The sequence below is a fragment of the Mustela lutreola genome, chromosome 15 (genome assembly GCF_030435805.1).
Source record: "Mustela lutreola isolate mMusLut2 chromosome 15, mMusLut2.pri, whole genome shotgun sequence".
Lineage (NCBI taxonomy): Eukaryota > Metazoa > Chordata > Mammalia > Carnivora > Mustelidae > Mustela > Mustela lutreola.
The window spans coordinates 10,714,151-10,858,329 of NC_081304.1; the positions used below are offsets into that span (position 1 = coordinate 10,714,151).

Genomic DNA, 144,179 nt, shown 5'->3' on the forward strand with positions numbered 1-144,179 from the left:
TTATTTGACAGACAGAGATCACAAGTAGGCCGAGAAGCAGGCAAAGAGAGAGAGAGAAAAGCAGACTCCCCGCTGAGCAGGGAGCCCGATGCAATGCAGGGCTTGATCCCAGGACTCTGGGATCATGACCTGGGCCGAAGGCAGACACTTAACGACTGAGCCATCCAGGCACCCCAAATAACAGTAAAGTTTAAATGAAAAAAAAGTTTTTGAGGAATATTACTAGTAGGAAAAAGCTTTTTTTTTTTTTTTCATTGTATACCGATTCCCTCCATGATGTCCATTTATTTGTAATCTCTGGCGTTTTATAACTTTCAAAATATTTCTCTCTGCCTTGGTGGGGGAAACATAGTAGTCTATAGCTCACATTGTCCTTGTAGAGATTAAATAAACGACTACATGTGAGGCATATACAGCAGCGTGGAGCACATATTACGTGCTTAATAGTTGGCTTTTATGATTTCACTCACCTCCTCTCAAAAACTCTCTGAAGCAACCCAGAGACTCAAAGATGGTACATATGTTCTATCCTCCTTTATAAGTTGGAAAACTAGGGATCATACAGGCTAGCGGTGCATCCATCTATGATTATGGAGTCACATGAGTTATTAAGTTTATGAATCCACAATATCTAAGTAATAATTCATTGTCCTTTCTATGGCATTATGTTGCTCACTTAGACGGAGAGAAGGAAAGAAAGGACATTTGGATGCTAAATAATAAAAGGACTATAAGGCAGAGAATGAAAGCGAGTTGTAAGAGGTGTATTATTTTTCTAAGGCCGCTCTAAGAAATAACCACAGTCTTAGTGACTTCAACACCACAAATTTATTATCTGATTGTTCTGTGGCTTAGAACACAGGATTAGCTCTGCAATAGAAATCAAGGGGTTGGAAGGGTTGCATTTCTTTCTGGAGGTTCTCAGGAGAGTGTGCCTTGGTTTTTCCGGCTCCTAGAGGCCACCTGCATTCTTTCATCCAGCTTCAAGGCCAGTGTGGTAGGTTGAGTCCTCACTCTGTCATGCTGACCTATTCCTCTGTTTCCTTCTTCTACTTTTTTTTTTTTTTTTTTTAAGATTTTACTTATTTATTTTACAGACAGAGATCACAAGTAGGCAGAGAGGCAGGCAGAGAGAGAGGAGGAAGCAGGCTCCCTGCTGAGCAGAGAGCCCAACACAGGGCTCGATCCCAGGACCCTGGGATCATGACTATAGCCAAAGGCAGAGGCTTTAACCCACTGAGCCACCCAGGCACCCCTCCTTCTTCACTTTTAAAGACCTTTGTGATTACACCAAGTCTCCCCGGATAATCCAGGATGATCTCCCTATTTTAAGGTCAGCTGATTAACAAACCTAATCTTCTTTTTCCCTGTAAAGTAACATATTCCCAGTTTCCAGGGATCAGGATGTGGACATCTTCGGGCAGATTACAGGCCATATTCTGCCTATTCCAAAGGGATAGGGAATCCTGAGGCGAATACTGGGCAAGGGATCCCCCAAGGATTAAAGGAAGGGGCAAGTGCTTTGTGGGCACAATGTTTTCAAATGGAAATGTTAGAGGCATCGCTGCAAGCTATCGGACATATATTATTAACTCACATTGATTTTGGCAGACAAGGAAACCTCTTGATGATGTTCACAGGGCTAAACCAGAATCTTGTTTTGTACTTCCTTTGTGCTTTTATTTTTCTATTTAAACCGATGTAGGGACTCTCATATATTCCTGTTAAATTTTATCTTTATATTTCAGTGCAGGGTTCAAGTGTTTTGTTTTGTTTTTTCCCCCAAGGTTTTTATTTATTTATTTGACAGAGAGAGAGAGAGAGATCACAAGTAGGTAGAGAGGCAGGCAGAGAGAGAGGGGGAAGCAGGCTCCCTGCTGAGCAGAGAGCTGGATTCAGGACTCGATCCCAGGACCCTGAGATCATGACCTGAGCCTAAGGCAGAATCTTTAATCCAACTGAGCCACCGAGGTGCCCCGGGGTTCAAGTTGTTAATCTAATTTTGTTTCCTGGTCCTGTCTTCAGAAACAGAACTTTGGCTACAATTATCCAACTTATTTTGAGTTTTGAGTTTTTGAGTTTATCTAATTTGAGTTTATCTAATTATAATTATAATTGATTATACTTATATTATAATTATGTTGATTATAATCAAGCCATTATTTAGGAGTCTCACCCACAAGTATCATGAAAGACTGGATTATAAGCTTTGTTGAAATTAATTTCTATCATGACTATACAATTCCCATTTTAACTCAAAGATCAAACAAAAAAAAGAAGGCTAGGAGGACTTCTCTTTAGGTAGTCTGGTTCTCAGTAACCAGCAAACCCTCTTCTGAATGTTCGCAAATCTGTGAATTCTGGAATGTTACTTTTTTGTTCTAAAGCTTTTAGTGTCTGTCTTTAAGCCAGTTTTTCGAAAGCAGGTGATTTGTCATCTTTTTTTTTTTTTTTTTTTTCATTTTTTACAGTTTCTCTGAACTTCCCAGTCACGGGGCTTAGGTTGTCCGTGAATAGCTGTGCGATGTAATTTGTGCCTAGAAACATGAACTTATTTGAAACAGATAGGTATGATCGCTCGCCCCTCACCTCTCTCGAGTTTCACTTCTTTCTCTACTCAGTTTCACCTTCACCACCTTCAAGTCCATTTTCCTTACTGAAGAAAAAGCGCACAGATCGAGTCAACTCTCCAGTTTAGCCTCTATGTTATTCTCTTCTGTAAATTGATAATTCTGTGTTTATGAAAATCTAGGCAGACGTAATTATGTCTTTGAGCCCTCTATCGTAGCCCGTGCTACTGTAAGCACATCTTTCCACCTTTTCTTCTCGAAGGTACCAGGTAACTCCACCCCTCAATGTTTTCTTCATGGCCCTTTATAGTTTACATGACATTGTTTAATGGTGGAAAAAGTATCACCTTCCACTTGAGGCTCTTTAATTATTTATTTTGTTGTCTCTCAGAATAACGGTTGATTTCTTTGCCTTTTTAAAATTTACCTGCAAAGCTGGGGTTCTTCCTAATCAAGAATGCCAGGTACTGAATATATATTGTAGGTTATTTGAGTTTCTTAAATATCAAATTTGGATAGATATTTTTCACATATTAATCTCTTTGACTGATTTTCTTGTAATAAAAGCCAAGCACAACTACCTTTAGAAGTGGTTCTGGTCTCCAACCTTCTACCGATTACTAATTAATCATGTCTTTAAGCTATTTAATAACAATCTCAGCTACATTTGAGATGGCAGTTTGGAATTCTATTGCTAAAGAGGCAAGACTCTCTTTCTGCTTTGCCAGTCAAGGCTGTGTTTCTTTATTTGTCTGGCCTTATTCTAGAAAAAGATTCTAATTTGAAACTTCTAAATTATACCTAATTTAAACCCTGAATTTAGAAACCACATCCCTTCTCTGGGCACGATTTTTTAGCTTGGAGAATTGGTAAATGTTTAAAAACAAGAAATTATAAAGAGTGCTTAATAGTACTAATTTGAAAATGTTATATATAATTTTCAGTGCATCAATAATCATGCAGAATAAGCTACTGATGTAACATTGGGAAAAGGGTAGCAAGCTTAATTCTCTTTTCTACATTAAATACTGCCAAAATTCTGGTTTACCATTTATTTCGTTCAGCTAGGCAACTTGTTAAATCTCAGTCTGTGACTTCTATGATCTACTTATTCCCATGTGATTTATTTGTCTAAAAATCTATTAATGAGATATGGGGATTCGGGTTGCCGTCATGACAACCCACAGTACGGCTTGTTTGCGATTTCCTAGATACAGAAGCTCGGAAAGGAATATCCTCCCTGCTGATGCTTATTTAGTTCTGGGACCTGGTAACTATGGAGATTTAGTTTGAGATTCTGTAGCTAACTTGTTTACAAGGTACACAAAAACAGATAAAAGAGAGAGAGAGAGAAAATATGTTATGGTCAATATATTTTTGGGTGGCAGTCTTGTTATGTAAAGGTCTTGGTGTTCTCTCTCTATAATTCCCCAAACCATATTCTCATCCTAATTTTGTGATCCATTGTATAAGAAGAATTTAATATCTTCCCTTTCTTTTATTAGGTAGATTTTGTTGAGGGACTAGTGCTATTTTGTGTGGATAATAATGACAGTAAGATTCACATCCTGTTGCACACGTGCTTTTTTCATCCCGAGGTACCTCACACTACGATGCATAAGACCTAGAAATCCAGATTGATGTAAGAAAGAAATCTTAATCCCAGACCACTTATAATTTAATTAAAGAGACAGTACATATGTAAAATGATGGTGAACAAGACAGGAGCATGTGTGCTGTTGAGAGGACAATGGGATCATTTTGCCTGAGGTGAGAAGAGTTTCCGAGAACTGGGTTTTGGTCTTGAAACAAGAGGAGAAACACCAGCAAGCAGAATGGATGACAGAGAACCTTATAAAAGCAGGAAGCTCCGGAAATAAATTCCCCCTATAGCGCCATAAAAGAGAACTCTGAAGTTAGAGCAGGTTGAGACTACTAGTGAGAGGTATAATTGCAGAGTTGCTATGAATATGTGTTTCAGTAACCCCTTTTTACCAAGTTGATTTATGGTTGACTTCCATCGACATACTTGCCCACAAATCCTAGGCCATCAGGACTTCACTCCTCTGAATTTGTAGCTAACGTGTCTTACACGTTTTTTCAAAAGAGAAAAAAAAAATACATGGTTGAATAGTTTTTATTACCTGCCTTCTTCAGTTTCCTGCATCGTTTCTAGGACATTCTATTTCCCCTCCTGCACTCTGACTGCCAGATTTTTAAGCATCATGGATTCTGCCAACCCTCTTTGAATTTCTCATTTAATCCATGTTGGGTAGGAGAAACAAAACGCGATTCCTTGATATTTGGCGGGGGGGGGGGGTAGGATTTGGCAGTGACAGTTGGAGAGATTTGGTTTAAATTTGAGAAACTTGGTGTATACAGGATTAACAGAATTTTCTAAAAAGGCTTTAAATAGTTAAATCCCCCCAAGTAAAGAACTGTGCAAGAAATGTGACCATACAGAAGTCTGGAGAGGAAAGTCTGTCAAGCTGGGCGTTGAGCTTTTCTTTCCTTTACAATAACTTTTGACTACCATCTGGGCCAACTTTGGGCAATAAAACTCAAAACATCGGTTTATATTTTTAGAAAAACAAGTGCGGTTTAGAATCTCCCACAGATGCCTGTGCATCAGGCCATTTGGAAAATTCAGGATTCGCGCCATTCCCAGACTCTCCTGAGGACACTTAGAAACTAAAAGCATCCTCAGTGTCCAGATGTCTCAGGTCTGATGGGGGAAGGAGGCAGAAGGTAGGAGACAAATGAGGACACTGCAACCCAGACACTGCAGCGGGGAGGACAAGGGGCAGCGGAGTGAATCGAAATGCAGTCCTGGGAGAGGGCCCCTTAAAAGCCGGGAACCATATAAGAAAGGGATCCTAAAACTAGATGCCACCGGGGAGGCGGATGGAAGGGCTGCAGGTCAAGGTCAAACGCTAGGAGGCGGCGGCGTCTGGAGTCAAACGCAAGCAGCTGGCTGCAGGCCCGTTGTTTTGCCTGCGCCTCGAGGGAGAGCAAGCCCAGGTCTCCGCAGACCATACGGATCCCAAGCTCCAGGGTCGGCGCCAGAGACACTCCAGCTCTGCGGCTGGGCGCGCGCGCGCGCGTGCCCCGACCTCAGCGCGCCTGGTTCGCCCCGCTCGCCCCGCCCCCTCGGAGCCCCGCCCCCTGGTAGCCCCGCCCCCAGGTGCGCAGGCCTCGCACGCGCGTCAGCTCCACAGCCCGCGACGCGACGTGCGGGGCCAAGCGCCGGGAACGCGCGTGTCCGCAGATCCCGGTCCTCCGGGAGCCCCGCCCCCAGGTGCTGTCGGCAGGAGGCGGAGCGAGGCTTCCCGCGCCGCGCGCTCCCGCGGCAGGCGCGCTGCCGGCCCTGCGGCTCTGGGACGCACGGGGCCGAGCGGCAGGGGCGCGCGCGCGGGGCCGCGCTCTCTCCCTCACACACACACACACACACACACACACACACACACACACACACAAACTCCGGTTTCCGAGCTCCGTCACCCGCGCGGAGTGTCTCCCCTGGCGGAGCTTGTCCCTGCCTGACCGCGCTGCGGCTCGGCCCTGAGGTGAGGGGGGCTTGGAGGGCCGCGGCGCCGGCGGCTCGCCCCGGCGTGGGGGGGCGGGGGAGGCGGGGGTCGCCGCCTCTTGGGAAGGGAGAGGCGGGCGAGGGAGAGGGGTGGCGGGGAGGGGGCCGAGGGGCGGGGTGCAGCGGGCCTCCGTGGCGGCCCAGCCCGCGAGCTGAGGGGGGCGGGAGGAGCCCCCAGGTGGGCGGAAGCGCGGTTTGCGGGGGTCGCGCGCGGGTGCGGGGCCCTCGCGGGGCGACGAGAGAGAGAGAGAGAGAGAGAGAGAGAGAGAGAGAGAGGAAATGTTGTGCGAGTCCGTTTCCCTCCAAGCGCCTGAGGCGCGGGGCGCGGGGCACTCCCGGGGACTCTCGCGCCGCTGCCCGCGCTGGGTGTTAGGCGGAGAGTTGGGGTGAGAGGAGAAGGCGCAGGTCTCGTGACAGGGCTTGGGGGGAACTGCCCTGATTCCTGAGAAATGCTGGGCAGAGGTCGGGCACCGAAGGATTCCCGCGTCCCCAAAAGCTGGGTGGGCGGGAGGCATCCGTGTATGGGGTTGAGAGGCGCTCGCGGCTCGGAGCGGGGGTTGGGGTTGGGGTTTCTCCTGTACTCCTGGGGCTGACCTGCTCCTTTCTGGACACATAAGTCAGAAGGACTGTAGAGGATCGTGTGCTTTCTTGTCGAGGACGTTCTGAGGGAACAGAAGGGCGGGGGGGGGGCGGGGGGAGAGGTGGGTTGGGCTCCCAGCCGCGAGCCAGGCTCCGTGTTAGTCCCGTTGCGTCCCGACAGCATCCCATGGAGGTTGGGCTCGGGCGGGGGGGAATGGGTCCCAAAGAGGTTAAGTCACGTAGGGAGATCTCCGCCAGCCAGAAAGGTAGAGCGAAGATGCTAACCCAGGAGGGATGCCGGACTCCAAATTCTGGTGCTTTCTCTACCCACCATGTTGTGTGTCTGCCCAAGAGGACGGGATGGGTGCCTTCGGGGAGGACTCCGCGCCGGAGATCGCTGGTAGGGCAGTTAAGGCTCTTGGGAGGTTCGAGGAGAAATCAAACTAACTAACGGGGCGCCTGGGTGGCTCAGTGGGTTAAAGGCTCTGCCTTCGGCTCAGGTCATGGTCTTAGGGTCCTGGGATCGAGCCCTGCATCGGGCTCTCTGCTCGGCGGGGAGCCTGCTTCCTCCTCTCTCTCTGCCTGCCTCTCTGCCTGCTTGTGATCTCTGTCTGGCAAATAAATAAATAAAATCTTAAAAAAAAAAAAAAAGAAATCAAACTAACGAGGCCATCAGCCTTGCCTGTGTGCTGTTCGAGTCCGTTTCCCTCTCAACGGGGTTCGGTATCAGAAATCTTGCAGTGCGGGTCGAAGCAAATTTGTGAATATTATCCATCATTTATCTGAGTGTCTTCCGTATTCCTGGTACGAGGTGGGGAGAGGACCAAGATGAGCAGGGTTTTTTATAATCTCTGCCCTTGAGTGGAGAGGATGATCCTGTAAAATAACTTGGCAATATTCTTATAAATAATCATAAATGATAAATAATCATAAATAATGAAGATACACAAGCCTGAATTATAAATAAATCCTAATCTTTACCGGCATGCGAATTAATTGGATTAAAATAGTCATGAGCTCAAACGTTTAGGAACCTCTTATATCTAAGAAGAGGGGCAGGAGGGACCTCTGGGTGGCTCAGTTCTTTAGAGGCTGCCTTGGGCTCAGGTCGTGATCCCAGGGTGCTGGGATCTAGCCCCTGGTCAGGCTCCCCGCTCAGTGGGGAGATTGCTTCTGCCTCTCCCTCTCCCTGCTATTCTGCCTGCTTGTGCTCTCTCTCTCTCTGTCAAATAAATAAATACATCTTAAATAATTAAATACATCTTTAAAAAAAAAAGATGGGAAAGCTGGTTATGTGGGCACCATTATATTGTTGTTTTCCAGTTCAACAAAAAAATAGTCATAAAATTCAGGTTAAATCATGTCGTCAGTATTTTGTTTTATTATTACATTACCTTCAATAAATCTTAAACATGAGAAAAGAGAGTATTTTTTACTTACCACCCCCCCCATAAATTAAATTTTATGGTGCTTTTATTCGTTGAGAAACCCATGATGTAATTTGGCAGGAATTTCTTTCATCTGCCCGATATAGTCTTAACCTCTTCTTCCAAAATATAAATCTTAACTACCAGATTCTGTTTAGTCCTTTATGGTTCAGAGTTTTAAGGAAAACAGAGTTATCATGTTAGCCAGAAATGGAATATTGTTTAAATATTTAGCATTACCATAGGCAGAGTGGGAGGTGGAAGTTTCTTCCTATTGCTTCAGTTTTTTCAGGGAAGTAGAAATCAAGGTTTTAATCTGAGTGTGATAGAAGTAGAAGTAAGTGGAGGTCTGGGGTTTGGGAGAGTGAACGGACTAGTGAAATACATGATTGCCGGGCAATTAAACAATTATTCTTAGGCATGAAAAACAAAGTAGAGGAAACAGAGAGTGCTATATTTGGGTGCATAAGGTAAAGGTGTCTAATCTAATTTTGCGTACTGGGTGTTTCACCATCCATCTCCAGGGCCTGACTTTTCAGTGTCCTCTAGAGCAATACCCCTGCACCCTTGGTCATAGTTCACTTTGTCCATGCCTCAGTCATGCCGCAGGAATCCCTGTTCCTTATATAAGTCAAGCCCTTTGGGGAATATAGCTTTCCCCTTCTTTTCTCTTTGCCTGAAATTTCCATTCCATTCTTTCCCCAATTGGACTTACTACATTATATTAAATTTTATCTATCTGCAAAGTCATTGACAGTGTCTGTTTTTTCCCATTATTTTTGATGCATAAATTTCTTAGTAAGTGTAAATGAGTGTGCCACTTTTCTTCTTTCTCTCTCCTTCAGTCTGTAACAGTGGTCACCAGACTTTCTGTAAAGAGCCAGATAGTAAATATCTTAGGTGTTGTGGACTATATGGTCTCTGTATCAATTAACTCTGCCCTTGTAGCACAAAAGCAATCCTAGACAATGCAGAAATGAGTGAGGATGGCTGTGTTAGGATAACACATGTGAAAAACACTCTTAGTTCATGGGCTGTACAAAACAGAATTTAGCTCCTACCTCCTTCATTGTAGTTGGCAGACCTTTGATCTATAAGGACTCTTAAGCCCTGATAAAGGAATTTGCAGTAAGAAGTTATTGGTTATAAGATAACCATTGGTGGTGGAGAAGAAAAGATAAATTAGTCTTTTTGGTCAAGAATCTCATGGTCAGGTTCAAGATTAAGACATGTAAACAAATAATGATGAGGACACAGTATGGTAATGGCACTTAGTTTATTTATTGGATATGGAAGTGGAAGACAGTAGTGATAATCATTTTTGCTTGGACTAGGAGTAACCTCTAACAGTTATCTGTTGGAGATGGGGAACATTTTCAGCAAAGAGCCTTTCCAAAAATCTTTGAAGCTTGCTAAAAAGGTGACTGATCACATCTCTTACCAGGACAGCTCAATTTCTTTATTTTACAGGATATAATCTTGATTCGTTTCTCTCAGAAGTAAAACTAATACATTCTAGTAATTCATAACATTTTTTTCTAATAGTTCTGCATGTTTTTTATTGCTTTGAGAAAGGTAAAATATATTTCACAGCAGGTGTAATGTAGTAGCCAATATTTCTTTAATAAATGAATATTTAATATTGAATACTGGATTATATTACATCTAGTCTTAAGTCGTTTATCAATACATTAGAAAAGGAAGATGAGCTTTAGTGGGCTTTGAATTTTCTTGCAATTTATGGATTTGGTGCAAATCATTTTATCTAGGAAAGGTAAATATTTGATTGAAACTTTAGTGATACTAGGTGTTTAAAACTTACCTAATTATTTAAAAGCTCTACAACAAACTTAATGCATTCCCCAGGTATGTTGTGGAGAAATGGAAAGTAATTTAAAATGTTTAGAATCATTGTGTATTCTTATTGCTGTGTGTCGGTCATTGCTTTTAGCATTGTTTTAAGAATTGGCTTTGTTAGACAGTTTTAAGGATGCTGGTCTGGTACAACTTTGTGCTGGAACTATATCAGGTATTTTAAGTTTTCTAAAAAGTATGATTTGTTGAAAATGAGACATTCAAAGTTTTATTGTATTTCAGTTGTTAGCCTGTGCTTTCAAGGATTCTCTTCCAGTATATGCTGCAAAAGAGAGGGTCTTAGGTGTTGTCTCCTCAGAGAGCTCCCTTTGGTGTTGTGTAGTCCTCTCTACCGTTTACAGCTCTGCCTTGGTTTTCATGAACTCCATCACTACTGAGTGAACTCCTGAGTGTGAGATCCTGTTCCCACTTACAGACAGTGTCAAATGTGGGGCTGGCTAAGCATCTTTTCTTGCCTTTTCCTTTTGTTCTTTTGAATGCCTTTACAAAGCCATAAAGTTTGAGATAATTAAAGAAAATTAGAGTGAAAAAGATGACATTTAGAGCACTGTGCTAAATATGGCTTTTCTTATGGTTTAGGGGAAAGGCACCTGGCAACTTAAACTCTTCACAGATGTCCCCTTGCTGGCCACACCTCATTTCTAACTTTGCAGTCTTGTTTCAGTTCCTTCTGTCAGAAGCACCACTTTCATGTCGCCTCTGTTGATGGATCTCCTCCACCTTCCTTTCAGGAAAACTCATTCACCCACCCATAGGAGTTCGTCTCATCTCAGATATCATCTCTTTATCTTTGGCTTCATTATAGAAAACACTGCCTTCCCACATCTTTCCTCCACTCTAATTTCCCATTGGAAACCCTGCAGAAGAGTGTGGGGGGTGAGGGTGAGAAGGGACTTTTGTGATTACCCTACCAGTGTGAGTCGCAGATACCCTTCTTTTATTTTTCTGTCTTCTTCCCAAGGGGCAAACATTCTCAGAGCCAATATGTCTGGATACTGGAAGAGGAAGCAAATATTTTCCCAAACACCCATAATTTGCAGGGAATCTTTTACAGTAGAGTCAGTGCTTCGCATTATTGTGCAGAGCAGACGTTGCCTGTTTATCCCCATGGCCCCTTTCATTCAGGCCTGCTTAGGCACTGTGGGTTGTGAGGGTGAGGACATACAGGTCCAGTGTTGTGTCTGTTTACAAAAACGTGACTATAGCTTTGAAATTACTGTTTAGATAGACATTAAACTAAAAAGTTTGTGAAGATTCGATGTTAAGAATGTTTGTTGTTTTTTTTTTTAAACAGCCAAACCAGTTGTTACATGACAATCAGCCAATTGGATTTTCTTCTTAAAACATCTATAAGATGTTTTACTAATTTGACTAGATAGAGGTTCAAGGTTATTGAAATTTAACATTTTCACATGATTAGACTAGAGCTTGTGAATAGAAGAAACATGACTTTGTTTAGGCCAATGTCATGAGCGCACTATGAAGATGCACATACCTAGTTGTGTCTTTCCACAATGTCAGCTTTATTCAGTCATAAAACGAGGTTAACATTATTATAAAGCAGTTACAGGTTTCCAAACTCAATGACATTTCACCATGTGATTGACTTGGGTTCTTACTCAGCACACAAAGCAGAAACATAGGACAAGTCACACAGCAAACAGGATAACACAGAGATTAGGAAGTTAATGAACCAAACATGAAGTCAGTAGGTAGGCTCACAGTTGAGATAAGGCATCCGTTGTCCTGGTCAGCTCTCAGTACTTACTACCTACCGTGTTTGAGCAGTGAAGAATCTCAGTTCCTGTCAGAGATAGTGGGACAGAGCCTTTGGCAGCAGCTTCAAGTGGTCAGACATAGAGGAGTCAAGTCTGAAGAGTCTGACGATTTGCTGCAAAAATCCTCCCTTCTTAAAGGGATTTAATCAGTCTAGGGCCCTGCAGACCTCCTCTGCTTCTGGTGCATTACCCTTAATTGATTGTGTCTTGTTTGACACAGGCCCGGCATGACATAGGTGACTCCATCTTGCTCTCTACAGTCCGTCATACTGATCCATCTTTATAATTTTATAACAGATTTCATAATCGTTTTTGGCTCTTTGCACTTTTACCATCCATTCTGGAAGATTTCCTTACTCAGCGTTCTTTCTAACTCACTGATTTGCTTCAGATGTTGTTCACCCCATCTACTGAGAATTTTATTTCTATCAGTCTGCTTCCTTTCCAGGTTCCATGTAGCTTTTTTAAAAAATTGCCTTGTTTTTGTTTCATGGATATGATATTCTTTGTTATCCTTTTGAGGATATTAGTTATACTGATTTTCAACATGTATTTCTTTCTTTTCTTTTTTTTTTTTTTAAGATTTTACTTATTTATTTGACAGAGAGAGAGATCACAAGTAGGCAGAGAGAGGGGGAAGCAGGCTCCCTGCTGAGCAGAGAGCCGTGATGCAGTGCTTGATCCTTTGACCTGAGCCAAAGGCAGAGGCTTAACCCACTGAGCCACCCAGGTGCCCCTTCAACATGTATTTCAACTTGCCAGGGACCAGACACCATTTTCATGTTTTTAATTACATGTATTTATTCTTTTAGTCATTCTTATAAGACAATGAAGTGGATACCATTATTATTTCACTTACAAATGAGAAGACTTAAACACAGAAAAGTTAAATAACTTGCCCAAAGTCTCAAGGCTAGTAAGTGGCAGAGGCTGGGTTCATATTTTTATTGGTTTGCCTCCAGAGGTCACACTTATGCTGCATTATTAGTTGTTGGGATTGTAGACTTTGTTGTCTCCTCTTGTTGGTATTGTTTTTATGTAAATGCTTACTGATTCCAGTTTATTTCAGCATGTGTCAAGATTCTGCTTGGATTTACTGTGGCCCATTATTTTTTCATTGTGTGTGTGCTGGGGCAGGAGAGAATAGTAGCAGCCTGCTGAAAGTTAGCAGCCACCTAAGTAAGGCCTTCACTGCCTCTCAGTTTAAATAGAAACATATACTCTTCCAAAGGGAAATAGATGAAGAGGTAAGATTGGGATTTTTACCTGATAAGTTAACCTCTTCTTAAAAAGGTATTATTTTAATTCAAAATAGAAATCTTTTTAAAGTGTTGAAGTCAAATGTAGATGGAGTATTTCCTTTCTGTAAATATTAAAACAGTAGTTAGCTCCGTTTATGTTTGCATTGATTTTGAATCTTTTTTGGTGGAGAGGGAGGACAGATGATAAATGAATCAACTTAGCTTCATGTTGATGAGATTTTCTAGGCAATAAGTAGGACATATTCCCTGAGAGACCTAGGTACAACGTAATGCGGGACGATTGGACTAAGGAAAAGGACAAGGACCCAAAAATCTACCTAAAGGAATAGAGAAATCAGGAGCAGAAGGGAAACAGCATGAAAGCACATTTTGCTTATAGGGATTTTGTGCTTTGGAGGAAAGGACATAAAACCGAGAGTTGGATAGATACCAAATTACTGTGTGTTCTCTTCTATAGAGACATTACCCTGTTAATATTATTTTAAAGTAACTTGAAGAACTCTACATCATTCAGTGGTTCTCAACTTTTTATCTGCCCTTAGGCACTCCCAATAGTATCTGTGGAATTCTTTACTTAGTAGGGAGGGGAGGTAGACAGGTTTTTAACATTCCCCTTACCATGCTCACTTTGAAAATCACTCTTGACCTTATGAGTATTCCAATTATGGAGTTAAGGACTTTATAACATTATAAATTTATAACATTATACTGTTATATTAGTTAAGTGGTTTTGGTTGTGAAGAACGGAATCTGATTCTTGCTAGCTTATGTGAAAATAAAATATATTGGGTGGATAATAGGGCATTTCACGTACCGTAAGAAAGAAAAACCAAGTTTTGGCACAGGAGGTGTCATACTTTAATGGAAAGCATAGTACCAAGAGTGCATGAACTTTCTTCTCTTTTCTTTTTTTTTCCCTTTTAAGTAAGCTCTAGGCCTAACAGGGGCTCATCCCACTGAGCAACCAGGTGCCCCTGAATTTTCTTTCTTACTTGTTTCCATTAATGTAACTGTTTACATGACTCTCAGTCTCCGGATCTTAGTTAAAAATTCCATACTTCCAGGAGAAAATTGATTACAGATCAGGGGTAGCCGTAGAAGTGGTAGTGGCGGGGATGGCTATGGTTTGTGTGTCTCTTGGCATGGTGGGAAGATAGAGGGTGATGTGTTTTTGGAGTAGTGTTGGGGTCCAGAGCTGATGGCCAAGAAAGAATTCTTGAGATGTGTTCAATGCAAAAGGTGGTTCTGTTAAAGCATGGGGACAGGACCTCTGGGGGGGACCTGCAGCCCTGAGATCATAAGGGACAACTGATTATATACTTTGGGGTTGAGGGAAGTAAAGACAGAGGGAAGTTTCAAAAGGATTTTCCAGTGCTAAAGAAGACTCTCAGGATAGTGGAGGCGTGGCTGTTGTTAATCTGAGGTAGTTTTTCCCTCTACCAAGGCATTGATGTTAAGATAGTTGGGAGCTTTCTGGAGGAACATTATGCTCTGCCTGCCTCAAGTTGTTTGTCAGTGGGCTGCAGGTTATAAGGACATTTAATTTTATCTACATTTCCTTCTGCCTTTTTTTCTCCACATAGAGGGTAGAAGTAAGTTTTGCTGTAAAAAGCCCTGATTAGTGGTGAGGTAGGTCCAAGTGTTCACAAACGTCAGACAAGCCTGTTAAAGACAAAACGCTGAGTTCAGGGAGCAGTTCTCAAGGAAGAAAAATATTTGTGAGTCCATCAGCAACTATATCAGGAGCCTGTTTTCTAAAAATGAAGACTTACTTAAGCATGCAGCATTCAATTTGAATGAATAATTCATTGGTGCTCACTAAATCAATGTGTTTTGGCAGATAATGAGAATGTTCTTGTTGTACTTGTTAATGTTTCTGTTTGTGTTGTAGTAAATCATCCTTGAATGAGTGTATTTTTTCTTTTTTTGTTTGTTTCTTCTTTTTGGCCTAGAGATGATTATCAGTTATTTACAGAATCTAATATAACATTGAGACTGTTGGAAGAATTTATTTTTAACGTATCCTCTATTCTTGACTGCTTTACTAGTTCTGTTTTTAATTTACTTATTTTTTTTTAAAGATTTTATTTATTTATTTGACAGAGAGAAATTACAAGTACACTGAGAGGCAGGCAGAGAGAGAGAGAAGGAAGCAGGCTCCCTGCTGAGCAGAGAGCCCGATGCGGGACTCGATCCCAGGACCCTGAGATCATGACCTGAGCCGAAGGCAGCGGCTTAACCCACTGAGCCACCCAGGCGCCCCTTTAATTTACTTATTTAATATTTTTTAGATTATGTCTAATTGTACAATTTTTTAAAAGACTTTTTATTTATTTTTAAGTAATCTCTACACTGAGGGTAGGGCTTGGACTACCAACCTTGAGATCAAGAGTTGCATGTTTTTCTGACTGAGCCAGCCAGGTACCACTGTAATTTTTTTAGTATGTGAGTAACACATATTGACAGGAAAATTGAGAAAATGGAAAAAAAGCACAAAGAAAGTAAAAGTTGTCTACAGTTCCATTGTTTAAAAAACCTCTCTTTGTGCATATAAAGAGGATACTTACTTAATCAAAACTTAATTTATATTTACCTTTTTGAGTAAGATGAACTGTCTCTAAAAAGTTGTCTGCTTTTTTTATCTAGGAGGAGATGGTCAGCCAACTTGGAATGGATTGTTCTTGTTTTGGAGGGAAATGACACCAGTGGCCCCCATCAAATAGGTTTTAGATACAATAAGGCAACAATTAATGTTCTAGAAGATGGCCTAACAGGACTTTTTTGTTGTCACTTTCAAGCTGCCCTCTCAGTACCCTTTGGTGTATAGAAATTTTAGGTTCTTGGAGTAAGCAAGTGAAACCACAGAGATTGCGGTTGAAACTCTGGCCACTTCTCTTGAGTTCAGCTTTAATATAACCTCTTTGAAAAATTGAGATAGCTCCAACAGAGGTCCACTTGCAGAAGGAGCTCCAAGGACCTTCAAAGAGTACAGTTAGGCTGGAAGAGGGATACTGGACCTGTGACAGTGATTTAGGTCATACTATTTTTCTTTTTGCTTTTAAAGATTTTATTTATTTGAGGGAGAGCATGAACTAGGGAAGGGGCAGAGGGTCAGGCACACTGTGCATTGAGCAAGGAGCCAACCTTGGGGCTCAGTCCTAGGACCCTGAGGTCATGACTGGAGCTGAAATCAGATGCTTAACTGGCTGAGCCACTCAGGTACCCTTTAGTCATACTGTTAAAAAAAAAAAAATTTAACGCAAAATTTGTTCCCATCACTTCAAAGTAAAACCCCTTACTCAGTAAGCAGTTTCTCTTTATTCTCTCCCCAGCCTCTGGCAACCATTAATATCCATTTGATTTCATTTTTATGGCTTTATACATTCTAGAAATTCCATATAAACCGAATCCTATAATATTTGATCTTTGTGTCTGGCTTCTTTCACTTAGCATAATGTTTTGGAGGTTCATCCTTGTTGTAGCATATGTCAGTATTTAATTCCTTTTTATGATTGGATATTTAATTGTGTGTATATATCACAATTTGTTTATCCATTCATCTGGGCTGTTTCTACCTTTGACAAATATGAATAGCGCTGTTATGAACCAGTGTGAACATGCACTTGTTTGATTCCCAGTTTTCAGTATTTTGGGGTTCTTTTGGGTATATATCTAGAAATGGAATAGTGGGGAGATATGGTAGTTCTATGTTTAACTTTCTGGGGAGCTGACAGATTGTTTTCCTCAGCAGTTGAACCAGCACTCCACCAGCAGTGTAAGAGTTTCCAGTTTAACCACTGAGTTTCTTATGAGAAATCTGCTCTCCTTCAAGTCATTATTCCACTATAGGTAATGCATGGTTCTGAGACTGCTTTCAAGATTTTTCACTGTCTTTAATTTTTAATGGTTTGATTATGGTGTGTATGGATATGGATTTCCTTTGATTTATACTCTTTGGGATTCACTTCTTAGAACTTGTAGATTTTTATTTCTTGCCCCAAATATTTTTCATCATTAACACTCTTCTCTCCTTTCTGGAACTCTGATAATTTGAATGTCAGACCTTTGTTAATGTCCATAGTTCTCTAAGGCACTGTTAATTTTTTGAAAACCCATTTTCTTTCTGTGGTTCAGACTGGATGGATAGCACCTTTCAGTCTGTGAAGTTCACTGACTTTTTCTATTATCTCTGTTCTACAGTTGAGCCCATTCCATGGGTTTTAGTTATTTGTCATTGTGTTTTCCAATTCGAAAGTTCCTTTTTTTTTTTTTTTTAAGATTTATTTATTTACTTGAGAGAGAGAGAGAGAGAGAGAGAGAATGAGCAGGCAGAGCAGCAGAGGGAAAAGGAGAAGCAGACTCTCTGTTGAGCAGGGAGCCCCATGTAGGGCTAGCTAGATTCCAGGACCCTGGTATCATGACATGAGCCAAAGGCAGATGCTTAACTGACTGAGCTGCCCAAGAACCCCTGTTCTGAAGTTTCTCTTCGGTGCTACTCTATGTCTTTTTTTTTTTTTTTTAAGATTTTATTTATTTTATTTGACAGAGAGAGAGATCACAAGTAGGCAGAGAGGCAGGCAGAGACAGAGGGGGAAGCAGGCTCCCTGCTGAGCAGAGAGCCCTATGCGGGGCTCGATCCCAGGACCCTGAGATCATGACCTGAGCCGAAGGCAGCAGCCCAATCCACCGAGCCACCCAGGCACCCCGGTGCTACTCTATGTCTTATTTCTTTGCTGAGGTTTTAAAATTTTTCATTGTTTTCAAGAATGCTTGCTGTTGTTTGCTGGAACACTTTTTAAATATCTATTTTTAAGTTTTTGTTTGAATATTCCAAAATTTGTCATCTTGGCATTGGCATCTGTTGATTTTTCTTTTCTTAATAGAGTTGCTATTTTCCACCCACTACTTCTGCTGAGTTATTTTGGATTGTGTGAGACTGGGTTTTGTTTTGATTGTATGGAAAGTGTTGATACTTAATTCTAGCATGCTGTCAACCTGGTTAGGTTCAGGTCACAGATTTCAGCTGCATTCTTTGAGCTGTGTTTCTACTTTTGGTTTACTTTTCAAAAGCCCTTGTAGTGCCGTTTGGATCTGTCCTGTGTATGGCATCTTATAATCAGTCTGGATCTGGGCAGTAAGTAGGCTGTCTTTTAGTTCAGTTCCTCAGGTCTTTGGTACACAGAATAGGATTAGATCCATGTGTGCCTGGCTTTGGGGTTACTTAGTCTAGGAGTTAATGAACAACTTTATTATGTTGCTTTCCTAAGCTCTTCTTTTGATTTGCACTCCCTACTACTTTCGAATTCCCTATGGCTTTTCATTTCCATCATACAGCTAGAATGCTAGAGCTTATTTGCCCCATTGGGCTACACACTTGTGCAACTGCATCCAGGACATCCAGAGCCCAGGGGCAGGAGAACACCTTGGGATTTGGCTGCACCCTATTTGAGGTATAGTACCACTTACTGGTGAGGAAGGTTTCCTTGCTTCAGAGTTGGGGCTGCATTAAACTTTGATTACTGCAGTCTGACACTGCTATCATGTGATTGCTTGGAGAAAAGGGCATAAGAGAATGTAGGAAAGAAAGAAAGTTGGGTAGTTTCACATTCTCTGTGAACAAACTTTCCTTTCTGAGTTCTCAAGCCAGAACTAGAGAGCTTTCGGAGCTTGGTTCCTCTGCCCCAGTGCCTACTTCCAGTGCATTTAGTTTGGGGTATGAAAAAAGAAAAAGTGGTGAGCTCACTATTGTGGGGATTTTGAATTCTAGTTACCTCTTGTTTCACATGCTGCTGTTTAGTTTTCAAGGTCTTCAAATTGATGTTGCATGCATTCTGTCCAGATAGGAGAGACAGGTTGGAGTATGCTTAATTCCATCTAACCTGAGACTGAAAAAGCTATCTGTTTTGCTATTAAATGACATGCGCTTTATGTGTGGTTTCAGTTTTTTTCATCTACTCTTTTAACAGACTGATTCAGAAAACATGGCTACTGCAATTAGGGAGGTGGGAGTTTGGAGACAGACCAGAACACTCCTGCTGAAGAATTACCTAATCAAATGCAGGACTAAAAAAAGTAGTGTTCAGGTAAATTAAATAACTTTCTTATGCTTTATTGCCATTTTTGTACTGACATATTTCATCTTTAAGAAGATTTATTTTTCTGGGTACATTTTTATTATATTTTGATATCATTAGGTCTCTCTAATATGCTTAAGAAATAAAACTTGTGTCAGCACAGTGAAGTACCTACATTTCCTAAAGCTTTCTGAATGTTAAAAATTTTAATAATGATTTCTAAATTTAGTTGATTTCTGATATCAGTGCTTAAGTTTGAACTTTAGACATGCATTTCCCAGGTTTTATGGAGTTAAAAAATAATTCCACAGGAAACTTTGGAACTTTTCCACAGTTTATTCCCAGTGACTTCCCATCATTTGAACTCTGGACTGAATTACCCAAGATTACTAAAATTATGTCATGTATTTGTTTTCAACAATATACATTTCTTTAAAAGATAAAAGAAAGTAATAACTCTGGCTAACCAGTTAATAATTCTAAAGGCTGAAAATATATTGTTCCTTTTCTGAAACCAGTAAAACAATTAAACAGGTGAAACAGTAAATAGTTCATCCCTATTAAAACTGATTATTTAGCTTAACAGAATATAGTTTTAATAGTAGACATTTAGGTATAATTAAAGCATGAGTTTTAAATTATATTTGAATAAAGATATTTTTATGGTGAGCCTTAATAGGGCTGTTTGGTAAGTTAATTTAAATAATGTTATATGTAAGTAAATTTATTATTATATTTTACATTTAGTCATCTGAGAACTTTAAATATTAGTGTTTATGTCATTTTAATTTATTATGTGACTTGAATTTTAAAATATTACAGTGAAACTGAATATAAAGGAAAAATTATCTAATATTGCTGTTGGGTTAGGTGAGATGCTCAATGTAATATTTCTTTCAGAATAGAATTGCTTTTACTTTTTGTGCTTAAGAAAGGATATCCAGATTCCTCCTGTTTTGTCCTTGGTATTACATTGTTTGCATAGATATCTTGATTATGTTTGGTGCCAGTGGTATATTTTGTTAACCATCTTGTTTGTCTCCTTTATTATAGGAAATTCTTTTTCCATTATTTTTTTTATTTTGGTTAATATTAATTAGTATGATGCATCCGAATAAGAAATACGAAGAAGTGCCTGACATAGAACTTAACCCTATGGACAAATCTATTCTGTCTAACCTAATTCTGGGATATACTCCAGTGACTAATACTACAAGAAACATCATGCAAAAAGTTTCTACTGACCACCTTCCTGAGGGTATTGTGAACTTATATATGGATTCTATCTGTAACAGTATTTTTCTGCTTGATTTACTGAGTAAATTACACTCTTAACACTTAAAGATATGTCCCCTCACCGAAATGTAGTTTAATAAAAATGATTAAATCATTCAATCCTGCTGAAGCACGTTTTATAGGTCTTAACATTTTATATTTCTCAGACCATTTATAAAATAAGCGTCTTTATACAGGATAAAAGATTTGAAGGCATATTTCCTTTTGATTCTGACCCATATAATAAGCTGGAGGTATAAAGATTAGAAAGCAGTAATCATTTCAGACTGCCATGGTTATTTATGGAGAAATATGGTGTAAACAGAAGTGGTGCTTACCTTTGGAGACGAGGATTGTGGCTAGGTACCCAAGTCTATTTGTCTCAGTTTGTACTTCTCACAAGAAATTAACTGGAGAACAGTGTATATGATGTGATACTAATGAGCCTAAAGTTGTCTGTGAGAGAATACAAGACAAGAACTAGAGGAAGTGACAATTTATACTATGATGATTAATTTAATGAAATACTAAATTGTTGAAAATAACAGATTTACATGTTGTCTTATATAATCAGATAGTTTTAATTAACTTCTAGTATGTATCGTCATAGTCCTGGATAATGCATCACTGAATAGACAATGCTTATACAATCAGGAGCCAGATAACTTTCTCCTATTGGTTTCTTCTTGACTTACTACTATTTAATATCTTATTGGTATGTTTGTTGGTTTACCTGAGCATAAGTAGCATGGATAGCCATAAGCATTTATCATGTCACCTCAAAAAACTGATCAGAAATGTTGAGAACAAACTTCTTTGGTAGGTCTGACTTAGAGGAAAGCATATACACCAGAGAAACCCAAGTCAGTGTGCGTTAACTTAGATGCTAAAATAGTAGAAATATATACAGATACTTTTAAAAAGTTCTGTCTTTTTAACAACAGAACTGTGTGAAAGTGGTACACGCATCCAGATATGGCAACATGACTGGTAAGATGTTGAACTAACACCCTCTTTAGTCAGATCAATCTGTGTTCACCTTTAAGGTCCAGAAAATCATGACAATTAACACTGAGGTAATACTTTATAATTTACAGAGCATTTTTATCTTTGTAATTGCGTTTGTTCTTAACAACCAGTATAATCAGCTAGGTATTAAGGATGAGGATGCTGGAGTTCGGAGAATTCGTTTGCTTATCTCTGCTCACACAGTTAGTAAGTAACATAGTTAAGCACATGATCCTGTGTTCTTCCATTTCACCACATGTCCTGAAGCTTCTGTAGTGAACACTAGTTGCTTGTAAATAAAACTCTAAGAAAATATTTAAAAACTGGGATTATTTGATGTGAAAGGAATCTCAGTAGAGATTGTTTTCTCCATACATCTCTATGTATGGGGTTGAAATGGCGATTTTTTATTCAAAGGAGAGTTGTGTCTTAGTTACCAGAGTACATATTTGGTTTCTGAGAAGGATAATGGAATTTTCTTCTTTAGAAGAAATATTTGAAAATAAAATATCCATTCACTTACCAAGGAGTTACCTGTATGGTTTACTTTGAAATAGATAAGTGAACTGCAAATACTACATAATAAAGTATATGCTGGACTTCATCATATTAATAACTTTTATGTGTTACACAGACATATAATTTATGTACTTAGATGACAGCTGAGAAATAGTGTCTGAAATTGTACTGTTACTAATTATCATGTATATTTTTAGAATGGCTCTATTTTCTTGAAAGTTAGAGAATAAAACAGAAGTGCTTATAAAATACTATATTCACCAAATATCATGCTAAATTTGGCCTGTTGTTTGATAGTAAACTTTTAATTTGTGAGATAACTTTATTGTTATAATATTTTACAGTCATAATTACTGAAGAATATGCAAATGAAAAAGAATTGTTAGTATCCAGTCTTTCTAAACCCAACAACTTTGTGGGTGTGGTTTTCAAAGACTTCATGTCCTATGAACTTCGTTTTTTTCCTGATATGATTCCAGTGTCTTCTATTTATATGGATTCAAGAGGTAAATAGCCCTAAACGATCTTGTAAATCAAGTAAAATGCATGTCTTTCTGGTTTTAGTTCATATGCAAAATTTGATGGGGTCCAACATTGGCATTTTCAACTGTACTTTCTTGTTCAGAGAAGAAAACAGTCAAGTGTAGCATAAATATATATGTATAAACAAATATCTGTCTACATCTACATGTAATATGAAATATAATTTATATAACATCTATTTTAATGTTAATACATTTATATATCATCATTTATATTAATAAATATATATTATATAGTATATATAATATTATATAAAATATATAATACATTTATATATATCTTCATTACAGTAACAGCAAAATTTTATCTTGAATTGTATGACTTTCTGAATCAGCATTTTTTCCTCCATGTAATTGTTTTTCACATGTGGTGTGCTACATGTCTTCAAAATTTCAAGGTCTTGGACCAATGAACTTTATTAGTTTTATGTTTCTATCATGGAAAACAACCTTCAATGCTTCAACCACAAACATTTATTGAACAATGTTGAAGTCCCTTATGCTGACTTGATTCCAAAAGGCACTTAGAAAAAAATTTTTTTTCCTGTCCTCTTAACCTGGACTTGTCCTGGCATCTGGGTGTGCTTTGAATCTGATTAAGTCACTATAGAATGACTTACCTTGAAACAGAAAAGTGACTTATTTTAAATAACATGTGCTATTCTCTGCCTTCAAAGGACAACTCCTTATTTTCTTCGGTCCTATGGAGATTAATTAATTATATTGCTTTAGCAACCCTCCATATAAAAGAAAGCACTTACATGTTGTGCAAATATTTCTTTTTCACATTTTGTCCCCATAGCTGGCTGTTCAACATCGTGTGAAGCTGCTCAGTACTGGACCTCAGGGTTCACAGTTTTACAAGCATCCATAGATGCAGCCATTATACAGGTAACTATGATGAAGGAGGTAAAATAAAGCCAAGCCATATATATATATATATATATATATATATATATATATATATTTTAAAGATTTGATTTATTTGAGAGAGAGAGAAAACCAAAGCATATTTTGACAATTATGCCCTAAGTCTTTATAGTTAGGAATTTGTTTATCTACTGTCAAATATACAGAATACATATTAAAGATTCTTTAAGAAAAAAAGATTAAGGAAGAAGCATGTTTTCTGATTAAATATTTTTCAAATATTTTTATATATTTTTATATATCATTTGATGGTTTCTAAGCCCGTGAACTTAGCATTCCATGAATCTGTATTGTTGTATCTGTGTTGACCATAGATAATACTTATGAAAGATGTATATTTACAGACTTTTCCCTTGAATAAAAACAAGTTAAAGAAAGTGAGTATTTTATTATGTTAATCATAGTAGTAGATTTCATTTTTTATGTAATAAAAATTTATCACTTATTTGCCAAGCATCATTTCTTTTCTTTCTTTCTTTTTTTTTTTTTAAAGATTTTCTTTCTTATTTTTTTTTTTTAAGATTTTATTTATTTATTCATGAAAGACAGAGAGAGGCTGTACCAGAGGGAGAAGCATGCACCCTGTCGAGTAGGGAGCCTGATGTGGGGCCTGATTTCAGGACACTGGGATCATGACCTAAGCTGAAGGCAGACACTTAACTGACTAAGCCACCCAGACGCCTGCCAAGCATTGCTTCTAAGTGATATACTAATATGAACCCATTTAACTGTAGCAGCCATATGAGATTTGTGCCATTACTCTCTCCATTTTAAAAATGAAACTGAAGCCCAGGGAGATTAAGTGACTTTCCCAAATTCAGTTAATTAGTGGCAAAGCTAATTCAAACTCTGGCTTTTTGCCTCCCAACTTTGTGTTTGAATACTGTACTGCCACTAGGACTAGGATTGTTACAATTATAATCTAAAGACATTTAGACCTTATCGAGTGCCTCACATTTTAGTATAAAAGAACAGGAGACCTTGAATAGGACACCTATCTCTGTTAGTTGTTAGACTGCTATATAGTAAACTGACTACAATCATAATACTTCATTTGACAAAGTTGTTGTAAGAACCAACTGATAGGTATAGGATTGTCTTATAAACTCTTACAAGATGGTATAATTATTAATATTATCCAAATTCAATAATATAGAAGTTTAAGGTAAAGACAGTGAAATATAGGATCTATCGCATAAAAGTAGTGTAACACTTTTATACTACTTTTTTGTATTTTGGCCAAAGACCTTAGCCATTCACAGCCTAGACCACACCGGATGGAAAAGCAGAGCACATATTATTTTAGACAAGGTAGAAGTATCATATGGCATAAAATTTTATAATTCTGTCTATACATGCTGCATATATAGATCTTAAAACAATAGAACATACCATTTAAAAATTTTTTTAAAAGAGAGTCTTCATGGTACTATAATCATTCCTTAATTCTCAATTTTATAAATGCGTATTTTTGTTAAGATGTATATATTGTCTGGTTAAGAAGATAATTGTTAAATTTTATTTTCTTTGACAATTTATTTCATCAAAATTTATAGACTTCCTGACTTTATGGTATACTTCCAGAATGAATAAAAGCAATAATGTATGCTATATCATGATATTGTAGTCAGTTACTTTATTTCCGGTGTGGTTTTTGAGAATTGTATTTGTGATAGGTTTGTACCAAATTTGGGAGTGTAATTGTCACATTTTATTGGGGGCCACTACCTGCATTAAATTCACTGATTATATTTTCATTTTCCAATTCTAGCTGAAGACCAATGTTTCTTTTTGGAAGGAACTGGAGTCAACTAGAGCTGTAATTATGGGAGAAACTTCTGTGGTTGAGATAGATACATTTCCCCGAGGAGTGATTTTAATATACCTAGTTATAGCATTTTCACCTTTTGGATACTTTTTGGCAATTCATATCGTAGCAGAAAAAGAGAAAAAGTTAAAGGAGTTTTTAAAGATAATGGGACTTCATGACACTGCCTTTTGGTATGTTATTACAAGTTTATTGTTTAGTGTGATTAATAATTAATTGTAAAGATCGTCAGGTTGTAATTTTGTTTTTCTCTCAAGTTGGGGTGCTGATTGTAGATTGTAGATCGTCAGATTGTAATTTTGTTTTTTGCTCAAGTTGAGGTGCTGATCCTTTTTACTTACAATGATTGCCTTTGTCTTGGAATATGAGACTAAGGCAATAATAAGCTTTAACAATATATTGGCTTCTTCTTTTTTTTTTTTTTAACCATAAGGTAAATGGGATTTGAAAAACTGATGTTGATATAACTTTAAATTTTATTTCACATTTTGTCTTAATTGATGAGGTGTGTTCTTTGTATTTCAGTGTCTAGAACATGAAAGATTTTGGAAAGTTAGAAATTAATTGTGTTATTGTCTTCCCCCAATATCATAGCATATGCATTTATTAAAAACTTAATTAAAATGGTTGAAGTTTGCTTATGTCGTATGTGGGATTTTCCCCCTGGGAAAAAAGTTATTTGCATGAATTAAGATGAAAATATACAAGATAGTTTATAGAGAAGCAAATTTGAAAAGTGTTTTCACAAGTGAGCTTTTATGGGTCAGCAATTTTATATAATGATGATGTTATAGAGGTGTGACTTTTTATAAATAATTCTGAGTGAAATTTCCTTACTTTTCCCACTGTGTAGTAGGAAAATTTATTTTGACTTCACATTGGGGGAAAAGTTAATACTGTGCATGTGAGTTGCTATTATAGTCCATTTTATAAAATTTTATTCCATTTAGCCCAGTGCAGCAATTAATTATAACACTTTAATAATATCACTTTACATAATGGGGTCATTGTGTGTAATGTATTTTCTTTGCATATTTTTTCCTGTTATTTGAGTAGTGATTGGTTTTTAAGATGTATTAAATTATTAAAGTGATTTGTGAGGAAGCGGTAGTTGGAAGCATTTATGCAAATCAATTTCTTAGTGCCTCTGTTTTGCCTCTGTAAAATGATGGGAAGTCAGTTTTGGTAATGTAGGTATCTTTTAATCCTATTTCATTGCTTTTATGGTAGCACACATAGATTAAGATCTGCTTACATTAAAAGAACAAACAAACCCAAATACTGTAGCAGTTTCATTGAACTCTGATTTGGGAAGAAATTTTGAGTAAATATAGCGAGTCCATTGTTGATCTTTATCTTACACTGTATAAATGTAGTAAGTATGTTGTTCATTAGTGATTGTGTTGATTAGTTGGTTAGTGTTGTTTTAAAGTACCAAAAGCTGTCAGAAGTTTAATTATATACCAGGGCATAAGAAAATTTTCATTAGACTCTTCTGTATTTTAAGAAAATCAGAAATGTTGTACATTATTGAACTTTTGAGAATATTAGATTTAAATTAGTCATAAACTGCTATTAATTTGTGAAGTTTTTTTGACTCTTAAAAAGATAATCACTATTTTACCTCTATATCAGGTTGTACTATTATCTTTAACTTAACTAATGTATTTTTAATTAGTTGTAAGAGCATTAATTTTTAGTAAATGAACATACATAGGAGAGAATAAACAATTTTAAGAGTAAAATTGCTAAAATAAAGCTGAAGTTTTGTTTGAAATGATTTTTAATTGTTAAAGCCTATGCATGTAACCATAAATATGTTTATATTCTCATTATAGGCTTTCCTGGGTTCTTCTGTATACAAGTTTGATTTTTCTTATGTCCCTTCTTATGGCAGTCATTGCAACAGCTTCTTCGCTATTCCCTCAAAGTAGCTGTGTTGTGATATTTCTACTTTTTTTCCTGTATGGGTTATCGTCTGTGAGTATTTTAACTTGAAATGGGAATAAAGAACTGTCAAAATAGTTGATTAATATAGCGAATTATTATTCTTTGGTTAATTTATAGTTGATTTGTTACTAGGTTACTGATAAATGAATTGTATATAGCATCATTTTATCTCCAGATTTTTAGGAAAGGTATGAAATAGTCTCAAATTTAACTTGTTTTCATATAATGTATTTCACATACAAATTTCTAAGTCTTTTACTGTCTTCATATAATCAAATTATATGTATAGTTAAGATTGTCTAGTACTAGAGTTTTTTCAAACCCTTTGTTTTCATGAAATCCTGACTATTACAAATTAATTTATGTTATAGGGAGATGATTTATAAAGGTGTACCTTTGTAAATATAGCTCTTTGGCAGTGTTGATATTCATTTGGTATATTTGCTGAATGTAGCTGTTGTTTCCAGTAGTTCCAGTGTCCATTTTGATTGGCTTATGTGCCAATGCCATACTGGTTAAATTTTTTGATGATCAACCTTGCTTTTTAACATGATGATTTACAAACAACTCGGACTTCTATTTACAGTTAACTGATTTAGCTTCTTATTAACACATTGAGTTTAAAAGATAGGTTCTCTGTTCAAAAGCTGGTTGGTTTATTGTTTTGTTCACGTATATATATCTAACTGCAGAAACATGTGACTGTTTATGGTTTCTATAGTGTAGAAGTAACCATGTTTGCCTTATGTAGGTAAATTGTAGTTTTTAATGTTTGTCATCTTAAGTTTTGTTATGTATTTATCATGATTTACATGAAAATAAAATATTTTACCATAGATAGCATTTAGAAAGTATTTCAGTGAATGTATTTTCCCAACGAAAATAACTTGTTCTTTTACAAGCAAAATTAATTTTATTTTCATACCTATGTATATGAACAATGCATTAATCTTAATATTTATATTTTACAGATATTTTTTGCTTTAATGCTGACACCTCTTTTTAAAAAATCAAAACACGTGGGAATAGTTGAATTTTTAGTCACTGTGGCTTTCGGATTTGTTGGCCTTTTGATAGTCTTCATGGAAAGTTTTCCCAAATCATTAGTGTGGCTTTTCAGTCCTTTCTGTCAGTGTACTTTTTTGATTGGTATTGCACAGGTAGGTAATAGAGTCATCTTGCTTTCACTAAATATTTTTTTCCTCCAATTCCATGCAGCCTGTTATACTACAATGCATATTACCCTGGATTTGCGAAGAAATTATTTTAAAATGTCCACATGAGAAAGTAATCCTATTTGAATACTAGAGTACATTTTACTAGGTTTTATTTACATTTTCTTCATTTCTAAGTTTTTCATTTACATGATCTGTTTATAAGTTTTCTACTTCAAAGTGTGTTAGTGTGTCTCAATAATCTATTTTACTGCAATAATTCAGTTTGTTAGATGTCGTTGTTTTAAGCATCAGGTAATCTGGATTGCTCCTTTTGTGAATTTATCTCAAATGTGTACTTGGCAGAAAATTGTGTGTGAGCAAAACAAATTTTCATGACTGTATTAGTGAAATAAGTAGACCTGGTGGATTTTATTACATTAGGGTTCATGGGATTGTCATTCACCTAAATAATATTTATATTCATTTATTTTTAAAGTGTTTATTTGATTTTTATTAATCTTTACAGGGGCAGTCAGGTTCTAAGGGAAAAATTCTTATGAGAAATTGCTTTATATAATAAAACATAAAGTTGTTTAATGTATAAGGAGAAAATATAATTACTAATATAAGAGATGATTCATGTTGACTAGATAGAATATTCTGATTTGTGAGATCTAAGATAGATTGTTTATGAGCATTGCATTAAATAAGTTTTAATTACATTGGACCTAAGAACTGTTGTTTATACATTTTAAGAGTCCATTGAGTTCTTCTTCAACTTAGAGAAGTAGAATTAGAGATTCATATGTTTTGTTGATTGTGTGAGGGACTTTTGATGTTTATTTAACCCATCTTCCATTTCACGGAGGAGGAGACTGAGATCCAGAGTGGTGTGATTAAAGTTTATTCACTTAATGGCAGATCTAGGACTAAAGGAGGCCTCAGCCTCTAGTATATTTCTTTCTGCTCTCTCGTATATATCTACTATGAACAATGTAATAGTTGTGTTAATCAAACCAGAATACCTTCCTATTTTCAGCATTGAAAGGATGCTGATCATAATTTTATCTTCTAATACTCAATTTGCTTGACTGCCACATGGACCATTTGTTTGCATCAGTTAGTGTTAATTGGATATTTTATTGTTATTTCCTTTGATAGTCATTGCATCAGAATTAAAAGCCCCAAGAGTGGATGTATACTCCTTTTAACAAGTTTTAGAAACATAACTTTAAAAAGGATTGAAATAGATTGTTGTGATAAATTTATATTTTAGTGAAGTTTCTGTTGTTTTCCTTGTAAATTCATACTAATTTGGTAGATTGTTTAATCTGTTAAAAGGCCCAGTTTGGTTACCACCAATCTGGATATATGGAGTAACTCTGGTATTAGCTTTCAGTTAGTTTTATCATTTTTATATAATAAAGTTTGTGTTTCTGTTTTTCAGGTCATGCACTTAGAAGATTTTAATGAAGGTGCTTTATTTTCTAATTTGGCTGAAGGCCCATATCCTCTAATTATTACTATTGTCATTCTATCACTTAATAGTGTATTCTATGTCCTCTTGGCTATCTATCTTGATCAAGTCATTCCAGGTATGCAGGTAGTTATTAGATTTTGCTTTAAAGATTTTTGCTTTTTTTGCTCACATAGCATCAGTTTAATTTAAATTTTTTTCTAGCCAGAGTACCCCATCATATTTGTTGTCCAGGCTTTTAACTTAATTTTAAATAAATATATTTTGTACCTGCGTCTTAACCACTAGTAAACATAAGGAGATTCTGTTAAAAAGAAGAGTTTGCTTTTGAAAACATTAAATCCTTAACTGAATCTATCTCTGTCCTTCCCTGTGTCAGTCTTCCTTGGCTGAAGTATTTGACTCTTTTACCCTCTAAGGTACAAAACTGTGAAGTAATCTTGTAACTTCATAGTTTTCACCTTATGTAGTTCATTTAATTCTCTTTATCTATCATGTATTTCTAGCCAACTTCTATAGATTCAAAATATTATTAAAATATTTAACACTCCCTTGACTTTCCCCTTTGAGTTCCTCATTATACTTTTGTCTGTGTTCTAGACCTGCACTTATATGATTACTACTAGACACGAGTGGCTTTTAAAATTAAAATTAATTAAAGTTAATTAAATTAGCAGTCCATATCCTCGATAGCACAAGTCACCTTCCAACTGCTCAGTAGCTGTTACCATATTGTATAGATAGAGGACAGTTCCATCCCTGCTAGGCTGGCCAGCACTAGTCTACAGCATTGTAATACCTCTCATCTCATTTCCTGCCTTCAGTCTGTCTAAAGCTTCACCATTCCCTTTAATCAATAATCATATGCTCCGAAATCACCTCGCTAGGCATTTCTAGTGAATTAAATAGAAACTCTTTATGTATTAATGTCCTTCACAATACTTTTATATATTTAATCCCTTTTTACTCTCCCTCCTTACTGTATTCTATACTCATCCTATTTACCTATTTAAACACAGCTCCAGTATATAAGTTAGTTTGTTTTTAGTTAGAAAACCATTTTGGTTGACTTAAACAAGAAGGAAAATTGGCTGTTTCACTTAAAAGGAAGTCCAGAGAGATAGGATAGACTCCGAGTTGGTTGTTTTGCTCAACTGTGTCATCAGGGACCCACTCTCTCCATGCTTTGGCCACCTGTATCTGAGTCTGGCACATTTGCTCTCTTCATGGCTGCTGTGGAATGCTTCTTTGTTCATGTCCAGGGGAAGAGGGAGAATGAATCTTTCCCCTATCCACCTAAAACCTTTGCTTTTGTCTAATTGGTTACATGCCTATTGTTGGAGCAGTAACAGTCACCAGAGCATGCCACATGCTGATTAGATCAGTTAGATCTTCTCTGTAGTTGGGATCAGATCAGGTGTGGTCATCTACAAGAGTGGATATTTTAAAAAATGGGAAGTATCGGTTTTTGTGGGGAAAGAGGTGAAAATGGATATATACTGTGTGAGCAACCATCACTGTCTACCATGTCTAAGTCTTCTATACCTCTCCTATTGCTTCGTTACTCTCCTGATTTTAAAAAGGCTTCTCTATCATGGAGCACCTGGGTGGCTTAGTCAGTTAAGTGGCTGCTTCAGCTCAGGTCACGATCCCTGGATCTTGGGATCGAGCCCTGCATCGGGCTCCCTGCTCAGTGGGGAGCCTGCTTTTTCCTCTCTCTCTCTGTGCGGCTCTGCCTACTTGTGCTCTCTATCTCTCTGTCAAATAAATAAATAGAATCTTAAAAAAAAAAATGTCTTCTCCATGAACAACATCCACTTTTCTAAGTATTATATATTAGCTGTTTTCATTGACTCTCTAAGATGAGACACATTTAAGCCTTCAGGATATGTTCCCTATCTAGGTATAAACTTTTCCTTTTTTGAACTCTTATAGTACCATGCATGACATGCTTCATATTCTGCATTGTGTTCTAACCACTTGTTATAGTGTACCCATAAAGACACAAATTCCTTTAGAATGGAAAATGTATTTCATGCATCTTTATATTCTCATGCACTGTAAGTATCTCAAACTGTTTATGGACTAGAATTATTTCTCAGTAAAACACTTCTCACACAATGATGATTTAATACTTTATATGTAAACTTTAGATCTAAGTCTTATGTTTCACATATTGCTTTTATGATTTAAAACATGGTTTTTAGAAATAATTTGTTATGAAAAGTTTTTTTTTAATTTTTCAGGGGAATTTGGCTTACGGAGATCATCTTTTTATTTTCTAAAGCCATCATATTGGTCAAAGAGCAAAAGAAATTATAAGGAGCTATCAGAAGGCAATGTTAATGGGAATATTAGTTTTAGTGAAATTGTTGAGCCTGTTTCTTCAGAATTTATGGGGAAAGAAGCCATAAGGTATCATTTAATCATTGGCAATTTAGGTATAAGAAGTATTGATGGAAACTGCTATATTCAAATCCTGTTTTTAAAAAAATGTTTGTAAGGGGCACCTGGGTGGCTCAGTGGGTTAGGCCGCTGCCTTCGGCTCGGGTCATGATCTCAGGGTCCTGGGATCGAGTCCTGCATTGGGCTCTCTGCTCAACGGGGAGCCTGCTCCCCCTCTCTCTCTCTGCCTGCCTCTCTGTCTACTTGTGATTTCTGTCAAATAAATAAATAAAATCTTAAAAAAAGAAAAAAAATTGTTAAAAAAAAAAAAAAGCCTCAGCCTTCGGCTTAGGTCATGATCCCAGGGTCCTGAGATTGAGCCCCACGCCAGGCTCTCTGCTCTGCGGGGAGCCTAATTCCTCCTCTCTCTCTCTCTGCCTGCCTCTCTGCCTACTTGTGATCTCTGTCTGTCAAATAAATAAATAAAATCTTAAAAAAAATTCATGTATTATATCTTAAGAGAGTTGGTACAGATCTCATGATTTTTAAAACACAGTATTAATGTGGGCTACTTCTCTTTTAAGTTCTTATTTTCTTTGTAATCATTTAGAGTAATGTGCTAGGTTTGAGATTTTATGTTTCAATGGAAATTTTTAAAAGTAATGAAACCTAGTATTTCACAATTAAGCTGTTTTCAGATTTGTTCCATTATGTAGATTTAAACAATAAATATTAACTTTATAATTTTATTCAGGCTACATTGTATATTGTCCTTTGTTAATTTCATAGATCTTTGGGTATTACAAGGTAATTATGAACCAAAAGAAATTTCTATGAACCAAAGAAATTCACTACTGTACCTTGCTAGATGAATCAAAACCAAATTTAAAAAATAACAGGAAGAAGAAAGAGAAAAGAAATAAAAAGAAAAATAGAAAAAAGTGTTTTTCAAATTTGAGAAAGATAAAAGCAAGGAAGAACCAAATACTTAGGATATAAAAGTGGGCTAATGGTCTGCTTTCTCAAGGGCAAATTTTGAACTGGTTAACGAAACAATTCATTCTTTAAAAAGTGATTTAAGAAGTTTAAAGTAGAGTGAGAGAACCACTTCACATTACAGATAGTTTGAAATGTGTGCTGATGTGAAATATAGCATTTGGTTTTTAATCTCCCTTAACTGATGTAACAAGTATTTGATAAATTATAAATAGGAAAGAATCAAAAATGAAAAGAAATCTATAAATTCCTTGAGTGAAGTGCTTTATTTTTAGAAGTTGGTTTGTTAAGAAAAATGAATGAATGACACTTAAAATGGAGAGGAGTATATACTTCTGTGGTTTCTTTAAAGTGATTTTATAATTACTGTCAGCTCTCTTAGGTTTATTGTTTTAGTAGAAAGGTACTTTATTATAATTCCTATTAAATATGACAGCTTTGATAAAAATACTATGTATGGAAACACACATCCTTATGCTTTAAATACTTAAGTAGAAAATGGTGTTTTTCAGAATCAGTGGTATTCAGAAGACTTACAGAAAGAAAGGTGAAAATGTGGAGGCTTTGAGAAGTAAGTAGCTTTTCTTTATTCAGTCCATAATTGTAAAGTACAAATCGGAAAATAATTTGCATAGTTTTTTTTAGTTTGTGGGAAATTTAAACTTCTTTACCACAATTTTCTCTTTCTTTTAGGGCTACTTTCATTTATTTATGATTAATTTTAATAATAAAATTAACAGCATCAAAGTGGTAAAAGGAAAAAGTACTATCTGTTAAAGATGAAAAATATTCACCTATTGGGATGCCTGAGTGGCTCAGTTTGTTAAGCATCTGCCTTCAACTCAGGTTGTAATCCTAGTGTCCTAGGATCCAGTCCCACATCAGGCTCCCTGCTCGGCAGGCAGCCTACTTTCACTCTCCCTCTTCCAATCCCTTTGCTTGTGCTCGCTCGCTCTCTCATGACTAAAATCTTAAAAATATATATATAATAAAAACCACACAGAAAAAAGAAAGAACAGTGTTCAACTATCTGAGCAAGTATATGTCCTTTTTTGTTTTATTTTTTTTCCCTTTTGACCTAGTACAGGGTTTCTCAGTCTCAGTACAGTACTACTTAAATTTTGAGTCTGAAAATTACTTGCTGTGGAAACTGTCCTGAGATTTGTAGAATGTTTAACAATGTGTCAGGATTCTTCAGAAGGAATAGAACTTATATACACGTGAGATTTGTAGAATGTTTAACAATGTGTCAGGATTCTTCAGAAGGAATAGAACTTCTATACACGTAGACACAGGAACACATACCTACAGAGAGCAGGTGACCTGGAGGGATAGGAGAAGGATGGAATGAAGAAGTTATTTTTACGAAATTGGTTCACATGATTGTGGGACCTTGCAGGTCGGAAATCTGTAGGCCAGAATGGCAGCTTGGAAACTGAGGCAAGAGCTGAAGCTGCAGTCTTGAGTCTGAAATTCTTAGGATAGGCTGTCAAGCTGGAGACTTAGGAAATCTATGCTGCACTCTTGAGGAAGAATTCTGTCTTTTTAGGGAAAACCTGTTTTTGCTCTGTAGGCCTTCAGCTGAGAAGATATGGCTCACCAGTATTATGGAGGCATCCAAATTGGAAAGGAAGCAAGGAAACTATTTGTAGTTGATATGAGTGTCCATTTAAAAAATCTGAGTAGATTTACAAAAAAGTCAGTGGAACTAAAATGTGAATTTAGCAAGGGTGACAGGATATAAGATAAATATGGAAAAATCAATTATATTTCTATATACTATTACAAAATTAAAAATAGAATATATTGTAGTATCAGAAAATGTATCTGTAGTTAAATCTGACAAAGATGTAACAGATTGGTACCCTAAAAAATAAAAAACATCGCTGAAATAAATTTAATATGTAAATAATGTTCATGGGTGAGAAGACTCAATGTTAGATATCAGCTTTACTCAAATTTAAGTACAGTCAGACACAATTAAAAATCCTATTAGACTCTTTCTTGTATATTTTGATGAACTGACTCTAAAATTTACATGAAAATGCAAATGAGCTTGACTACTCAAAACCTCTTTGAAAAAGAACAAAGTTGGAAAACTCGTCTTACCTTGTTTCAAGACTTCATATAAATGTTCCAGTTATCCAGACAGTGTAATTTTGGTATAAAATGACAGAAAAATAGATCAGTGAAACAGAATAGAGAGCACAGAAACAGGCCCATATAGCTGATTTTCAGCAGAGGTACAAAGAGAACTTCCTAGAGAAAAGATGGACTTTTAAACAAATTGCTGTTGAAATAGTTAGGTAAAGTGAGCATTGGTCTGTGCTGGCCACCATATACAAAAACTAACAAAAAATGGGCCATACACCTAACTGTAAAACCTGAAACAATAAAACTCAAAAGGAGCAAACATTGGAGAAATGCTTTAGAACCTTGAGTTCGATGAAAATTTCTCAGATATGGCATCAGAAGTATAAACCGTAAAATAACTAATTGATAAACTGGTCTATAAAAAGTAAAGAGAGTTCTGTTCTTTGTAAGACCCTGGTAAGGGAATGAAAAGACAAAATACAGACCTGGGAGAAATAGAAATAATGTATCTGATCAAAGACTTCAATCCAGAATATATAAAGGTTTCTCAAAACTTGGTAATAAGGAAACAACCCAATTAATGGGTAGAATATTTGAATAACTCTTTGCCAAAGAAGATATAAGAATAGAAAATAAGCACATGAAAAGATGTCCAACATGGGGTGCCTGGGTGGCTCAGTGGGTTAAAGCCTCTGCCTTCGGCTCAGGTCCTGAGATAGAGCCCCACATTGGGCTTTCTGCTCAGCGGGGAGCCTGCTCCCCCCCCGCCCCCCACCGCCTGCCTCTCTGCCTACTTTTGATCTTCTCTCAAAGAAATAAATTAAAAAAAAAAAGATGTCCAACATTATTACTTGTTAGGGAAATGCAAATGAAAACTGTTAAGATACCACTACATAATTAGTACAATGATTAAAATTACTATTTTCTATATGTTATGCTGTGCTTACTACAAGTGTAGCTACCCTCTGTCCCCAACACTGTAGAGTGATTAAAATTGAATCATACCAAGTGTTGGTGCAGATGTGCAGCTAGAACTCATGCACTGCTGGAGGGAATGTGAGGTGACACAACTATTTTGGAAAATAGTTTGATAGCTTTTGAAAAAGTTAAATATACCCTATAATGTGATCTAGCCATTTTACTTTTAGGTATTTGGCCAGGAACATAACTTTATATAAAGACTTATGAATATTTACCATACCTTATTTATTAGACAAAAACTGAGAGCAACCTAAATGCCTATCAGTAGGTGAATACACAAACCAACAGTGGTATACCCATACAAGGGAATGCTATTCAGCAAAAAAAGGAATGAAATCTTAATACATGCTATAACATGGATGAAACTCAAAATAATAATGTTAAGTGAAAGAAGCCAGAAACAAAATAGAAATAGTGTATAATTAAATTTGTATAAAATTCTAGAAGAGGCAGAACTAGTCTTTAGTGAAAAAAAAGCAGATCAGTGATTATCTGGAGGTGGGAGGAGGTGGGTAGAACAGGCAAGAGGTGGAGACATTTAAAGTAGCACTTTTTGTGGAGATAGGTATGTTCGTTATCTTGATAGTGGTAATGGTTTTATGGTTATATACACATGTCAAATTTAGAAGATTTAGAAGATTGTTTGATATAGGTACAGTTTATTACTTGTCAACCATATCTCAGTAGTGTTATTTTTAAAAATTAAATCAAGTGACTCTGAGTTGTAAGATTGAGCCCCGCTTTGGGCTCTGCTCTGCATGTGGAGCCTGCTTTAGATTGTCTCCCTCTGCCCACCACCCTCTCCTAAAAAAAAAAAAAAAAAAAAAATGAAATCAATTGATTATAAATGTGTGGTTTAACTTCTGAACTCTTTTGTTCCCCAGTCTATTTATCTATGCTTGGTTCTGTTTTAACTATTGTAGCTTTATTTATAGTTAGTCTTGATAACTTTAAATATTATATTTTGGGCACTTTGCATTCTCATGTAAAGAATTACATGGAAATACATTGGAATCAGTTTACAAGTTTTTAGCATGTGTCTGTTTTGGTGAGTTATTTTCAAGGGATTTGTTCATTTCATTTAAATTGCCAAATTGATTGTTACAGGTTGTTCATAATAATCTCATCTTTTTAATGTGTGTAGAGTCTGTAATGATGTTCCCTCTTCATTTAGTAATTTGTGATTATTTCATTTGCTTTGCAGTGGGTTTGTCAATTTTATTAATCTTTTAAGGAATCAACTTTTGACGTTGAAGTTTTTCTTTTTTTTTAAGATTTTAGTTATTATTTATTTGAGAGAGTGAGAGAGAGCGAGTGAGAGAGAGAACATGAATGGTGGCTAAAGGGGGAGAGGGAGAGAATCCACACAGACTCTGCACTAAGCACAGAGCCCATCACGGGGCTTGATCTCACAACTCTGAGCCAAAGCCAGGAGTCAGACAAGTAAATGACTGAGCTACCGAGGTGCACTTGATTTTGTTAGTTTTCTGTATCATATATTTGTTTTGTAGTTTACTGAGCTGTGTCATTGTCTTTGTTATTTCTCTATTACTACTTTCTTTGGGTTTAATTTATTCTACTTCTCCTAGCTTCTCGTTATGGAATCAGTTACCTATTTCTGCTCTAATCCTAATGCTCAGTGGCTGAAGTCAACCATTATTTTACTATGGCTAAATAATCTCCAGTTCTTCATTCAGTTCATGGATTATCTGGGATTGGATGGTGATCTGGGCACATAATTGGCTAATAGGCTGGTTGGTCTAGTGGACTGTAGATGACATAATTTGCCTTTTTTTTTATGGTCTCTCATCCTTCAGTAGACTAGTTGAACTGGCAGCAATTGAGTATTTTTTTATTGTGCGATTTCTCATTTTCCCTATGTTGTCTTCTTAGTTATACATGCGTTTTTTAGAAATTACTCTTGATATTATGACATATGTTCTTATAAATTAGTGCTTTACTTATTTATAGTATTTGTAGAATAGTAAAGCAAGAATAGGAAGTCCAGACCTTACTTTTATCCTTACTTATCCCGATTATCCCTATTCCAACTTATATGCTGTTGTTATCATGTATTTTAATTCTACATACATTTTAAACCAGAGATAATGTTATTAGCATTGTTTTTTAAAAGACCATTCCATTTATATTTATAAATACCTGTATATTTACCACATCATTTATCTTTGTTACTTCCTGCATTTCTGATCTTCTATCTAGGATAATTTTCTGTGTGTATGAAAAAAAGATGTTTTTGCTTCTTCCTTTAATGCAGGTCTACCAATGATATATTTTCACAGTTTTTTTTTTTAATTTTTTATTTTTTATAAACATATATTTTTATCCCCAGGGGTACAGGTCTGTGAATCACCAGGTTTACACACTTCACAGCACTCACCAAATCACATACCCTCCCCAATGTCCATAATCCCACCCCCTTCTCCCAAACCCCCTCCCCCCGGCAACCCTCAGTTTGTTTTGTGAGATTAAGAGTCACTTATGGTTTGTCTCCCTCCCAATCCCATCTTGCAAATATCTTTCTTTCACCTTTAGTTTTGAAGGCTGTTTCTCTGAATGCATAATTTTAGTTTGACGGTTATTCTTTTTCAGCAGTTTAAAATGTAATCTCTTGTCTTCTTATTTCCTCTGTTGGGCTGCAGAGACAGCTGTTAGTTTTATTATTTTTTTGTTGTTGGTATATATGTTTACCCTGGCTGTTTTTAAAGATCTTTTTTTTTTTTTTTTTAGTTTTCAAGAGTTTTACTACCACTTGCCTTGGTGGTGTTTATTTGTTTTACATTTATTCCACTTGGGGTATATAAATGCTTCTTGTCTCTCTGACTTGATGTCTTTCTTCTGTTTAAAAATATTCTCAGCCATTTCTTTAATTCAGTATTGCTTCTGTCCTGTTCTCTCTTTTCTCCCCCTTTAGGTTTATTATTACAGATTTATGACTTTTCATTTTATCCCAGTTGCCTTTTATTCTCTTTTCTGAATTTTTTCTTGTTTTGTCTCTCTCCGTGTGTTAATCTAGGTATTTTCTTGTGACATTTCTTGTCATTTACTAATTTTCTGTAGTTCCGCCTAACCTGATTAAATACGTATGGAAATATTTTTCACTTACCCTTTCCAGTTTTTGTCTTGTCACTTGGTTCTTTTATGTAGTTTTTAGTTCTTCGCCAACATTCTCTTGAGAGCATGATAGCATGGTTGTTTTAGAATCTTATGGTGTCAATATTTAAGTCTCCTCTGGGTCTGTTTCTGTCACTGCCTTTTCTGTTGGGTTTTGATCTTGCTATTTCCTATCTTGTTGTTTTTGACTGAGTGCTGTGTATTGCATATGAGAATTCTAGAGATTGCTTGATGCTCTGGATGATGTGATCTTCTTCCAGAGAGGGTTTATTTTTGCTTTCAGCCTGAAGCTCTAGGGATAACTCAGAATCCCAAAGCATCATCATCAAAGCAGGGTCTACAAAAAACAAAACAAAAACAAAAGCAAACAAACAAAAAAAGCAGGATCTACAGTGATTTAAAGCTGGGATTTCAGATCCTTTTCTTTTATCCTTTAATCTTTGACACATCCATCGAGTGATATTTCTTCATTTTATTTATTTAATTTCTTTGAGGAGAGAGTGAGAAGTGGGTGAGGGGCAGAGGGAGAGAGAGAAAATCTCAAGCAGGCTCCCCACTGAGTATAGAGCAGGATGTGGGGCTCTGTCTTACAACCCTGAGATCATGTGCCAAAATCAAGAGTGAGATGCCCAACCAACCGAACCACCTGGGTTCCCCATGTTTCTTTTATTTAAATTGAATTTCTCAAGCACTTACTCAGCCATTCCCATTCTATTGGCTAGTTTCTAGGTTTTTGCAATGTTTAACCTTGTTAATACCCTTGGGAACAAATTTTTGTTTGTCCCTTATTTAATTATCTTAGTCTCAAGAGTGGGTTCATAGAAACCTTCCCCAATGTTTTGTGTATTCAAGTATTATGCTGTTAAATGTGCTAATAACTTTAAATCTATCACTAAACTTACTGATTACTTCAAGATTATTCAAGTATTTTGTATTAGTTTGTATAGCTCAATAGAAATAAAAATCACATTTGAGTCTTTTTATTTTCTGAATTAGATTTGTCATTTGACATATACGAGGGTCAGATTACTGCATTACTTGGCCACAGTGGAACAGGAAAGAGTACATTGATGAATATTCTTTGTGGACTATGCCCGCCTTCTGATGGTGAGAGTTTTCCAACTTAAAAAATCTCTTGCTTCGGTTTATTAGTGTTATTAACCAAGGTACCACAAAATAATTATTTATCCTTGACTTATATAAATATATGTCATTTATTATTTATCCTTGATTTATCTAAACATATGCTGATTTTTTCAATGAATTGAGATCAACCTTAGTGTCTGTAAATGTGTTTTATTATTTTTCTATTTTACTTATTTTTCAGTAGAAAATAACAATGATTTAAATGTTTAATAAAATAAAAGGATCTTATTTTGTTACCTATTTTATCAGATATTTGTGTGTATTTTTCATTTTCAAAGAAGGATAAGTCACTGATTAATTGGAGATTAAATGAGACCTATAGATATTTTACATTGTAGGTATAGATTTCTAAATATGCAACAACAGTTCAAAAGGAAAGAATGAAAAATATCAACACCATCTCCTAAAATAGAATTATAAGAGCAATACTGTAACATATAATTGTTGTATGTGATTGCCCCGTAGGTGAGAATTTAATATGGTAACTCTATTTCCACAGTAACCTAATAGAGTGGCAGTACAGTAAATACTGGACTTTAAGAAAGGCTGAATTTCCGTGTATTGAAACTGCATTTCTTAAAATGTGGTTTAACTTCTGAAATTAGTTTTGTTTTATTGCTTATCCCTAATTGTGTCACTTTTTAGTGATGGTAGTAATAGCTTACATTTAATAGGAATTTATGATTTTGTTATAATTCTCCATATATTATCATATTGGTTTAATTGTTCTTAAATTTAAGTAGGATATATTGGTATTTAGGTTATAGAAGAGAAAAGCTGGAATTCTGACTGATTTTCTCAGCACCACACACCTGTTAGGGGAAACTTATTCATTTCTTTCCTCTTTCCACTATTGAATAATGCCTGGAAATGAAGGCAAATTGCTACTGGAATATAAGTGTAAATAATGTACCAGTACACAATTATATTTAGTGTCAAGCTCTGATTCCTTGTTCTTTTCACTATGTGATTATCACCTGAAAATGAAGGAAAATGAAGTTGGAAATAAGGTGGAAGCAGATCACCAATCATATGGAAATGAGGGTTTGTTGTAGCTCATACCTTATATATTTACTACTTACAAGTAACTAAATTATTAGTGCATATTAAGGCATATATACTTTTTAATACTTAATATAGTTAGTGTAAATTTAAATATGTATCTTGCTTTTAGGATTTGCATCTATATATGGACACAGAGTCTCAGAAATAGATGAGATGTTTGAAGCAAGAAAAATGATTGGCATTTGTCCACAGTTAGATATACATTTTGATGTTTTGACAGTAGAAGAAAACTTATCCATTTTGGCTTCAATCAAAGGAATACCAGCCAATAATATAATACAAGAGGTATGTCATTCATATAGAAATATTTCTTTGTTCCTTATGAATTACTAATTTTTTGTAATAACTGTTGTAAAAAATGCATGAAACTCTAAATAAAAACCTGTTCTGAGCCAATAAACACATTTATTATGAAGAATTGGATGGAGTTTGGAGTAAATATTTTAGCACATATAAAATTGTCCTTATTTCATCTGGAGGATTCTAGCTTCTCAATTTAGGTTTTTCTTTTCTTCCAAACTTTCCTTGCCTTTCACATCTGCCTCCTTTCCTCTCACCACCCACCCACCGCCATATGGAGCTTTTCAACTGATCCCTTCACCACTACCGAGGAAGTCATAAAAGTAAAACAGACCTATCAATCAGGAATCTTTTTATCTATTATTTCAAAATTAGATATGAGTAAATGTCAAAATTAAAGTCTGTACTAAAAGAACATTTTTAAATTGATATTAAAATCAGGACACTTAAAAATTGATATTGATAGTTATGCAAATAATATAATTTAAAAAATAACATTGTTCTCACTTTATAGGTGCAGAAGGTTTTACTGGATTTAGACATGCAGGCTATCAAAGATAATCAAGCTAAAAAGTTAAGTGGTGGTCAAAAAAGAAAACTGTCTTTAGGAATTGCTGTTCTTGGGAATCCAAAGGTAAATAATTATTAATGTATTATACACAAATATAATGTATATTTACATACAATAATACATTATGTAAAGTTTCAATATACATAAAATGCTATACATTATTATGGATGTGATTTATAGTAATAAGGTTTGAAACGTGAGTTATAAAGATAAAACATATTTATGATAGTGGTTACTTCTAGAAAGGGTAATGGAAGGTTGGATTTTAGTTATATTTGCAATGTTTTATTTCTTTAAAAAGAGATTTGCGAAAATATGGCCTAAAAAATGGCATTTGTTGCATTTCACTGGTGTGGAGGCTTTAACGGTATTGTTCTAATTCTCTTTAGTTTTCTATATGTTTGTAATAGCTCAGAATAAAATTTAAAAAGACAAAACCAAAGGAATAGTTCAGTTTCTCACTGTTCTGCTGATTTTATTTTGTATGTGTCTGTTCTGTGCTCTTTGTCCTGTATAAACAGAACCATCTGTTACAGTGCTTTGCATTGGGCTGGAAAGCTGCAGCCTGAGCCCTCTTGATGCCTGCTATCCTGCTACATGTCTCCTTGCTGCTATAGCTTGGGTTGACTCTGGGTTCTGGCTTTATGTTTTTTTATTTTGCTTTGTTTTGCTTTTGAAGATTTTATTTATTTATTTTTGACAAAGAGAGAGACAGCAAAAGACGGAATACAAGCAGGGAGGTGGGAGAGAGAGAAGCAGGCTCTCCACTGAGTCCAATGCAGGGGGGCTCCATCCCAGGACCCTGGGATCATGACCTGAGCTGAAGGCAGACACTTAATGACTGAGCCACCCAGGTGCCCCTGGCTTTATGTTAATTTATCTTTCTCTCAACCCCCACCAGTGTTTTATTTTTTAGTTTATGTATTTGATTGTTATTGCATTTATGTCTTACATGTTACTGATATTAGTCTTTTAAAATTGAAACAAGGAAAATATTCGCTTGCCAAACAGTTTAAAAATTTTATGTTAGCTCATATAAGAACAAAAAGCCCGGACTTAGTATACTTCTTGTTAGAAATAATAATTAGAAATGGGAAAGTTTCTCAGTGTCCATAAACCTTATGTATTTTAGTTTTTTTGAGGATTCTCTGCTGTTCCCTGCTCTTTTTCATGTAGATATTGTTGCTAGATGAACCAACAGCTGGAATGGACCCCTGTTCTCGTCATATTGTTTGGAATCTTCTGAAATATGGAAAATCTAATCGGGTAACAGTGTTTAGTACTCATTTCATGGATGAAGCTGATATTCTTGCTGGTGAGATTTTAACTTTATTTTTGAAAGATAAGGTCTTGGGCCCAAATAGGAGACGGACATAGACATACTAAATCCTGAGGAATAAAGAAACTGATTTTCACAGCTGCATGTTTTAAGCTTTTTAAAAATTACATATTTTTGTGTTTGGGAGTCCTACAGACCATCTCAGATTCAGTAATTTGCTAGGAGAAGTAGTAGGACTCAGCATACAGTTAAACTTACAGGTTCTTACCACAAGACTGAAAGGATAAAGCAAAATCAGCAAAATGAAAAGGCTTATGGGACGTGGAAGAAACCAGACACGAGCTTCCAAAAATCTGCTCCCAATGGAGTCAAACAGAATATGCTTAATTTCTCTAGCAAGGAGTTGTTAACAACATATGTGAAATGTTATCTACCAGGAAAGCTCATTAGGAGACTCTGTGCCCAAGGTTTTTACTGGGTGCTGGTCATAGAGGCACCTCCTGACTACCATGTATGAAAACTCCACCTTCCAGAAGGAAGCAAAATGTTCAGTACCATCTACATTGTAGATTCATTTTTTCAGTAGTATCTTTGTTTTTTTTTTTAATGTATTTTGAAAACCCAACAAACTGACTTTTTTGGGGGGTTGCTTTTTGTTGTATTTACATTTGATTATAAAGGAAATTGTGAACATGCTAGTAAGAGTGAGCCTTTTAGGAAGAGTCTGAGATATTTGGAACAGTATTAAGAAGGTAGACTCCAGAGTTGGACCTGTGTAGGTACAATGTCTGGGTTTATCACTTAATAGCTATGTGAAATATGGCCAAATGATGTTTTCTTATTGCCTAAGTGTTCTCATTTAAAAACCAGGAAGTGATAATCTGGTTTCTTTCTAATAAAGTTGTGAGTATTTAATGATATTTAATGATGATACTGGTGTCTTACATGGTAGTTCACAAAATACAAATGCCAACTTGGAAATGCAGATGCTGTTACTAACCTAAAAATTGAAATGTAAATTTCTGTTTTCAGATAGGAAAGCTGTCATATCACAAGGAATGTTGAAATGTGTTGGTTCTTCAATTTTTCTCAAAAGTAAATGGGGGATTGGCTACCGCCTAAGGTATCATTCATTCTTGATTGACTTCATTCTTTATAGTATTCTTGATCTACTGATACTATATTTCAGATTTGCTATAATGTACTTTGGCCAATTTTTATGGCACTAACTTTACTTCCAGCATTTAGAATTTACTTTTGGTTGTTCATTAATTATTTAAAAAACAATGACTTTTGGTTTTCTCTAGCATGTGCATAGACCGATACTGTGCCACTGAATCTCTTTCTTCCCTGGTTAAACAACATATACCTGGAGCTACCTTATTACAACAGAATGACCAACAACTTGTGTATAGTTTACCTTTTAAGGACATGGACAAATTTGCAGGTATTACTTTCAGTTTCCTGATTGTTGAACCAGGCTCTTGCATTAAGAATAGGTTTTCTTGATTTACTTTGTTGTATATTTTTGTGTAATATTTACATGTTCCTGGGTGGCTTTACTTTACTCTTACATTTCTACTTTACTTTACTTTTGAAAATCAGAAACTACAAGCTAATGTGTTCCCCACCCCCCCATTTTTTACAAACCCTATGCAGGAAACTAATATGTTCAGTAAAGGTATTTGCTTTGTTGTCAAGAAAGATTGCTCCATTTGCTCAGAAGCCTCCTCGGAATATGTATACACACATACACACACACACACACACATACACACACACAGTTGTTTGTATGTGTTCTCAAGTTCTTTTCTAGTTTCATGATTCCATAATGAAGAACGTAATAATATGGTAAACCCTTGAATTATTTTAATTCTGGCATTATTTTTCTGCATTGTAATGAGGAACTCATACTCAGTCTACTTATCTGTTCAGGGAATCTCTCAATAACCGAAAGGATATTATTGATGTAGATATATTGCGTGGAATTCCCATAACACTTATCTCATTTAGATAGAGATTTTCTATTTAATTTAATTGATTTTTTTTCCCCTAGGGAAAAAAAGAATCCTTCATTAACTAGAGTGAACTACATAAGCCAACTTTAATGTACTCTGCCTATCATTCTGTCTGTAAAAATACTTCTTAGGTTTAGTTTATAATATGATAAATATCTATTAGATATATCTCTATAAGCAAACATTCCTTGGGGTCCTTAGCAATTTTTAGGAATGCTAATGGCGTTCTGAGACCAAAATGTTTGAGAACTAGTGTGGTAGCAGAGTAAATTTAGTGCTATCCCATTTTAAAAAGAGTATTTTAGAGAAATTCATGATGATATGCTTAACAACACAACATTCTATCATTTTTTTTCTTTTAGGTTTATTTTCTGCTCTAGACACTCATTCAAATTTGGGTGTAATTTCTTACGGTGTTTCAATGACGACTTTGGAAGATGTGTTCTTAAAGCTGGAAGTTGAAGCAGAAATTGACCAAGCAGGTAAAAATAAAACTAACAAAAAATTTTGGGCAATTAACCAGAGAGATGGTAAGCGAGATGAATAATTACATAAACAGGTGAAATACGTTTTTAGAGGAAGAAACAGTAGATGGAAACAGTAGATAGAAATATGATCACTTATTAGTTGATTGCTGTGAAGAATAAGATAAGAACAAAAAAGATGGTTTTGGTAACAGGGAAGACGCTAAGGGCTTTGGTAGTGTGGAAGTCAGTGGTGACCTTGACAGTAGCCATTTCAGTGGTGTGGTAAAGGTTAGAGTTAGTTCTATGAGGTTTAAGGTGAGAATGCAAATTGAGGATACTTTTCTTACTATTGAAAGTTAGCAAGATGGTGGTGGTGGTAGTGGGGCAGGAGGGTGAAGGAAACAAGAGGTTTCTCTCGAACATGGAGAAAGGACAAAAGTCAGGCTTATAATAAGGTTGTGATATAAGACTGTAGTCAGAGAAAGTTCACCTAAAAGTTTTAGATCTTACATAATTGGAGAGAGAACAAGATGTCAGATTTGAACATGTGTTCAGTTTGATGAGATTGAGTAGATAAAGGTGAGGAAATGGGAGAAATAGAGGAAGTTGGGGTTAGAATGTAGGGCACATTATCAGTGAGTATGTTTATAGTCCTTCAGGTGAAGAAAGAGAATTAGATAGAGAAGATGCTTGTATCTGTGATGCTAAATACTTGAGGTATTGAATGAGTAGTCTGTAGAGTTGGATAGTGGGATAAAGATGAGAAGGCTATGTGCAGTGTAGGTATTACTGGCTATATTTTGTATATCTTTAAGTCCAGCATGCAGAATAAATATACTAATAATATTGGCTTGCTTTCAGTTGGCTGATTTTAAATGTTTTATTTTTCAAAGGTTAAAAATATCAAGTTCTATAGAAGGTAGATTGGTGCTCACTGAATACCATAATTGTGATATACAATATTTTAGCCCTAATATTTAGTTTGATTTAGTCCATTGTATCAGGGGAAGAGAGGGTTTAGTTTGGTTCATCTTACGAAGTAAGTCATTCATCTAAACAGTTGAGTTGCTAAGGTCCCAGAATAACCAGGCTGTGGTTCATTATAATTTTATGCATTATTCCATTCTCTCTTAAAGTTTTTAGTGTTTACTCATTTTTTAAAATTTAAGATAAGTCAGAGAAATCCTTCTTTGTGGCTCTCCTCATACTGAAACCAATTTTCATCTCTTCATTATTTTTCAGTTTTTAAAAATCGAATCACCTATAAAAATAACCTATCCTTTTTCCTATTCTCATTGATTAATTTTATCTGTGTTTGGTCTCATGGAATAAATCATATAGTATGGGGGCGCCTGGATAGCTTAGTCGGTTACACATCTGCCTTCAGGTCAGGTTATGATCCCAGGGTGCTGGGATGGAACCCTGCTTGGGCTCCAAGCTCAGCAGGGAGCCTGCTTCTCCCTCTCCTCCTCCTCCACACTCTTGCTCTCTCTCAACCTCTCTCTGTCAAATAAATAAAATCTTTTATAAAATCATATACTATGTCTTTTATGTCTCGTTTCCTTTACCTTTATATGTTTGTAGGGTTTAAACTTACTGTGGTTGTATAGTAGTTTATTCAGTTTCATTGTTTTAAACTATTCTCTTACAGGATTATTTCACTACTTATGTGCTCACCTGTTGGTAGGCATTTAGATTCTTCCTAGTTAATGGCTATTCTTTTTTTTTTTTAAGATTTTATTTATTTATTTGACAGACAGAGACCACAAGTAGGGAGAGAGGCAGGCAGAGAGAGAGAGAGAGAGAGAGAGAGAGAAAGCAGGCTCCCTGCTGAGCAGAGAGCCCAATGTGGGGCTCGATCCCAAGACCCTGGGATCATGACCTGAGCCGAAGGCAGAGGCTTTAACCCACTGAGCCACCCAGGCGCCCAAGTTTAATGGCTATTCTTTACAGGTCACTAGCTAAGAATTTTCTTGTATATGTGTTTCGGTGGATCTATGTATGTATCTTCCTTGCATTTATACTTAGTGGAGAATTTTCTCGGTATGCATGTGTTCATTTTTAATAATATTGCCAAAGTATATGAGAGTTTTGTTTGTCCTACCTAACTACTAGATGTGTGCTTCTTCAAAATTTATATGCCTCAGAAAGATTTTCATTCATTCTTTTAAGGAATATCCCATAATTTTCTGTCTTTATTTTGTTTTGGCAAATAGATTATAGTGTATTTACTCAGCAGCCACCAGAGGAAGAAATGGATTCAAAATCTTTTGATGAAATGGAGCAGAGCTTACTTATTCTTTCTGAAACCAAGGCTTCTCTTATGAGCACCATGAGCCTTTGGAAACAACAGGTGTATACAATAGCAAAGTTTCATTTGCTGACCTTGAAAAGGGAAAGTAAATCAGTAAGATCAGTGTAAGTATGATCACTTTCCTGCCTGATGAGGTGTTTTTTAAGGCTACAAATTCAATTTGTCATCTTAATTTTTTTAAATGTAGATGTATGTAAATTTGTGTAGTTTTGTAAGATTAAGACTATAACTTCACAATGTCAGAGAAAATAATTACGCATTTAACGATTTCTTTGAATACCACTAGAGCTTTCACTCTTTTTTTAGACTAGCATTTTTTCTCATCTAAATGAGGAACTGTCATTATATTCTTTAATTGTGTAATTTTTGAATTATTGTCACAAATTTTTGAATTATTGTCGCAAAATTTTATTTTGCAATTATATTTTACGCAATTGTTTTGTATGTATTACTATTATGTATAACTGCTTTTGTAAACAGTAGGAAGAGTAAGTTTTATCTCTGTATTGGTTAAAGAAATGGAAATATAAAGAAGGCTTTATAGCTTGTAGAACTGGGATTAAAATGATATCTTTTCAACTTTGCTTTACCTCTTTCAGGTTCCCATGGGTGCTAGACTTTCATTTATTGAGACATAACATTAATTATTTTCATATAACACACTCCGATTTTGTTTGATCCAAAACAGCAGTAGAAAAAAATTTAATAAGTGAAAATATTGTTATGTGCTTGAGATATGCTGAATTCATTTGCTTTTTTGCCCTAGGTTAGTCAGTATCAAAGAAATGTCAGTCAACTGTCTTATATATTCCAGTCTCAGCATTACTAAAAGAAAAATATTTACTTAAATCAGCATGTTTCAGTTTATTAAACATTACTCTCCTAAAATATTCCCTGAAAAACAATAAAAATCTTAGTTCAGTCTGTGATAACAAAATAACATAGACTCGGTTGCTTGAACAACGAAATTTATTTTATCATGGTTTTAGAGAGTGGAAATCAGATTAGGGTACAAAATTGGTCCTGAGGGCACTCTTTCTGGCTTGCAGAGATGGGCCATTATCTTGCTGTGTGCTCATATGACTTTCTTTGTGGATGCATAGGAGATGAGAACAAGCTCTCTGATGTCTCTTAGAAGGGCACTATTCCTATCTTAAGGGCCCAATGCCCATGACCTCATCTAATCCTGATTGCCTCCCAAAGGCCTTATTCCTAATACTATCACAATGGGGATTAGGGCTTCAGAGTATGAATTTGGGGGGAGGATGACACAAATACTCAATTCCTAACAAAAAAAGTATTCCAAATTTGCATTTGACCATCTGTGCATTTAGGAAATGCTGTATCTTATATTTCCTGTCTGAAAGACTTGTTTATTAGCATATGAAAACACATGAGAGGTTCTGTGGTAAAGAAATTGCTTCAATTTTGTTAAATCCAGAGTTTCCAAATTCTGTTTAATCATGAATTTTTTAACGTAAAACACCTATTAACTGATAGAATTTAATGCAGTATGCTTTTGGAAATGCTGACTCAGGTATACTTACAGCAATTTATAAGAATGATTTTTTAAAAATTAGAGGGTTTCTGAAAATTATAAAATGCTAAACTGATAATCTAAGCTCTCTCTACACACTTGCTGTTATACCTATTATATAAAATGTAGCAAATATTTTGTAGGACAAGACAGAAGGATATCTGCCTTCCAGATAGAAGGGCACTTTGAATAGGTAATAGAATTATGTACTTGACAAATAGCAAATAATGATCCTTATAACTGACCGTAGTATGTCTTGCTTTGCCTCTCTCTAGAGGAACAATGGAAATTAATATGGTATGGATGACATTTCAAAGATAGCAGTCATTCACAGTTTCACTATATTTAAAAACAAAAGAAAGGCTCCCTGTATTTTTGTTTCCTTCTCTATATTTTATATATTTTTGTATTATATCTTTTCTAAAGCATAGGAGAGTAAATAGTTAAGTATAGGGCAGGAAATAAAAGTTCCCTCAGGACAGTGGATGTGTAAATGTGGCATAATGTCTGGTTCTTAAAAAGCTATAAGCACAAGTTTATATACCCACAAAAGTTTCAGGATGACTTGATCTTAGTTTCATAAGTTTTAATTTTGTCATTGAGTACTGGCTTTCTGTCCAGTTGTGTCATGACATTGTTTTGGAGAATAGAAATTCTATTCCGGAACACTATTTTTTTCAGGTTTTTCTTTTCTCTCTCTCTCTCTCTTTTAACATGTGTTCTTTTAACTGTTATTTGAAGGAGGATTTTAAAAAATAGATTTACATATTAATGTACCCTGTGCTGTTTTATTTTTTTCCTTTCAGGTTGCTTCTGCTTTTAATTTTTTTTGCAATTCAGATTTTTATGTTTTTGGTGCACCGCTCTTTTAAAAATGCTGTGGTTCCCATCAAACTTGTTCCAGACTTATATTTCCTAAAACCTGGAGATAAACCTCATAAATACAGAACAAGTCTGCTTCTTCAAAATTCTACTGGTGAGAGTGTGTGAAGGTCTGTGAATGTGTGTTGGTTGGGGCATGGGGTCTGGGATATAGGTTAGAGGTTGGGATTTTAGAAATAGATCCAAGGTAAAGGCATGGTTTGTGTGTATAGATTTAAGTTTTAAAAAACTATTTACTGATGCTGAGTAATATATTACAGAAATGAAATTTTGGTTAAGTGTAGATTATAGTTTTTAAAACTAACATTGTACTGTTTATGATATTAAGATTTCGTTTTTTAATGGTAGCAACATATTCTGAGTAGTGTGTTTCATATTAACGTTTATTACAAGCAAAATAAACTTCAGAAGTTGAAACACCTTTAGAAAGAGTTATAGTATATAATATTTATGCAGTTATATATCTCAATAGAAATGTTTAAATAATTTTTCAAGGACTGTAAAAAATAAGAATTAAAAACTCATTAGATATTAATATAATCAAATATATTAAATTGGTAATGAATATTTTTGATTTTGCTGTTTCTTATTTTAATTACATAATTGTCAAATATGAAAAAAATTAAGAACCATGGTCTTGAGCAAGGCTCAGAACAAGTAAAAAAAAAAAAAACTGACATCGGTTTCTGCTTTTCAAAAATAATAAAACCTATAACAGAATTTTGAACAGTTGTTCCTGCAAAATCTCTCATCTGCATAGATATAGTCCTAAGGTTCTTGAAGAGTAAATCACAGTTATCTAACTCTGGCAGATTTACAGAAGAACAGAGGCAACTTTATTTGCTTGTCGTGCTGAAATAGGTTAGAAAATTGCATTTAATATAATCATTTATATAACTCACAAAATCTTCAGAGTTTAGTATTTTCCAACACTAACACATGTTCTAGTATCTTTCCTTTTTGATTCACTATTAACTGAAGAGTTTTGACCAGTGTTAGATAACAATCATAGATAGGGATTATTATAAATTACTCTTAAAATCATCACTTTTAAAATGTGACTCTTAGTTTATTATATATTCTTTTGGAGAAAATATATTTCATGATAGAAAACTACTCTTGAGTAGAAAATTGATGCTTTATAATGTATTTCTTTTGTTAGAATTTTTGTTTTGATTTTAATACACATTTCATGTTGTTAAAATACAGTGCTTTATAAAGCCTTATACTTTTATAGGGACATTTTTTGTGTGTTTGGGAAATTGTATATGTATCTAAAATCATTTTGGTTTGAGTTCACTCTCACTGATCTGCAGAAATACTAATATTTTCAAGGTTTTGTCCCTTTTGTTATTTTTTAGTATTTCTAGAATTGCTTACTTATGTACCCTATATCTTCCTAGGCCTTTTTGATCCTAAATAAAGCCATGTTTCCTCTGGAAATTACTGGTCTCTGTATGTCTATATTGGATTGTATCTGATCCTCCTAGAAAAGTTTTGTATCAAGGGTGATATAGTTCCTTCAGTTACAGTGTAGCTCTCTTCTGTGGCAAACTAGAGAAAAGAGGTCATTTGAGGTACTAGATAAGGAGTAAATATAGGATCTAAAAAAGCTCCAGCGAGAGCCCTAAAAGCACCATTCCCTCTGACACTCAGGCTTGCTGTGGAGTCTGATCTACCTGCCATACTATTTTTAAGTACTGATAGTGGTTTCCTTTGCTTAGTTTTGATTTCTCTCAAAGTCACATTTGTTCTTTCTGGCTTTTGTTGGTATAGACTTAAACCTAAGACAGGATCCATCATCTTTCCGTTAGCTCCAGGGAATTTAAGGAATGTAGATGGAGACCTGATTATGTGGTTTAATATTTTAAGGCAGTTGAGGCAATTGACATTGATAAAATTTGTCTGTTCTAAGCACACAGAAACCCTCTAAGGAGTGATGTTACCTGACTTCACATCCTGCCTCTTTCTACCTTTCCGAGCCTAGCAGGTTCTCTTATTCCATAAAATTGTTAGATTTTTATTCTCACAATTTAGCCAAATTTCAAGTGAGTATTATAGGCAAACTTTCAGTGTAACAGTAGTAGCAGCAGCAGGAGCTAACATTTGTACAGTTACTGTTCCAGGTTCTGTTTTTAAAGCCAGTTTCTGTTTTTAAAGCCTGTATATATTGACTTGGATTTGAATCCAGGCTGACTGCCTCCACTGCCAGTGTTTTTAATGATGTCTTGTCTAACAAAGATAATCTTTTTTTAAAAAAGTTCTTCCCAATGTTATTAAAAGTCTGGGTCTGTTTCTTTTTTAAACTGATTCTTTATTATTTGCTTATTTTCTCATACCAGACTCTGATATCAGTGATCTTACCAGCTTTTTCACAAGCCAGAATATAGTGGTGACAATGTTTAATGACAGTGACTATGTGTCTGCTGCTCCCCATAGTGCAGCTTTAAATGTGATGTATTCTGAAAAGGTAAGAGTGATATATGTGAGTGAATACCTATTGGAAAGTTATAGAACATTAAGGTATTTTCTCTAAAGTTAATCGTTTGCTGAATTGACTTCATTTGTTGGAAGTTAGAATTTGCTTTTGGACATTACTAGCGTTTATAATGTATTTTATGACTTGGTGGATGACCAATATAAAGAACTATAAGAAATTTAATCTTTGTGTTCTATTTTTGCTTAAAATACCAAAATATATGTAGACTCCACACCAGGTTATGTTTATCCATCTGTCTTTATCTATTGAATATTATTTCTATAATTTGTTCAATCAATTTTTAGTTAGTGAAGAGTGCCTTAGTCTGGGAGAAAAGCTTAGTACATAGTAACAATGTATTTATTGTGGTATGTAATAACACTCTCTCTTTTTCTTTTTAAATCATAGGACTATGTTTTTACAGCTGTTTTCAACAGTACTATGGTTTGTTCTTTACCTGTATTGATGAATATTATCAGTAATTATTATCTTTATCATTTAAATGTGACTGAAAGCATCCAGGTCTGGAATACCCCATTCTTTCAAGTAAGCAAACTTTAAAAAGTGTGTATATAAAAAAAAAGTGTGTATGTACACATGTGTGTAATAAAAGCTAAGACCCAATACAAAGGAAATCTGTAGATGTTCTTAGTCTTACTAAAACTTGAGTTGAGGATGCTTTACATCTGGGATTAGGAGTGCCCAGTATTAGTTTGCTTCAGGATCAAGGAAGTTTTCTCTTGGTACTGATATTTTTATAAAGCATAAGTATTTTTTGTATTAATCATACAAGAAAAATTAAGATAATTTAAAAATATTATTTATCTAAGATCTCTTACTGGGGTATTGAAAGAAACTTGAGAATTTGCTCTCATGCAGTCATTTTTCCTCTAGATAGGACTATTGGATTATAAATGTGAAAATAAGTCTTCAGAAAAATAATCAACATTTTTCTCTCATCCTTATGTTTTATTTTTCACATATGAAAAATAAATGGACAAATATTTTTCTGTAATAGCATTTTTTACTTTCTATTGCTGTACTTTTTTTTTTAATTTATTTTTTATTTTTTATTTTTTATAAACATATATTTTTATCCCCAGGGGTACAGGTCTGTGAATCACCAGGTTTACACACTTCATAGCACTCACCAAATCACATACCCTCCCCAATGTCCATAATCCCACCCCCTTCTCCCAAACCCCCTCCCCCCGGCAACCCTCAGTTTGTTTTGTGAGATTAAGAGTCACTTATGGTTTGTCTCCCTCCCAATCCCATCTTGTTTCATTTATTCTTCTTCTACCCACTTAAGCCTCCATGTTGCATCACCACTTCCTCATATCAGGGAGATCATATGATAGTTGTCTTTCTCTGCTTGACTTATTTCGCTAAGCATGATACGCTCTAGTTCCATCCATGTTGTTGCAAATGGCAAGATTTCATTTCTTTTGATGGCTGCATAGTATTCCATTGTGTATATATACCACATCTTCTTGATCCATTCATCTGTTGATGGACATCTAGGTTCTTTCCATAGTGGCTATTGTGGACATTGCTGCTATAAACATTCGGGTGCATGTGTCCCTTTGGATCACTACATTTGTATCTTTAGGGTACAATTGCTGGGTCATAGGGCAGTTCTATTTTCAACATTTTGAGGAACCTCCATGCTGTTTTCCAGAGTGGCTGCACCAGCTTGCATTCCCACCAACAGTGTAGGAGGGTTCCCCTTTCTCCGCATCCTCGCCAGCATCTGTCATTTCCTGACTTGTTGATTTTAGCCATTCTGACTGGTGTGAGGTGATATCTCATTGTGGTTTTGATTTGTATTTCCCTGATGCCGAGTGATATGGAGCACTTTTTCATGTGTCTGTTCGCCATCTGGATGTCTTCTTTGCAGAAATGTCTGTTCATGTCTTCTGCCCATTTCTTGATTGGATTATTTGTTCTTTGGGTGTTGAGTTTGCTAAGTTCTTTATAGATTCTGGACACTAGTCCTTTATCTGATATGTCGTTTGCAAATATCTTCTCCCATTCTGTCAGTTGTCTTTTGATTTTGTTAACTGTTTCCTTTGCTGTGCAAAAGCTTTTGATCTTGATGAAATCCCAGTAGTTCATTTTTTCCCTTGCTTCCCTTGCCTTTTGCGTTGTTCCTAGGAAGAGTACTTTTTTAACAGTTTTTTTGAGATCTACTTCATATGCTATTAACTCGTTTCAATCCAATGGTTTTATTATGTTCATAGAGTTCTGCATCCATCATTACATCAGTTCTAGATTTCATTATCTCTCCCACCTTCCAGAAGACCCTTGTACCTGTTGAGGGCAGCAGTAATACAATGCATTTGGTTCTGGGTAGTTTGTATTTGGGGCACCAGCTGTTTAGTTTTCTGGAAGTTTCCTTCTGTACTTGAGTCTTTGGGGCAGCTAGGGACCATTGAGGTCTGTGGGAGTTATAGCCCCCACTGCCAGGGAGAAGAAACTCCTGTTCCAATAGGAGGCTGAGCTTGTTCCAAAGTACAGCTTTTTCAAAAGGGAATAGGGCCCCGAGATCCAAATGGCTCACAGTCCCAGCAACTGACAAATGCATCAGTCTGACATGGTCTTGTTCATTGCATAGGACTACTGGTGAACATGTTACCTGCTTTTTCATGTACATTGTTATTTTTAATTAAATGGTAAAGCTTAATTTAAATGTCCTATTATTCTATGTTGTAGTTAAGAAAAGGAAATATGTTGATCTGCTCAGGATTGTGTAGCTACTTATTAAGTGGCAGAGCTGGTCCTGTAACTCACTGCCTCTTAATTCTGCCACCTGTTTTTTCATACAGACTGTATGCCTAGAATAGATATCCTAATGTGTTTCTTCAGAGGTTTTGATAGTCTTTTATTGAGAAAGTACTAAGATGATATAAAGTTATTCTCAGTTTCATTTCTTACTCTGTGATTGTTTTTCAGGAAATTACAGATATAGTTTTTAAAATTGAGCTGTATTTTCAAGCAGCTCTTCTGGGAATCATTGTTACTGCAATGCCGCCTTACTTTGCCATGGAAAATGCAGAGAATCATAAGGTAATAATTGAGTTAAAATTACAGGTAAAGTTTATACAAAACAATTACCTGCATTTTTCTCTTTTGTTTCAACTTAAATGTTTTTAACTCAAATTTTTATTTAGAGATAATTGTAGATTCATATTAGGTGTTAAGAAACAATACAGTGAAATCCTACTCACTTCGCCTCAATAATAGCTCATAAAATTGTGGTATAATAGTAAAATCCCAGGATATTGACATTGGTACAGTCAGGATAGAGCAGCTTCACCACAGAGATTCCTCCTATTGCCCTTTTCAAGCCCACACACCTACCCCCTCCCTGACCTCTGGCAACCACTAATGTATTCTCTATTTCTGTAATTTTGATATTTCAAGAGTATATATATGGAATCATAACGTATTTTTGGGAGGGGTTAGATTTTTTCACTTAGGATAGTTCCCTGGAGATTCATTTAGTTTGTTTAAATTGTATCAGTAGTCTATTGTTTTTTATTGCTGCATAGTAGTCCATGGTGTGGATCTGGATTGTTTCCAGTTTTTGACTATTGTGAATAAAGCTGCTGTGAACATTTGTGTAGAGGTTTTTGTGTGAATGTAAGTTTTCACTTCTCTGTGATAAATGCCCAAGAGTACAAATGCTGTGTCATATGGTGATTCCGTGTTTAGTTTTGTAAGAAGTTGTCAAACAGTTTTCCAGGGTGGATATTGTTTTACATTCCCACCAGCATTGTATGAGTGACAGAAGCATGGATGAGCCAGAGTAACTCTATGTTTTCATACTTATATTGTTATATTTTTGTTCTTGTAATTCATTGAACATAAAGTTGTACATTTTTATCACTTATCCTCTTCTTAATAAGTCTTTATATTCCATGCATCTGTTATCTCTATGGCTAGCTCCTTCATATACTATATTTAATTATTAGGAGTATGTTTTTAAAGAAGCCAAAAATGAACTGAGTAAAATTGTTAGGTATTGGGATTTATAAAATATTTTTTGAAATTTCAAATTATGAGAAGATGAGAGAGGAAAACTCAGATCATTTAAGTTTACTGTTTGTATACATGAAAATGCTAATTACTTATAGTAATAACAACTTATACTACAAAGGAGTATATAAAGGGCTAAAATGAATTATCAGTACAGAGTTTCACTCTTTAGCTGAAAACCTTATGTAAATCCTGAAGACACTTAGCAGTTTATTAGTTTTTCATGAAAGCTTAATTTTTAAAAATGAGAATTTTTTTTTGTTTAAACATATCTTTCATCTACTTCCACAGAGTTATAAAAGTGACATTGTTTTGGCTACTTATTGTTGGCACAGCTATAATCCCCATGACATCTTTTGCTTTATTTTAGTTTTGTGTTTCTTAACTCTGCTGTATTCTGATTCTGAAAAACTTTGTCAAAATTGTTACATCTCAAGACCGAGCCAAATTAAAGACTTTATGGAATTTATATTTAATTGTAGGAGGGTTTTTATTACCTAGAGACCTGGAATGTCTTGTTTTGTTGATGTAAAATTTAGAGTTCCACAATAATTTGCTAATTTTTTTGTGTAAAATTGTTTACAGTTATAATCAGTTTTCCCTCCTCGCTCTTTTTTGTTTTGTAGATCAAAGCTTATACCCAGCTTAAACTTTCAGGACTTTTGCCATCTGCGTATTGGATTGGACAAGCTATTGTTGATATCCCCTTATTTTTTCTTGTTCTTATTTTGATGCTAGGAAGTTTATTTGCGTTTCATTATGGATTATATTTTTATGCTATAAAGTTCCTTTCTGTGGTAAGTTAATATTACTTATGTTATTTATAAATGAAATGTTATTTAAAAAAACTAAGTATTTATAAACATGACAAGTGGTTTGTCAAGTAATTTGGATATTAATTTTTTAATAGAAAGTAGAACCAGTATCTATTTTAATCATTGTATATGATACTTATAATGCAACTTATATTACTATAAGTGATTTTTTAAAAAACAGCAACTAGCCATCATTATAAAATAATTCTTTGAGACTGAGATGGTCTTTCTGCAGACTACAATACTTGTGTATAATCAGGAATAATTAAGCAGTCCTTCCTGTCCCTATGCCTGAAAATAATTTCAAAAGAAGCTCTTTTATTCCATAATTTAAAATATCGCTGAAAATACTAAGGAAGAGTATGGCTTACATTCATGTTCATCTGTATATGACTCTTCATGTGAATAATTTGTATTAGGAAAAAGGGAAAATAGAACTAGGTGAGTTTGGGGTTTCTGAAAGCAATTTTATCATTTTGCCAGAGATAATACTGACTTTACATATGAATTTCTGGTTTATAAATTAATAATTTTTTCTTAAATATTTGCCAAATGTATTGAATGCTGTATATTGAAATAGTAGCTAATAGTTGGTTGAGAAGGGTAAAACAGGTAGTATACTTGTTTTTATAACATGGGTAGAGATAGCATTTTGGTTGGCATAAAAAAGAACTAGAAAAGTGTTCAGTGTAGATTATTTATTCAGGATTGTGTTGACAGGTATGAGTTTTACTGATTTAGGAAAAATGTGCATGGTAATATCTCAAGTAACTACAATTCAGTTTTGGAGTGTTTGCTTGAGACATAAAATTTGAAAAATAATCATTTCTTAATATTTTGATACAACTGGTGTTTTATGTCATATGTATTGTTAGCTGTTCATACTTTTACATAAATGTGCACATTTCTGTTTTACAGGTTTTTTGCCTTATTGGTTATGTTCCATCAGTCATTCTGTTTACCTATGTTATCTCCTTCACTTTTAAAAAAATTTTGAATACCAAAGAGTTTTGGTCATTTATCTATTCTGTGGTAAGTCATGTTTTATATTATTTCACCCCAGCATTTCATAGTAGCTTACTTGTACGTCATGAATTCTTGCAGGCTTATGTTCAAAATGTTATTGTGTCTTTTCTGAGTACAGAACTTAGGTAGCTATCTGACAGCATCTCTGTCTAATGCATCACCCATTCCACCAAGGGGTGGTACTGAAGGCACATAAGAATTACATGGCAAGGATACCGGGGGGCAAACAGCGGGGCCTGGCCCCTCCTGGCTAAGTATCACCTCTGGTTCCGTGTTTCATTAGAGGATTAAAAACAGTAAATACCAAGGCACAGACTTAGAAGTGGGTTTGTAAAAAACTGCTAAACACTTTTTCACTTGTTTTCTCATTTTTTCTCTTTAGACAGCATTGGCTTGCATTGCAATCACCGAAATAACGTTCTTTATGGGATACACAGTTACGGCTGTTCTTCATTATACCTTTTCCATAGTCATTCCAATCTATCCACTTCTAGGTTGTCTGATTTGTTTCATAAAGGTAGGTCTTTTATATGCTTTGATATTTGTAAAGCATAAATACTGCCTAATCTTTGAGATCTTAGTTCTTATACTGAATATAGTTAAAAAAAAAAAAGAGCTTAGCTGCTCTTTACTTGATTTGAATGTTATTAAGCAGCAGTTTAAGATTACTGTGAAATCTTTTCAAGCATGTCTTTAAGCCGTAAAATCTCAGAGGAGTACGTCTGTTAACTGTTCTTTGATTCCCAAAAGGATGCACATAAATTCCAAGTATGAACTGACTTTGGTCAGTGTTTGTTTTGGGGGACTTTTTCAGGGATGAAATAATGTATTGTACTACAGAGGGATGAGAGAAAATAAAGTGTAAGAGACTTTTTTTTCAAATAAAAAATAAAACATTAGTTTTATTAAGCCTGGATAACTGAAAAAAATTGCATGTGATTAGAAAAAAATTAAATAATGAATTAGTGATTTAGAATGAGTTGCTGACTTAATTTTACGCACCGCCCTCCCTTTTCCCCTCCCCGGCTTTCTTTTTTCTTCAGTTTAATATGTTTAATTTATACATCCCCAGATAGAAATGGTGTGGGGAAGATTTTAATCTAAGTAGAAATAGCTATTAATACTAATAGCTAACTTATGTATAGAGAATACATCTTTGCTGAACAAATGCATTTTAATTGAAGTAGTCCTGCACATTGCAGCTATAAGAAAACTACTACTCGCAACACTTCTGACACCAAATGTGTATGGGTTTTTCACTCACATAAAGCAGTTCTGACACCGAACTACTTGGAGTTAATGCAGACTCAGGGCTATGTTCTGGGTTAAGCATGCAGCCCCACAAAACTGCCCCCTTCATTTCAGATGCCGGATCCAAGTAGTGGGTCTGCAGGTAACCCATGCTTGTGTCTGAGGTGGCTACAAATCCACGGTACCTATGACTCCTTGACATAGTCACTAATTTGTTATAATGGCTTATAGAATTTAGGGAAACACTTTATGTACTTTTACCAGTTTATTATATTGGATATGCAAGTAAGTAGAATCAGAGATAGGGAAGGCAAAGTCCAGAAAGGTCCCAAGTACCGGAGCTTTTGACCCTGTGGAGTTTTGAGCGTGTCACCCTCCCAGCCTGTGGATGTGTTCACCATCCTGGAAACTCTCCAAACCCTGTGCTTAACACGGAGAATTTTATGGAGGTTTTCTTACTGAGGCATAATGAGATAATCAGTCCCTCTCCCCTTTTGATCAGTGGATGAGGCCGGTAGTTTCCATCTTCTAATCACTTGGTTCCCTTGTCAAACAGCACCTTCCTCCAAGAGTCACCTCTGTAGAATGAACTGTTTTGGTTGATTGGGGCTTATTTTAAATAACAAAAGATGCTCCTTTCACCTCTGTCCCTGTGTCCTGGGGACTGGGTCTAAGACCAAATATCATTATATCATCTTATCATAGCAGCATGTCAATTTAAAAAATTTTTGTCTTAGATTTCTTGGAAGAATATTCGAAAAAATGAAGACACATATAATCCATGGGATAGGCTTTTGGTGGCTGTTGTATCGGTAAGAAATAACAAAAATTTTGGCCTTAGCATGCTACCTTCAGAGCAGTTTGGTTGTATGATTTTAACTCTCTTTTAGTTTTTACCGTGTTGCATAAGAATGAAGGTGCCTCAAAAAGTCAAGTGGGGGGGCGCCTGGGTGGCTCGGTGGGTTAAGCCGCTGCCTTCGGCTCAGGTCATGATCTCAGGATCCTGGGATCGAGTCCCGAATCGGGCTCTCTGCTCAGCAGGGAGCCTGCTTCCCTCCCTCTCTCTCTCTGCCTGCCTCTCCATCTACTTGTGATTTCTCTCTGTCAATAAATAAATAAATAAAAAATCTTTAAAGAAAAAAAAAAGTCAAGTGGGTTAGTTAGTGCCATCCAATATGCATTTTGTTGGTAATGCCTTTATTGACTATGTCCATTTTAAATATATTTGGCTCTCATATGTTATTCTATTTAATTATAATCCTGGCTTCCTCAGAAGTACAAATAACTTTTCCTGTGATTATATTTTATGAAGCTGACAACCGATGAACTTGATAGAGGTAGAAAAATATGTGAAGGATTATTTTACTAAAAATCTACATTGGTTTGCATTAACAATCTTAACACATATGACATGTGAAGAAAATAATGATTATTTTGGTGTGATGATAAGGAACCTGATGCATGTGGTCTTTGTTCTATTGATATGGGGGGAAAAAGATTGAGTCATGACATCTTCTGTGTTCTTCTTGTAGCCTTACCTGCAGTGTGTACTCTGGATTTTCCTCTTACAGTACTATGAGAAAAAATATGGAGGCAGGTCAATAAGAAAGGATCCTTTTTTCAGGTCAGTTAATTTTTTTATAAGTTTTAATTTTTTTTAAGTATATTTACATAGTATATACTCTACTTTTAGGTAATTTCCTTCACTCTCAAAAAAACCCCTTAGAGTCATCAGTGCCCCCCACCTTGTGCATGCGCCCAGCCCTGTATAACCACTAATTTACTAATCTAGTTGCTATAGATCTGCCAATAATAAACATACATATAAATAGAAATATATAATATATAGTCTTTTTGTGTCTGGCTGCTTTTACTTACCATAATGTTTTGAAGGTTCATGATGTAGCAATACTTCATTACTTTTTTCTTTTCTTCTGCAGATAAGTCATATGGTAACACTTGACTTACCTGTTCATCAGTTGTTGGACATTTAAGTTGTTTCTATTTTTGGCAATTATGTATAATGCTGCTGTGAACATATTTATTATCCACTGAGGACTTAGCCTCTGGCTCTCCGTCTTTCTCCTGCAGTCATCTTGGGGGAGAATCAGCATCCACTGAGATAACCTTTCTAACACCCTATCCCTCAGTGTCTGATTTTCTCTGCACTCATGTGTTGATTTGGGTCAGAGCCGGGCCATCACTGCTGTTCACTTCATCTGTGTCCCATGCTACCAGTCACATTTCATCTTTCCAGCTTTCTTATTTTATTAGTCTTATTGGACTTTTCTCCTATGGTTTCTACCCCTGACTTTGTTCTTCAGATGTATCTACTAATCACTGTTTTCACCATTTCTCCGTTCAGCTTCACTCATGTGATTCATCACTTTCATCCCTTTCAGCACCCTGTATTCAACTTCGGTATTTCTTTCACTTATCTGCTAAAAATCATAATTTTGGTAAGTCTGATTACAGGGTAGAGAAAATTAACCTAACACTGCAGTTTTCTAATACAATGGGTTTATCCTGTATAAATTCAGCTTTGTGTTAACATTTGTTACCCCATTTTCTTCCTGTCTCTTTTCGATAGTTATCCCAAGCCTTCTTTGTGTTCCTCAACTTCTCCAGTCACCTCCCTCATTTTCTACTTCTCAATAGAAGATCTTGCCATCTCTGAAAACAGAAGCACTTAACTAGAAATCTTTACACACTTATCCACCTCTTTCATCATTTTTGCCTTTTCCTAGTTCCGGAGGGAGAGGCACCCCTCCTGTTATCCATGTCTTCATTTATTCTGTCTACTTAAGGATGTTACTCTGTTACTTTTATTTTCTCTTTCTGTATCTTTCCCTTTTGGATCTAAATAGGATATTTTTCTCTGGGGAGGGAGTTACCTTTCTTACATAAAACAAACTAATAGAAATCAGAACTCCTAAATCTCATTTAAACTTGAATCCCTCTAGCTTTTGTCCTGTATTTGTCTTTTCTTTCATAGCAAGAAGCTTCTACTTCCAGTTCTCACCTCCCGTTCATTCCTTAACTCCCTGCAATCTGGTTTCTGCACTTGCTTCTCTGCTGATGCTATTTTCAGTAAAGTGACTAATGATTTCCTGTTGCTCATCAAGTAGGCTCTGCTTACTCATCTCAACTGCTACTTTCCTATGATTGACTTCTTCCTCCTTATTTATACTTTTCTCTTGTTCCTTTTTTGTCCATAATGTCAACTCCTGTTTTATCCCTTTACCTCTCTTATACTTCAAAATTTCCTTTTGAAGCACTTTGTTTTTTTTTTCTCTGCCTACTTTTTTAGTGTTCCTGTGAGTTCTGAGTTCAGCCCTTTATATCCACTTGGCCCAGGACAATCATGTATACCCACACAGTAAATTCTTTGAGGGATGGCTAAATGCTTTTTAAAATCTTTTTATGTTTGTATGAAATAGTACATGACACATACCAGTCATATATGAATGAAAAATGAATGAATTTTGATAACATCATCCAAATGGATTCATAAGTGAAAAATAGCTCTGTAATTCCACCTTTCAGAAAGAAGATCACAGATCTCAGATTGGTATATTTTTTTGGTCTTTTCCCCATGAAGTGCTGAATTTCTTACTCTATTAATTATTTGAAAATCTATTATCTTTAATATATAGGACTCTTTCAACAAAGTCCAAAAATAGGAAGTATCCAGAACCACCAAGCAATGAGGATGAAGATGAAGATGTCAAAGCTGAAAGACTAAAGGTCAAAGAGCTAATGAGTTGCCAGTGTTGTGAGGAGGTAATTTAGTCTTTATCATAAGTCTTATTAAATGTGCAGTCATCATGTATAGGAATTAATATGGAAAAAAGTCTTTTCTTTGAAAAAATGCATTTGTCTACTTTTGAATAAGACATTATTTCAGTCATAAATGGATCTTTATTTACATAATATTTCTTATTAGTAAATATAGTTCTTATGATATATGGACATGAATTGTGGGCAGCCTGTCATTCCATGATAGGTATATCTGATTTATTATTTTCTTTTTAAATCCTATTTCCCTTATTAGAAGCCAGCCATTATGGTCAGCAATTTGCATAAAGAATATGATGACAAGAAAGATTTTCTTCTTACAAGAAAAGTAAAGAAAGTGGCAACTAAATATGTCTCTTTCTGTGTGAAAAAAGGCTGGTATTTGCTTTTTCTTAAATAATTTTTCCAGAAGAGTAATTTCCATTTTTAATTTGATTTACATATGATGATTTTTCTTTCAACTTTTTTAGGAGAGATCTTGGGGCTACTGGGTCCAAATGGTGCAGGCAAAAGCACAATTATCAATATTCTGGTTGGTGATATTGAACCAACTTCAGGCCAGGTATGATATATAAGGGTATGGAAGATGCTGACTGTGATTTACATTTTTAGTTAAAATAAATTTCTTAACAGCAGATTAGGATTTTATGTTCATAGTATTCATTTTTTAGTATAGCTTAATCAGATTATCTTTTTGGTTATCTTTGAAAATAATGTACACAATAAAATTTACACACATGCAGATGCACACATAGACAATGTTTTTGCTTTTATAATTATTACATGCATGGGTGATTTGTCTACCTACTTAATGGAAGACAATCTCTCTTTTTAAAAAAATTTTGTTAGTTAACATACAGTGCATATTAGTTTCTGGAGTAGAATTCAGTGATTCATCATATACATATAACACCTGGAGCTCATCACAAGTGCTCTCTTTAATATCCATCCCCTGTCTAGCCCATCCCCCACCGGCTTCCCTCCATTAACCCTCAGTTTGTTCTCTATCATTAAGCTTGTTTCCCTGTCTCCTTTTTTTCTTTTTCCTCTTCCCATATGTTCATCTGTTTTCCTGAATTCCACATATGAGTGAGATCATCCAGTATTTGTCTTTCTCTGACTTATTTCACTTAGCATAATATGCTCTAGCTCCATCCACATCATTGCAAATGGCAAGATTTCATTCTTTTTTGATGGCTGAGTAATACTCCAGTGTGTGTGTGTGTGTGTGTGTGTGTGTGTATGTATCATTTATCCATTCATCAGTCAATGGACATTTTGGGCTCTCTCCATTGTTTGACTATTGCTGATGATGCATCAGGGTGCATGCACACCTTCGAATCTGTATTTTTGTATCCTTAGGGTAAATACTTAGTAGTACAATTGCTGGATTATAGGATAGTTCTGTTTTTTCCTCTGAGGAACCTCTAGACTGTTCCCCAGAGTGGCTGCAATGGTTTGCATTTCCACCAACAGTGCAAGAGAGTTCCCCTTTCTCAGCATCTATGCGAACACCTGTTGTTTCTCGTTGTGAATTTCAGCCATTCTTACAGGTGTGAGGTGGCATCTCATTGTGGTTTTGATTTGTGTTTCCCTGATGGTGAGTGATAAGTTCAGCATCTTCCATAGTTTTCAGAGTACAGACCATTTATATCTTTAGCTATGTTTATTCTTAGGTATTTTAACTGTTATTGGTCTGATTGCAAATGGGATCGATTTTTTGATTTATTTTTCTGCTGCTTCATTATGGGTGTATAGAAATGCAACAGATTTTTGCACATTGATTTTATATCCTGCAACTTTGCTAAATTCATGTATGAGTTCTTGCAATGTTTTGGTTGAATCTTTCAGGTTTTCTACATAAAGTATCATGTCATTTACAAAAAGTGAAAGCTTGAATTCTTCCTTGCCAATTTGGCTACCTTTGATTTCTTTTTGTTGTCTGATTGCTAAGGTAAGTCTTATGTTAAATAGTAACAGTGAGACTGGGCATCCTAGTCTTGTTCCCCATCAAGGGTGAGCTGTGAGTCTTTTGTACATGGCCTTTATGCAAAGTCCATATTGAGGTATGTTCCATCTATTCCTACCTTTTGAGGGTTTTTATTAAGAAAAGATCTGTTTTTTTGTCAAATGCTTTTTCTTCATCTATTGACAGGATCATATGGTTCTTCTCCTTTTATTAATGTGGTGTATCACATTGATTGGTTTGCAAATGTTCAACCACCCCAGCAACCTAGGAATAAACCCAACTTGATCATGGTGAATAATTTTTTTAATGTACTGTTGAATTTGATTCACTGGTATTTTATTGAGAATTTTTGCATCCATGTTCATCAAGGATATTGGCCTGGAATTCTCCTTTTTAGTGGGATCTTTGGTTTTGGAATCAAGGTAATGCTGATTTCATAGAATGAGTTTGAAAGTTTTCCTTCCATTTCTATATTTTGGAATAGTATGAGGAGACTAGGCATTAACTCTTTTTAAAATATCTGGGAATTCATCCAGCCCTGGACTTTTGTTTGTTGAGAGATTTTTGGTTACTGATTCAGTTTCTTTGCTAGTTTTGGGTCTGTTCAAAATTCTCTTTCTTACTGTTTCAGTTTTGGCTTTGTTAGTTTGTAGGTATCTAGGAATTTGTCCATTTCTTCCAGGTTGCCGAGTTTGTTGGTATATAATTTTCATAGCATTGTCTGGTAATTATTTGTATTTCTGTGGTTTTGGTTGTGATCTCTCTTCTTTCATTCATGATTTATCTATTTGGGCCCTTTCTCTTTTCTTTTTGATAAGTCTGGCTAGAGGTTTATCAATTTTACTAATTCTTTTGAAGAACCAGCTCTTAGTATTGTTAATCTGTTCTACTGTTTTTGTTTATTTGTTTCTATATTGTGTATTTATGCTCTAATCTTTATTATTTATATTCTGCTGGCTTTAGGCTTTATTTGCTATTCCTTTTCTAGCTCCCTTAGCTATGAGGTTAGCTTGTGTATTTGAGACTTTTCTTGCTTCTTGAGGTGGACTTGTATTGCAATATATTTCCCTCTTTGCTGTATCCCAAAGGTTTTGGACTCTCCTGTTTTCATTTTCATTTTCTTCTGTGTATTTTTTTTTCTTCTTTTAATTTCCTGGTTAACTTAGGATGTTCTTTAACCTCCATATATTTGTGGTCTTACCAAATTTTTTCTTCAAGTTTCATAGCACTGTGGTCTAAAAATACACATAGTGTGATCTCAGTCTTTTTGTACTTGTTAAGGGCTGATTTGTGGATCCAGTATGTGATCTGTTCTGGAGAATGTTCCATGTGTACTTGAAAAGAATGCATATTTTTCTGCTTTAGGATGAAATGTTCAAAATATATCTGTTAAGTCCATCTGGTCCAGTATATCACTGAAAGCTATTGTTTCCTTACTGATTTTCTGCTTACATGATCTGTCCATTGCTGTAAGTGGGGTTTTAAAGTCCCCTTATTATATTATATTATTATCATTAAGTTTTTAATGTTTATTATTAATTGAATTGTATATTTGGGTGCTCCCAAGTTGGAGGCATAAATATTTACAGTTGTTGGATCTTCTTGATGGATAGACTCCTTAATTAAGATATAATGCCCTTCTTCATCTCTTTTTACAGTCTTTGTTTTAAAATCTTGTTTGTCTGACGGAAGTATGACTACTTCAGCTTTAGGTCTAAAATGAATCTCTTATAGGCAGCATATAGATGGGTCTTGTTTTTTAATCCATTCTGGTACCCTGTGTCTTAAAATTGGAGCATTTAGTCTATTTACATTCAGAGTGATTACTGAAAGATAGGAATTTAGTGCCATTGTAAAATTTTTACCTGTAAAAATGGTATTTCTGGTGATGTTCTCTGGTTCTTTCTAGCCTTGCTGCTTTTGGCCTTTATTTTTCCTTCGCTTGAAGAGTTCACCTTAAAATTTCTTGCAGGGCTGCTTTAGTGGTCACAAACTAATAAAAATAGTTTTTGTTTGTCTGGGAAACTCCTTTTTTTTTTTTTTTAAGGTTTATTTATTTATTTCAGAGAGAGACAGAGACAGAGATAGAGTGAGTCAGGGAGAGGTAGAGGGAGAGAACCACCAAGCAGTCTCCCCACCACATGTGGAGCCCTATTTGGAGGGGGAGCTTGATAACATGACCCATGAGATTATGACCTAAGCCAAAAACAAGAGTCAGACACTCAAATGACTGAGTCACCCAGGTGCCCCTCTCTGGGAGACTCTTTATCTGTCCTATTCTGAATGACAACCTGGAAAAAGAATTCTTGGCTGCCTATTTTCCCCATTCAGCATGTTGAATATTTCCTTCCATTCCTTTCTGGCCTGCCAGGTTTCTGTGGACAGACCTACTACCAGCCTGATCTGTGGAAGACAGTCTTATTAACTTAAGGAGATATAGGAACTAATATTGACCCTGCCATTAATTATCCTTTGATTGTAAGCATATCACCACTTTGTGGAAACTTCACAGAACTGCTCTGATCCTGTCTTCTGCTCCTCTCCCCCTTTCTTACTTTACATCAACCACACTGGTCCATTGATTTCCTGAAAAATGCCAGGCATACTCTTCTGGGTTTTGCCTTTACTAATCCTTATATTTAGTGTTCCTTACCCTGTAGAAATCTAAATGATTTAATTTGTTTTACCTCCATGGCACAAATAACACCTTCCAGTGAGGTCCCTTGATCATCCTAGTTTATCTTTTCAGTCAACCTACATTCCTTATCACCCTTTTGGGCCATGTCACTGAACTCTGACTTAGCTATGTATGTCCTTTCTTCATCAAAAGGAATAAAATTTTGACTTACTATTACCCTGGTTCTAGAGAAGAGTTTAAATTAATTCACTTACCACTTCTTCACAGTGTAAATTAAGCCAAAAGTTATTTAAAATTGGTTTGTTTTTCTGTAGGTATTTCTTGGAGATTATTCTTCAGAGCCAACTGATGGTGATGATTCCGTTAAGTATATGGGATACTGTCCTCAGATAAACCCACTGTGGCCGGATATTACATTGCAGGAACATTTTGAAATTTATGGAGCTGTGAAAGGAATGAGCTCAAGTGACATGAAAGAAGTCATAACTCGGTAAAATTAAAACTTTTTGTTACCCAGAGAAAGGTTTACATTTCACATTTATAAGTTTAATTTTTAAAAACAATTTTTGTGGATCATACTGTTCATAGAAAACGGTTATTACTTTTTCATAAATTCTTTACATAATTATGATAGTTATAAAAATAAAAAATAATTTTTCTATTTTTAATTACAGAATAAATATACCTATAAATGTCAAACTTAAACCTTTTTGTCAAGATAGTGATTTGTTTAAGATTATGTAGATTGAAGGTCTAATTTATAGTAAGCTCCAACTGAGTGTTCTGGAAAGAAGACTGTCAATGATTACAAACAGTGAGCGATCATATAGTCATTTTGTATTACATATTTTGCAGGATAACAAATGCACTTGATTTAAAAGAACACCTTCAGAAAACTATAAAGAAACTACCTGCAGGAATCAAGCGAAAGGTACTTTTTTTTAAACAACAGATGTGTGTATGGCTTATTTATAGTTTAGAGCCTAATACTGTCTTGATAAAATTTCTTATGCAAATATTAGTCCCCTCCCCATTTTCTTTCTATCTAGTTGTGTTTTGCCCTGAGTATGCTGGGGAATCCTCACATTACCCTGTTAGATGAGCCATCTACAGGTATGGATCCTAAAGCGAAACAGCACATGTGGTGAGTATGACATGAAAGATGCTTGAGACACATTATACTAGATCATACTTTAAAATAAAAGAATAGTTTGTTTTATTATAACTAATGGTTTTATATTAGTTATATATGCATATTGATTTAAAATCTTACACAAATGACAAAATAGTAATTAAATATTTTGATTTCTAGAGAACACCATAAACTTTTACTTATTTGTTTTTAAGATTTTATTTATTTGAGAGAGAGAGCACGAGCAGTGGGGAGAAGCAGAGGGAAAGGGAGAAATGGGCTCCCCACCGAGCAGGGAGCCCGACATAGGGTCGATTCCAGGACCTGAAGATCATGACCTGAGCCAAAGGCAGATGCTTAACTGAGTCACCCAGGAACCCCTGCCATAAACTTTTAAACTTTATCAGGATTTATGCTTTCATAAAATATTAATAATATTTATTTAAGAATAAAAATAAATATATGGTTAATTATTACGATAAAGAGTACTGCTGTCTGAATAGCTTTTAAAAGATTTTTTCCAAGTCATTTAACTTAAGTTCTAATTCTTATAATAATATTGGCTTGAGTTTATGTTGGAATGCCTAGGAATTCATGGTGCTAGTTGGTTGACCAACTCTTTGAACCTATATTTCCATTGTCTTTAAAGTGTGAGGTGTAGGACAGAAACATATTACATTTTCCCTATGATTTTATGGCTATTTTAGTTACAACATGAAAAAGCATCAAATTTTATCATTTATTTTTAATGCATAAAACATTTGAAATCATGGAATTTCTGTTTATTTGACAAACTTTCCAAAATAAAGGAAAAGAAATTAGAAGAATCATAGTTGGGCAGATTGTAATAACTATAGCAATAGATACTAATAAATTTTAGTTAACCAAATAGTTGGATTTTCATTAACATTGAGATGCTTTACTCTGTTTATTTTACTTATCTTTTATAGGCGAGCAATTCGAACTGCATTTAAAAATAAAAAGCGGGCTGCTATTCTGACCACTCATTATATGGAGGAAGCAGAGGCTGTCTGTGACCGGGTGGCCATCATGGTATCTGGGCAGTTAAGGTAAATGCCTGATGCTGTTTGGTGGTGGCGGGGGTTGGGGGTGCTGAGTAATCATTTCCAAAACTTACAGTAATAAATTTAAATGCCAAAAAAAGTATCCTTACTTGAATGTTTGGCTATTAGCTTTCTGTAGAATTACTTGGAAATACAGTTTATTTCTAAGAAATTTTGCTAGCTGCTTTGCATTTGTGTATTAGTTTAATGGTTCAATAACTTGGAATGTTGTTTTTCATTCATGATATTTATTATTTTTTCTTTAAAGATTTTATTTTTTTTAAGATTTTTTAAATATTTTATTTATTTATTTGACAGACAGATCACAAGTAGGCAGAGAGGCAGGCAGAGAGCGAGGAGGAAGCAAGCAAGCTCCCTGCTGAGCAGAGGACCCTGGGATCATGACCTGAGCAGAAGGCAGAGGCTTTAACCCACTGAGCCACCCAGGAGCCCTATATTTGTTATTTTAAAAAATTGCTAGGCATTTTATTGGGTTATAATCCAAAATATAAAATAAATATATTCGTAATTCAGGTTCATACTCTTGTAAATAAATGGTTGAATAAATAAAATAAATGTGGGAGGAGAGCAGATTTTCCTTACGGGAAAGATTCTAAACAGTATATGTAGATACTGCTCCCTCTGGGAGGGGAAGGTAATCCTCCACCTCCTAAGTGTAGTCTGAATTTAGCCAGTCTCTTCTAACGTATGGAAAGAGGGCAATAGTAAGTTCACAGAAGAGCGATTTCATGTGGACATCATGTACCCCTGATAGGAAAGGTACTTCAGCTCTGTGGCATTTCCTCCAAAACTTCTAACCCCGGTCTAAAGAGAAAAATGTCAGACTATTCCACATTGAGAGACATTCTACCTAAACACTTGACCAATTCCTAAAACTGTCAAAGGCAAAAAAAGGAGGAAAGAGTGAGAAACTGTCACAGACCTGTGGGGACTAAGTGGAGTGTGTATCCTAGATAGGTCCTGGAACAGAAAAAGGACTTTAGTGAAAAACTGGTGAAATCCAAATAAAGTCCAATATAAAGTTAATAGTTATATATCAGTGTTGGTTTCTTAATTTTGACAAATGTACCGTGGTTATATGAGATCATAATGATAGAGAAACTGAAACTGGGTGGGGGTATATAGAGATGCTCTGTATTATATTTGCAACTTCTCTATACATTTAAAAATATCCCATCATACATGTAATTTAACTCATCCTTTGAGAAATCATTCTTTGAAACTGTCCAGTCATTTTATATCTGAGCTTTCTTTTAAAATCACTACAGATGTATTGGGACTGTCCAGCATCTGAAGAGTAAATTTGGAAAAGGCTACTTTTTGGAAATAAAGTTAAAGGACTGGATAGAAAACCTAGAAGTAGACCGGCTTCAAAGAGAAATACAGTATATTTTCCCAAATGCAAGCCGTCAAGAGAGGTAAAGATTTTAAAAATGTAGTTTTTTGTTTTTTGTTTTTTTTTTTTTTTTTTTTTGTAGAGCAATAGTTGTAAAGGTGGTTATTGCTTTAAGGATTAGGAAAAAAAAAGTTCTGCTTATATCACCAGTATTGGACTAATATAGTCTGATAACTGGGGTTTTATATCCAACTTAGTATTAGATCTTGCAATATTCAATAGTATTTAAATTTTTAAAAGTTCTCATACCAGTAGTAATGAGAGAATTTCACATGGAAATATTTTAAGATTTAAAACAATTTTTTTTCTAAGTATGTATCAAAATAAGTTGTTGGAGTTTAATTTTGAACCTTAAATAAAATTTGAACTTTAGTTTTAGAACATATTAGCAGCCATTTTTAAATTTTTCTAATATTTTATCTGTTTCCAGTTTTTCTTCTATTTTGGCTTATAAGATTCCTAAGGAAGATGTTCCATCCCTTTCACAATCTTTTTCTAAGCTGGAAGAAGGTAAGATTTGAAAAAGATTGTAAGGTAGCTTTCAATTTATGAAAGAATGTTTTTTAAAAATTTAGAAATTAGGACTGTTTATTATGGAAGCTATTGTAAATAAAAAGATAACCTTTTATTAATTTAATGTAAGATATAGGTTAAACACTAACATCGTAGAGGTTTGGTAGGTCAGGTATATTGTAGCGTAAACCTTTTACTATTTTAGTTGACATCACTGTGGTTTTTCACATTGCATCTGCAAGAAAGTTCAGTTTACTTAGCACACAGTGGTTCATTCCAGAAGTGAGAGCATTGAGTTTCCAGAGCCCTCACTTTGTATCAGGCCCTAGAAATAGCAGTGGAAGCAAAACCAGTGGCAGCAGAAGAGAGGAGAGGAAAATCCATAGTGTAGGGATATGGACATTCCTTTGAAAGCTTAAAAAAGCTTATTGAAATGTGATGTGTTTTTAAAAATAAATGATTGGTAGGATAAAGATACCCTGCCAGCAAGTGGTAAGAGGTAAACTCCTGGATGGAACAGTTATTCTCACACAGGTTGTTTTATGGAATTTGTAAACTATGCAACAACCTAATAAAGCTTGGGGAGAATTTCACTCCAGGAATGAATAGAAAGCCAGAAAATTTTATGTTAGATTAGATTGCAACAGGATCTGAAATAAATACAAAAAAGTATATGGCCATAGGAACTGTATCCAGAATCTAGTTCAAGAAGTTCAGAACAGGCTGTAATGGAAATTGGGGAATGAGAGATAGGGAACAGGGAGCCAAAGAAGTCATGAGAAAAGCCACAGTAAGGAAGACAGGGAGGGTAAAGGGGCGAGATGAGGCAAGTAATGTTGCTGGTAGGGTGCCTCAGGGAACCAAGATAGAGGAAAGTAACATTTTTTGGCAGTTTCAAATTTAAGTGAATTAATTACAGAATTTTTTTTAAAACAGGTTTTTAACCACTTAGTAGTTATTTTTTTTATTCTTTAGAAATGAAGAATTTTTATTCTTTAGAAATTTTTATTTCTTAGAAATATTTTTATTTATTTTTATTATGCCATTTTTCCTTAGAAATATTAATAAGTAAAATATTGTTTTCATATTTTAATAGCTAAACATACTTTTGCCATTGAAGAATACAGCTTTTCTCAAGCAACATTGGAACAGGTACTTAAAGTTAAATTTTTAAAAATTCTTTTATAGAAGTAAGTGTTATCTAATTGTTTAGATTTATTTATTGGTTTTTAAAGATTTATTTATTTGAGAGAGAGAATGTGTGTAAGGGGAGGTGCATAGGGAGAGGGAAAGCAGACTCTCCAGTAAGCGTGGAGCCACATGGGGCTTCACCATGACCTGAGCTGAAACAAAGAGTTGGAAGCTTAACCGACTGAGCCACCCCAGGTTCCCCTAATCATTTGGCTTATATTGGAGAGGGATGATGTTTATGAACCAGAGACAAATTGTTACACAATATGCCTAAACTTTGTATAATCTTAAACAATTTTAGGCTCTCCATCTACTTATTTTGAAAGGCTCAGTATTATTCTTTAGTAAATAAAATGGGTGTTGTTATTTCATATATCTGAAGTTACATTGCTGAAATATTTATAAATCATCTTTTTATGACTGCTACTTATATTTTTATCAAGAAACAATCTGTTAATCCTCATAGCATTCAACTTTATGATTAAGGAGGTTATTCTGTTTAAGTAATATTAATGCCAACGTATCTCTTGATAGTTGAATGGTTAATGTATTTAGATAGAGTCTTACACTGTTTCTGATTTAAACATTCTTTGAGATAATTGCCATACTGGAATACTGTATTAATTTATTTACTTTCATTTAGGTTTTTGTAGAACTCACTAAAGAACAAGAGGAAGAAGATAACAGTTGTGGAACCTTAAACAGCACGCTTTGGTGGGAAAGAACACAGGAAGACAGAGTAGTGTTCTGAAGCAGTTCAGTCTGCTTACTGAATTTATTTTAACTCTGGTTTAAAAGGTGTATTATTTCGATGGTGACTGAAGAGCCATGAAAGCACTTGGGATTTTCCTAATTTCCTTGACTGAAATGCTGTGGTTTTGTGTTTTGCTTTTCTTTAAATAAAACTTATGTATAAATAATTGAAACTGCATGTTTGTACATGAAGTATATTGAACTTCAGTCTGTATGTGAGGTCGAATACTTACTTTTTTACTTCTCAAAAACAGTGCTTTTAAATTTATGATTTAAAGAAATAGTGATAGAATAATTTTATCTTTAATGGTTATCTTTATTTTTAAATTTGTGCTATCTTAACATAAGTATGTGATATCCCAGTCTAAATAAAAAGAACTAAAACATGAATAATATATAGAAAAGAAATATAAAGCAAAACTTCCTTGCTTCTCCTTTTTAATTTCCAAAGAAACTGAGTGGAAGTTGGCATCCCAGAAAGCAATAAAGACCAGATAATCTGTGCAGGTAGAGATTTGCAGGCAGTGACATCCGCTAGGCGGCAGTCATTCATCATAATAAATGAAATGAGACCTTATTCTATCAGGTGATGTTAGACATAGATGATTTAGGTCTTTGAAAAAACATTTCTTTTGCTTACACTAAAATTCACAGGCTTTTAAATTATAATACAATTAAAGGAAGACTTTGTGTAGAGTCTTATTATGTAATAGCCTGATTGCGGTTAGAATGACATCATCTACACAATTGGAAGAATCGGCCGCACCTTTTCCTGTACCCCTCATGGAATATATAAATTTTTTTTATCGTCTTTCTCCCAAAGGCACATTATATTTTGTTATAGAATAAAATAATTTGGTGATCATTTTTGTTGGTAAACTTTATTATTTAAATCTCTCCTCTATAAAATTGAAAATTTATCTGTGTAGATTTACTTAGTAACTCACCTCAGATTCACTTTGGAACATGGTGGGAGATAAATAAACCTTTGGGGGTTAAGTTAAGGATTCGAAGTAAACTATACATAATTCACTTTAATGAGAAACAGAATTTTACTGTCAAAATTGAAGTAAGGTTATGGTTAATGTAATCTTGGAAGTACTTCCTTGTAGGACCCATGTGTGGACTATAGGTAGAATGTAATACAAATAGTACCAGCTGACATTCTGTTTCAACCAGGTGAATGAAAGTTATTAACTTGCAAAGACAAATATTTTGGGAGTGTAATTATTGCATTGTAAGAGTCAGAACAAACAAACAAACAAAAAAATACCAACAGCAACAACAGAAGAATTTGGTATTGAGTTGACTTTAAATAGCCATATCCTTTACTAAAATACTGTTAACTCTTCAACTTAGGTAAACTTAATGAACGTTTAAAACTACTGTGTAATAAAACATCTGTGGTTTTAGGCTCTAGCGGCTGATATAAAATAGCATTCCTTTCTGAGTCCACAGCCCATGACTGATATGTCTCCCATTGTTTTGGCAACTGCTGTACATATTCCTAAAGATACCTACTTTTCCAGCTACCTCTGATAGATTGTCAGTCAGAGACAATCTGATCTAATCTGTCACTCATCTAAATGAGCTGTTTTATGGTCTGCTTTGATTTTACAACCCACAGCTAATAAGTTATTTCTCCGTGTAAGATTTACTTGGCACAGTTTTTAATGTTCTGTCAACAACTAACAGCCACTTGCCTCATAATATCAAGTTTTTGGACTTTTCACCTGAGAATCTCACTTTTACATCTTTAGTAAAAGTTGTAACTTTTACTGAATTTTAGTACTGCATAATGAGTACAACTTGATGCATTTGAAAGAAAATCTTTACCTTTGTAGATAATTAAATAGCACATTGCATTTTCTAAAGCAAGTCACAGCTAAATGGTGCTGTAAATTTAAGGAGATACCTTTCAGTATCTAGTATTCATATAAATACCCAGGGGCTTCTTTTTTAGGGTATGTTTTCATAGCCATATATTGCCTGGAGCACTTAAACTTTGTAAGAAACAAAGCAATCTCTAGTTATGCTAGGACAGTCACTGAAAATGTAATTTCTTAGGACCTGACCACATTGAGGAAAATGTGTTAATTTAAATAGAGCGTGACTAATTGAGAACATTACCTGCTTCCGCACATTGATTCACTGTACATCTCTGAAAGTGTGACCAACGTAAAGGGAAGTGAAAGTTGAGGTTGTGCTGAGTAGTTGTAATCATGTTCTTATCCATTATGTTTCTTCAGTTACTCGATTATTGTGCTCTTGTAAGCAATTAAAAAAAAAGACACTTGAATATTTTTTTTGTTTTTACATAGAGTGACTATATTTTGATCATGAGTTAAATTGTATGTATGAATAGTCCCTTTTTCACAGTAGCAAAATCTTTCCTTTTCCAAAGTTTAAGTTATTAGAGTTCTTATTTAAATTCCAGAAGTATAATTTAACTAATACTTAGGAAAGCAAGGGTAAATTGAAGTGAAGAAAAGGAAACAGAGTCAAATAGGAAGTATATCTTTATTTACAGTGGACGGTTCATGTTTTTTGGACACATTTTATTTCAAAATGTCTTAAATTACTGATCTTAAATTTTCTATACTGATAATAAATATAAACACACATATTAGGCCAAAGTTGGAAAAAGTAGCACCACCTCATTTATACTTTTTGTGTAGGATCAAATTTTTCTAAAAGTAAAGCTTGGATTACTACTGAGTGACTCTGGTCACTGACTGATAAGGCGAACCTCTTTCTGTAGCTGTTAGGAACAAAGCAGATGGTAGCAATGAAAATGCTCTGTGAGGGTACTTTACACTTCACTTTGTGGGCTCTTAATTTTTTTTTTCAAGTTCGTTTTCAGTAGGGAACAAGAAAAGGCTGTAGGTTTTCTTTAAAAACATTTTTCTTTTAAATTGACAGAAACTACCTTAAATCAATATTTTGATTTTAATCATTAAAATATTTTTAGAGTAATTTAATTCGACAGACTTTAAGTAATGGGTTCTTTGGGTAGAAAGAGGACTATCCATTTTGGCCCTGTAAGATCTTACAATCTAGTAGGAGAAAGATCAATACTTACGTAACTATAATGATATAAATGCTTTGCTGGTGGCGCTAACACTTACTGGAGCACAATTAATTCTACTTAGGGTAGATGTGTCCTTGTTTTCATCGTTGTTCTATTGGTCATAAATTTCATTCTGATTGTACTATGAGTTTGATGAAATACCATTCTGTATTTTCATATAACACATAAATAGGCATTATTTTCTTGAAAAATAGGAATGCTTATCCTTAATGTATTTTTAATATTGCTAACATCTATTTTTCATTTTCTCTCCTGAAAGAACATATTACATACAATGAAAGAATTATTTCTCAGGTGAATAATTTTTATATCAGCTATTCTTCTAAGGTAAAAGTTTACTTATTTTTTAATCATAATGTGTTATACATAAGTAATTCTCAATGCTACTCTTTAAGAAAAATATTATTAGTAGTAAGTTTAAACGTTTAAGATAGCCTTTCATTTTATATACTAAAATGGATTTGTTTGTTATTTAGTGTTGATAAATGAATAATGAGTGACTCATTAAAAATGAAGAAAAAAACCTGGCACTAAAATTGTTAGTAATTTTTTTTTTTTTTTTTAGTATCTGTTGGGAATTTCCAAGTACAGAGGGAATATTGATAGTACTTGTGTTTTAATTCATATTTATAATTTAAGCTTAAACAGGGTATTCTTTTTTTTTTTTTTAAGATTTTATTTATTTGTGAGCGAGAAAAAGAGCACCAGCAGGGGGAGCAGCAGGCAGAGGGAGAGGGAGAAGCAGGCTCCCTGCCGAGCAAGGCGCCTGATTGTAGGACTCGATCCCAGGACCCTGGGATCATGACCTGATCCGAAGGCAGACGCCCAGCTGAGCCACCCAGATGCTCCAAACAGGGTATTCTTGTAGCTCTTTTTATCTCAATTCTATTTTGTGAAAATATAAAACAATCACTTCTATGTATATTTTATTACATTTAAGAGATTAAATTATTCCCAAATGTTTAACACTACTTATATATTTATCAGTTTCCTTAGAATTTTTGAATAACTTTAATTGTCCCAAACACTTGGACAAGATTTTTAAATTTAATGGACAAATTCTTCCCACGAACCTAAGACACGTTTGCAAATCTAATCACCTTTTCAAATTAAGCAAATAAACTTAATTTCAAACATGCACAAAACTACATGATTTTAAGGTTTGTTCCACACATGCATAAATGCAGGATTCAAAAAAAGTGTCAAATATAATAATTTGAAGTAATTTTTTTTTCACCATCTCTACACATATATCTGCCCAGGGTTACACATTTACTAATAAAAGAGCTATCTCAGGTCACCAAAGTTTACCTCTTGATAACTGGAAATTGAGACCTGGATGGTGGTTAGTTTGTTCAATTAATGATTGAAATGAATCAGGGACTATCTATGAAATAAACTAAATGCTAATATGAGCATAAAACCTGGATTATGAGTTAACTGGCAGCTCTCCAAGTGGCCCTTCTTTTATGTTTAAGCTTTGACTCTGAGCTCTCAGCTGTGCCTTAACTAAGTTCCAGGTTTTTGCAATCCAATGTTTTTCTCTAAGACATGATAGCACTTAAGTTTTGTGTTAGTTTTCATTGAAATCTTTGATAATATGGTTTTCAAGTTCAACATTGTAACTATAGCATACCTTTCTCAATTGAAGACTAGCTAAATGAATCCCTCACTTGGGTTGCAATTTTGTTTTCCTTTCTGTTTTGTAGTTCTTATATGTGCATTAACTAGAATTCTATGGCATTTTACTAACAGAATGACATCATTGCTTTGGACCAGTTTATCTAATCGTTACCTCTTAATATAAAGTCTGTCACATGGTTGTAGGAGAAGATCCTTAGAAAGCTGATTTTCTCGTTTATGTTTTGGCTGGTAGTTTTTTTCACCACATTATTCTTATTGTGTAATTATTACGTAGTTGATATATGTTTTTTGTTAACTCATCCAACAAGGGTTAAGTCATAACACAACTTGGCCAAAGTTATGTGGGGTTTGCTGAGGGAAGAAAGGGGCTGTCCTTCGCAGGAGCTGCAGGACCTCAGCACATCTACCCACAGGAGCTAGGACAGTATACACAGGATTGGATTCCGAGGGTACTTGGTGAAGTGGGGCCAAACATGAAATTAGATAAGAAAGAATATTCAATAGCACTCTCTGGGAATACAGGATTTTTAATACCCTGGTAAGAACCCCAAGAGATGTGAACATGCTGCTTAGATAGCTGCTAGAAGCATGCAAAAGCGGCGGCCCATACATTGTCACAAAGGCAAAAAAAGCCCTGGTACATGATGTAAAAGGAGTGAAAAGGTTCAGAAAATTAGGCATGCATGAGGTTTACTATGAGACTGGAGAACACGATAAAGGATAAGTTAAAAGCAACAAGGAATATGCTAGTGAGGGGCACACCAACATCACCAACATGTCCTTTGAGCTGATGGTTTGCAGTCATTACGTTAGCAGGCACACAAATAGCAATATCATGGCAGGTGTACATGGTATCTATTCCCACAGACCTCCTCCAGTGGGATCCCTGGCCATTAACCCAGGTAATTACACAGTGGGAAAAGGGAAATGCCCAAACATTTTAAGGTCTGTTGGACACAGGATAGAAGTTGATACAGAGACCTAAGGCATCATCATGGCCCCTGTGTCACAGCTGGGGCATTTGAGGGCCAGGTAAGAAATAAGATCTTGGCCTAGATCCAGTTCATTGTCTACTAGTCTGTAGATCCATTTGGTGTTCATGTCTAGTCTCTGAATATATACTTGGAATAGACATGAGAGTTGGCATAACTTGCATGTGTTTCCTTGGCTTGGATAAGTACTGTTAAGATAGGTGATTTGCTTCCTAAGGCTGCCATAACAAGATGCCACAAATTGAGTGGCTTAAGATAACAAATTTTATTCTCAGAGTTCTGGAGGCCAGAAGTCCACATTCAAGGTGTTGGTAGGGTTGGATCCTTCTTGGGGTCTCAGAGGGAGAGTCAGTTCCATGCCTCTTTTCTAGCTTATGGTAGTTGCCCAAAGTCCTTGGAGTTCCCTAGCTAACAGTTGCAAAACTCCAGTCTTGTCACATGGCCATCTTCCTTATGAATATGTCGTGGTGTGTGTTCCCTTCTAAGGGCACCAGTCTTTTCAGATTGAAGGCTCAACCTGCTCCAATATGACCTCACCTTAACTGGCTGCATCTGCAAAGACCCTATTGAGCAATACATGTCAGGAAAGAGGAATTTTGAGGGGAAGGGGACATTATTCAACCTAGTACAGTGGGGAAAACCAAATGGAAGCCTCTAAAAGTGTCTTCTTCTCAGCCAGCATAGGAAATAAAAACTATTTAATTCTGGAAGTAAGGAATGGAGAGAGAACGGAAGAAACTAGAGATGGAGGTAGAAGTGGACTTTATTACATCTCCGTTTTAATATACTAATCTTGTGCCTGCAAAAAACCGATTCTGGATGACAATCTACTGCAAATTCAACCAAACAGTGGCTCTTGTTTTGCACCCTAGCCAAATAATACTGTTTTCCAAGATTAAGAACAGCTTCTGTTGTATGTAATTCAATCACTGATTTATTAGATGAACGCTTTTTCTATTCTAATCAGAAAGAGAATCAGGAAGATTTTGCATTAATACGGGGTTTTCGAAAGTGTACATTTCAGCCTTGCCCTAAGGCTAAGCGAGAGTTCTCCCACCCTCATATTCCCAAGAGATTTGGATGAACTGGATATCCCAAAGAACGTGGCACTGTCTACTCTTGACATCAGACTAGATGAGCAAGAAGTGGTTAGTATTATTGGAGGCCCCAGTGAGATGTTGTGCTTCAGAGGTGATACAGCAAAATGCAACACAAATAATGCTCTACTGGAGAATAACATTTCCTCATTTTCCCTTTACTGTCCAAAGTATACTGGATTTTTTTGTTACCAGTTTTGCACAAAGATGATTTATGATTGTTTAATGCCAAGTATCTCGACCTTGGCCATATTGATTTGGGCTGGATCCTTCTCTGTTGTGTGCCTTGGGGGAAGGGTGGGAGGCTGCCTTGTGCTTTGTAGGATGTTGAGCAGCATCCCTGACCTCTTCTTATTAGATGCCAGTGGACAATGAAAAAAAATGCTTCTATTTTGTCAAATGTCACCTTAAAGGCAAGACCTTCCTCTTTGAGAACATTGATTTAATGCATAGAGTTGGGTTGAAAGTAGATTCAAGTCATTTACCCCAAATTTTCATTGAAAAGGTTGTCTTTAACACTATCCTGTGTTTTTTCCATACACAGGAAATGTATGTTCATGAAATGAAGCATACAGTGTTTCATACTCTATGCTCAAGAGTGGCGGGTTCCTGGTTATGGTTCACTCAGATCGAGTTAATAGACACATCTTTTCAATTCTAATTTTTTTCTCTTCTTCTAGTTGACATGCAATGTGATATTATTTTCAGGTGTTAAAGTCTAGTTTTTAAAATAAACATTCACGGTTTGATAGACTACAAACTTACTCTGAAGATCTTTGTGTGTATAATGAAGTTCACTACTATTTTGAGTTACTCTTAGATTTTGATTATTTTGTGATTTTCCTTATTACATGTTGTTTGTTCTGCTATTCTTAACCCATTTCTTAATGAGGTTCCCAGTTTAGGACTGTTTCTTTTGGGGGAGGAGGCAAACATATTTTCAAGCCTGCATTATGAATATTAGAAATGAGTTCCTGAGATGAACATAAATATGAAAACAGTATGGCAGATCCACATGCTGGTATAGGTTTGCTTACATTTTGAAGTTCAAGGAAAGAACCTTTAAAGAAATTCTACAGATGCTATCTGATGTATGGCTCTTACTCTCATAAACATTGTTATTACAGGATGTAAACCCAGATTCTTGTCTTGGCCCTCATGGGGTTGCATGGCCTCCCATGCAGTTGGAGATACAAAGCCTATCCAACTAGTCACTGAGGAAAAAAAGATGAGAACTGAGTTGCATAAAAAAGCCACTGGCAGTTTCTTGGTCATTTTAGTCTAACTGAAAGTCAAGAAAATTTAGAGTAACTAACGATTTACAATTTAAATGCAGAGTTCTATGCTGGGAGAGAATGAATCTCACATTGCAGGTTTTTTATTCCAAAACATTTTATCTCAGACTTTACGTTAAGGTTGGGTCTCCCAGCCCCCTCCTCGCTCTCTGCTTCACTTCAGAGACCATGACAATCCTGGAGGTGACAAGCAGATGCCTAGGAGAGACGCAGTAAAATGTGAACCCCTTTAACCACCAGATGGCAGCAGAGGACTATGTTTAAAGGGCATTTTCCCAGGACCAGAAAGGGATGGAGCAGGATCCTCTGAGCAAGAGCCAGAGAAGAGCTTAAGGTGGACCCAGCAAGGCAGCCTGGGAAGCCTGAGGCTGAACTCTACGGAGTCAAATGGTCATCCTTGTGCTAGTTCATTTGGGAAGTAGTGAGGAGACAGCAGGGTTCACGATTTCTGGACAAAACAAGAAATGAAGGATGAGCCAGAAGACAGTTGTGATTATCCTACTAAGGATAGAACAGCCAGAGGTTAGAAAGGACAGGAAGTGTGTGGTAGACAGAGATTCAGGGTGGATTTTTAAATCCCTCCTTCTGTTCATTTTAAGGAGCCACAAAATCCAAAACTTTTCAGGTACTCTCTAAAAGATGGACAGGGAATCCTATGTTATCTTTTATCTGGGAAGTAAATTTTATTGATAACTGGGGTAATTGGGAGGGAGATGGGCAGAGATGGTAAAAAGAAACTGCCAGATGGTAAAAAGAAACTGCCAGAAAAGATGCTTTAGGGTAGCAAGGTTACTAAAGATAACTACAGTCTCTAATCTGATTTTTACTTCTTACTTTGTTTTAAATAGTAAAACCAGTGATACACAGTTGAGAAAATTCATGGGGTTTTTTTGTTTGTTTTTTGGTTTTTTTTCCCTCTATGTAAGCATTTACTTAAGGATTTTCATGATGGTTCTCAGGTAGCAAAAGTATCAAGATGAGTTGAAAAAAAAAAAAAAAACAAACAAACCTGTCCTCTTATTGGAGTATCTTAAAGGTAAGTCAATTCCCCCCAAAAGAGATTTGATATGTTGAGAACTAAGCTTTAAAAATAGTAATTGCTAACATTTATTGAGGGCTTACTCTGTGCAGGGGATCGCTCTGTGCATTTTTTATAGATCAGTGGTTCTGTGACCAGCCACATCAGAATCTGCTGGGGATTGTTACGGTGTAAACCAGAGCCACCGAATCAGGCCACCCCAGAGCTACCGAATCAGAAACTCCAGGAGTGGGGTCCAGCCACCTGTGTAATTACAGTAAACTCTCCAGGTGATCCTGATTCTTGCTAACATTGGAGCTTGTATTCACTGGTGTTGACTATTGTATTTAATCCATACAATAACCCTAAGAAATAAGGATCTTTATTGTCACCGTCCATTTGATAGCTGGAAAATCTGAGGTCAGAGAAGTTAAATGATTTTCCTAGTGACACTGAGTCCCTAAGTAGCACAGCTGGGGTTTGACTTCAGAACTTTATTCTGGAGATCTTCCTTTTAGAGGGAGTGCCACTAAGCCTTTCATGGGAATGGCTTCTGTCCTATGGCTCTTACAACATATTGAATTCACTCATTTAAAGCAATATGTGTGATAGGTTAGATCGCTCTGGGTGTGCACACACCTCCACACACATATGAGAGTGTGTGTTGCTCAAGGTGGCTGGTAGTGACCGAAATTTTATTTGTCTTGTCTTCCTGCAATGTCACTTGAGGATAATCAGTCAAAAGTGGTCAGTTGTGAAAAGCCTAGAGAAATGAGAATTTGCATTAGCTGAACAGTGGTTTTCAAACTTCAGTGGGCATCTGTGTCGCCTGCTTTGAGAAATCCTGAATACAGTGAAACCTGAGGGGTCTGGACAAAAGTTGTGGATGCTCTAAAGAAGGAGACAGTTCAGGAGAAGACTGGAGGGTTTAGCATCTTTCCCTGAGGGTCTTCTGAAAATTAACCCTACCTGATTTTCACTCTAAACCTATTAAGTCATTTAGATTAGAAAAGATAAATCTCTGAAAAGCATAATTGGCAGACTGACTTGTTATGGCACAGGAGTTTTGTATTCTAAGATGTGTGTGTGTGTGTGTGTGTGTGTGTGTGTGTTGGGAAAGGGGGCCTGGGGCATAGCAAGCCACCCCAGACTAGACTGACTTTGGTCACACACGTAGTATTCAGTGATTCAATTCAACGTCTTCTGTTTTTAAATTCTTGCAGTGGCCCAAACACTAGGTTAGGAGCTGCAGATACAAGGTAAGCAATACAGTCCTGACTTTAAAGTGCTTCTGGTATATTAGGAGATACAAAGAAATAGATGTGTGTTAGTTATCTATTGCTATGCAACAAATCACCCCCAAACTTAGCATCTTAAAATATAACATTCATCAACTCACAGTGTCTGGAGGTCAGGAACCTGAGTGTAGCTTAGTTGTGTGCTTTTAAAATTAATGACCAAATAAAAGAGTACAAAAGGCAATTTGGAGATAGGCTATATAAGGAAATATGAGCTATGAGAGATTTAATGCAGCACCATAAAAAGAAGCAGGGTGCTATAAAAAAGAAAAGTCAGAGGATGAGACTACATTAGGTTTTAGATTTTTTTTTTTAATTTATTTGACAGATAGAGATCACAAGTAGGCAGAGAGGCAGGCAGAGAGGAGAGAGAGGAGGAAGCAGGCTCCCTGCTGAGCAGAGAGCCCAATGCAGGACTTGATCCCAGGACCCCGAGATCATGACCCGAGCCGAAGGCAGCAGCTCAACCCACTGAGCCACCCAGGCGCCCGAGACTACATTAGGAACAAGTGGGTTTTATGCTGGGAATTCAACTTCAGAGAATTTGTAAGAATTGTTAGAAAACAGATATTTTAAACTCATTTTCTGCAGATGCATTTATTGTTTGGAAAATTTTAAAAGTTTACAATTAGAATAAATAAGAGTTCAGCAAAGTTTAAATTAACATACAAAGTTAATAGTGCTTCTATATACAGCAAAAATTAAGTCAAAAATATATTTAAAAATAAATCCTATTAAGTTGTAATGGAAATTCTTTGCTATGGCAAAAAAAACCTTGCAAAAGACATGGAAGACTATTAAAGTAAAACATACAGAGTTTTTTTTTTTTAATTAATTTATTTATTTGACAGATAGAGAGTACAAGTAGGCAGAGCAGTAGGCAAAGGGAGAAGCAGACTCCCCGCTGAGCAGGGAGTCCGATGCGGGGCTCGATCCCAGGACCCTGGGATCATGACCCAAGCCGAAGGTAGTCGCCTAACAGACTGAGCCACCCAGGCGCCCTACATACAGAGTTTTTTAAAGGATGTAGAAGTGACCCAAATAAACAGAGTTTCATCACGTTGTGGGGGAGGGAAAATCAACATTATGAAGAAGTGAACTTTCTTAAACTATAAATGCAAAAATATTTTGAGAGATAACAAATTTAGAATTCTTTTGTTTTAAAAGTGTTAATATAAATTCAATATAGTTATGGCACTTGGGTGGCTCAGTCATTAAGCGTCTGCCTTCTGCTCAGGTCATGATCCCAGAGTCCTGTGATCAAGCCCCATGTCAGGCTCCCTGCTCATCGGGGAAGCCTGCTTCTCCCTCTCCCACTCCCCCTGTTATGTTCCTATTCTCATTACCTCTCTCTCTCTCTCAAATAAATAAACGAAATCTTAGAAAATAAATTCAATATAGTTAAAATATAATATATTATTGGATTCAGGGATAGAATGTAGTGTTATAGGCAATATAATATCCAGTGCTCATTCCATCATGTGCCCTCCATAATGTCCATCACCCAGTTACCACTTCTCCCCACCCCATCCCCTCCAGCAACCCTCAGTTTATTTCCTAGAGTTAAGAGTCTCTTATGGTTTACCCCCATCTCTGTTTTCATCTTATCTTATTTTTTTCCTTCCCTTCCCCAATGTCCATCTGTTTTGTTTCTTGAATCCACCTATGAGTGAAGTCATACAGTATTTGTCTTTCTCTGACTGACTTACATCGCTCAGCCCAACATCTTCTAGTTCCATCCATGTCATTGCAAATGGCAAGATTTCATTCTTTTTGATGGCTGAGTAATATTCCATTGCCTATTTACAGCGCCTCTTTATCCAATTCAACAAGCGCTAAAATTCTGAACTAGGTGTCTAGTAAGAGAAATGAAAAGAAAGAGTGTGCCAAGTGTATTAGGAAGATAAGTCATCAACTTGGGTTTTGATGTGTTGAAATGGGGTAGATAGATCCAGTATAGGGAGGTCATGGCTAGAAACATACATCTAGGATAAAGCTGAAAGGGTATATATATTTATTAAAGGAGAGGTCAGAACTTGAAATAAAAAGTGCCAAAGGGCATAAATAAACTGAGGATTTTAGAAAAAGAAAATTCAGGAAAGAAAAGAGTAGATTGTAACACAGAGTTCCTAGCAGTGGGTCAGTTGCTGCAGAAAGGCTTAAAAAAAAAAAAAAAAAAAAAAAAAAAAAAAGGTTAGAGAAGGCTACGGAAGATGTCGGAAGCTGTCGGCAGGCTTTGAGAGCTTAGTTTCATCGTCATGGATACAAGGGTAAGGGTCACGTCGAATGACCATCAGATGTAAAAATTGAGGTGTTTACTATATATTACCTTCTGTGTTTGTTATGGGTTAAATTGTATGCCTCAAAAAGATCTGTAGAAGCCCCAACCCCATACCTGTAAATGATTTTACTTGGAAAATAGGGTCTTCAGTGGACATAATCTCATACTGGTGTAGGATGGGCCCTTAATCCAATATGACTAGTCTCCTTGTGTAAGAAGAGTGGACAACAGAGACGCAGAGGGGACCACCACGTGATGATGGAGGCAGAGCAAGGACAAGGCATATGAAGGATGATTGGTAAGCTCTGGGAGCCAGGAGAGAGCATGGCCCCGAGGTTGACACCTTGATTTCAGACTTCCAGCCTCTGAAACTGTGAAAGAATAAACTTCTGTTTGTTTTAATACACCCCGCTTGTGGCAGCTTGTTAAAGCGCTGCTGAAAATCTAATACCGTGGGAGTTTGTGCGGTGAACGTGAGATGGGCGAGTATATGAAGTTTATAGGATTAAGTAGCTTAAGAAAGGGGACAGCAGCCAGTGGAAAATATTTCCCCACGTTTAATGATTAGGCATGTCTGAGAAAAGTGGGGAGGAGAGAAAATACTATATTAGAAGTCGTAAAGAGGAAGTTGGATTTTAGAGTAGGTTGTAAAACTGGGTTGAGAGATTGAACAGTGGGATTGAGTTTAGTGAAGACCGGCCCAGTTTCTTCTGGGAAGTTCACACGGAGTAGAGATGGTGGGAGGGAACCCTCCACCCAGTGGTCTCTGAGATTTCAGTAAAACAGTACACTCATGCACTGAAGCAGAAGTTCAGCAGAAGTAGGGCTGAGGACCCAGGGAGAGTAGGAAGACAAAGGAGTAGATTAGAAGTTCTGTGAAGTGTGCTGAGGAGGCGTGGCTTGATGCAACATGAGCCTCCACAAATCCAAGTTTGGAGGAGCTCAGCATTGGGACCCAGAAGCAGTAATACCCAGGTGTCAGTGTGCAGAGGCTCAGAACAGAAAAGGTCCAGCACCCCCTAATCCATGTGGAACAGAGGTCTGGGAATTCTGCCGATGAGTGAGAGGTTTGGAATGTAGGTCTCAGACTTCTAACCTTGTATCTTGTAAGCACTTCTCTGCATCCTCCAGGATAGTAAAATCCCCCAAAACTACAAAAATAAACTTGCTTTTAAATTTAGTCACTAAGAAAGGTGTGTGTATGTATTACAATACGATTAAAAAAAAAAAAAGGTTTTATTTATTTGACAGACATTGAGAGAGGGAACACAACCAGAGGGAGTAGGAGAGGGAGAAGCAGGCTTCCTGCAGAGCAGGGAGCCCGATGCGGGGTTCAATCCCAGGACCCTGGGATCATGACCTGAGCCAAAGGCAGACACTTAATGACTGAACCACCCAGGCATCCCTACAATATGATTTTTATTGTTTTTTTTCCCACCCATATAAAATAAATCTCATCATTAATGTCTGGGATTGGAGCCAGGTTAAATATTTGGTGTTGTTTAGTTCATGGACATTTACTTTGAGTAATGACTGGCAAAACAAGAAGAGAAATGTGAGCACTAACAAAGGAAGGATACAATTAGAGTCAAAGACCATGTTTATATCCATTTTCTTGATAAAAATGGTAGTCCCTGAAATTGTCTTACTGGTGTTTCTGTCCTCTTTCATGAATGGTTATCAACTCATGTATACATCTAGGACATGTACTAATTACAGTAAAAAATCATGGAATGAAATTTTCAGGATTGATAAGCAGGGATTACTTACAGTTCTGAGAATGTCTCATATATTTGCTGAAAAATAAAAGCAACACAATCATGAAAGTTCCACCATCTCACCTAAACTATTAAACTATGAAAATGGGTATTAGATACTGTTTTGATTAGTATAATTTTCATAGTGGTCGTTGAGAGTGAGGGGCTTGGAGTCCAAATGCGGTTGTGGACTCGCATGTGGGCTCTGCTGTTATTTGAACATCTGCAGATAACTTCCACCTATAAGCCTCACTTTTTGAATCTATAACACAGTTGTGACTATAGCACCAATTTTAGGTTTGCTTTCATTAGTAAACAAGGAAATTCATTATAAACCCTTCTGTGTACTTTCTAGCACACAGGATTCCATCAGCACGAGGAACCACGTAACGGAATTGCAGTTAAGTCTTAGGTGAAGGCTACTTGCGTGTATTTTTCTGATTTCTGAGAAGATTGTGCCTCATTTTCCCTCTCTCTGCTCAACTCCCTTTCTTTTTAATCTCTTTTTCTGACTTGGCTGTCTAATTTTTAATCATGAAAGGCTAATAAAGACTTACCCAACACTGTGGGGTTTTTTTCCTTCCTTTTGGAATCTGATTGCTTTTTATGAATGCCAGAAAGACAGAACAATAATTACCATGTGTCACGCTTAGCACAACCATCCACAACTACATGGTCCCTGCAGAGTCATTGCACAAGAAAGACATGGGAAAACAAACAAACAAACAAACTCAAACCAGCTTATCAAGTAAAGAACATCTGACAGACTTTTTACACACAGACTATGTCCTGTTTTCAGATGCCAAACTGAATAAAAACAGTTTTAAGTGAGGCAAACATTTGCAGAAGAGCCCTTGAAGGAATCTTAGCTGTTCTCCTAGAAACAAAGAAAACAATGAATCAGAGATACTTCTCAGTTCCTCACTCATATTCCTGAGAGTCCACCTTGTTTTTACCTTCCACTTTGCACAAGGTGAGTAAGACATAAAGGACATATAGCCAACGCCAAACATATTGATTGATAGTGTTAAAGCTATTCTATCGTTCTGATATTTTTAAATTAATGTATGTTTTATATTGTAGACCTGAGTGATTTAATTTTTAAACTCAGTTATATAGTATTTTAGTGTAGTAGTAAAGTGTAGGAGATACTCAGAAGTATGTACAAGTATAACTAATTTCTTTTGGTCAGATTTATACTTCCTGGGTAATCTTTTGAGAATCTGTAAGACAAGTATAGGCATTAGGACAAGTTACTTTTCTCTGGCTTTTTTTTTTTTTTTTTTCCTTTTAAAATGTCTTTGTGGATAGCTTCCTGAGCTTCAGACAGACCTGTATAGCCATAAGGTGAAGATGAATGTTTTGACATAGGTGTTTTCTCAAATTAAATTTAGAGATTATTTTGATATTTGGTTGCTTTACCTTTTCTTTTATCAAAAAAGAAAAAAAAGCAAATTCTCTGAAATTGAATTTGTGGATGACATCAACATTTATTTAAATGAATTTAAGTAACCAGAGTTGTGATACCAAATCATCTCTGGAATTTCAAAGTGAAAACAGAAAGATCCCTGTAAACATCATGATGACCTACAAATCAATGACCTCAGTCATACCCACTACCATGTTTTTGGTTTTCATCTGCGTCTGTCTTATAACCTTAGTTCAAAAGGAGGACCCATGGATTTAATAGAAGAAATTAGCTCTTTGGGATTCTAAGAATGACTTTGATATTATTTGACTTTGCCTTACTCAGTGGTTACCTAGGTATTAAATAAGCATGCAAAAGTGTTCCATTCAAAGTATAGACTGCTCGTGGGCAATTCTCTGACAAAATAACTGGATATGTTTTATTTTTGTTATGCCTTTTTTAAAAAGATTCTATTTATTTGAAAGAGAGAGAAGCAGGGGGTGGGTGGGTGGGCAGAGGGAGAAGGACAAGCAGACCCCCACTGAGCAGGAGCCCAATGCAGGGCTCAATCCCTGGACCCCAAGATCATGACCAGAACCAAAGGCAGGTGCTTAACAGACTGAGCCACCCGGGTACCCCTGTTATACTTCTTTTCTTTTTTTAAATTTATTCTTTATTTTCAGCATAACAGTATTCTTTATTTTTGCACCACACCCGGTGCTCCATGCAATCCGTGCCTCTATACGTCTTTTCTTAAACCAAGTGAAGGGCAAAGTGTTTTTTGAATTCCAAGCATTGCTAACATTTTACTCCCTTATTTACTTTAGACTGTAGTAATGTGAAGATTTGGGAGAGGAAGAAAGTCACTTTTGAGACAAGAGAGGAAAGACCTCCTACAGCACCACCCTCATTACCCATAGCCACAAGAGCCTGCAAAGAAATACTGACTGACAAGATAGTTTACATTCATTAATACCTTTCCTCTCACAAAACCCCTCCTGAATATGTATCTGCAGTGTCGAATAAGGTATCAAGTCAGTGCATTTGAAGCAACATTTTCAAAGTGTTTGAAAGCTTTTTTATAACTGGACTTTTTTGGGTCTTTTCTTTCTTCTAGTTATTGCTGTACAATATTTACTTTACCCTCTCCATGAACAGGAGAAAATGATTAAAAGAGAGAGAAGCACCTATCAACAAACTCAGGCCCTTTTATACAAGAATTTTCTTAAACAGTGGAGAATGAAAAAAGAGTGTATTGGTTTGGTTCACAATATCCATTTTTCCATATGAAAATCCATCCTTTAGTATTGTGCTATTTTTATTGCTTTTTTATAGTCACAAATTCCACAGGTTAGTTGATTGGGAATTCTAGATACAATATTTTGCAAATATTGTGGAATGAGATACATTGCAGAAAAGGATAATATTTATGGCAAATTAATGAGAGCAACTAAAGAACTCCTAGGATAGCTCCTGAAAAGCAAAGTAACATTTTATTGACTTAGAAGGAACCATTCTCCAAATAATTACTCCCTTTGGATCTTATGGAGTCATTTTGATTTATTTGGAGGCAACTTTAGAGTTAGGGAGAAAAAAATGAAATAGATTTTAAGTGAGTAAATGGTAGCACTGTACTAGGGACATTTTGATTAAGATTCTACTAGTTGGGAGGGCTTGGGGAAAACATTCTATGAGGAAAAATTAGGGAACATTTTTTGGGATCTCTTTTCAAGGCTATGCTTTTTTGTAAACATAGAGTGGTTTAGGGAGCCAGATTTCTGATTGTCAATATCTTTGCATTCTGTTGAGTTCCTAGCACAAGGACATGGGCATTAGGTCAAAGAGATTTGCTTTGTTTCCTTGAGATGTATCTGGGGCTGCCTTGGCTACATTGAGACTGTATTCTGTTTAAAAATAGTAACATTTCCCTGGGAGCTAGCAGAGTTCACATGTTCTTTCAATTCTGTGCAATAACTCTTAAAGCATTCAGTTAGACTATTTAAGCTGCTATGTTGATGGGGGGTACATTTATAATGATCACCCACTAGAACTTTTTTTTTTAAAGATTTTATTTATTTGATAGAGATCACAAGTAGACAGAGAGGCAGGCAGAGAGAGAGAGGGGGAAGCAGGCTCCCTGCGGAGCAGAGAGCCTGATGTGGGGCTTGATCCCAGGACCCTGAGATCATGACCCGAGCCAAAGGCAGAGGCTTTAACCCACTGAGCCACCCAGGTGCCCCTAATCACTCACTACAATTTTAAAAGAACTTAATCTCTGCTTCATCTCTGTGTCTCTCTCCTCTTTCAAGATATATGACACTTTACTGTCATACTTCAGCTAGAATCTACAAAATTTAAACACCAATTCTCTATAACCACTAATACATTTCAAAAAATTAGCAAAAATTGCATATCATCATCTCATTTCAAGTTCAATTACCTAAATTTCCTGAAAAATTCTTTTAAGAGATTTTAAGAAATTAATTTTTTTAAAGATTTACTTTCTTATTTGAGAGAGAGAGAATGAGAGTGAGCATGAGTTGGAGGGACAATGGGAGAGGGAGGGAGAATCTCCACCAGTCTGTCCTGAACGCAGAGCCCCACATGGGTTTGAACTCACAACACTAAGATCACAACCTGAGCCAAAACCAAGCGTAAGATGCTTAACCAGCTGCAGCACCCAGGTGTCCCTGAAAATTTTTTTTAAAGTTAGTTTTGATAAGCCCACAACCAATGAGACTATCTCATATCTTGTTGAATATTCATATTCTGTATTTGTTTGATTCCTTCTTCATGCTGTCATTTAACTCATTCTTTTGCCTTCTTACGTTTCTTTAAACAAAAATAGATTGAAAAACAGCATTAACTTCAGGTTGAACATTTTTGGCAGGAATATCTCATATTTGATGCTAGGTTCTGTATTACATTACATATGAAGGCACGCATTCAATAATGGTTCACTATTCGGGTTGCTGTATTAGTGAGTTAAAATCAATGGATGCATTTAAAGTTGTATGTTTTTGAAATGGTGTTTTCTTTAAAGGATAGGCAGTATTTGAGGAAGGCAAAAAATCAGGGCAAAATGAAGCTCAATGTTCAATGACAATACTTTCTCAAAATGTGTTTGAATGTTTCTTGATATCTGAACCACTTTATAACTTGGTCCATTTTTCTTTTGTGTGTTGAGGGAATGGACAGTAATACTGCTTCTAGGGCTATATTTGTGTTTCTTTTCAGAACGCTTCAGAGCAACCCATCTTCCCAAACAGCCTTCTCATGTCCTGGGATGTATGGATGAATTTAACAACTCTGATCTGCTGTGGTGCATACCCCAGTTCACTAACACGGTACAGAGGTTAATGGAGAAGATGGCTTTGGCTTCCTTTATGAAAGGTGTGTTTCCCAGCCATCAATGTTTCATTATTATTATACAACCTGCACATGTTTAGCTTGAAGTTTATTTTGCAAATTGAGTTTATTTGCTGAGGCTATGTTTGGTTGTTCTCAACTGGAACAAGAACCCTTACTCCATAGGCCACCTAGGGGTTGGTGTGGGGCTACAGGTGAGGGTAGGTGGGTGAAAAGTAATATAGACTTATTTTATTTTAAGATTTTATTTATTTATTTGACAGATAAAGACACAGCAAGAGAGGGAACACAAGCAGGGGGAGTAGGAGAAGGGGAAGCAGGCTTCCGGCTGAGCAGAGAGCCCGATGCAGGGCTTGATCCCAGGACCCTGATATCATGACCTGAGCTGAAGGGAGAGGCTTTAACTCACTGAGCCACCCAGGTGCCCCAATTTAAAAATGCCCCAATGCACTTTTAAAGCATTCTGCAAAACAGGAATAAAGAAGCATATTATTGAATGGTAGACAGAATAATTCTGTAGTAAAGACTGATCGCTAAGTTCAGGAATAAAAAGTATATTACTTCTTTTCTTGATTTTATTAACATTTCTGTCAGTCCTTCCCAGCTGGGGATTTGATGAAGCAGCAAAAAAGATTCAATCAGTTCTTATATAGTTACCTGCATAATCCGAGTTTTCTTCCATCTTTGGGACTTCATATCCCCAACTAAACTTCAGCTGATATGAAAAAGTATCATGAAACACAATTCCCACCATTTCATGATAGTTTTCTGAAAGTGCCGTAGCCATCATTTCTGTAACAGCAATCCTCATGATTATCCTTCCTGCCGTGTATGGAAAAAAAAACCAAAAACAATAATCATATCAACTCCCTAGAGAACACAAAACCAAGTTGTAATTATTTAGGTTTACTGGTGTCTCTAATTTAGGTACTGTAAGTCGTTTCTATTGTATTAGGCTCAACGTAAATATGTGTAAAGATATAAATGACATGTCTTTTAAAAACCATTTGCAGGGGCCCCTGGGTGGCTCAGTTAGTTGAGCATCCAATTCTTGGTTTCAGCTCAGGTGCATGATCTCAGGGTCGTGAGATCAAGCCCTGCCTTGGGCCCTGTGTTCTCGTGGGGAGTCTGCTTGAGGTTCTGTCTCTCCCTCTGCCCCTCCCCTGCTCTAAAATAAAAAAATAAGTAATTCTTTTAAAAAATTTGTAGCATTTTAAAAATGTGGTCCCATTTTAGTAAAGAAACTGAATCTGTGTCCCTATATACATACATGAATATTCATCTATATATGTGAACAGGTGTGTGTGTGTGTACATATTATCCTAAAAAGAGACCCACAGATTTAAATGGGAGGTATGGAAGGGAGGGAAGTTGTGGTTAGGATTTTCTTTTTTCTTCAGTTTTTATTGCTTTAGCTTTATTTAGGGTGGCATATTACCTTGGTGATTAAAGTAATTAGAAATTTAAAAGAAAAAATATTTAAAATAATCAATGGAAATACTTGAGAATTGGGTAGGGTTTTTCTTTTCCCGCCAAGAAGACTAATTTCTATCCCATGAAAGTACTACACTGGTAGAAATAAATTAATGCAAATAATCAGAGTATAAAAGTCGCAAGTAAAATTACCGTCTACCTACTTTGGAGTCAAGAACACTCCTTAGAATTGAGTTCAAAACATTCATCATGGATGAGCTCATAATCTTCAGAAGGAATCCACCCAATAAGTGGTTAATTGATCCATTACAAATGAAAACCTTGGAAACCTCTGAAGTCCAATACAGACCTCCTTTTTTAAAGACTTTTTAAAAAATGATTTCATGTATTATGTTCTAATATTTTTACTGATTTTAACACAGTATTTATATCTCACTCAGGACAAGGTCTACATGAAAAAGGAAAAGGTATTTGTTTTCAAAGTGTAGCCACATCTTTCAAAATTATTCATCCTTCCAAACATGGAATAAGGCTGCGACATTTTTATGAGGACAATGCTAATTTCACTGATTTTCTCTGGCAGTATACAAATATTGTCAAGGGAAAAACACGAGTATTTGGGTTGGGCAGCCTGAGTCAGATAAATGTAGAATGATACAGCAGGAGAGGAACTTGACTGGGAAAGGCTGGCACGGCAGGTGCCACATTGAAGGATAGACTCCCATGAGCCATGTGACCCCAAGGACAGAAAGCAGCAGAGAGTATGCACTGTGTAGGCAGGGAGATCAGTCCCTGTGGCTTTTGTCAATGCTTCCTGAGTTGAAAAGACATGTGGTAAATGATCAAATGGGAGAGGCATGGGAAACCAACTCAGGGTAGACTGAACGCTGGTCAGTCAGAGCACATGGCCAATGAGGGTAAGGGAGACAGGCAGAAGTCAGAGATCCAGAAGCTGCAATGAAGAATCACAAAACAGAAAACAGAAAATCATTTAGAATAGAGTCCAAATTTTTTTTTCTCCTATTCCAACCTTACTTTTTGGATTATATATCATATAATAGTAATGACTCACAAGAGCATAGATTTCAAGATGAGAGAGGTGTGTGATTTAAAAAGCCCCCAGTTGGGGCACCTGGGTGTCTCAGTCATTAAGTGTCTGCCTTTGGCTCAGGTCAAGATCTCACGGTCCTGGGATCTCTCTGCCTCTCTCTGTCTGCCTCTCTGCCTCCTTGTGACCTCTGTCTGTCAAATAAATAAATAAAACCTTTTTAAAAAAATGCTCTAAATTGTATAATCATGGGCTCTGAACAGTCATGTAGATATTTCCACTTCAGAGCCAAAGTTAAGGTTTTAATTCCAATGATTGTTTTCACTGCATAATGACGGGCATGTTTGTCTCCTTCCTTAAAGAACACTGCTAGGGGCACCTGGGTGGCTCAGTGGGTTAAGCCGCTGCCTTCGGCTCAGGTCATGATCTCAGGGTCCTGGGATCGAGGCCCGCATTGGGCTCTCTGCTCAGCAGGGAGCCTGCTTCCCTCTCTCTCTCTCTGCCTGCCTCTCCATCTACTTGTGATTTCTCTCTGTCAAATAAATAAATAAAAATCTTAAAAAAAAAAAAAAAAAGAACACTGCTAGGATTCTGATGATGAAGTTATTTGTCACCCAACAAGAGACTGTCAAAATGGGTTAGTGGCTTTTCAGATGGCAATTATCGCTGCAATTACAGAAGTAAGTGCCTAACTTACTTCTGTAAAATATAAAATATATAAAATATAAAAATATTTTATATTTTCTGTATTTTCTCCTTGTCTTCTATCTGCACTTCCTCCTCTACTTTGCCCTACAACTCTTAGGAGATTGTGCTCTGCCTCTTATTCTCAGAGGAAAAAGAAACTGACGGGGACACACACCCTGCTGAACTACAGACCTACGACTCCCTACACCCATCCTTTTCCTTCTGCCTCATCTCTGACGTCCTTCATCAGTTCCCAGGCTGGATCCTGTTCCTTCCATCATCATCATCAGGAAGGCTGCACCATGGATCCTCCCTTCTGTCTCCTCCTTCTTCAACTTCCCCTTCTCAACTAGATTCTTCTCTTTGGGATTGGAAAGTATTGATTTCTTCACATATTATCAGGACCTTTCCTTATTTTTTCCTCAGGCAAGTACGTTAGCTCCCTCCTCTTAACAGCTAAATTTTTTGAACGTGTTGCCTTCACCGAGGCTCCCCTCAACTCAGAACGATTTCTGTGCCCAATCACACCACCCGGATGGGTTTTTCTGAGGTCAGTAACAACTGTTAATTAAAAATGGACATTTTTCATTCCCTATTTCACTTGATCTTTTAACTGAGGAACATAGCCTTCCCCTGATTTTCATGCACTTTTCATGCCTTTCCTTCTCAGCCTTCTTGCCACCTTATCCAGCTTCAGACTTATGCCTCTTTTTTTTTTTTTTGAAGATTTTATTTATTTAGTTGACAGAGATCACAAGTAGGCAGAGAGGCAGGCAGAAAGAGAGAGGGGAAGCAGGCTCCCCGCTGAGCAGAGAGCCCAATGCGGGGCTCAATCTCAGGACCCTGAGATCATGACCTGAGCCGAAGGCAAGGGATTTAACCCACTGAGCCACCCAGGCGCCCCAGATTCGTGCTTTTTTAAATCTATAGTTCAACAAGGTTCTAACCTAGACATCTTTCCCCATCCTACCAACGTTCTCCAAAAAAGGTTATTTACTTCCATAACTTTAATTGTAATTTACATGCTGATAACTCTGAGAACCCTACTTCAACGTGTAGACCAGCAAACTTGTTCTGTAAGTGGACCAGTAATAAATTTTGTAGGCTCCGGGGGCCAAAGTTTTTCTATAATACCTATTCAGCTCAACTGTTGTAACATGAAAGAAATCATAAACAGTACATAAAGAAATGAGTATGGCTCCATTCCAATAAAAACTTTATTTACAAAGCAGGAGGTAGACCAGAGTTGGTCCATGGACTGTAGTGACCTAACTTGTGCTCTAGTTCCATGTATCTGACTGTTTGCCGAATATCTCTACTTTGATGCTTCCTAAACGATTTAAACGAATATGTTCAAAACCAAATGTGGGTATTTTTCTCTTCACGTGGCTGAATCTTTTAAAAATTTTTCCATCTTAGTGAATGCAAGACTACCCCCCTAGGTGACCCATTAGAAACTAGGGAATTATCAGAGAAAATTTCCTCGGCCTTACCCATTACCTCTGATCTTTTATCAGCCCTGCTAATTCTAAACTGAAATCCATGTACTTCTCAACTCTGCCACCAGCACTAGTCCAAGCCATTACCACCTTTTGCCTGAACTGTGGGAGTAGTTTATTTCTCTCGTCTCATCTTTCTCCCTCCCTCCCCCACTGTTAGTTTTGCTTTAAGGACCTCTTCCCCGTGTCTCCAATGCACTGTACCCCTTCCTTCTTTTGCAAATGCTGTTTCCTCTGCTCAAATTTTTCTTCTCTATCCTCGACTTCGCTCCCTGTCCAAGCTTTGTTTAGGTAAGACCACTGTATAAATAAATGTCATTTATTCAGAGAAGCCTTCCCTGTTTTTGTTCTCAGAACACCCACTACTTCTCCTTTAGTGTTGTTGCTCAATTATAATCAAACTATTGATTGTGCAATGGGCTGTTTGATGCCTCGCCTTCCTTCTCTGCCCCACCGTGAAATGTAGAGCTCCAGGAAGAGTAAGGAATGTTCCTACGGATTGGCTCTCTCTTTCCACCGCCCATCCCAGTATACTGGGCATGATAGACCTCTAATAATTTTTAAAATGACTCTTGGGGCCCCTGGGTGGCTCAGTGGGTTGAGCCTCTGCCTTCTGCTCAGGTCATGATCTCAGGGTCTGGGGATCAAGCCCCGCATTGGGCTCTATGCTCAGTGGGGAGCCTGGCTTTGCCTGCCTCTCTGCCTACTTGTGATCTCTCTGTCAAATAAATAAATGAAATTTAAAAAAAAATAAAATGACTCTTATAAATAATGTCAACATTACTAATACCAGAAGTCATCAAGACTGAAATAAGAATTATGCTTATGCTTCCCTGAGTTGAAGAATAGAAATATGGTGCTTGTATCTCTTAGCTATTGCTAAAAAGATGCTGCATAAAACACCACCCTAAAACCCGTTAATATCAAACAACACTGATTTATTTCTTTTCATTTGTCTGTGTCATGACCGGAGTCTGGCAGATCCATTCTGGGCTTGGCTGGGCTTGGATCCAAGTTACAGGTGGCATCGAGTCTGCCCCATGTGGCTCTCCTCCTCCGTGGTTCAGCAGCACAGCTGGACATAACTCTTCTCCTTCAGTCACAGAAATGCAAGAGAGCAAGTCTCAGTGCCCCACATATTTCAAGCTCCTCCTCAAGTCCTATTTGATAAAATCCCACTGTCTCTCTTCATTTGTCTATTGTCCCTTTCCCCATAGACTTTGGGATAGTATACAATAATGAAGTAAGAGTAGCAAACATTGAACTTTGAACCTACTGTATTCCAAGGACCACTCACAGTTTTTAGTGCTATTAGTTCACAAGAAAACCAAGGCACGGAAAAGTCAAGATTTTTGACTAAGAAACCTTCCTTCCTTCTTTTTTTTTTTTTGTTTAATTTTATTTATTTGACAGAGAGAGACACAGTGAGAGAGGGAACACAAGCAGGGGAAGTGGGAGAGGGAGAAGCAGACTCCCCACCAAGCAGGGAGCCCGATTCCAGGACCTTAGGATCATGACCCCAGACAAAGGCAGCTGCTTGAAGACTGAGCCACCCAGGAACCCCAAGAAACCCCCTTTTTTTTTAACCACTGTGCTACATAACTCAAAAAGATGAATAAAATGAAATTAGTGACAAGGTGATTTTTTCCCTTGATAGAGAAAGTGGTTTGTGAAATATGCCAACAGAAATCCATTCCATATTGTCTTCAGTACATTTGGATCCAATTTGCTAAGTGCCTCAAATTGAAGAGAAACGCAGCTCAAAAGTTTTCCTGATAGAGAACTGTCCAAGTTGGCATGGTTTACATTGGCTAGAGATTTTTAAAAATTAGTTAATATTACATGCTACTGGAGAGAGTGTGTAAATATGCTGTTGTCTTCAAACACAAGGAAGAGATTTTTAATTTTTTTAAATAAATATTTTATTTGTTTATATGACAGAGAGACACAGCAAGAGAGGGAACACAAGCAGGGGGAGTGGGAGAGGAAGAAGCAGCCTCCCCGAGGAACAGGGATCCCAATGCGGGGCTCGATCCCAGGACCCTGGGATCATGACCTGAGCTGAAGGCAGATGCTTAACAACTGAGCCCCCCAGGTGCCCCTATTTATTTTAAAGATTTTATTCATTTGAGAGAGAGAGAAAGAGCATAAGTAGGGGGAGAGGCAGAGGGAGAGGGGAAAGTGGGCTCCCTGATGAGCTTGGATCCCAACGTGACCTCAATCCCAGGATCTGGAGATCATGACCTGAGCCAAAGATAGACCCTTAATGACTGAGCCACTCAGGTGCCCTGGAAAAGAGATTTTAAAAATGAAATAACATGTATAAAAAAGTATGGATTTGACCATTTAACTTTGAAGAAAATACCATTACCAGATGCAGTCAAGCATTCCCGTTACTGGGGGGTTCCTGGGTGGTTCAGTTGGTTAAGTGACAGCCTTTGGCTCAGGTCTTGATCCTGGAGTCTTGGGGTGGAGTCTCACCTTGGGCTTCCTTCTGAGCAGGGAGTCTGCTTCTCCCTCTTACCCTCTGCCATCTCATGCTCTCTCTCTCTCTCTCAAAATAAACAAATAAAATCTTAAAAGAAAAAAAAAGCATCCCAGTTATTGGGGTAAAACTGATATATTTCTCAAAAAGTCCCCAAAGTTATTGTATATTTTACCCTCTTCCGCTTTCTTCCTGATTGCTCACAAATTTTGCTACGATCTACTTAACCCAAAAAAGGCTCAACAAGAAAGAATTTTCAGTTTTCAACAATAAAAAAAGAATGAATTTTCAAAGGATCTCAAGAGTAATTTCTTACACAAACCTCATGACTAGATCATGAGAATTATTTACAGTAATCCCTTTCTAACTGTACATTTCTGTTCTATGAAAGTCTAGCAATTTCAGTTCTATGAGCCATAATTATATTAACAGTTAAGAGAATTTGGTTTAAATATCCATGAATGATAGTTAGCTCATATTGAAGCAAATTTTTTTAAGGGTGCAACAGGAAAACAAAGGTAAAACAAATGATTGAAAACAGAATGTTTTTGATTAACTTTTTCCTTTATTAGATAATTGGCTGTTTGCCTGGTATTCTTCAAAGATGACTGATTTTTAAAAATACCATTATAAACTCATGGATCTAAACATGTCTAATAGGTTTCAAGCCATTGTAATAATTATTCCCATTGAAATTCAAATTGTCCCATCTTTGGTCAAAGGGAACTGAAGGTTGGTTTCTGATTCTTTTTGACAAGATTCTAAGTGGGTTTTTGGAAAAAAAAGAAAGAAAAAGAAAGAAAGAAAGAAAGACAGACAGAAAGAGGTACCTTGCTATTTTGTGTGGCAAAATTTCTTTTAGTTAGAAAAAGTATTTCAGGAGCACTGCATACTAGAAATATCTTTTGCTATTGGATTGGTCATTGTTTCTAGGTTTTTTTTTTTTTTTTTTTTTTAAGATTTTCTTTATTTATTTGACAGACAGAGATCACAAGTAGGCAGAGAGGCAGGCAGAGATAGAGGAGGAAGCAGGGTCCCCACTGAACAGAGAGCCCGATGTGGGGCTGGATTCCAGGACCCTGGGATCATGACCTGAACCGAAGGTAGAGGCCCAACCCACTGAGCCATCCAGGCACCCTTGTTTCTAGGCTTTTTCAATAGCAGAGATAAAATCATGATGTATTTTCTACATTTTGTACATAGCATAACATATACATATTAAAGATAAATGCCTTATGAATTCACACTGATACTTACAATTCAAATATAGTACAATTATACATATAACATGTCTTACAATACATTAGTATTCAATTATTAGTATTACTTCAATGTAACTGAAAGCAGTTAAAGTGCTTTTTTCCCACATGCTCTCCCAATCCCCTCAACTGTTTATAGTTTAGTGAGTCTATACTGATGTGGTACAAACCATTTCTTTCTCCTTTTTAAAACATCATTTAGTCTTAGTCCTGCAAGTAACTATAATTTTTTTTAAATCAAACATTTTTATTTGAGGTAGATACATACTCAGTTTTAAGAAATAGATTGCATGTACTTTTTACCTGGTTTCCCCCAATCATAACGTCATGTAAACTGTCATGATATCACAGTCTCATTGTGGACATTGATACAGTTAAGATACAGAACAGTTCCATTGTTCCATCATTATAGCCATAGTCAACTCTCTTCCTTATCCCGTATCCCTAACCCCTGCCAAACACCAAGCTCTTCACCATTTCTATAATTTTGACACTTTAAGAATGCTCTATGAATGCAATCACATAGTTCATAACCTTTGGGGTTTTTTTTCCCCACTAATTATAATTTCCTGGCCCTTCTTACAAGTTGTATTTATCAATAGTTTGCTCCTTTTTATTGCTGAAACTATCCATGGTAGCAATATCTCTGTTTGGTTAGTTGTTCAGTCTTTCAAAGGGGTAGGGATTGTTCCCAGTTTGGGAGAATTACAAATAAAATACAATATAAATACAAATATATAAATATGCAAATATACAAATATATAAAATACAAATAAAGCTGCTGTGAACATTGATGTCCAGGTATTTTTATGAGCGTAATTTTTCAATTCTCTGAGGTAAAATACCCAATGGTATAATTTTTGGGTTGTACGGCAGTTTAATTTAATAAGAAACTGCTTAACTGTTTTCCAGAGTAGACATACCATTTTATATTCCCAACGTATAAGTGGCAAAAGCATAAAAAATAATTGTATTTGACTTGGTTTATGCTTTCATACATATATTGGAGTTTATATTTGTCTAATATTCTTATTAATTCATTGAACACAGTATTGTGTAATTCAATGAATAGCATTGTCCATTTTTCTTCTTTTCGTCTCCTTTAACCGATCTTCATATTTCATGCTCTCTTTAGTCCAATCTGTGACCAGCTCTTCTGAAAAACCATTATTATTAGGAGCAGATGTTTTTATATATGAAGGACTTACCCGATCTTTAAAAACTTAACTGAATAAGATTGTTAGGTATTTAGTTTTGTAGAAGATTTTTTGAATTTCAAATTGAATAATGAGAGTGTGAGGAAAACTACAATCTTTTTTAAATTGGAATATAATGGATATATAATATTATATTAGTTTCAGGTAAAAAACATAATGATTCAATATTTGTATATATTGTGACATGATCACCACCATAAATCCACACAGGTTTACCACTTTTTTTCTTGTGATGAGAACTTTTAAGATCTACTCTCTTAGCAACTTTCAAAAAGATGATACAGTATTATAACTACATTCACTGTGATGAGTATTTCATTCTCATGATTTATTTTATAACTTGTTTGTGTGCTTTTTAATCACCTTCACCCATTTTGCCTGCTCCCTACCCCCACCTGTGGCTACCACCAATCTGTTCTCCGTATCTATGAGTTTGTTTGTTTGTTTTAGATTCTATATATAAGTGAGATTATATGGTGTTAATCTTTGTCAGTTTTAACTTCCCATAATGGCCTCAATCCTTTTTATTGCAAATAACAAGATTTCCTTCTTTTTTCTGTGGCTGAGTAATATTTCATTGTGTATATATCTATATCACTTTTGTTTTCCTTTCACACTGATAGAGACATAAGTTGCTTCCATGTCTTGGTTATTGTAAATAATGCTGCAATAAGCATGGGAGGCACATACATGTTTTTGAATTAGGGTTTTAATCAGAGATATTTCAATTTAGTATAAGGGAGTTTAAAGGTGAGGTTATTATATTTCCATTTCATATTTAGTTAGTCACTTGACTGAAAGAATCAGATTATGTGTAGTTATATGAATTTTTAAATTCATTCAACAATTGTAAAGTAATTCTAAGAGCAGCTCAGCTAAAGAGTTCATACACAGTATCTTAAAACAAAACAATCGTCAATTAATTCCAATTCACAGACGAGGGTGAGAATGGAAAAGTCCTACCCATGACTGCGTGGCTAGAAAGTGCAAAGCCACAGTCTTATAGTAAATTGGACTCTGGTCTGTTTGTTTCAGAACTTGTACTCCTAACGGTTTTTGCATGTGGCCTCTCCAGACATTTACCTGTGTGTGACGTTCTGAAGTAACACCTTGTTTCTACCATTGGCTCTCCTGGGGATTAATGCCTGCTGGTTTTGTATTTATCCTGTCCATTGTTATGGTTCTGATCATAACATCTATCCAAATTGTAGTAATTGTTGGCTTCTTGATGATATTCACACTCTTTGTACCATATGGCCCGTCTTTGGTGCGTTAGACAGAGATATCTCTTAATTTGTTTTACATCTCAGATCTATGAGTAGATGATGTTTCTTCAGGATATTGCAATGGCATAGGCATTAATTTGGTATCTAGTTTTTTATATGTTTTGAGAAAGTTTTTGACAATGTGAGGAATTGATTAATATTGCTAAAAATGCTTCTCAAAGGAACAGATATACCAATTGGAACTCTTCTTTCTTCCTTCAGATAGCATTGGCTTTCCTCCTGAGTGTGCTGATAAAGAAACCTATCCTTACCAGTTTGGTTGGGTTTCTCTTCACTATATTTTGGGGACGTCTGGGAGTCACTGTATTGTATAGACAACTTCCTTCATCTTTGGGATGGACATTAGGTCTTTTAGCCCCTTTGTCTTCATTGCTGGAGTGACCCAGGTAAAGAGCACAGTGATTTTATTTATTTTTTTTTATTTATTTTTTACTTATTTTCAGCATAACAGTATTCATTATTTTTTCACCACACCCAGTGCTCTATGCAATCCGTGCCCTCTATAATACCCACCAACTGGTACTCCGCCAGTTCAAACCCCCCGCCACTTCAAACCCCTCAGATTGTTTTTCAGAGTCCATAGCCTCTCATTTTTAAAAGATTTTATTTTATTATTTATTTGACAGACAGAGGTCACAGAGAGGCAGGCAGAGAGAGAGGGAAGCAGACTCCCTACTGAGTAGAGAGCCCGATGTGGGGCTCCATCCCAGGACCCCGAGATCATGACCTGAGCCAAAGACAGAGGCTTAACCCACTGAGCCACCCCAGCGTTCCACACAGTGATTTTATGATTTTATTTAGTAGATTTTCAAAGTTATTGAAGATATTTCAATTTAGTATAAGGGAGTTTAAAGGTGAAGTTATTATATTTCCATTTCGTATTTAGTTAGTTAGAGTTTGGTAACTTCATGAAACTTTGTGATCAGTCACCTTGTATTTTAAGAAGTTCGGTTGCATTCTCATCAAAGTAATAAGCAAAGAAGATAAATCATTTGTAAAAGCCTAGACAATTTAAAGAAGAAAAATAATTGTCCATTATCTAACCCCTCAGTTTGTCTGATTTATGTCCCCATTTAAAGAAGCAGTAAAATGTGGAGGTAGGAGTAATAGTGAATAAATTACAATGCATGAATCCGTCTCCGCTCTGCCCAGTACCAGCCGGGTAGCCTTGGGCAAGTCACTTGATTTCTGTCGCCTTCCTTTCTTCTTCTGCAGAAAGGGGAAGGCAGTAGGAATCTCCTCAGTGGGAGTCAATGGGAGGGCTGACCGTGTTATTCTGTAACCATAATGCCAGTGCAGTTCCTGCACATGCTATAGGAATGTGAACTCTTGTCTTTCTTATCTTTAAAATGAATCTCTTCAAGTCTTCAATACTTATTTAATAGTTGAGTGTTTCTGCCATATCTTACCCTTAACATTTTTATATTTCCTTTACACGTCCTCCTAGTTTCACTGCCCGCTCTGAGTTTCTCTTCCTACAGTGTTATTTTTGGCTCCTTGACCACTTCTCTAAATCCCCTTCTTTAAAACGTATGTGGTAATCAATTAGTCACTTAAATTTATATTCTTCAATTCTTTTACTTTCTCAGATAGCATTTCCCATTTTTGCGGCGGCAATATTTTTATTTGTGAAAAGCAGCACTACTACTAACAACTTCCCTGTGAATGTTTGAAGAAGAAGCTATTAAAATATGAGCTATATTTGTCTAGCAGTACCAGTTAATAAAAAAAAAAACCCTTTAGCCTTATAGGTTCATCTTCTGTTATTTTATTCTTTTTAATCGCAGATTTTACCCATGGATTATTCCTTGATTGGCGTTATTTTCCCCCGATCCATCTGGAGAGTCATACATAACGATGATTACTTTCTTCCTCCCGGCAGTTGATCCTCTTCCGTATTTGATATTAACGTTATATTTTGAGCGAGTTTTGCCTGGTAAGTCATAGTGTGGCTGCGATTGAATTTAAAGACCTTCTGCTTCTTATGAGGGAATAGCTTGCTATTTGTTTACTTGTCCTTGAAGAAGCATTTCTGGTGGCAGAGAAAAGGAAAAGTTTTCAAGATTAATAAAACCTCTGCATTTTCATCTCATTATTTAATGGTCTAACCCGAATTATTTGGTAAAAACAATTTAAACAAAAATAACTTGTAGTTCTTTTGGTTTTTATCTTTTATAAAGGTCTGGGGTGTGTGTGTGTGTGTGTGTGTGTGTGTTGGTTGCAGGTGGGGAGAGAGAAGGAAACAACTCTAACAACTGTTGGACACGATGATGCTTTTTAGTATTTGAATGGAACTTATGAACATCAAAATAGCTCATTAAACAGCTTGTTGTGAAAATATTTTCTCTCTTTTGCAGAGTAGGTTTGATTTAAATGCTCTAGGAAACTTGTTCTTCTGCATCTCAAGAATATGAAGAAGGGACCAGTATAAAGTTAATGGATGACCTCTTCTCTTTCTTTTTATGGGATGATCAGCCTAACAAGAGTGTTTTAGAGAGTGTCATAAAAATTAGTAAAATAAACTCATTAAATTACATAAAATCAGGTAAAAGTGGTTTTATTGTTAAATTCCTATATAGAATGCATATGTCGTCCCAGGAACTAATACACTTATATTCCTTTCTGCTCACATAAAATCCACAAATTGTACTCATACATAATTCTTTCTCCTGCATCAGAATCTGAATAGGTCTGTCCTTTTCAAACCCTATTATTTTGGTGTCTTTCCTTAAACGTTTTCTAATTCAAGTATTCTATTTTTAAAGCATGTATAGTTTTTTTAAAGATCTTTATTTGTTTCATGTTCTTCATCTCCATTACACTGTTATTTTAGAATTTTATCCCCTATGCCTCTTACTCGTTCCGTTAATATGATTTCATTTTAAAACTTCATAGTCTATCATTCTGAAATATTGCATTTCTTATGCACTTAGCAAATTGCCTTCAACATTACTTTGCAAAATTATTCTCATGAATAAACAATTTCTTAAAATTAAATGAAATTTTTTATTTCAACAAAAAGTAGCATATAATACATGTAACCTCTGAATCCAAGTTAACGTGTGTGCCTTGGCACGGGTCATAGACAAGAATCAGCACTCTAGTGTCCAACTGATTAGAAAATTTTACGTTCATCTCAAACCTGCAAAATGGAAAGTAAAATCCCAGATCTGATCTCCTGATGTATGCGCTCACTCTCTTGTTCACATACATAGCAAAAGTCTTAAAAGTTCCCTTTTGCTGAACCCTTTAAAGTGTCCCCAGCTAAACTGGGGCTAGGGTCTTCTCTACTTTTTCATCATCTTTTTCCTTTTGGAATTTCTTATTTTCTCTTTTGCCCATTGTTTATAACCCTTTGTATATAAATCAAGTCAGTTTGGTTTTAGCCCATCAGGCCCCAGAATCTAGTAGATAAAACTGAAATTCCTTCTTGGGAGTAGAGAAAGGCATAGTTAATGTTCCAAAATTAATCTTCCCCTGTCATAACTCTGTGCTATATTGCCTATTTGCCCTCTTCTGAAGTTTTGGTTTTTTCTGCATTAACATTTTTTCCCAATATTTCCATCTAAAATTTAATTTGTACTTTAATAGATTAAATAGCCACTTTTTCTTCTAAGTTCTCTATTCATTCATAATTAGCTTACTTTTCAAATACTACCCTAACTCCCACCCTCTACTATGGGAAGGCACAGTAAATAATATTTATTTCTGGGAAAGTGGAATTCAATTTTTTTCCTGTTTCTCTGTAATCATATGATCAGAAAATTTTACCAATGAGTATTTAGTTCAGCATTTTGTACAAACCTCACATTTTAGAGATGCCAAAGCAGTGGTCTGAGAGGTTATATGACTAGCCTAAGAACAGTTAGCAGAATTTGGGTGAAAACTTTGAAACTGACTTAGTACTCCCCTTTTGGGTTTTTTTTCCCCCACTGAATTCGATATTCATTATATTTATTATTTATGTCTTGTCTTTTGTCTCTAGAATGTAAGTCCCCCTGAGGAAGAGATGCTTGTGTTTTATTACACTGATATCTCCAAGCATCCAGAGCAATCTTTGTCACATAGTAGGTGCTCAACAAATTCCTGATGAATTACATAAATGCATATATTTGTTTTCTTATTTGAACTTTCTTCCGGATATATAATGTGTTTTCAGTCTAGACACCACCTGGCTCAAAGAAGCTCTCAAATATTTGATGAAGGAATACAAGAATGTCCTCTTCTTTTCCCTCAGCTTCAAATAAAAAAATCTATTTCTTCTTTTCCTTCTTCTTCTCCTCCCCCTTCTCTTTTTCCTCTCCCTCCTCCTTCTCTTCCTCCTTGTTTTTTTTTTTTTTCTTTTTTTCTTTTTCCCACAAGTTTGATTAAGTCTCACTTCCCCTTACTTGGGTACAATATGTACTCTTTAACCCAAATTTTTATAAACATCTTTCAAATCCACATTTTTAGAGTAGCTTTATTTATTTTTTAAAAAGATTTTATTTATTTGACAGAGATCACAAGTAGGCAGAGAGAGAGGAGGAAGCAGGCTCCCTGCTGAGCAGAGACCTTCATGCAGGGCCCAATCCCAGGACCCTGGGATCATGACCTGAGCCGAAGGCAGAGGCTTTAACCCACTGAGCCACCCAGGCCCCCCAAGAGTAGGTTATATTTAAATGTGTTTACATTTATCATTCTTTTTCTGGATCAAAATTTCCCATAAAATTGATACCAATTAGATATCAGATTTCATCTATGTATCTAATACATTACTTTGCTGATTAAATTTATGCGGGTCAATGGTCTGTGTCTTCAAGGCTTTCAGGATTAGCATTGGAGACACTTCAGAAATCAGTAATTAAATGTAGTGTAGGAAGTGTGATAGGAGAAGATACCACAAGGTTCTATGATAGTGTAAGTCCTTGGGTTGGTGGAAGGAAAGAATTTCAGCTGCATTTAAAGTATAAAAATAGTTAACCTGGTGGACAAGAATGCACGAAAAATTTTATGGTCAAAAGGAATAGCATGTGTGCCGAGTAATGGGAAACAGCTGTAGTGTAGGGGAAATGAAAAGGTATTAGGTAGAGCTAGTGCCTAGTTTGGGTGTCAGATGTGGTTCTAATGTAGGAATTAATAAGCAGCTAACAAGAAATTAAAAGGGGAAATTTTTTTCCAAATACACATCATGCACAGCTATGTACAGGGAAATATAGCATGTAAAGATCCCAGGGGGCTGAGGTTCACCTCCAGTTAAGTCCCTCTGCAAGTGCCTGCACTTGCTGACTCCACTGATGGATCACGTGAAGAATTTGGGATTCTCTCCCCTAGTCAGTTCCAGTATTGGTGGTGATCCCTGACAAGGGTTTCTCTGGTTTTTGTTGAAATGAGAAAAACAATGTGAAACTTAAATACCTTAATTCTTTCATTGGAAATTGTCTTTCATATTGTGAGATTATAGCCTTTACATATCTATACGTTCGTTGGGAAAATATTTTCTCTCTTTCGCAGTAGTGATCATTGCAAGATGGGAGGTTTTTTTTTTAATTGTCCTTAAAGAACACAGTATATTTATTTAAAAAAAGTATTATTCATCCACGAAATTGAAGAACCTTAGAACCATGGGCGCAGGAGAGACAGATTGATGTAATCTATACAGGACTTTTCATTGGTGAGATTTATGTTAGGAAGATCACTCTGAGAGCTGTTTAGAGGATGGGCTCCACGCAGGTTGACATCATAATCTGTGTTAGAGAGGGGAGGGGGCCAGAGTGAGGACCAGTCAGTGTACTGCAGAGGGGAGGACAGACTCAGGAGGTACTTAGGAGCTAGAAACAATGTGACCTGGTGGTTAGTTCTATATTAGATGGAGGTAGAGAGAAGGAGAGGGATAGGATGGTTTCTGTTTCTGATCTTGGCGACTGGGGGTAGAGAAAATGTCACTTAACTAGGTCAGTAGCAGCAAAACAGGAATGTCCAAAATTCATTCAATTTTTGACATATTTTAAAAAATCCTATGAATTCTAGGAATAAAATGAATTTATTTCTCAGTGTTAATTACCCTTTCTCTTAAGAAATTTCCTTTGCTTTTTCACGGTATGATTCCCTTTTCTGGCTAATTCAGCTGTTGATGTTTCTACATATTTTCATTCTGAGCATTTCTGCTTTCCCACATTATATCTTTAGGACCATAATACATGGTCTTTTTCATTTCTCTTTTCAAAGACACTCATTTTCTAGCTACACCTTTTCCATCTGTTTTTCTTTATGGCACCAACACTTTCTGTTTTCATACTTCTAGAAGTGACCTGTTGTTGTATCTCTTCCTCTTCAGCTCTCCTTTTGCTGTGGTACTTGGACCAAGTTTATCCCCTTTTATTAGCCTACAGCAATGGCTTATCATGTGATATCACATGAAGATTCTGAGTTGTTTAAATTACCCTATACTCTCTGAAAAATCTATTAAGTTTCCTCCTCTGATCACTAATAAATTCACATTTTTGTGGAGATATTACTAAAATGCCATCTCATTTTATTTACTTTGGTTCTTTAGATCCCACAGCTGAACTTCCTATTAATTATTGCTGTATTCTCCTTTCTTACCATTAAACTATAAGTCCATTTAAATGTTAGATAATTTTTAATCAGTTATATTTAATATATTTAATATTTAATATATTTAATCAGCCCATTTGGCCTTGGAGTGATGCCAACTACCTTGATGAAAATCCCTATATAATTTCATGAGGCCATTCCAAACTTTAAAGATTAATCCATCTGGTTGAAAAAACTATATAAAATAAAACAAATGAAGACATGGCAGAAACAATTTGATTTGTATTTATTTCATTTTCCTAATGGGTTTTTAATATGTCCCATCCTTTCACTTCTGAGCCTTAATTTTCTTCTTTTCTCCCCTTTTTCTATATGCCAGCACTTATCCAGTCTTTTGCCTGCCTTTCTGTCCTTAATAACTATTTTGTCTGCTTTTCTTTTATCCTTAAGATTTTGAAAAATTTGACTTTGGATTTATAGTGACTGATACACTCATTATTTTCTATGTTCATTTTCCTATATTATCAAAATAATATTTCTTCATATACTGTGGCAGAAATCAGCTTGTATAACTTCTCTTTTTTAACCACCCAAGTTCCTGGAAATCCTGAGAATGTTTGGTATGATTTCCAACAGCTACTACTTTATCTTCTTTGATAAGCTTTTTTTTTTTTTTTTAATGAACCAGAGCTGAAAATTCACCAAAGACCAAAACAGTCTTAACTTTAAAATCCTTATAATACTTGACTTTTAATGTGATAAATGTAATTCCCCAACTAAATAACTTAAATTCAAAATTGATACCAACCAAGAAAGACAAATACTGTATGACCTCACTTATATGTAGAATCTAAAAAAAAAAAAAAAAAAAAAATCAGAAAAAAAACAGCAACAAGCTTATAGAAAAAGAGATCAGACTTACAGCTGGAGGAAGGGGGAATTGGAAGAAGGATTTCCAGTTATAATGTAAAAAAGTACTAAGGATATCATGTTCACCATGAGGTCTATAGTCAGTACCACTGTGTGATACATGGGAAAGTGGTTGAGAACATAAATCCCAAGAGTTTTTATCACAAGGAGTACATTTTTTTCTTTCCATTCTTTTCATTTTATTGTTTCTATTGAGATGATGGATGTTAGCTGAACCAATCATAGTAACCATTTTACAATATATGTAAATCAAACCATCATGTCTTCCATGTATACAGTTATAGTTGCCAATTATTTATGAATAAAACTGGAAAAAATAAATCATTATTGTGTAGAAAAAATTGGTATCAAGCTACACTAGGACAGATATCATTCTTTACCAATGTAGATGATTGATTCAATAGCTAACTGTGTCTTGGTTGATCAGATGTAGATGGCCCTTGTTTTTCCTCAAGTCTTCATTGTGGTCCCAATGTCAAAACACTCATTATGACGTCTCTGAGGAAGAAATAAATCCTGAGCATTCCTCTGATGACTCTTTTGAACCAGGGCCTCCAGAGTTCCATGGAAAAGAAGCTATAAGGCAACTAACAAATGGTGAATACTTACAGGTAAAAGTTCAATAAACTAAGGGACAACAGAGCCAGCCACAGGTCAAATGTTATAGATGATGTGTTTTTTGAAAGTTCCTTTCTTTCAGGTGTTTCTGCCACCATTCTAAACTTTCATTCATCTTTTTTTTTTTAAGATTTTATTCATTTATTTGACAGAGATCACAAGTAGGCAGAGAGGCAGACAGAGAGAGAGGAGGAAGCAGGCTTCCTGCTGAGCAGAGAGCCCGATGTGGGACTCGATCCCAGGACCCCGAGATCATGACCCAAGCTGAAGGCTTAACTCACTGAGCCACCCAGGTGCCCTTTGTTCATCATTTTAAAAGTAAGTGTTTTTGATATTGTCAGCAGCAAAATTTAGTAGCCCTATTCATTTTCTTGTCCTTCATCTTTTACTTTCTATCCTGACCATGTATAATCTCTCTGCATTCTCTTCTAATACATACAAACACACATTTTATGATATGTAAGTATAAGCATGTGTAGTATACAAAACAGACACACGTTTCTTTGATTATCTGCCTTTAGGGAGTATATGGATTGAAGTTTTGAAGTCAAAAGATTTCTCTATTATTTAGTAGCTTGCTAACATTTTGCTGAACCATGTGAGATCTCTAAACATCATTTTCTTCATTTCTAAGAAAGGTGTAACATAATTCAACAGTACAGTGACTTCTTCTTGAGGAATTTAAAGAATCAGTGAGATAATTAAATATGCCTGTTAGGTAACAGGAACTGGATAAATGTTAGTTATCTTTTTTTTTCTTTTCTAAAAATCTTTATCTGTAGGGGTGTGGTTGATTGAAAGGGTATAAGTAAGAAATAATGTAGAGAAAAGCATTGATAAAGGTTTTATGGGAAAGCGGGAAGATGTATAGAAAATGACTGCCTAATTCTTAATATCATCATAATTTAGGGCATGCTTCTTGTTTGCTTATTTTATTGAAGGAGATTATTGAGAAGTACTCCTAAATGACATTCCATTTATGTGAAGTATATTCTGAGAACAAAATGGAACGTAGTGATTACAATGTCCTCTGTGGATTTAAACCACCTGGTTTGAATCCTGGCTTTACTGCTTGTTGACTGTATAATCCCAGCGAAGTTACTTGCCTATGTCTCAGTTTCTGTGTCTTAAAAATGAGCATGATACTGGAAATACATTTGTTAAGATGAGTAAATCAGCTACCTTGAGTAAAACTTTTAGAATAGTGCCTAGCCCATAATAGGCATTCAGCAACTCTTTGCTATGAGGAATAGCCCAGGTAAGTTCCATCAGATATTCTTAAATCGGTTCACTTATGTTGAAACAGGTCAAATGTGATGGGCAAATGTATCTGGGAGAAGGGGAAATGAGCAGAGAGACAAAAGAGGAAGGAAAAAAACTATAACCTGACACAGAAAGATAAGTGGAAACCCTCTATTCCCTGGAGTTGGAACTTCTCAAATTCTACCATTTCTGGTAGTTTTTCAAACCCTAACTCCTATGTGAAAACTTAGGGGACACCTGGGTGGCTCAGTGGGTTAAGCCTCTGCCTTTGGCTCAGGTCATGATCTCAGGAACCTGGGATCAAGCCCCACATTGGGCTCCCTGCTCAGCAGGGAGCCTGCTCCCCCTCAACCCGCCTGCTACTCTGCCTAGTTCTGATTTCTCTGTCAAATAAATAAGATCTAAAAAAAAAAAAAAAAAAAAAAAAAAACCAACTTAGTTATATTTCAGTTTACCATGTTCCTTACCATTAACGTACAGTAACTACGTTGACACCAGAAAATTTAGTTAAATTAACAAGCTAAATCAGGACTAAATCACATTAGTCAGTCCAGATCTTCACCCTTCAGCAACATGGTTCCATAAATGCCTGTACATTAACCCTCACTCACGTTCATCCACTGGGCAATGAAGACAAGTATGGTTGTGTGGTCATTCGGTTTTCCTAAGTGAATGCCACCAGCCGTCCTATTCAGTGGTCTTAGATCCAACTTGCTGTTGATGCTTTAACATGAAATGCGTGTATCCCCAGGGACACAGAACAGCTCTAGCCTATCTAAACCCGCATATTCTATCCTCTACCTTGACAGTCCCTCTTTATGCTTGCTACCCCAATATGTCTCAAACCAGATCCTTGGGCCATTCTGGACCAGACTGCTTCTGCTGGCAAATTAGTTACTTCATTTATTCATCATTCATTAGGCTCTCTCTGCCAGAACTAGGATTCAAAGATGAATGACAGTCTTTAACCTCAGGACAGGCAGAGCCAAGGGGGGGGGGCAACAGGCACTTTAATAGATTATTAGTGAAAAGAGTGATAGAGATGATGCAGAGAATAACCAAACCTAGGGAAGGATCATTCAGCCCAGCCTAAGAGTGGTAGGAAAGGTCAGAAGCAGGGGACTCTTGAGGTGAGTCTTATGGAAGGAAAAAGTCACGTAAATTGTGATGGGCATGTGAAGGTTCCTCCAAACAGACAATGCAGTGTGGCCAGCATAGCACAGCAAGAAACAATCTGTGTATGTCTGAAGAATGACAAGAAGCTGACATTTCTGAGCTCAAAGCACAAGGCTTAGAAGGGGGGGAGAGGTAAATATTAAGAGATATGGGCCAAATCAGATCATGTGGATTTTGTTTGCCAAGAAGGACAGGCTGTCCTGTATAGTGTGGGGGGAATCACCAAGTGATTTTAGGGAGGCCAAGTAGACAGCGAGTCCTTTGGCAGATCATTTGGATAGCTTTCTGGAAAGGATTTGAAGGAGATAACAACTGGAGAAACGGCAACATTCCAAAGGTTGTGTCAGTCTGGGTTTGGTCAGGACAAGTGAGTTGCTGGAAATATTGTACAAGTAAAGGGATTTGGTATGGAAATTAGTAATTTATAAAAGTACTAAGAATACAAGAGGGAAGGTCAAGAAAGTTGTAGCCAGAAAATCTATCCAGACGCAGAGGAGTAGGTAGGTCTCACTAAGTTTGCTGGGATCCCCTGGGAAAGTTCCCACCAGGTTTCTTAATCTCCAGCAGCAAAGCAGGACTTGTCAAGAAATCTGAAAAACTGCTACAAACCTACAGTCTGCGCATGTGTCTGCCCCCATGACCTTCAGAGAAAAATGACCTTTTTTCACTTCTGCTTTCCAAATCTTGCCCAAGTTCTCTCCACGTTCAATACAGAGAACGATTTCTGGGAAGTTTATTCCTGGTATGTCCTCTGCATTGCAGGAGACAAGGGGCTAGGTTGATGGAAAGGGAAAACAGCATCCGATTCAGAGGCTGAGGTGAGAAATGATAAGAATCTGGACTAGAAGGTCATAGACAAGTGATAAAGGGATAAATTCAAAGAGATTTCATAAAGTTAAATTCACAAATCCATAAGGTTAAATTATAGTAATTTTGTGGACCACAGGTTGAGGTGAGAGAGAGAGAAAAGGATCAAGAATGTTTCTTAGGCATTTAGTTGGCATTCCTGGGCAGATGTTGAAAATACCAACTGAGATAGAGAACAGAAGTAGGACTGGTTTAGAGGGGGAAATAATATGACCTGGGTGGTATCTACTCACAGATGCAGAGCAAAAAAGCTGAATATGTACATTTGAGACTTTGAAGAAAAACCTAAAGACACACATTTGGGAATCATTAGAATCTAAGTTAGAGTTGAAGCAGTGAGAGTGGGCAATATCATATGGCAAAGATTTGACTGTGAAGACTGAGAAACAAACTGAGGGTTTTGAAGGGGAGGATGATAGGGGGTGGGGTGAGCCTGGGGGTGGGTATTAAGGAGGGCGCGTATTGCATGGAGCAGTGGTGTAGTGCATAAACAATGCATCTTGGAACACTGAAAAAAAATGTGTCTTTTTACCATAAGTGTTGCTATTAAATAAATTTTTTCTCTTAAAAAATGGGGTGAATATATCTCTTTTTATTTCAGAGCAAATATAAATTTTAATACGTTTGTGCAAAATACAAAGAATTGGTTTTCTTTCCTGATGCTCTGTGGCAAGGGGCTTCCAACCCAGGCAGAGACCTCCTGCTTCCATATGTAAAATACCGCCCCAGAATAAACCCCAGGAAATGTTCTGTGCAAGTTATATTGCAATTCATTTATGTGATGGCACTCTTACAATAAAGATTTGCTACCAAAAAAAAAAAAAAAAAAAAGATTTGAGAATAAGAAAAATAGTTGGTTAAATTTGGAATCCAGTTTAAGGAATCCATAAAGTATGCTGAGCAGAATAATAAGAGAAAGATATGGAAACCAAGAGGGTAGAAGCTAAGGAAATATAGCCTCACAAGAAGGAAGGAGCTAGCAATTGTTTAATACAGCGTCTATTAAACAATGACCGGCAAGGGTCAGTGTCCGATGGATTCTGTAGAGTGTCTTTGGTGTCTTCACTGAGGATAGCTTCAGTGGAGTTATAGGGTCAGAAGCTATGTTGCCTTAGGTTGGAAATAAATGTGAGATAAAGAAATGGAAACATAAAGCTACCTGGATGGCTCATTTGGTTGAGTGGCTGCCTTTGGCTCAGGTCCTGATCCCAGAGTCCTGGAATTGATCCCAGTGTCTTTGGGCTTCTTCTCTGCTCAGTAGGGAGTCTGCTTCTCCCTCTGCCCCTCCCCCTTCTCATGGACTCTCTCTCAAACAAATAAATAAAATCTTAAAAAAATTGGGAACAGAGAGTAGAGAGACTATATTTTGATAAAGTTGCCCGTGGAGGAGAAGAACAATTAAATAAGAGCTAGAGAGGGGGCGCAGACCTGAGGGAAAGCCTCTCTCTCTCCTTCGCTCTCTTTCCTGTTCTTTCCTTCCTTTCTTTCAATGGTAGCTCTCTCTTCATTTGCCAACTGAGAAGAATTGCTGGCATGTATGAAACGCCGGGTTTGATAAGGGTATGCGCTGGTCTGTGCAAGTCTCTTTGGGAGTGGTGTGAGATTTTACCTCTGCCCTCCTTGGATCCCATTATGAGGGTGACACCCTACCCGGTGTGGTTCAACATTAATCACAAACTGTCGTATTGGTGTCATATTGATGGTTAACATAATCTGTGTTACTAGAAAATGTACTTACTTCAAAGTTGCTTAATCGTCTTTCAGAATCAGAAATGTTACAAAAAAGTATGATGGAAATCCTGAAAAAGTGTAAGTATTGCAAGGTAAAGAGAAGACTTCATTGCTTTGATGCTGTTTTTAATTAAAAAAAATTTTTGTTGTGGTTGTTTTCTGATGTTACAGACAGAGTGGCAAATTAGAGAATGAGTCTAGATAAAAAGAAAAATTTTTAAAAACTCATATTTCTACTCTGAGGGAGAGTCATCGATAATATAATTATCAACATTTTTAAAAAGAAGGTTGTAGTGCTCATGCTGGTTTATAATCTTTGACGTAGATTTGTCAGACTGAGTTTGTGATATTATTGGAATTGTTCTACTTTCACAGGACTTCTCATCACCTCTTTTGGGCTGTGGTCTTGTTTTTGATTCTCCAACAATATAATTCCACATGTTGTCTATCTTCAGAGAATCTCTTAAAATTTCTAGGTTGTTAATGGAACTCTATTGTTTCTCCATGGAGTTAGATAATGTTTCAAATATTCAAGAAAAATAAATGATCAAGTCCTGAGCACGCATATAGAAAAATGCCTGTGACCTGTTCTGGGTCCCCCAGAACCCTCTGGAGACCATGCTCACACTTTTGTGATACAAAACAGAGCAATGACCAGTGCCAGGGGAAATTTTACTAACCTCTCCTTAACCCGTGCTCTCTCCCTCCAAATATAGGATACAAACCCCTTTGCCTCCATCCCTGGCCCTTCTGTCTCAGTTCTGGGAGATTCTGGGAGACTGTTTGTTCAGGCAAAATGCTTTTCTTTGCTCAGAAAGCAAATACTCTGCTCACTCTGCTTTATTCCTTGTAGTCTTTGCTCTGTTCTTTAACATCCAATTAATATATTCTTTGATATTCATAGGATTTGTGTAGGGAGGAAGGTGAAAATTTATAGTCTCAGTCTTGATCCAATTTCCCCAGAGAAATTAAAGTGTCATCTTCATAAATAGACACAAATATATAATTTTAGAGGGAACATAAAAGAATACTAATAAATGAAGCACTGGGATACCTTTGACTCTTACAAACTTTTGTAAGGTCCATCCCACCTGAATATAATCTAAAGTCTAATTTTCACATTTCATTCTTAAACAGGCTTATATCTTGACATATATGAAGGACAGATCACTGTAATACTGGGACACAGCAGAGCTGGTAAATCGATACTGCTAAACATTCTGAGTGGGTTGTCTGGTTCTACAGAAGGTAAGAAAATAATTTTAGAAGCAAGAAGACATACAAATGGCTAACAGACATATGAAAAAATGTTCAACATCATTCACCATCAGGGAAATTCAAATCAAAATCACATTGAGATACTACTATACCCCAGTTAGAATGGCAAAAATTGACAAGGAACAGCAAATGTTGGAGAGGTTGTGGAGAAAGGGGAACCCTCTTACACAGTTGGTGGGAATGCAAGGTGGTGCCGCCACTTTGGAAAAAAGTGTGACGGTTCCTCAAAAAGTTAACAATAGAGCTACCCTATGACCCAGCAATTGCACTACTGGGTATTTACTCCAAGGATACAGATGTAGTGAAAAGAAGGGCCATATGCACCCCAATGTTCAGAGCAGCAATGTCCACAATAGCAAAACTGTGAAAGGAGCTGAGATGCCCTTCAACAGATGAATGGATAAAGAAGATGTGGTCCATATATACAATGGAATATTATTCAGCCTTCAGAAAGGGTGAATATCCACCATTTGCATCAACATGGTTGGAACTGGGGGGATTATACTAAGTGAAATAAGTGAAACAGAGAAAGGCAATTACCATATGGTTTCATTTATATGTGGAACATAAGGAGTAGCACGGAGAACATTAGGAGAAGGAAGGGAAAGATAAAGGGGGTGGGAATCAGAGGAGGAGATGAACCATGAGAGACTATGGACTCTGGGAATCAAACTGAGGGTTTTAGAGGGGAGTAGAGTGGGAGGATGGGTGAGCCCAGTGATGGGTATTAAGGAAGGCACGCACTGCATGAAGCACTGGGTGTTACACACAAACAATGAATCATGGAAACTACATCAAAAACTAATGATGTATTTTATGGTGACTAATGTAACATTAAAAAAAAAAGAAGAAAAGAAGCGAGTTGGTTGATAAAGCAGGTTCCTCAGTCAGATTGTGTAAAACAAAAACACTTCTCTAAAGCAAATTTAGAATAGGAACTACTTATTTCATATTTATATAAATTCATGAGAATGCTTGTATCTCCCTCTGCTATTGTCATTCCATGTCCACTTTGCATTGCTGTGGAACCTGATATTTATGTTAAGAATAATCTGAATTTCTCAATGTATTAATTATGCAATTATGAAATGTGATGTTTCTTCAGTTAATACCCTATTCTTACCACTCTTTCTAGAGTTACTATCCTGGTGTTGAATACTTTAAAATTTCTATTTACAGGATCAACCATTATTTGTAATACTCAACTCTCTGAAATACTAATGCAGAAGAAATGAGAAAGAACTTTGGATTTTGTCCATAATTCAATATTCAATTTGACTTTCTTACTGTGAGAGAAAACCTCTGGCTATTTGCTAGAATAAAAGGGATTCAGTCAGAGGAAGTAGAATAAGAGGTAGGTGAAGATATTAGAACTCATGCCTTTGAAAATAATATACTTTGCTCTTGACCATGTTTCTGTTAAACTATTACTTCATTTTTTCATAAACAAAGCTTAATAGATGAAGTTCTTAGAATCTAATTATTAGAAGAGCTAATTAAAGCAAAATATTTTGTATTATGTAGAGTTTTTTCAATAGATAAAAAGAGTTATAATGGAATTGGACATACAAAACATTTAAGATATTATTGCTAAAAAATTAAGTGGTGGACAGAAGAGAAAACTAACATTTGGAAATGCCAATTTAGGAGATCCTCAGGTAAGAGAAAAAAATATTTTTTGAGATTAACTTTTTTAAAAAAAGATTTTAAAAGATTTTACTTACTTGAAAGGGAGTGAGTGTGAGAGCATGAGTAGGGAGGGGCAGGTAGGGAGGTAACGGGAGAGGGATAAGCAGACTACCTGTTGAGCAGGCAGACAACGCAGGGCTTGATCCCAGGACCTTGAGATCATGACCTGATCTAAAGGCAGACGCTTAACTGGATGAGCTACTGAGGTGCCCTAAGATTAATTTGTATTGAAAGCTATCAAGCTATTATTAAAGTCCAAACTCTAATTTCTAAATTATAAGGGAATATTTGTAACACAGGACCATGAAAGCCTCTGAGGAATCCACTGGAGGGTTGTATTTGAATCTAGAAATCATATGGGCTTCCATGCAACTTTCTAAAGATCCTTACTTGGAAGTGGAAGATGCTTTCACACTCTTCCTGCTCTGTAGGTTTTGCTACTGGATGAACTGACTGCTGGATTGGATCCTTTTTCAAGGCATCAAGTTCCAACCTTCCTGAAAGAGCATAAAACAAACCGCACAATCCTTCTTAGTACCCAGATCATGGATGAGGCTGACATCATTGGTGATGATTCTTGGTTTCTTTCTTCTAATAGTTTTTTAAGGATCGAATATTCGAGATATTCTCTATAATCTGTTTTTAAAAATAGAGAATCTTGTTTGTAATCCATTTGAGTGACTGCCTTGTAAAGATGAAATTTGCTTTGGAGGAATTCTGATTCCCCAGTGAGTTCTTAGGCCCATGCTTTCTTTATGTATCTTCTTGTCTGTAACTTTCTTCACTGTCTATATTAATCACAAGTAAATTTAAAATTTTTTGAAAATCCAATATTTCTTTCTTTTTTTTTTTTTTTTTTTTTTTTTTTTAGATTTTACTTATTTGACAGAGAGAGACACAGCGAGAGAGGGAACATAAGCAGAGGGAGTAGGAGAGAGAGAAGCATGCTTCCTGCTGAGCAGGGAGCCCAGTGTGGGACCCAATGCAGGGCCCTATGTGGGGCTTGATACCAGGACCCTGGCATCATAACCTGAGCCGAAGGTAGACGCTTAACGACTGAGCCACCCAGGTTCCCCCTCCAATATTTCATATATAGTTTTTTTTATTGTTAGATAGAAAAAACTTTTAAGCTGGGAAAATTGTTTTTAAATTTAAAATCCTTTGTTGTCCTCTTAGGAGGATCCTTTGTTCATTAAGCAACGTGTTGAATGTGAACAAGAAAGATTGGAGAATTAGAGATGAAACATATGTTCTGCGTAGGATATAGTGGCAGCTGGGGAAGACGAGTTTCAGTAAGTCAGGAATGGATGCATGGCAGAATCTTTAAAAAATGAAGTCAGAAATGGACTCAGTGAAGAGAAATTTTTGCTGTCTAATGTGCTGTATAACCTTATTCTAAGTTTCCTTCATGAAATCTGACGTAAAAGACACTTCCCCTCTGAGTCCGTTTCCTCCTGCCTTACAAAAGCTACGAAACGCCATCTCCAAACTTAATGTCTTAAGTCAATAACTATATATTGAGTGCATTAGTTGGAGGGTTGGAATTTAGGGTGGATTCACTTAGAAAGATTTTCATGTCTTTGACTGGATTTGCTTACATGTCTGGTAGTTGAGTGACCATCGGGAAGTCCAGTTAGGTGACAGCCTAGGTCTATTTCATCTTCCAGCAGACCGCCCAAACATTCTCATGGCAATGACTGAGGGTCTAGAGACTGAGCCCCAGTGCATAAGCCCATTTCAAGCCTCTACTTGCTAAAGTTGTCTAACATGCCATTGACCAAAGCATTGACCTCATATGGTAGAGGCACATATCAAAGGGTGAAGCAGGTCTCCTTGCCCCTGGTGAGAGAACACTGCAGTTACATAGCAAAGTATGTGGGTAAAGGGAGAGTGGGAAGAATTGGGCTTGAGATGTTTTATGCCATTGGATAAGCTGTGAGGGATGCAATGATTTTCTGAGTCCTGCTTCAAAGGAGGTGGCGCTGCACCCAGGAACTCAATTATATCAAGACTACATTCACACCGAAAAGCTCATTTAGTGATTTGATCTCCAGAGCAGAGAATATACCCATATAAAGAATTCACATAATTTATTCTTTCTTCCTTTCTGCTCAGATAGGAAAGCATTTCTGTCTATAGGAAGCTGAAAGGGGCAGGGTCATCTTTGTTTCTGAAGCAAAATTGCGGTATTGGATATCTTTTAAGGTAATGTATTCTGGGAGTAGCTTTTTTTTTTTTAATGTTATGTTAATTACCATACCATTAGTTTTGATGTAGTGTTCCATGATTCATTTTGTGTGTGTGTGTGTATAATACCCAGTGCTCTGTGCAACACGTGTGCTCCTTAATATCCATCATTGGACTCACTCATCCCCCCAACCCCTTCCTCTCTGAAATCCTCAGTTTTTTTCCCAGAATCCATAGTCTCTTAGGGTTCATTTCCCCCACCTCTGATTCCCCACCCCTTCAATTTTGGGAGTAGCTTTTTTTTTTTTTTTTAAAGATTTTATTTATTTATTTGATAGACAGAGATCACAAGTAGGCAGAGAGACAGGTAGAGAGAGAGGGAGGAAGCAGGGTCCCCTCTGAGCAAGGAGCCCGATGCGGGGCTTGATCCCAAGACCCAGAGATCATGACCTGAGATGAAGGCAGAGGCTTTGACCCACTGAGCCACGCAGGTGCCCCTGGGAGTAGCTTTTTAATACGAATGTCAATATAAGGGGTGACATTTCATGTAATCCTCTGGAGATATAAGAAAGCCAACTTAATATTTGGTGGAAATTGATGTACAGTAAGCGGTACAAGGTATCTCCCTCATTAACATGTGCCTTGATATTTATCTCTTGGTTTTAAACATGTAGCTTTCTAAATGTGTATCTTTCAATACAACATTTTTTGGCTAATATATCAGAAACACTTACAATTATGTTTACAAAAAACAATTGATAATTTATGGGGCGCCTGGGTGGCTCCACTGGTTTAGTGTCTGACTCTTGATTTTGGCTCAGGTCATGATATCAGGGTAGCGAGATTGAGTCCTGTCTTGGGGTCTGTGCTGGGTGTGGAGTTTGCTTTAGATTCACTCTTTCCCTTTTCTTCTGCCCCTCCCCTCTCCCCACTCTTGACCTCTCTCTCTCTCTCTAAAAAAAAAAAAAAAAAAAAAAAAAAAAAAGCAATTGATAATTTTTAACAAAACAATTGGCCCTAAAGTTCTGAAATTGTATTCCAAATCTACTTTATATGTCAGAATCAACTCTGATGTCAGAATATCAAAAGGGATAATTTAGACAGCATGGCATATCAACAGGAGAGTTATTGGCATTAATAGAAGCCATTTGCCACAAGAAAGCAACCATTTATTAAAAATTTTATTAATTTTTAGTGGTCCAGAAGCAATAGAAATGTTTCATGTACTTTAAATCCTATTTTAAAATCCTATTTTATATATATATACATATAATCTATCTATATATATATGTTTTTACATGATAAACTGTTTTTACATGATATATGTTTTTACATGATAAACTGCTCTCTATCTGTCTACCCATATAGCCATATAATATGTATACTGAAATTTCCACTTACTTTAGTTACATTTTAGGAAGTTGCCTAGGGGTTTGGGGTTGACATGTAATGCACTGTATTTTTTCCCATTTAAAATAATTCAAACAAGGCTCCCATTTAACACTTGGAAATAGAGCATCTTATTTTTAGGAAACTGATTACTGAAATTAACAAGAGATGCTGCTAACAAATATAAATTACTTAATAAAAAAAACTGTCTTTTAATGAACAGTGCTGTTGGATATGAATTCAAAAGATTTATGCTTTTTTTTTGAAATGTTAGTTTACATTTCAGGAATGAAATGTGTAATCCAGAAAGAATTATATCCTTCATTAGCACATTTCTGATGCTACCTTAACAGCAGAAAGTGAAAAACATGTGTATATTTTGCCCTTGGAAAGAACAAACAAATTTCCAGTAACTTACCATACGATCACATAGAATACAGCTAAGTGTCCATGATAGGCTGACTGCATTTTCTGTTTTCCATCAGTTGGATTTTAAAGCTTCTCACCTGACACTATTTATTCCTAGGACCTCTGCCTCCTGTTTTCAATGATCAGATACCTGGTTTTAATGTGATAGCAGCTAAAATTTCCATGAATGTATTTCACTGGAAAACCCAGATTTGATCTCTATGTCAGCATTAAATGAAGTTTTGAAATATTTTTTTGAAGTAGAAGAACTTTTCATTTCTTTTAGAGACACTGATTAAATAAGGTCTTTTCTTAAAAACACTTGGAAGTAAGTCAACAAGGTTTTTGTAAAGTATTATTTTAATTGTAAGTGTAATATGCTCAATATAGAAAAATTAGAAAATACAGAGAAGGAAATGTAATTTACCCATGCGTAATGAATTTTTAGGTAGATATACATACTTATACAAACATACACATGGTCCTAGTGATGCAAGAAATTTTAAATCTTATGAAAGAGAAAAGAGATGAAAAATAATTTAATTGATTTAAAGGACAAGAGAGCATGGAAATATTTTTATTAGATTATTGTGGCAGCTTTAATATGAAAATATGTTTAGATTTGTCTCTTCTGAGTAATCTTTAGGACTTTGTATTTTAGTGTACTTATTATCAATTTTAATTACATCATCTTATTACTGTCTGCTTTTTAGATCTTTACAGTGACCTTAAGAGGTGTACTGACCAGGGCATAATAAATTATGGTGTTTCCATGACAACTCTCAATGAAGTCTTCATGAACCTAGAAGGCAAATCAACAGTTGATGGGCCAGATATACTGATGTGTGTCTAGCAGAAAATTAGAAAAAGAAAATAGAAAATGATGATGTATTAATTCATATTTTGTACGTTCTTGTGTGGAATTCTGCCTAGAATGTTTATTAGATATAAAATAAGATTGCCCACTTTTGAAAGTGTCATAATTGTTTTATATCTAACATAATCAGACCTCGTGCTAGGTAATAATTCTATTATAGTGCCCACTTCCCCATATCATCAATAGCTCTCTGCTAATGCCATGACTTCTGGCTTCCTCTGTTACTTGCCATTTCCTATAAAAATGTACTCTTACTTAGGCAGTAAGTTAATTCTAATTGATGTATTCATAAAGAAAAGATCAATAAGGTGATATCTTCCCTTAGTTTAGTTGGTAAAACTAATAATTACAAGAATGTAGGAGCTAACTAGGTGCCAGTCATTGTACTCAGCTGTTGGATTATGCGATTCTTAATTCCCATAATAACTTTATTAAGCAGAGAGAAAACTGAGATTTGGAAAAATTGAATGATTAGTCAGAACCATATCAGCTGCTGTGAGGCATATATGGGATTCAAATAAGAGGTCCTTCCTGGACTTTTTCTTGTTTAAAACTAGTGTCTTGAAATAGTCACAGGAATGTCAGTCATCAGTGATGAACTAATCCTGTAGAGAAGTTGTGGAGGAAGTGGAGACCTTGTAGAAACTCAGCTATAGGGGCACCTGGGTGGCTCAGGGGGATAAGCATCCAACTCTTGATTTTGGCTCAAAAGTCCCTTAGTGAAGAGATGCTATTGGTATGAAAGAGTAAATGCTTCCCAAGAAGCCTAAACCACCCTCAAAAATGAATTTACTCACTCATTGCATTTAGAGTTATCTGAAGGACTTGAATATGAGTTATGGATATTAGTAGCTTAACTTGTTAGAACAAACAGTCTGGTTTTTTTTTTTTTCAAAGTTTGTTGAGAGAAAGTGCAAATAACATAGTCCATTATAATGGTTTATTACATGGTTGCAGATGTTGGCATTCAGAAACAGGAGAAAGTCAATGAAACAGGAGATACAGCAACTAATCTGAAATGCATCAGGCTCCTTGTTCTCTGTCTGGATTGAGAAAGACCATCAGTACTGGGAGTCTCTGGAAACAACAGGCATGGGCCATGGAAAGGCTTCACTTCTTACAGTTGAGGCATGAAAGGGAAATTCTTTTGTCCTTGTAAATATGGAAAAATGTTTAAATATGAAGGAAATATGTCTATTAATTTCTTCACCCATTTAACAAAGTTTTTGTAGTGCCTGTAAGTGTTATCCTACAGTAGTGAGCAGAGTGGACAAGGCCTTTCAACTTACCTCTTCTGGGGAAGAAAAATACCAGTGAAATAATTACCCAATAAAGATGTTAATTGTTAAATTGTTAAAGATGTTAATTGTTCATTATATCACAAATCTTTATTGAAGCTTGTTATGTGTTAGGCATTGTTTAGGTGCTGTGGTGTTTACCTTCTGTTGGGAGGAGAAGGTAACAGATAACAAATATAAAAACTAAATAAGTTATATAGTAAGTTACACACAATAGAGTAAAGGGATGGGAAAGTCTGGTGGGAGTTAAGTGTTCATTATAATGTTGGCCTCATTGAAATGGTCACATTCGAGCCAAGGAAATAAGAGGGGGAGAACACCAGGGTAGAGCAGAAAGCATCAACTGTATTTGGCAAAAGGGAAGTCATGAAAGGTTTTAAGAAGAAAAGTTCTGAAAATAGACAACTCTTTTTGCTTGACCACAGAAAGAAGTAGAAAGAATAGTAGGAGCCAAAGGGAGATTGAAATTAGGAGGACGTTTCTTTTTCTTTTTCTTTTTTTTAATGAAAGAGAGACATTAGAACGTGCTTCAGTGATGATGGGATATGCTCGAAATAACTGAAGATGAGCTAACTGAGCAAGGTCATGGGGAGGGTGACAAGGGTCTGGATCCAGAACAATATTGAGAATTGACTTTGATAGGGAGAAGAGACAGCATCTGTTACAACAGAAAGGAACACGGATAGGATAGATATGTTTTCTGGGGTTTTTGTCGGGGATGATAAGAACAGAGGGAGTTTCTGTCTGATGGACTTCATTTTTTCCCTGTGAAATAGACTGAGAGTGAGGAAGAGGGAGATAGAGCCTGATGTCTGATGAGAAAGTAGTCATCAAAAAGACAAGACTCACAACCTTATTAGAGAAACAAAAAGATGACTTGAAAGACTTTTACTCATGTCTGAGCTGGAAAAATGAATTCTAAGATCTGAAATAGTACATAAATATGTCCTCTAGTTTCGTGAAAATTAAAGTATGTATAAAACAACGGCTGATGGGGCGCCTGGGTGGCTCAGTGGGTTAAAGCCTCTGCCTTTGGCTCAGGTCATGATCCCAAGGTCCTGGGATCGAGCCCCGCATTGGGCTCTCTGCTTGGCAGGGAGTCTGCTTCTCTCTCTCTCTCTCTCTGCCTGCCTCTCTGCCTACTTGTGATCTCTCTGTCAAATAAATGAATAAAATACTTAAAAAAAAACAACGGCCGATGAAAATTAAAGTTTTACTTGAAATTGTGCACATCACAAATCTGAGGGCAGTGTGAAATCAGGCTTCTTTCCCTTTAAAACCACGTAGACAGGCTGTTGGAGGCTCCTGGTTTCCCATCAAATCATTAAACCGTTGTCCTATCAACCGTCACACCCACAGAAGAACCCACTTGGATCTCACTTTCTCTTTTTGATCCTCTGTTATCCTGGGACATCTTGCAATGTGAGAATGATTTATGGAAAATTTCAAGCCCATTTTCAGATTAATCACATTTTTCACTTTATGTACCTAAAGGCCATATTTGTGTGTTGAATTTCCATAGGTTGGCATTTATATAACATGTTTGTGACTTAGAGGGAAAATGTTGTAGACCTGCATATTTATTTTCTTTTACTTAGGTTGCTGGTATATGGTATTCCTTTTGCCCCCACCATTTTCAAGAAGATAGTGCATCTGGTGTCTAATTACACTCATTGTTGGAAGTTTTCATCAAATGTGTATTTCCTTCCTCTGAAACAATCCTCACAGGCTCCTTTTACCAGTCTGTCAGTCATCAATAATACAGGTGAGAAATAGGGACTCAATTTACTCTTTGATTTTTATCATCAAAGACCTTTTGAAACAAAACCTGAGCAGCAAAACCCTATATTAAAAACGGCTTGAGATGCTAGGAGGAGAAAGTGGTGTGTATTCCACAGCTTGCTTCATTTTCAAATTAAGGAAATTGATGGGCACATTTTCAAATCAAGAAAAATAATGTAGAGGTGCCACGGTGGCTCAGTGGGTTAAGCCTCTGCCTTCGGCTTGGGTCATGATCTCAGGGTCCTGGGATCGAGCCCTGCATTGGGCTCTCTGCTTAGCAGAGAGCCTGCTTCCCTTCCTCTCTCTCTGCCTGCCTCTCTGCCTACTTGTGATCTCTCTCTGTGTGTGTCAAATAAATTAAAAAAAAAAAAGAAAAAACAATGAACATCATGGAAAATATCAAATTAACTTAGTTTCATAAAATTCTTGAATGGGTTTTTTTGAATGGGTTTTTGAATGGGTTTTGAATGGGTTTTTGAATGGGTTACTGGGACAATAAATATCATTGGGAGGTTAACCAGACATAGCAGTTTAGATATTGAGTAGGACTGATTTGTATCAGCAGGACAAGCCCAGGTTATGAGGTATGTATTTTGTAGATAGTATTTGTAGTTACAAACATTGTAGTTACAAACAGAATTCTGACAGAGTTCATAAAAATCACTAAGAAGTTTTATTTCTGTAAGTATTGCAATAAACCTTCTAACCCTTTAACTTATAAGAATTATAAAATGTATTAACATATTTCTGAAAGGAGTCTGTTCCATTGAAGATGGTAGACCAGATTTCCTGTCCCAGCATCAGAAGTAATTTCAGCCTATTCTCAGAGAGTGAAGGTCTTTACCATGTTCTTCTGCGTATTCCTTAACATGAAAAGAAATAATTCTTATTTTCAAGCTTTGTTGTTGATTTTCTCGCTGTTATGCTCCTTCCTTCATTGACTACATGAGGATTAAATATTGAAGACTTCGTTCAGGTGCTGAGGTGTCAGGATATACATTTAGAAGTGGACGACTTCAGAAATAGGAATGGCTCAGATGACCCTTCCTACAGTGGATCAACATAGTTTCTGGTGACTGGAAGGTATGTTTGCTTCCATGTACTCTTTTCTCATGAATGGTCTTTTGCTACCTTCTGATAGTTTAGATCTATAGGAAAGCACCTCAACTGTTCTATATCAGCATAATTTGAGTCCTTTTTGAGTAAAGTATGAAATTTTAATCCTTTGAAGGGCATGTTTTCTCTTAAAGATATCATCTTTTATTAGTGATTTTATTTGTTGCAAAAGCAATGCACGTTTTGCAACAACGTGGATTGAGGGCATGATGCTAAGTTAAATAAACCAGACAGAGAAAGGCAAAGACTGCATGGTATCGCTCATAAGAAGGGAAAAAAAAGTCAAACTCCTAGAAATAGAGAGTAGAAAAGTGGTTTCCAGGGACTAGGGGGTAGGGGAAATAGGGTTAGGCTGGTAAAAGGGTGTGCACTTTCAGCTATAAGATGAATATAAAGACCTAATGCAGAGATTATAGCTGATAACACTGTATAGTATAATTGAAATTTGCTGAGGAGAACATAAATGTTTTCATATATACACAAATATGCACACACACATATACATATACATGTGAGGGGATGGGTATGTTAACTAGATGTGAGAAACCTTTTCACAATGTATGTGTATGTCAAATCATTATGATGTTCATTCTAAGTATATTATAGTTTTGTTTGTCAGTTATACTTCAGTAAAGCAGAAAAAAATACATGTGTAATAGAGAAATTCAAACATTACTAGAATATGTAATATAGAAGGTAAAATTCTCTAATCTCATTTATTTCTACTTTTTTTTACTTATTTATTTGAGGGAGAGAGAGAGAGAGAGCGAGCACAAGCAGGGCGAGGGGCAGAGAGAGATGGAGAAGCAGACTGTCCATGGAGCAGGAAGCCCGACAGTGGGGTAAGAGGGTGGTGATCCCAGGACCCTGAAATCATGACCTGAGAGGAAGGCAGACAGTTAACAGACTGAGCCAGGCACCCCTCTAATTTTATTTCTTATTTTTTCTGTATTATATTTCTAACTGTTAATCGTTTGGTAAATGTTTCCTACACCCTTTTCCTTTATAAAAACACAAACTCACTATTTATAGAGCCATCTTATATTTGAAAATATATTGTGTGAATTGGAATTGTATTAGAGGGTCCTATAATTCTCTGTCGCATAAGATCTAAATCTTTGACATCTTCCCATGATAGTGAATGTTCATCCATGTCATTTATAGAATAAGTCGTTTAGATTACCAAAATAATACATTCTTATAATAATTCGACAATTCAAAAAGGCCGAAGTGTCAAAGAAAAATTAATAGTCTCCCTCTCGCCCTAAATTCCACTCTGGTAATTTATAAATTACACAATAAGTTATTTACTTTAAGAATTTGGAACTTGCATGTGTGTGTTTGTGTTTAAAGGATTACAGATTTTCAGTTGCATGTAATACCAAGAGAATGAATTGTTTTCGTGTTCTTATGGGAATTGTTAGCAATGCCCTTCTTGGAATTTTTAATTTTACAGAACTTATTAAAACAGAGCAAAGCACATTGCCTTTTGTAAGTATGGTACTGACTTATGTAAGAGATAATTTAGCAAGGGGCAAAGGGCAAGAACTCTATAGCCTACCACCTGAGTTTGAATCCCATTTCTACTATTTATTAGCAAGTCTCTTAGCCATTCCTTGCTTCACTCTCTGCATCTATAAAATGGGGAATAGAATTGTACCTACATTACATGGTTGTTGTGAGGATTAAATCAGTTTCCTAAGTACCTAGGACAGAGCGTGACATACACATTTTTCATTCATTCTACAAATACTTCTTGTCTACCTGGAACTTTTCGGGGCTGGGGATAAAGTATGAACAGAATAGACAAAGGTTCCACTCTGTGAAGCATACCTTCTTGTAAGAGAGTTGGTTAGCATTTAGTCTATATTTGCTATTACTGAAAGATCAAGACACTTTTCAAGGGGTTTTATGTCTAATCTCAAATTTTTAATGGAAAAAAACAAACACATAATAAAATGTCTTGCCTTAGTAAATTAAATATAACTTATCACTTTCTATCCTTCCTGCTGATCTATTTTTCCATTTATTACCACCTGATACCACACTATAGACTTGTTTTAATCACTGACCTCATCCTTCTAGTCTAAATTCTTGTCTTTAGAAATGATACATGGCTCCCCAAGACATAGAACATTGGAAAGGCCAAGATCCGGGGAGCCTGGGTGGCTCAGTGGGTTAAGCCTCTGCCTTTGGCTCAGGTCATGGTCTCAGGGTCCTGGGATAGAGCCCCGCATGGAGCCCCGCATCGGGCTCTCTGCTCAGCAGGGAGCCTGCTTCCCTTCCCCTCTCTCTCTCTGCCTGCCTCTCTGCCTACTTGTGATCTCTGTCTGTCATATAAATAAATAAAATATTAAAAAAAAAAAAGGAAGGGCCAAGATCCGAAAGGACACTGAAAATTTTTAAATGATAGAGGAAAATAATAGACCTATTAAAGAACCACAATTTGGGCTTTGTTTGGCTCACTATCTTAACTAGTTCTTCCCACATAACCTAGCTACCCAATATATATTTGCTGAAATCAGTGAATGAATGGATTTGCTTAGCAATCTAGAACACTAGCAAAACTGCAAATGCAAATCCTTAGTTGTATATCACATCTTCCTAGGGAATTTGTAGAGTATGTGGTATACATCGACTAAAGCCAGTGTGGAGAGTGTGTGTGAAATTTATGAGAATGTATGGCCCCAACTCTAATATTATGATTATGTAACAGTTCTATAGTATTTTCTCTATCTTTTTAAGTTCTCAAGTGTTCTTTTGGGTGTTGGCTCTTTTATGTTCTATTACTTGTGGAATAGAGTGCGATTTTTGATCATATCTAAACTTAATAACCATTCTCAGCCTTCAGATAATTTCTAACAGGTGTGTTTAATTATGGTAGATTAAAAAAAGGACAAATTGTGGAAATTTATATATGCATAGTGGAGAGAGAGAATGGAATTTGCAGTATGAAATTTTTACAGTAAGAAATTAATATAATGGCATCTCTATTTTTTTGCACGTGAAATAAGGCAATTTCTGTGCTCTTTTTTTTAGCCTATTATTATAACAGTAATAAATTACTGTGTCTGGGAAACAACTTAGATTTATAGTAAGACCTCTCCATGCCTTAAAGACTAAACATTTCTATAAGTCGAGAAATTATTTATGCAGGAAAGACTTGCTCTCCTCTAATTATATCTCATAGCTAGGGAGAAGAACATAGGAACAGCTTCAAGGCAATTACTATTAGAATTTTAAAGGCTGTTATCTATAATTCATCTACTGGAAACAGGGAACTGAAACAAATGACAGATTCTGAGACTATCAGTGCAGCTCCAAAAAGCATGTGTCTTCATTTAACAACTACTTGATGCAAATATGAAAGAACCTGCACATGCTCTAAATACACGCCTATAAAATTCAGATATTTTTAAAACGTTTCTGTTGATATCATGTAGTTCCTGGGAATGGGACCTGCTATTAAGGGTAATAAAATATGGTTCCTTCTCTCTTTGTTTGCTATATACTTCCATTCTGAACTTTTCACTATTTCAAAAACATATATCTAATGTTTGACTGTATGACATGTAACAATTTTGAACGGCTTACAGATGTGCTTTGAACTTCCAGAATGTCTTAATGGTGGACACTGGTTCTTTGAATGGACCCATATTTCTGTTGGTCCTTGCAAACTGTATTTCTCCTTACCTTGGCGTGAACAGCATCAGGGATTGCAAAGTAAGAGGAGAAGGGGAGGGGGAAAGGGAGGGTAGAGGGGGAGGGGAAGGAAGAGGAGAAAGATGATTTTATAGTAGTTAGAATTTCATTGTTTCATGCACTCAGGACCGCTCTTCAAGAAAAATATGTTTACACATAAATTACGTTGTTGCTCTAATCTCATTATAGATTCTATTAAATAGTTAATCATGATGTCAAAAGGGTCCGAATGTTCACTATTCAACACAGTGAACTTGCCTCATCTTTAAAGGGAATCATACTAAATCAACTACAGAGGTGAAAATGTGCTATTTTTTGATGTCATGTTGATATTCCACAATTCCAAAGGGAATTTGTATTTTTTTTTATTTTTTATTTTTTATTAACATATCATGTATTATTAACCCCAGGGGTACAGGTCTGTGAATTATCAGGCTTACACACTTCACAGCACACACCATAGCACATACCTTCCCTAATGTCCATAACCCAACCATCCTCTCCCTATCCCCCTACCTCCCAGCAACCCTCAGTTTGTTTTGTGAGATTAAGAGTCTCTTATGGTTTGTCTCCCTCCCGATCCCATCTTGTTTCATTTTTTCCTTCCCTACCCCCCAAGTCCCCCACTTTGCTTCTCAACTTCATCATATCAGGGAGATCATATGATAATTGCCTTTCTCTGGTAGACATATTTCACTTAGCATTAATACCTTTTAGTTCCATCCACATTGTCAAAATGGCAAGATTTCATTTCTTTTGATGGCTGCATAGTATTCCATTGTATATATATATACCACATCTTCTTTATCCATTCATTTGTTGATGGACATCTAAGTTCTTTCCATAGTTTGGCTATTGTGGACATTGCTGCTATAAACATTCAGGTGCACATGCCCCTTCAGATACATTTGTATCTTTAGGGTAAATACCCAGTAGTACGATTGCTGGGTCATAGGGTTGCTCTATTTTCAACTTTTTGAGGAACCTCCATGCTGTTTTCCAGAGTGGCGGCACCAGCTTCCATTCCTGCCAACAGTGTAGGAGGGGGGAATTTGCATTTTTACAAATAAGATATACCATATTTCCAAAGCTTAGCTATGCTTTTGTAAATTGGCCTTTTAAAAATTTATGTGATAGTCATTTTTATTTATCTACATCAAAGGGTAAATCAACTTCACAAGTAAGTCAGACCTTTCCTGTTGAGCCATTGGCTGTACATTCCCACAATGGGTGTCAGATACTTAGGAGAATGCTATTTTCCAGTCATGGAGACACTGTTTTCTTTGAGATAGTATTAATATCTGAGATACTATTAATATCCTGAGGCCTGCTTACCTAAACTTGGGATAGAAAGTTACTGATGCTCAGATTTACCATATAAAAGAATATAGACCAAAAAATACGAACAAATAAAACACCCACCTTCTACTACAACATGCTATTTCTAAAGTTTGTAAAAAAATAGGGGCACCTGGGTGGCTCAGTGGTTTAGGCTTCTGTCTTTGGCTCAGGTCATAATCTCAGGGTCCTGGGACCGAGCCCCTCATCAGGCTCTCTGCTCAGCGGATAGCCTGCTTCCCCACCTTTCTCTGCCTGCCCCTAGGCCTACTGTGATCTCGATCTCTATGACAAAAAAAATAAATAAAATCTTTAAAAAAAATTAATACATTTGCATAAATGAAATACCTTTTCTACCTAATATTTCAAACATTTCTGTATACCTTCTGTTTCTTTATCAGCAAAAAATTCAGTCTCAGTTTATGGATTTCAGGCCTGTGTCCTTTAGCATACTGGATTGGACAGTCTCTGGTGGACATTCCATTATACTGCTTGATTCTTCTTTCAATATATTTAATTAACTACTTCATGATTTTGGAACTCATGTTTGCTCTTCTAAGTGATCATTTTTTTTCACCAGGCCAAATATAATAGAATCAAAACAAAAATCTGCTTTCATTAACACTGTATCATTAACAAAAGGCATATGTAAGAAAATTTCCTTACACAGCCTTATGGTCTAATTATCTCTCCATTCCCTGTCCCCACTGAGACCAGCCAGCTCTCAGCTTGTTATTGACCTCATTGTTCGCAGGTGGTTTGCATAGTTGGTGGTCCAGCTTCTCTTATATTCTTCCCATACGTGATTTCATTCATCTTTTGCAACAGGAGAAAGAGTAATGGCTTGTGGTCTCTTGGCTTTCTTATTACAAGTATCTGTCTATGCAACTTGCACATTTATATTAACTTTCTTCCTTAAAGCTTATTTTTAAAAATGGGAAGTTAAGTGTAAATACGTTACTTAGAAGAGAATGGAATTACATCTTTAGTACTTCTATTATTGTTGGATCATGTTCCTGGTTTCAGTGTTCATTTTCTTTTCCCTATTTTCCATCTGTTCTTTGAGGTCTTTCTTTTCTATCTGTGTTTCTTTGGAAGGAAGTAAATATCTGTAGAAATCCTGTGTGGCTCATCTATCATCAAAGACTAGGTCACTTAGGACAGTTCCCTCATTTTATAGAATGGCATCAGGTATGATTCCCAATGGAACCCAAGCCTCTCCACTCAATGTAGTTTTCCTCTTGAATAATACTACTTATTAAAAGAAGAAGAAGAAGAAGAAGAAGAAGAAGAAGAAGAAGAAGAAGAAGAAGAAGAAGAAGAAGAAGAAGAAGAAGAAGAAGAAGAAGAAGAAGAAGAAGAAGAAGAAGAAGAAGAAGTAGTTGTTGTAGTAGTAGTAGTGTGACAGGTGGCCATATTGACTAGTAACATAAACATGAAAAAGTTTAGTTAATAATATCCCTAGTTGACATCTTAAGAAGATGCCATAGCTTTCTGACCATTTCAGATATTAAAACAGTTAATTAAGATCCACCTTAAGAACTAAAAAGCCAGCCACGTCCAAATCATAACTTTAATCTCGTAAGCAGTGTATAGCTCTCTCCCCAACCCCATTTCAGGTATGTCCTTAGTTTGGGGACCAGCAGTGAGAAAGGGAACAAGGTCTATCTTTTCATTCTTCCTTTTTCTTCTGGATTTCCCTTTCTCCTGTATATCATGGGGACAGGATGGAGGTTTTAAGGGTAAAGAGATATAATATCTTACTTCTTTGGGGCCGTTACAGTCACAGTGACCCATCTTTGTGGATAATATCCAAAGGTTGGATTTAGTGTGGACAAGAATGTTACAAGTACAACCAGTTGGAGAATTCAGTATGCCCGCAGAAATCCTAAAGGCTACTGAATTGCTTTTTAGTCTGTAAGTGTCCTCCTTGCAATACCTAATCATAAAATTCCTTGGGTCAATTTTGTAAGCAGTTGTGTTACAATAGTCAAATATCCTAACAAGGTAATACCTCCTTAACTATTGGAATTAGTCCTTAATCTATTTAGATTTTTTCCTTTATGTTTTCCAATAAAAGGTAGATTTGTCAGTTTCATCCTTTCATTTAATCAATTTTTGCTTTATGTATTTTGAGACTACAGTTGACCCTTCAATAACCTTGGGGTCAGGGGCCCTCAGCCCTCTACATGGTCCCAAATATATATATATATCACTTTGGACTCCCCCAAAATTTATACCATTGACTGGAAGCCTTATTGATAACATAAATAGTTGATTAACATATATTTTGTATGTTATATATATTATATACTGTATTCACATAACAAAGAGAAAAAAATGTTATTAAGAAAAACATAAGATAAAGAAGAAAATCATAAAGAAGGGAAGATACATTTTCAGTACTGTATTTGCTGAAAAATGCCCATGTATATTTTATAAACTGGGAGCACATATTTAGTTGACCTTTAAGTATGGAACTCTCAAGATGTCAAATTGGAGATGTCATTGTCCTAAAATAATATTCAATTACTTTCCCAGGAAGTAGAACCCACATAGAATTGCATAAGCCATCTTAGAGTATTATGACTTAATATGGGATTTGCAAGGAATACTCACAAAGAGGGTTACTTTTCATTCTACTGAAGGTACTTGGAGGGAAGGACCTTAAGGACGGCCAAGGTCTTTGCCTCTCCATCCCCAAGCTGGAATAGGCATTTGTTCCCAAATCATTGAGATTTAGTGTTTACTTAATGGTCCAAGTGAGTTTTCAGACTTTGTTTCTGCCCTTAAAGAATTCCCTCACTGTTTTTCTGAGACTAGCACTGTGTTTGAAGGACATTTGTTTTAAGTGGTGTAGGTAAGATCTTTTTAGGATATCCATTCCTCCATGTTTCTACATGAAGTCTTTCTACAAGAAGTCTACCACTAACTTGTAAAAATGCAGTTTTGTAAAGCCCTGAATGTAGAATCTAGTTTATGGCAGATGGAGGAGTAAATATAGAAGGAGGAAGTAGAAACAGGAAGTGTTTTACAACTCCTTAAAATGTACTGTTGTTGCTGTTGTTTGCCAGAGGGAAGATTAATGGGAGGATTCTTTTTTAATTTCTTGATGTTTGGGACAAGATAGAGGAGGTAATTGGTACAGTGAGATAATGGGAAGAAAGGGAGTAGGAGGAAGGAGGTAGGGTGGTCAAAGACAGGTTGTGTCATTGCATTTATAGAATTAGAAAGTTTAACCTCAGTTTTCTATTGTTCTATTATCAGTTTCATGTGTATCTTGATACCCAACATATTGTACATTGACTTGATGTATGGACAGGTGACTCCTACAACAACAACAAAAATAGTGGTTAAGAGTTTGGGTTCTAGAGTCGGATAGCCCCCGGTTTGAACCCTTGATCTAGCACAGAAGAGTTAGAAGTTATTGGGCAAGTTGCTTCAGTTATCTAAACCTCAGAAAATATGAGTAATAACAGCAGTACTCTAAAGGGTCAGGATTGAGTTTTTCAAAGCACATTAACTATCACAGTGCTCGTAAATAGTTCATCCAAGAACTTGGTAAGTGCTAAATTCTGCATAGATGCCCAATAGGAACTTCTATACTCCTCTCTTTCCTCTTTTCTTAAAACTACAGTAACTATGGTCCCACTTAAAAAAGTGTTTTGCATAAATTGGACCCTTAACATGTATCTTTTTTTTTAAAGATTTTATTTATTTATTTGACAGAGAGAAATCACAAGTAGATGGAGAGGCAGGCAGAGAAAGAGAGAGAGGGAAGCAGGCTCCCTGCCGAGCAGAGAGCCCGATGCGGGACTCGATCCCAGGACCCTGAGATCATGACCTGAGCCGAAGGCAGCGGCTTAACCCACTGAGCCACCCAGGCGCCCCCTTAACATGTATCTTTTTTGATTGTTTGATGAATGAAAAACATAATAAGGAGAAATCCTCTTTACTCTTTGCCTTCCCAATATTCATGCATCGATATTGCATTTCTCTGTTATGTGCCAGATGCTTTGCTTGAACAAAACAGTCTTTGCAATCAGAGCCCTTACATTCAATGGAATATGTAAAAGAAAGCGATTCTTATTCAAACAAGATCAAACCATTCTTCAGAATGTCCCCTGGATTTGTAGCGGAAGGAGAACTGGAGACAGGGTGTCCGTTTAGGAAACTACCGAAGTAGTCTGAGTGGGAATATGGGCGGCTACGTACAGTGCTGTTATGTTTCTCTGAGGATTTTTTAAAAAAGATTTTATTTATTTGTTTGACAGAGAGAGAGAGATCACAAGTAGGCAGAGAGGCAGGCAGAGAGAGAGCAGGAAGCAGACTCCTCACCAAGCAGAGAGCCCGAAGTGGGGTTCAATCCTAGGACCCTGAGATCATGACCTGAGCTGAAGGCAGAGGCTTAACCCACTAAACCACCCAGGTGCCTGGATTTTTTTTTTTTTTTAGTACAGTTGACACACAGTGTTACATTATTTCCAGGTGTACGATATAGTGATTCCACAATTAGATACATTAGGCTATGCTCATCCCAAGTGTAGCTACCATCTATCACCAGACAACGCAATTACAATGTCATCGACTCTGTTTTTTATCAACTCAGTTTTATCCACATGACTTACTCATTCCTCTGAGGATGTTTTAAACCTTTCAAAATTCCTACATTAGTATCAACATGGAAAATTGCTTAACTATGGCAATAAATACCCACCTCAATATTTATTTTGTCCTTTTATCTTTGAAGTTCCCAAGTCATATCATCAGTTAATTCTTAGTTATATCCTGATGGTGAAAGCATTTGAGGATATGAGGTGACAAAGTAAATAATGTTACATCTCCTTCTTTTATTGTTGCTCTCCATCCATATCAGATAATGCAAAATCTTCTAGATGTATATGTCAGACTATATTATAATCCTATGTTTCAGTTGTAATGATAGTTTCATGCTTTCTAAAGAGGAAATCTTAATAATATTGCTAAATATCAGGTGAAAATTGAAAATGAGAATATCTCCTAGGAAAACAGATCATTCATAGAAAACAGCTTAAAATATTATGAAGGACAGAAAATTATAATACCTCTGGCTATTTTTCTGCTAGATCTCATTACTTTTAATCAACATCATATCATCCGTTGAATTTGAAAAACTCAGTTTAATTTTATGCATGATTTCGATGTCTTTCAACACTTAAATTGGATTTTTCATGTTTTTAGTAAAGGTAAGCAATATTACCTACTGTGTGACTGGCCTTAACCCTGTAGCCCATTAATAAAATCTTTGCCCAATATTGGAACAGGTGTACAATTTAAAAGTTATTCGATGCTGTTAAATCCTGAAATTAAGATTGCAAATCTTAATTTGAATAAGGTTCAAATTAATCTGAATAAGGTTGATGTCCATGTTTAAGTCTCTTTTCCTAAAATATAAGACTTCATGGAAGTTGTGACATACTGCATTCTTTGATTCTTTCCACTTAGTGTCAATAAATTGCTATGGAGATGTGATTGGTAAGGGTATGTACGTGTTGTTAAAGAGCACTTCTGGGAGAAACAAAGCACTACTGAGTATCTGGGGCAACTACTGATAAATCTCATTTACCTCACAGTTTTGTACTTTATAACTTCCACTAACAAGAAACTTGCAAGTGCCCTCCTAAACGAGCACAGGGTAATGTATGGAATGGTTGAATTACTATATTGTACTCCTGAAACTAATAAAACACTGTACGTTAACTAACTAGAATTAAAATAAGAACTTAAGTAAAATAAAAGTTAATGCTGTATACTATTTTCTTACTAGACGGCAAATAAAAAATATATTCATTTAAAGGATGAATCAGTTCATTCATTAATTCATTAATTCATTAAAGGATGAATTCATTTAAAGGATGAATTTCATTAGCCTATTAAAAAGACTGAAATGGTGTTTATTCTTAAAATGTGGTATCTGTACCATGCGAATCCCACTAAATGGTAGTAATTTTTAAAAATCCATTTTAAGGTTTACTGGCAGAAAAAAATATTTGACTCTTCTAAGAAAACATTTATTTTTTAATAAACTGAATAATGAGAATTATATAGTCTCCCTTGTTTACCTGTTTTATAGAATTGAAAAAGATGCAAAACTGGATTTAGTGCCTAACTTCAATAATTATCTTATTCTTATATCTAACACATTTATTTTCTAGTTATTTTACAATTGTAAAAAAAGTTAGGTGTCTCCTGTTATTTGGGTTTTAACACTCTGATCAGCTTCAGTTGGCTTCTGGAAGGAGATGAGAATGATGAAAACAAAACAATAACTAGAAAGAATACAACAAGGCCTCTGAGAATATTAATAGATATTAGGATACATCCAAACAAAATATATGTTATTTGTATGTTAAAAATAATAACAGGCTAGATGGGGGGAAAAAAGAAATCTGCAAATCCCTACTACATAAAATTGGAAGACGGAAAGTATTGGAGATTACAACCAAGGAAGAATGTCAGCTCATCAACAGACTTTAGTATCAGAAAACAAGTTTTATCCCAATTCATGGACTATACTCAGGTGCCCCATGGAACATCAGGTACAATATATATGAATGTAGTGTGTAGATTTTATGTGCATCAAGCAGAGAGACTTTCATTTAGCCTTTGTTTTCCTTCAACAGCTAGCCCATGTATATATGAGACACTAGGAAGTTTTGGATAATGAAATCAGTGAAGGCCATGAGATCATTCTCTTAACAGTCTTAATCGTAAGAGAAATTTTCTACCTGAATGTCTATTGCATAGGGTTCATAACTGTGTAATATACTTGTTCTTCTTCAAATAATGGCAAATTTAAATATCCTAAAAATACTCTCTTGCTATATTCTACATTCCAATATAATGGAAGCAAAACCTGAAGGTATTTTTTTTCTTTTTTAAAAAAGATTTATTTATTTATTTTAGAGAGAGAGCATGGGAGAGAGGACGCAGAGGGAGAGAGAGAATCCCAAGCAGACTCCCCACTGAGCACAGAGCCTGAGTGAGGCTTAATCCTACGACTCTTAAGTTTGTGACCTGAGCTGAAATCAAGAGTCTGTTACTTAACCAACTGAGCCACCCAGGGGCCCCAAGGGGATTTTTCTATATAGAGTCAATGACAGTATAATGTATACCAGAAAAGCTAAAGACTTGATTGCTATTATTTTAATATATATTATTGATATGTTATGTGTCCAAAGACAATTTGAGGTGATTTATATAGAAATACCACAATGCTGCATGACTAAAATTCATTTAACGATGTATTTAAAAAATACACTAATTTGAGTAATGAAAAAGAAATGTGAAAAATTAAGTGGAATTTTATAAAATATTTTTAAGATTTTATTTATTTCAGAATGAAAGAGAGAGAGCACAAGTGAGTGGGGGCGCAGTAGAGGAAGAGGGAAAGAATGTCTAGCAGACTCCCCACTGAGCGTGGAGCCTGTTTGGGGGCCTAATCTCATAGCCCTGAGATCATAACCTGAGCTGAAACCAAGAGTGGGGTGCTTAGTCGACTGAGTCACCCATGTACTCCTTTAGTGGAATTTTAAACTGGAGAAAGACACTGAAGTAAAATATAAATGTTGTATCTTCCATGAGAAAAGGCAAATATTGCCCACTGAATTTGAATTCCATGATGATGCTAATTCTAATTCTTTCTTTGCCTTTAACCATACCTTCTGAGTGTCATTTTCCTTTTTGTTATAAGGTATCTGGAAATGAAGTGTGGAAAAGAAACAATGAGGAAATATCCAGTTTTCAGGTCAGAAGAACATTTATTAACATCTGGATATAATTTTTTGTAACAGTACATTTGACATTAATTTATTAAGTTTGATTTGCTATCTAATTTTTAGCCAGGCACATTAGGCATTGTTATTCTGGGGAAAAAGCCCAAAATAGCATTGGACTGAATGCAGGGATACATAGTTTTGAAGTCATGGGTCTTCACCAATTTTAGGCAAGTTGAGTTTTTGTTCTCTGCATCTCTCTTAGTGGTTAAGCACCACAACTTGTTTCTTCTCCAGCTTATAGTAAGTTTAGTCCCCAAAGAGAGAACACGATAATGAGCTGGTGTGTTCAGTATGTGTGTGAATTGTTTTCAAAAGGAAAGAAAAGCTAATTCTGGTGATCATTTAAGAAGTAATGTGGGGACTATCTGGATGGTGGCAAACTGAAAACACTATCTGAGGGAATTTTGAGAGCTAGTTGATAGATGGAATAAAAGGTTTTAAAGATAATAGTCAAAGATTGGGGCATGGGGCTCAGTCAGTTAAGCTTCTGCTTCATGGGTACCTGGGTGGTTCAGTGGGTTAAAGCCTCTGCCTTTAGCTCAGGGCATGATCCCAGGGTCCTGAGATCAAGCCCAGGTCAGGGCATGATCCCAGGGTTCTGAGATCAAGCAGAGAGCTCAGTGGGGAGTGCTTCCCTCCACCCCACCCCCCGCCTGCCTCTCTGCCTACTTGTGATCTCTATCAAATAAATAAATAACATCTAAAAAAAAAAAGGCATCTACCTTCAGCTCATGTCATGATCTCAGGGTTCTGGGATCGAGCCCTGCATCCAGCTCCCAAGCAGGGAGCCTGCTTCTCCCTCTCCCTCTGCCTGCTGCCCTCTCCTCGCCCCACAAATAAATAAATAAATAAAATTTAAAAAAAATATAATAGTCAAAGAAAATATTTCAAGGGATATAGCTGCCTACAGGGGAATCATGTAG

At 36.2% G+C, this 144,179-nt stretch overlaps 1 protein-coding gene across 4 annotated transcripts; it reads left to right on the forward strand.

The window, feature by feature from the left end:
• Positions 1–5,915: 5,915 nt before the first annotated feature.
• Positions 5,916–75,956, forward strand: ABCA5 (ATP binding cassette subfamily A member 5). Of its 4 annotated transcripts, none has more exons than XM_059147853.1 (40): positions 5,916–6,136; positions 16,826–16,926; positions 19,044–19,160; positions 20,205–20,409; positions 22,298–22,459; positions 23,298–23,386; positions 25,197–25,426; positions 27,092–27,233; positions 28,175–28,363; positions 29,808–29,955; positions 32,084–32,252; positions 33,731–33,789; positions 40,422–40,532; positions 41,746–41,921; positions 42,451–42,570; positions 43,684–43,822; positions 44,819–44,909; positions 45,094–45,233; positions 46,167–46,286; positions 48,488–48,689; positions 50,929–51,098; positions 53,347–53,474; positions 53,892–54,029; positions 56,439–56,552; positions 58,151–58,321; positions 59,258–59,371; positions 59,748–59,882; positions 61,354–61,428; positions 62,149–62,240; positions 64,273–64,399; positions 64,671–64,788; positions 64,885–64,976; positions 69,336–69,511; positions 69,877–69,952; positions 70,071–70,165; positions 71,104–71,223; positions 72,507–72,656; positions 73,065–73,144; positions 74,244–74,299; positions 74,982–75,956. In XM_059147853.1, exons 3-40 carry the CDS (start codon positions 19,059–19,061, stop codon positions 75,087–75,089), a joined length of 4,929 nt encoding a protein of 1,642 aa, XP_059003836.1. In that variant the 5' UTR covers positions 5,916–6,136; positions 16,826–16,926; positions 19,044–19,058; the 3' UTR covers positions 75,090–75,956. The 4 variants fall into 4 exon arrangements, with proteins under 4 accessions (XP_059003836.1, XP_059003837.1, XP_059003835.1 ...); XM_059147854.1 differs by having other exon boundaries at positions 16,829–16,926; XM_059147852.1 differs by lacking the exon at positions 16,826–16,926.
• Positions 75,957–144,179: the final 68,223 nt, after the last annotated feature.

What these genes read in the sequence shown, in the direction of transcription:
- ABCA5 (XM_059147851.1), top strand. Translation starts at nt 7,013, where the DNA reads ATGCTAACCCAGGAGGGATGCCGGACTCCAAATTCTGGTGCTTTCTCT. An exon ending in CTGTTCTTGGGAATCCAAAG is followed by an intron (nt 42,571 to 43,683) that starts GTAAATAATTAT and finishes TTTTTCATGTAG; the next exon opens with ATATTGTTGCTAGATGAACC. An exon ending in ATGAAAGAAGTCATAACTCG is followed by an intron (nt 69,512 to 69,876) that starts GTAAAATTAAAA and finishes CATATTTTGCAG; the next exon opens with GATAACAAATGCACTTGATT.